General features: G+C 40.5%; 1 protein-coding gene across 2 annotated transcripts; it reads left to right on the top strand.

Moving 5' to 3' along the window:
• The first annotated feature begins 39,027 nt into the window (after positions 1-39,027).
• ELAVL4 (ELAV like RNA binding protein 4) lies at positions 39,028-102,624 on the top strand. 2 transcript variants are annotated; one of them, XM_072867244.1, is made up of 7 exons: positions 39,028-39,144; positions 61,019-61,259; positions 85,070-85,173; positions 95,735-95,888; positions 96,275-96,500; positions 97,905-97,943; positions 102,297-102,624. In XM_072867244.1, the coding sequence occupies exons 1-7, from the start codon at positions 39,028-39,030 to the stop codon at positions 102,622-102,624; spliced, it is 1,209 nt and encodes a 402-aa protein (XP_072723345.1). The 2 variants fall into 2 exon arrangements, with proteins under 2 accessions (XP_072723345.1, XP_072723344.1); XM_072867243.1 differs by having other exon boundaries at positions 102,276-102,624.
• The last annotated feature ends 41,555 nt before the right edge of the window (positions 102,625-144,179 follow it).

Genomic DNA, 144,179 nt, shown 5'->3' with positions numbered 1-144,179 from the left:
ACTAATGCAAGACGGAAGCTTCATTGTACATCCTCAACACAGACAAACTCTAAGCTCTCAGAAGCGAGGCTAGCCACGGGACAAGCACAGTGTTACAAGCGCAAGCATCAAGGCCAAGAATCATGTATATTTGCATACACGGGCAGACATGGGAGTGAATGCACCCCAAACTGGGTGGCTGTTAAAACTGTGAAACAGGGAGTATGCATGCAATGCTACACAATGGAAACGGGCAGGACTGTGTTTAAGGCTATGTACACACTTACATGTTTGCTTCCTTATAGCTAGTAAATGAATGTAACCACTTCCTAGTGACCAATGACTAGTCAGTGAAACACTCCAAGCTTAAAAATCAAGGCAGGTAAAATTGTATCTTTCTCCACCTAAAGTTCTGTTCTTTAAAGATCACTTTACCTCTGTGTCTTCCTATCTGGTATGGTATGTCCCTTTTCTGCTCCAGTTCAACTCCTCTTAACAAGACTCGGGTGGATAATACCTGCAGGTTCTACACACTTAGATTTTTCTGTAGGGTCAGTTGCTTCCTTTCTCCATGGCTTTTGCAGCCTTGTTCATTCTTCTTTTAGTTCTTAGTTCTCTGGTTATTTTTGCAGCATCTATTTTTGTGGTTTCTCTTTCTTTGCTGTTTCCTTTCTTTTTCAGTGGCACTTAGGCTTCTTTCCTTCATCTACTTGTCTTCATTCTCAGTATCTTACTTTAGTATTATATAAGCTAATTTAATATTACATTAGCCACATCCCTGTGCCAGTGACTTGATGAAATAAATAACTGTCTAAAGTGGTGTACCAAGGGGTCTTTGTGACGAGGCTAGAAGATACACCCTTGCACAGAAGAATATTGGAGTGTGGATACTGATCTTTGCTCAGTGAGGGCCGTCTAGATCCAAGCTCTAGAAAATATTTTCTAGACTTTTCCCTCTGCAGTCTTCATAAACTATAGGTGGTCACTAGCATACTATGAAAGCTGATTTGTCTCGCTGCTGACAGTGAACTACAGTAAGTACACACCCACACACACATCCTCTCCCTTATATTCTTTCTCCAGGCTAGCAGATCGCTCAGGCCCTGTGCTCCTCCTTGTGTGTTGCTGGGCAAATGATCCTGGACATCCCTCTTCAGAATATGCTGCATGTACTTTGATCTTTTTCTTCTGCCCATTCAGATCTCATGGATGATTGTTTATATTAGATGTTCTTGCACATCCATTGAGAATCATCATCAGCACCAATTCAGGCTTAACATAGACAAAAACATTCTCTCCTGGAATCTCTCCATGTATGTGCATTACAGTACCTCCTACCCGTCTGTCTGTCACAAAAACCTAACAACCTGATTGTTTCTTTTCCTCTTTACTTGTCTCATCTGTTATCAAGTCTGGCTTTCTCTATGAAAAGGTGACCATATCTGCAGCAGTAGCTAGGACACTTCTTTGCTTCTGGTCATCCTTTATCCTGCTACAACCCCTTTCTTTTAGGTTCCCCGATAGCCACGTCCCATCCCAGCCCTCCTTCAAATAATTCCTCATATTACTTACCTCTTCATTCCTTTAGCTAAACCTTCCTTTTTCTTTTTTCCTTTTTTTTAAGGTCTTAGACAGTTCATCCAAGTCTGCAGCTCTAGTCTGGTTTCTTATCATGTCCCCACATCCCCTTATTCCCTTTGTTCTACTTGCTATTCCAGCTTTAGTGTCCCCTCATCCATATTTCATTCCTATCTATTAATACTCATATAGCATTTTTCATCTGTAAATTTCTAAGAATTAAGTGCCTGTGGAGAAACCTTCCATATCAGTTCTTCAGATGACCTCTTTATTCACATTTCTCTGTGAGACTCACTTCTATGGTGACCACAAATACTAATCCAAAAGCCTTTTGCATCCAACTGCCATTCTGTTAACTCAAATACCTGCGAGAAGGTCTACTGAAATCCAAGACATCTGGGGAAAAGCATTTTTTCCAGTCAAATTAGCTCTTCTGAGTTAACACACTTGAAAAACCTAGAAATGCCACACTCATTTTTTTAGAGTTTAATGCTACGTTATAGTCACCTCACCAAGCTGAAATGGTGTTAAATATAGATGATATGCAGTCTTTCCAAAAACAGTAAGATAATTTGACAAGAGAGAACTGGAAAGTTCATATAGAAAGTTATTTTGAAAATAGAAAGATAACTGAATGGTGTAACTTGAAGAATAAGGGCTGAAGAATGAGGGAAATAGTATTCAGGAGAAGCAGTTGCTCATTTTTATTTATGCATTTTTAGAGCACCTGAAAATATGTTAGGGCGCTCATTAGTACAAAGATTTCTTTGGTCCCTGCCCTTCTAAAGCTAATAATCTAATTTTGGACATCACAAAACAACAAAGAATAACAGAACACCGTTGCAAAACACTGCTGCCCTGGTTACCTTCATAATCATTGTTTCAGCCATATTCCTTATTTCAGTGTATCCCCTCCTCCTTCAGCATCTTAGCAAGCAAAAGCTACTTCACTTTTGTGGCTCTTTACAGCTTATTCCCACCCTATCATCTTTTAATATCCTATAGAGAAATCAACGTCTTCCCCCCACACATTTCATTCAGTAATAACTCTCTACTTGTTACATTTTCAAACCAGCACCTTCATGCTTTCCCTCGCTGCTGCTTCTCACTCCCACTCACCTAATTTTCTTCCTTCAAATCCCTCCCTAAAAATCTCCTATGCTGTGATGTCTACTGAAGGAATGATAATGAACAGTCAGCTGTGTGCCAAGATTACTGTCTGTCATGGTGACTAGTGTGGTCTTGTTCTGATCTGTCTCTTGCATCCACTTCTTGTGTTGCACTGAAAGTGACTCGAAGCAGGCCCCCTCTTCTTGCTGTGTTAGCTATGGGTCCTGGAGTGGACTCTTAAAATCCATTATATAAACAAATAAAAATAAATGGAGGCAATGGAAATAAGAATGGAAATGCTGGCCAAAACCAGGAAGATTAGGCAATAATTCAGTTATGATTCATCAGCTTAGGTAAATTTACATAAAAATTAATGTGACTGACAACTCCCTTCATTACAAATATTGAGAAAGAAATTATTTTTCTAAATACGGATTTGTGCCATTCTTCTATTTATTTATAATCTATAAGGACTTGAGGATGTTTTACTTTTTTATCTGTGCTTGTATTTAAAACATTAGATATTCCATTTTTTGTTTATCTTTTGTCTGCAGCCCGCAAGACTGTGTGGTGACTAAAGAACACGAGAAAACATAATACCACAAGAGCAAAGACTGAAAGGAAAAAAGATTTCTGATCACTTTTTTTTTTATCATGAGTATAATTCAAATATGTTGAAGATGGAATGATTTGCATTACACATTCAATACTTTCGATTCAACTAGAGGTGGCTGCTGTCAATACGTATCTGTTGAAACCCCAAAGATCTTCCAAGAAAATCAGTAAAGATCCAATTTTACAATCCTGATATTTTCAGAGTGTTTAAAGAATTGGCAAAACCCACCCTTTTTTATACATTACAAAAAAGCCAGTAAGGTGCATTATTGATTTTTCACAAATCGTTTTTAAGTGACTGTTAAGGCTGGACGAGAATGAGAAGATAGAGTATTAACACGAGTTTTGCATGCGTTTCACACACCACATATATGCTATGGTGTACGGTATGGTTCTTCTAAGTGGGGATTTAAAAATCCAGGTGTAATTGTGTAGAAATCATATAATTACTTTTTTTTGTATCGCTTTCCCCTGTGTAGAATAAAGTAGTGCATGCATTCAAGTGTATGTTCTATCAGTACTTCAGCTTTGACTATTGTCAGAGAAAAGACCATGACAATGTTTCTGTTACAAACAGGCCCTCGATGTTGGCTGTGCAAGCAGAGTAGGTACAATCCAAATTAAATATTAAAAAAAGAAAGAAAAAAAAGCCTGGTCAGAGTTTTTAGCCAGGATGTTACAGTCTAGTGGATTCAGACAGAAAATTAAATCTGATAAAGAAAAAAAGAGAGCCAAAATGAAAAACCAAAGCCTAGACTGAGGTAGCAAAATTGAAGTGAATTTTAAAACATGCATACATAGTGGAGGAATGCTATAATCTTGTTATTGTAACCTCGATCCGCTCTTTCTCTTCTCCCAGCATTTATTGCTCTCATTAGTTATGCAATATCTAAAAGCAGATTGTAAATTCCTTGTGTCAGGACAGTATCTTTAATGTATTCTGAACATGCCTAGTATAACTTTAGACATTCTATACAAAAATAATATTATCTCTTGGGTTTTTCTGTATTATTTCTAAGCATAGGAAAAATTAAAATGCAGCAAGTCTGGAAAGGTCAAACTGTGTCTCCCCTCATTCTGTGCATGACTTCAGAAATAATCAAAAAGTTACGCCGAGATAACTGATATGAAACCTGAGACACCGTGATCACAAACCTTGGATCAATTTGTGCCCATGCAGGCGAAGCATCATCTCATTTCACTCCTGAAAATATTTTTTTTAATTTTACATTTTATGGATATTTTGAACTGTTTGTTCCTAACGATTGTCCTCACGGATGTGCATCAATATTGTGTAATTACACAGAGAAACTGTCAGCCTGAAGGAACCCAATCTGTAAATTACAACTATACTGAGTGCGGAAGGTGAGTAGTTTGTGACTCCAGGATTTTGAACGCTACCTTGCTTTTCCACTCTTCCACAAGCACTTTTGAGCTTGTAAAAGCAGGGGACCGCCAACGTGTAGTGCTTTCTCAGACACGCTTCCTTCCTCTTTCACTGTTCCTCTAAGCAGGGCAGAGCTTTGATGAGGGCTTGGTTGCCACCGTGCGCTTATGCATTTGACTAGGGAAGGAAGGAAAGGTCAGTGCCAGCTACCTGGGTACAGAATGGACAAAGAAATGTTACCCAAGGACAGGAGCAAAGGCTTACTACTACAAAACTGATATTTAAAAATTATTTTCAGGAAATAAAGAACCTTCATTTTTAAGTTCCCATCAGAAAGGTGTACGCATGTATACGATAAAAGTACACTTTATCTGGGAAGGATGAAGGGCTAAGTCAGTTCTCCTGGGATTTGAACATGTGGATCAAGACCATTTAGGAATTTCAAACCTGAAGTGTAATGCTAAGTGAGAATAACTATTCTGTGCCATTCAGAGGCAGGCAGAAGGGGCCCAAAAACTCTTCTACACTGGAACCCTGCAATTTCCTGGAAGCTCTCAGTAGTGAAAGCACTTTCAAGTAGTTTCTAATCGTGTAGCTGCTACACAAGCTGTTACTTTGAGGATGTTTCCAAGGGGTCTACGTGATCCTGATACAGTCCTGGTGGCAGTGATTACTACACCTATGCTTAGAAATTAAAATATATGCTTGTGTGATCTTTTCATATATTTATTGAAAATTATTTAATACCTAAGTATTAGTTTTTCATTAATATTTCTGTATTATTATGGACATTTTCCAAACTCTGTCCTATATTTATATATACAGACACATTTTATGCATTGCATTTTAATATTCTATAAACTCTACAATTCTCCTCTATCTTTTAATCCTTTTTAGCATCTACTCTGTTAAAATTCTTTTAATGTAGCTAGTGAACATCTGGAAAGATGAGAGAGGTACAATCATAACTTAATTTGGGATGAACTGAACAATCGTTTGCTGTCTTGAAACTGATTATCGGGCCCCCAACTGAAATCTAACTCTTTAGAGGAAAGGAGAGTTCATAATGGATTTAGGAACCATGTTAAGTTCCATACTTTGTAAATAAATTCATTATTTGTTTTCAGTTACAATTTCTCAAGGTTCCAGTGGCACAGAAAAAGGAGCAGCAAATCACTGAGAGACAATCACTACATGTAGCAGCTGGGAGAGAGGAGGTAAACTGAAATTGCAGGAATTTACTTTAGACTGCAATAAGCTTATGTTAGCTAACACATGGCAACTAATACACGATAAAATCCCAGTGCAGAAAGGCCATTTTTAGTTTTCACATTTGTTAGCAGATCACGGTAAACAGTTGGCTCACCCTAATATGCACTTGTCTCCCCCAGGATTTTTTTCACATGCTAAGTGGCAAGGAACCATCTTTTTCTCCTATCATATACAAGGCCTACGAGTGCTCGGACAGGAATGACATAGATCTATGCCAGTGTAAGCCATGTGGACTTACAATGATCTTTTTTTTCCTTTTAAAAGAATCCAAGGAATGAATTCAAAGGCTGCAGGTAGATTGCCTTTGGTAGGTAAGTTCACATGTGAGCTTGAGTTCAATGCACTTGAGACTGTCAGACATCAAGGTCCTAGTTCACCTTATGCCTTGTGGTTTTGCACTGTACTTGTGCAGGAACACTGTTGGCTTGCCAGTTATTCCATAAGCCATGCAGTGCCACCAAAAGAAGTCCTTGTAGTGCAAAATATTATCAACACTGGCCTTTAATAATAGTACAATAAGGAAAACTCAAGCCCATAGCAGCACTCCAAACAGCTCAGGAAAGGGACAGCAAGTCAGAGCCATTCTCTGTGGAAACCAGGGTATAGGGTAAAGCAAGATATGGGGCCTACCAAGGCCAACCACCTTCCCTCAAGAGTACAGGAAATAGCATTGTTTGGTGAATCTAGTCCTAAACACTATCTGCTATGGCAAAATAACGTGAACTCAAGTGAAAAAGGTCATTATGCCTCTAAGAACAACATCATAACCGATGACGGTTAGCAAGATTATCAGGGATTAGTGCCATCCATGCAAACTCCAGCCTGACCATCTTGAGATAGGCAGAGATCTGGCTTTAACATCATTAGAGAATCTTTACACTGAGACTACACTCATAATAACGTTTTAAAATCACTATTTTATGTGTTTGAAGACGTAAAACATACAGCATCTTTTCTTTAATTTCTCTGTATTTTGGCCAAGTAATATCAAATTCTAGGTATTCCCGAACACTGTGATTACCAAAGTTGTTTCCCTTGTTATAACTAGCAATGCTGAGAAGTGGATATTCAGTAAGATGTAATCACACACAATTATCTGTCCCCAACCTTGAATATAGAGTCTGTAGAAAAAATTACATGAAATTTTTAAAATTTGCATCCATAACATCATCTTCTGCATTCTAGAGCTTCAAGGACCTTCACAGTGTGCAAACTTTCTACCCCTCCCTGCAAGAGTTAGTGGTCCTATAGAAGAAAAAAAAATCCTTTAAATTAAGATCTTAAGGAAATGAACAGGTATATATGTATTTGATCAGAAACTGCAGAAATCATTTAATGTAATTACCATCTTGAAATCAAGGACTATTTCAAAATTAAGACATTAATATGAAATTAGAATGACTTGAAATTTGGGTGAAGGAAGTAGACAGTAAAAAATGCCATTACATACCATGTTTATCTTCTAAATGAAGATATTTGGTGAAGCACAGATGGGCTACTGTATTTCTTAATCCTCTGACCCATAAGGATTGGCAGTGAGACAGTGTTCCCATTAATATATCTCCCACTCCTTCTACTTTTTTACATGGTGTTGAAATACTACATTTGGGAACTCATTGACTCACTTAGGATGGCGGCTGCTCTACCAGAGAAAGGAAGCTGACTTCCTTTTCATATTTTGAGCGCAGACAAAACTGGTGACAACTTAGGAACCAGCTCTTAGAAATAGCACCCGGAATATAAAAGCTCTTAAAATCTTATCTGCCAGAAAGTAATGATCCATTATACAGAACCGAAGTTCAAGTAGACTGAGGGTCTGATTAAGGAGTGGGCACAACACTGTTTAGGACAGCTAACCTTGGCCGTTCCTGAAACTGCGCCAAAATTAGAATGGGTGGCAGAGTTGCTCACGAACCAGACACAGTATCTGCAACTTGACAATGTCTATAGAGGAGGGCTTCCAAGTAAATTCCACCTTTGCTTAAAATTCTGTACTGGAAACTGCAGGATCGGACACTAGAGTGGTAACCCCATCAGCCACCTTAAGTTACACCACCCTGATGGGGTCATACATGACTTAGCGTCACTTGAGAAGCCCACTGTAGAGCAAGGAACTGATTTGGTTTCCCAAGTCTCAAGTTTACCCATCGGGACCTTCCCCCCATACGGTAATCACAAACTTTTAAAGGGAGGAGCTGCAACCAGCCAGTGAACCAGAAAGTGAGAGAAATGTTGGTAAAGTGCCCCAGTGTAGCACTGCACTCTCACAGAGATTTACACAATAGGCAGGATTTAAAACAAACACAATAGATGCTATTTAATTAGGACCTTCACAGAAAAACATCTGGTATAACTGGTTAAGGGGAAGTCTTTACTCAGGCAACATTTATTGGGATATAAACAATGTCCAATTGTAAAAGCTAATTAAACAGCAGGGCTAAGGTAACAGAGAGTTTTGCCTGCATGACTAGGATATAAGGTTTATAATCCATGCTGTTATGGGACAACAACAGCAAGAACAAATAATTGTGTATCCAAAAAGTCAATTATGCCCTTCTTTTAGTAATAACATGCTCCAGAGGTCAGAGAATACTTTTTCTTTAAGTAACATAGCCAGTTTTCTATAGAGATTGAAGCTTGATTACTGTTCAGCGTTTGTTAGGAAACTGAAAGCAGCAGAACCAGCCTGATGGATATTCCACCCTATTCGGCGGTACATTATTAGCCCATCGCTGTGAAGCTCTAGGCACCCTCATGCCCTTTGCTTTCACAGAGCAAATTCTCTGATTTTGAGCCATCTGGCCTATAGCAGTTTCCAGGGAACTCGTATCATTGACCATGTATTATTTCAAAGTGTCCTTTTAAAGAAAGTTCATCTACAAGTAATGGGGATATTTATATACATATTTTGTTGAACTAATGGAAATTAAATGGCAGCTACACACACATCCACATAGCTACAAATTCAGTGACAAATGCATCTTGTAGAGCTTCCTCAGACGTTTTGCGGTGGATGGCAGCCTGGCTTTACCTAACCCCCCCAGACCGCCTCCAGGTTATTCAGAGGAAAGCCTCAGGTTTCTGCAGCATCTCCAGCATTGTTTCTGCTTGGCAGCACCATACCTGCATTAGAATCCATTCAAATGCAGACTCCGTAACAAAGAAAATTCTGCTTTATTAACTTTCTTCTTGCTTATCGTCTTTGTACTGGTGCAATGACACACCTCTGCAAATTGTAGGGAAAATACGAGGTTTAGAGGCCAGGCATACACTACCTCTTCTGTGAAGAGAGCGCAATATTTTCCCTTGAATGTCACTATGCACTGGTGTAATCCATGGGGACTGAGAAGCGCCATTTGTCGTATAATATGAACAACTAATACTAACGAATCTCCCAGGAAGTCCTCTTCCAAACCAATGATGTCCACGAGAGCTTTACCGTCTTTCATGTGAACACTATTAAGACATCTTTTTTTTTTTAAATAGTTATCTTGACGCAGTATAGGCTGAAGAGCAGTTGCTATACTTTCCAACTATGGCCATCAAACAAGTTGAATTCTGTGAGAGGGCTGCATACCAAGCAGTGGTACACAAATGCACTGAAATCTTAAGCTGGTTAATAGCCTTTTAAAGTGCACATAATTTTCTCACAAACCAAATACCTGCAGCAATCCAAGTGGAAAAACTAACTTTGAAAACTTTTAATGTTTTTTAAATTCATAGCCTCTAGCAATACATTATAATGAACAGTAGGTATAAAACTATGCTCAAAACCTTAAATGTTTTCACAATGATTTTTACTTTTAATAATTTAATTTACTGCATTTTAGATTCGAAAGTAGCAAGGACAATTTCAAACGAAAACTTCAAAAACAAGATACAACCAAAGACTTTTTCAGGATGAAAGGACACATCTAAGGAGGATCAAGACCCCACAGTGAGATCAGCTATTAGCTAATTAAATATGTGACTAAAATTCATCATTTTAAATAGCAGCCATATTGATGGTGAGCAATCTGGTAAGCAAACAAATGATAGTGGATTTTTTTTCATATCTTCAGAGAGAAACATTTATCTTAATAAGATTCACTATGCCATAATACACGTGGAATAAGTCAATGTCTACTAATTAAAGGACACTGTCAACCTGATTTTTCTAAACAGCTAATTAAAATATGTAGCATCTAATACAGCACTTCTTGCAAAGTATGCTCTGTTTAAAAAATACATCCCTGTAACAGTTACTTGTGTTTCTATTCCCTTGTGTTTGCTTTTTTAATTGGTTTTTCAACAAAGGAGGATCTGCTGAACTAAGGTTCTGTTTCTGTATCAAGTTCCATTAATGCACACCCCTGTACTTATGCAGAAGCCCAATGATTTGTAGGTCTAAAAGGCTATACAAGAAAACAATGACACTAATCCTAAGGGTTTGCTGTTGTTGCTTTTTCAAGAATGACAAGATTTTCTCACTCTGTTTTTGAGGGGATTTTAGATAATCTAGATGTTACTTGAAACTGTAAAATTTTCAAAAAGAAATGTGATTTTCATATTGATGAGGAATCTTTAACCTTCCATTTTATAATTACACTAGTTTCTCAGAATAAGCAGGCTTCTCTATTTCTTATTCTGATTCTGTATGTAGCTTTTTCAAGAGAAAGAAGTTGTTGTAGATCTGTCAGCAAGGCTCTGGGAGTAGGAGGATGTTTGGATTTCCGGCATATTGCAACGCAGTTCTTGGCCACCAGCAAAGCTATGTGTGTGAATCTCATTTTATATCCGTTGTTTGCAATACCACATATTTTAAGAGACATTTGAAATAGTCTCTGTACTCCTAATCCTAGATAAGTAATCACAAATCATTCCCTAAAAGAAGCTGGGAACGCAAAATACATACCTTTATGTAACTCACGTCATGAGAGACTGTGGATGAAATGATGCTGTCACAGAAATAAAAAAAAATCTGTTGTATCTTGAACAATTTAAGTCTGTATTCAAAAGTTCTTAGCTCAAATCAGCCTGTTGTTTGCTATGTTTGTTTTTTCTTTCCAGATTCAGATTTAACAATATTTTCTATGACATACTTTTTGCATTAAAACATTATTAGCCAGCTAATCTTATTAGTCAATTTTTAAATCTTTTTTAAAATGTGTATTTTTGCAGTGCAGAAAGCTGATACAGTAAATGATAAACTCTGTGACTGCTAATTAGTTTTACATCTGGAATATATGGAGCTCATCTTCAATTCATATTTGCATTATTTTTTTCTCTAAAGATCACCCGAGTCACCACTCCCACCATTTCCCCTTCTTTTCTATCCTCAATCAAAACATAGAAAACATAGTTTTTCCAGCCAAGGCATATGCAACATCCTTCGGAATGTGTCAGAGCAGATCCTTCATCAGCTGGAGGAACCATTGTGTTAACAATATGAGGTCCTTCCTGCCCTGGGCAGCATAAAACAAGCTTGGGATTTCCAAACATTTTGTCTTCTCCAGCAAGGAGGTGATTTTAGCATGTGTTAACTAACACATTATAAACACATTTTTTCCTTTCATGTACCTGTGCCCTTTTGTAGGCAAGCGTCCAGCTCCTCCCAAATTATACTGAAAGTTCAGTGGCTGACCAGAGGCTTTGACAATCTCTACACAGGACAATGACTTGAAACCAATCCTCTCCATTGTAAATAATTCCAGAATAAAAGAATAACTGAGAGTTGTGTTGACAATGACTTGGTGTGCTGGTTTTGGCTGGGATAGAGTTAATTTTCTTCACAGTAGCTCATATGGGGCTATGTTTTGGATTTGTGCTGGAAACACTGTTGATAACACAGAGATGTTTCTGTTACTGCTGAGCAGTGCTTACACAGCGTCAAGGCCTTTTCTGCTTCTCACCCCACCCCACCAGCGAGGAGGCTGGGGGTGCACAAGAATTGGGAGGGGACACGGCTGGGACAGCTGACCCCAGCTGACCAAAGGGCTATTCCATACCATATGGCGTCATATTCACCATATAGAGCTGGGGGAAGGAGAAAGAAAGAGGGGACATTTGGAGTGATGGCGTTTGTCTTCCCAGGTAAGCATTAGGTGTGATGGAGCCCTGCTTTCCTGGAGATGGCTGAACACCTGCCTGCCCATGGGAAGTGGTGAATGAATTCCTTGTTTTGCTTTGCTTGTGTGCACGGCTTTTGCTTTACTTATTAAACTGCCTTTATCTCAATCCACGAGTTTTCTGACTTTTACTCTTCTGATTCTCTCCCCCATCCCACCACAGGGGAATGAGCAAACGGCTGTGTGGGGCTTAGTTGCTGGCTGGGGTTAAACCACGACACTTGGGAGGGCAAAATACTTCTTACTGTTCTATAACTGTCTGCATTCTGCAGTGTTAACAGGAGTTAAAACTTGGTTTAGTCATTAAAGTAATCAGGTATGAATCAAAGAAACCTCAGGAGATGCTGTTGTTGAGAAAGCAGATATTATTTTCACACAAACAAGCATTTTTCTCATCCTAACTTCATCTTAATGGGTATATACCTTTAATAAACAAAACCATTATTTTGAATTGTATCAAGAAATTTCCATCTTTAATATTGCTCGAACAAAAAATACTAAAATGCTAAAAGCATTTTGTTTTTTTATACACACATCTAGCACATTCATTGCCATAATGCAGTATTGTAAATGCCAAAAAAGTGAAGCAGTGATCTATAATTTTTAAATGCCAGTGATTTCCAAGCTGTCACTGATCTTGGAAAATTTCCCCAGTAGCATGTGGAGATCAATAACTGTTTATAGACTTTTTAGTCCCAGTTTATAGGGAGCGTATAACTATGGAGTATGTCAAATCTCTTTACTGTGAAGTGAAAGACTGATTTCACACTTAAATCTACCCAAAAGCCCATAATGCTAAAGAAAGGCAAGAAGGATGACCCAGGGAACTACAGGCCAGTCAGTGTCTGCTTGTTCTCTGGGACAATAATGGTGCAAGTCCACAGGAGCCATTTCTGAAGAAGAAAGAAAGGTGATTAGAAACAGTAGCCAGCATGGATTTACCAAGGTTTACCATCCTTGACCAAGCCTAATTACCTTCTGTGATGAAACGGCAAGATGTGCAAAGAGAGAGCAGTAGATGTTGTCTACCTTGATTCAGCAAAGCTTTCAGCACACTCTCCCACGCACACTTGTACCCAAGTTGGAACATTATAGTGTGGATGGGACTGCTAGATGGGTGAAAATCCAGCTTGACAGGCACAATGGGCTAACGACTAATGCTCCACTTGACAGCTGGTTACAAGTGGCGTTCCTTGGGAGCTTACCCTCAGACCTACACCATTGAGTATCTTTATCAGTGGCCTGGAGGAGAACACAGAGCACAACTTTGTCAGGCTTGCAGAAGGCATCGAACGAGGGGATGCCATCAGCACTCTCAAGATCAGAATTGTTGTTTAGAGGGACGTACACAGGCTGGAGGAATGGACTGACAGGAACCTCACAAAACTCAACAAGGACAGATGAAAAGTCTCGCACCTGGGACAGAATAACCGCCTACGATGGTACAGGATCGGACTGACTGGCTGAGGAGCAGCTCTGCTGAAAAGGACATGGGGGTCCCGGTGATGCTGTACACTAAGCATGAGCCAGCAGTGCGCTCTGGCAGCAATGGAGGCTAACAGCATATCGTGCTATATCAACAGGTGCATAGACAGTAGATTGAGAGATGTAATTAGTCCCTTTTACTCCGTATGCTTCAGGATATTTTAGTATCTGGAATATTATGTGCAGTTTTGGGGCCCCCTGATCAAGAAAGATGCTGATAAACGTGAGAAAGTTGAGAAGACAAGCACCAAGGTGTTCACAGGGCTGGAGCACTTGCTCTTGGAGGAAAGCCTGAGAGACAAAGGCTTGTTCGGTCTGGAAAAGAGACAGCTTCCAAAATACCTAAAAACAACCTGCCCCTACTTAAGAAGAGGCTACCAAAAAGATGGAGCTAGGCTCATTACTGAGGTGCAGCTGGATATAAGGAAAACAATAATTAAATACAAGGATATTTAAGCACTGGAACAGGTTGCCCAGAGAGGCTGGGGAATCTCCATCCTTGCAGGTTTTCAAAACTTCATTGCACCAAGTCCTAAACAAACTGCTGTGATTTCAGTGTTGACCCTGATCTGAGCAGGAGTTTGCACAAGAAAGCCTCCTAAGGTCCCTTCCAACTGAATGATTCTATGATTCTGAGTACATGGAAGAGTCTTTTCAAAGTTAGACTTTGTCACCCATCCTATCCTTAGGGTTGTCACTTTACATGCATAGTTCTGGGCTGATGTCAAAAGAAAGTAAAGTAACATGTCCTCCTCATCCTTGTATCTCAGAAGCAGGTTTAAGATCCGTATCCTGTCCATGCCGATCCTAAATTCCACTGCAACGGTAATGTATCCCATTATTAGAAAACAGCTTTTACTCAGTACTTTTCCTTCCTTGCACATGTACCCATGTGAAAGTGGGTAAAGAATTTTCATTGTATCATGGAATCTTTCTCTCCTGGGAATCCAGATGGTTTTCTATTTGATATTTTACAAAAAAGGTACTGAAAAATAATTTCATCTTTGATTATGTCTCTTTACAGCTTATTCATCAATGTTTTTAGTTATGGTAGAACAATTCTTTTCTATGCTCATCCACATCTCTCATCTGTTTCGTCTAATTTTTCATCAGCTGAATCTTTTCCTTGCATAACTGAAATATGAGCTACCGTTTCACACACATTGCTGTGTCCATAAGTCCACAGTTCCTGAACATGAACTGAATAAGAAACCGTGATGCAAGCTGGTAACAAAGCATGCTATATCCCAACACTGTAAAGAAATGTGAATTTTGAACTGTTCTCATGAAAACCACAATTTAATTACATTACTCCATTTAATGAAGCCAGACATACTGGAACTAGTGTTCTCTTACAACCTCAGGTTTCATCTCTTTACAGTTGCATCCATACTGTAAACTCCCTGGTTAGCAAGTAAGAAGTGCAGGCAATCCTCAAAATGAACAATAATACTACAGTATAGTCATTTGTTACATGACTGCACATTCTAAATGTGACGGTATTTAGCAAATAGTAGAAATGTATAGTGGAAATGAACCATATATTTTCTTCCTAATTCCGTTAGTAAGAGTGTGTAAACACGTTAAATTGTGCAGTTTCATATCTGAGGTCTTATTTCCAATATTACGAAAGACTGCCTTGAAGTATTTACACCTTCTTTGTGTTGTATCATCATGAAGGAAAACCCAAGCTGTAAGGAACTTACAAACATACAAAACTAAAGCGGCCACTGGAATTCTCTAATTTCTGTGCAATTGAAGTGGCATAAAATGGGATTTCTAAGATATGATAAATATACAGAATGATTAAGCATGAAAACAGCTAGGAGCCTATTTTGGGGCAACTATATCATACGTTGGTGGCTTTGCCACAAACTAAAGCCAAAGACCAACTTCTTTTAATCACATGAGAAATCCAATACTCTTCCTGAGGTGCAGTACCATTTATATCAATAGAGGAAGCAGTTTAAACCTATTCAAACAAGAAAAAGAATCTTAAAAGTCCAGAAAGATAATAAACAAACCATGTATCCTTGTTCTTTATCCTTCTTCTTTTTCCAGTTCTGGCTGTGCAAACCAGAAAAAGTAGAAAGCTGGGGTAGCAGTGGAAGACTCGCCAAAATGCATTTCAAAAAGAAGGAAAGGTATTTAAATTTATATTTAAAAAATCAGTGATGTTATACTGACTGTTGAAGGCAGAGTGAATACAAAGTCATGTGGCTCAGAGGCCTGATCTTTTAAGCTGCTCCTAATTAAATGCAGCTTTGCTCCTACTGGATGCTAAGAGCTTTCCAGGTTAGTGCCCGTATTAAATGAAAATTAGATACTTATCTGTATGAATGTTACAAAGTTGATTGAAAAAAGATAATGTGTGAAGTCTGTGTCAAAAAAGAATATTGCTGATTCATTCTAATGTGCTTAGACATTCCTGAACTCCGATGGTTCATCAGTACCTCATAGTATAGGTCATGATCCTTAGCAGATAAATGCTTAATCCAAGATAAATCGTAATAAATCCAAATGAGATTAGACCTTTACCGAAATATTCAGTGAGTGGTGTAAAAACATGTTTGAGTGACTGTGATACATCAGTGGGAGTCACTGACTAAATTACATACAGAACTTCAGAGAAGGTGCAATAATAGTTAAAAGAAAAGCAGAAATTTACTGATAAGCGCCACTTGGGGGGCTGCTGTTGAGTGTTCTTCACCAGCCTCACTTCTTAACAATATTCTTCTGATCTGCGAGTCTTCATGGTTTAAATCAGTGTTCTGTCAAAGTCACCTACTTTCTGAAGCAAATGTTTTATTTATCTCCTCCTCCCCACCCCTACTATTCTGAATCTGAATAAAACCTGCAGGAGCCTTAAAGCTAAATCATTCAGTGGGATCCACTGGCATTTTCATCCCCTCTGTATTTGGTAGCTTACGATATCTGGATGACTTGTTAAGTATTTATAGTAAAGCACATCTTTGCATAGTATTTTAAAAAATCAAAAAGCCATATTAACTAAAACTAATAGTGCTATGATAGACTAAATGCATTATGGTTAGAGCTGGACAAAAAGATAAGAAAAATTGTTTGCTGCTAAAATCTGAGATTGCTACAGAAGTCTAGAATCTTTACCTGGAAGAAACTTCTTGTGACACAAGTATAACCTCTTAACCTGCCAACTGTAAACCAAAAGCTGCTGTCTTGAAGCAGAAGCATTTCAGCTACGTTTTAAAAAGTTTTTTATTCTGTAATAATAAAACCTCCAAGAAATCCTATTCTAAAAAATTATGTTGCCTTACATTCAGCAATTTAAAAAAAAACTACAAGAAATCACTACTTAATAAATTGTAACATGAATTAAATTAGAAGTCTGAATGAAGCTGCCTATGTAAGTCCGAGTTCCACGAGTATTACTGAGCATACTCAGAGTTGTGATCCTGAGTTTCTGTATTTACACAGGATCCTGAGATCCTGTGTAAATACTTCAAGGCAGTCTTTCGTAATCGCCGGCTTCATGGGAGTTTTGACCGTGTGAAGAATTAAAAGTCCGTATCTGATGTCCTCAAAGCCTTTGATGTGTTTATAGCTCTTATAGGTCAGTTGCAAAGATAAAGCTTGTAATGGCTTTCTACACTTACCTTGAAAAAGCACTTATACTCTCTTTCCATTGCTTAAAATACATAAATATTTACTTCTGACAACATTTGCTATTTATTCTAAAACCAGTGGTATGCATTAACAATGTATTGATTTAGAATGCTATATTCTGAATAGGCAATTTCATCATTGTGCTCTAATAGCACAGTGAAGCTATCAGATTTTGCCACCATCTGACTTTAGCTAGTCCTGCAGGTTCATCGCAAAGTAACACAAGCCAAATTCTGCATTAGGTGTTATGATCTTAGCAGTGAACCAGGTAAGCCACTTCTCGTTAGCAAATCACACCGCCTCCATCCAGTCCAGGTTTCTAAACTTCTGTAGATCCTATTGTTGGTTGCTCCGATTAGACAAAGAAACGGGGCGGATCGTGGGAGGAGTAACGTGAATTAGATGCTCAGGTAGAGACAGATGCACATAGACAAAGCAATGCAGGTGCTTTTCTAATTCATGTGTAGAATGAGCACTCACGTCCTCTGAGTTGAGACTTCACATCACTTTCATTGCCTACAACATACGACTCATTTTTCTGAAGGAGAAACGTAAGTTCTTATTTTAGAAGGTGTTTTTGTTGTTGGTTTTGTCATGTAAGTGAGATATGAAGTAACATGAAAATGAACTAAATCTTTTACTTTGTGTAGTACATATCTAAATCATGCATTAGCAGTATTCAGTTGTAAGAAACATTCACGTTTCTTCATATTTGAGCAGATCTACCTAGAATTCTCTTTTCAGAATAACAGTATCAGGCTTTACACTTCTCAGGAGCACAGAAGATTTTCCTACAACTATTTTCTGTTATATTTTTAAACAGCAGTTAGGAATATCATCTGAATCTAAACTTGTATCATCAAGCAAATGCCACATAAAGATCATTAGTTGTACAACAATGTAGACCTTTTGCTACGCCTGTGGAGAAATATTTGCACTGTAACCAGATCCAGTAGGAACTACGAAATGGTAGATACAAGTTTTTGGAGTATTAAGTAGAATTTTTAAATCTTTTGTTTTTCCAGAGACCTAAAAAATCTAGACAAATAACTGAAATACTGAATACTGCAGACTCAGTATACTGTAAATAAAAAAGCTATGTAAGAGATGTCATTTTCTTTAGGTATACAGGGCTTCAAAGTGAACCGGTTTTAGAAAAACTGTTGTCTAATGGGGTGATACCTTATCATTTAATGGATTGATGCCCTTTTCTTGACTGTTGTTTGGAACTAGACTTCTCAATTTTTAAGAATATCAATACCTCTTCAAAAGAAAGTTGTAGACGCTGTAAGTCAGGAAGGATTTCCACAATTCTGTCAAAATACACAGAAAGAAAAGATACAGCGCACCTACAAGTACAGCAACACTACTTTGGTTCAGAGAGAAGTATTTTGATATCAGTACGCTGTTTAGGGGTAGATGATTTTTAATACAAGACAGAGCGCACTGAGAAAGTCAAATTTGTTTCCAGGAAAAAAAAATAAACCTGAATTTAGCTTTGTCTGGATTTCTGACAATTGCATTTCATATCTCCACTTTTTGGAATAATTTATGTATTTTAGGGGATGCCTGCACAGAGTATATCACAGGTCCTTTTTGTATGTGATAGTGTGTCTCTGAAACAAGAGGATTTTGACCAAACTAATAGACAGATGAAGCCAAACAAACAAATTGCTGCTATGCTAATTTCTGAAACAGATGGCTCTGATCCAGTATTTGCTAGCAAATGTAATTCATTGTCAGTCTAACACAGAATCATGTCTGTCTTTCTGCCATTCTGTATGTATAGCATATAGGGAGAAATATGGCTCAGGATACTCCACCCACAGCTAAATTTATACACAAAGAACTGAAAATCAAAGTGCATAAACAAGTATAAATTCTGCTGTCCTTCCTGGAAGCGGAGATTAGACCACTGTTTTCAAGTTTCAGGTACAGATCTTCAAAAGGCCTGAGATGTTAGGGCTATAGTCTTTCCTCACTTTGTGGTAGAAGTACCCTTGAAATTAATGCAAGTTGTATACATGGCTTGCAGCACAAGAGCATACCAGGCAAACCACCCTATAAACTTCTAATTTTCTAGACACAAGATGTTTCATTTAAATGGCTGAGATTGTTACCTTTAACCAAGCTCCCTGAAAAGAAGTCGGTAAAAATGTAAATAATTTTGCATCCAGCCTCCTGACCAGGCCATGCAGTTGAGACTGTGGGTCTAATTCAGCTTTCTGAGACAGTCTGTCTTTGCTGTTGGTGTATCTTCAGATAAATTTAGCCTAATGTTAAGAATGACCTACACAGCAAGGAAATAAACTGTTTGAAAAAATATAGGACAAAGCTTATGTTTAAGGGAAAGCTTCCCACAATGTTCTATTTGTGGCACACGATCATACATTTGTGTCACATCATCCTATCCTCTCCTTGAGCATTGATTGAAAAAGAGGCTTTTTAACCTACTCAAAATTCTTCTTCATACATCTTTATCGGCGAGGGTCACGGACCTGGTCAAAAACAGGGGAAGCACCTCCAAGCAGGAGATCAGAAAAAAAATCCCATCCTGCCTGCTGCACTTTATTTTCATTTCCAAACCGTGAGGCACCTGGATGCGTCGCGGCCCTGGGAGGGAGCAGAGCTGTGCAGACCCGCTGGGTATGTTACCCCGGCTCCGGCGCTTACCTTCACACACCCATCCACGGGGGTCACCCCTCCGTGGGGCTCACCAACCCACACGAGTGCCCTCTCACCCACCCCAGCTGCCCCACCAACTCCCCCACGAACTCCCCCAGCTGCTGCCGATCTCGCAACGCGCCCGTGCGAGAGATAAAAAGCCCTTCCCAACCACCCTCTCCCCCTCCACCCGGGCACCGCCGCTACCAAGATGGCGGCGCCGCCTCACGCCGCTCCGTAGTGCCGCGCCCCGCCCCGTCCGGCTGCGCGGGAGACCCCGTGGCCGCCACCGCCACGTGCTGCCGTCGCGCGCTGCCCCGCCGCGCGCGTCTCGTGCTTCCCCGGCGGCAGAAGATGCGCGTCCAAGGCGCGGTGAGGAAACACCACCGCCCCCTTCGGCCCCAAAGCGCTGCCGGGGGTGTGGGGTGGGGGGGCGGCACACGGGAGCGAGGTCCCCGCTGCACCGGCAGCTGCGGAAACGAGGGGGAAAACGTGACTTTCCGGGATGGCGGCGGGGAGGGGGCGCCGGTGCCTTTTGCCCCCCCCCTTCCCCCGTACGGGCTCCCGGGGCGCGGCGGGAAGGGCGGCCGTGGGGCGGGGGAGCCCTCTGCTCGCCCCCCCCCCCCCCCCGCCCGTGGAGGCGGCGGCGGCGGACCCACCGCGGAAGGGTCCGTCCGCCCTCGGGGCGTCGAGTGGTGCGGACCGCGGGGGCCGGGCGCGGCGGCGGGTCGCGTCTGCCGGGACCGAGGCCACGCTTCGGGCTGGCCCGGGCGGGGGTTCGGGTGGTGCTGCCCGACTGGGCTCGGGGGCGGCCAGGCCGCCTGCCGCGCGCCGCCTCAGGTGCGTTTCTCCCATTTCTAAAGAAATGTTTCTTTAAAAAGTGGCAATTTTGTATGGTGTTTCCTAAACTAGCCTTTTTGGAAGGAAACGAGATTCACCGGAGGTTTCTTGTGCTCCCAGTCCCCACAGCGGTTCGCTCCAAGCGCGGCAGCCTCCCCTGGCTGCTTTGGTTCTGCAAGGGTGTGCTCTGGGCTTCACAGCCGCTGCCTGCAGGCAGCAGCCGGGGGTGCAGGCAGGGGCGCCGGGGGCAGCTGTACGGCTGCTAACGACCTTTAATGACTGAGTAGGTTTAGAGGCTTGTTTCCATCAAATGTGCAGGAACTAGAAAGAAAAGGTTAAATTCACCGGTGTAATGACTCTGTGCAAATGGTTTCTCTTTATTTCGGTACGTATGTACGTGGTGACGAATTTAAGAGTTTCAGGCTCAATCTAGTTTACTGTGATTAGCACAATTAAGGTGTTTTTAATTAAAATTTTTACCCATGACAGTATAGTTTTAATTGCATAGTACTTACTATGGAAGTTAGCACAGTTTTGTGCCGATAGCATTTTTTCCTGCAGTGGACTGATAATATTAAGTATTCCAAGCTACTAAAAGGGTAACTTTGATAAATTTGAAACTTCTGTTTGCTTGTTATTCCGTATAATATAAAAAATGATACTGCTAAAGTAAGTGTTACCAATGAACACGTGTTAAAAGATGTATCTCTCCAAATATTTTCTTCGAGTGCTTTTTAAGTGTGATGGCACATGTTGAATAAGAGGTATAGACTCATAGTGACTGTGGAGACTTGGAAGTAGGGCTGCCTATGGTGATAAATCATCTTTTAAATTTCACCAAAGCAAGAGTGGGACAATTCATATTGCATTGCTGTGGTGGGTTGACCTGGCTGGAGGCCAGGTGCCCACCAAAGCTGCTCTGTCACTGTCCTCCTCAGCTGGACAGGGGAGAGAAAATATAACGAAAGGCTCGGGGTGAGGGCAGGGAGAGATCACTCAGCAATTACTGTCACAGGCAAAACAGGCTCGACTTGGGGAAATTAGTTTAGTTTATTACCAATCAAATCAGAGTAAGGTAATGAGAAAATAAAAACTAAATCTTAAAACACCTTACCCCCACTCCTCCCTTCTTCCCGGGCTCAGCTTCACTCCCTATTTCTCTACCTCCTCCCCCCATGGTGCAGGGGGACGGGGAGTGGGGGTTGTGGTCAGCTCATCACACCTTGTCTCTGCTGCTCCTTCCCCCTCACGGGGAGGACTCCTCACACTCTGCCCCTGCTCCACCGTGGGGTCCCTCCCATGGCAGAGGGTTCTCCACAAACTGCTCCAACGTGGGTCCTTCCCACGGGCTGTAGTTCTTCATGAACTGCTCCAGTGTGGGTCCCTTCCACGGGGTGCAGTCCTTCAGGAACAGACTGCTCCAGCATGGGTCCCCCACGGGGTCACAAGCCCTGCCAGCAAACCTGCTCCAGCGTGGGCTCCTCTTTCCACATGTCCACAGGTCCTGCCAGGAGCCTGCTCCAGCGTGGGCTTCCCACGGGGTCACAGCCTCCTTTGGGCATCCACCTGCTCTGGTGTGGGGTCCTCCATGGGCTGCAGGTGGAGATCTGCTCCACCATGGACCTCCATGGGCTGCAGGGGGACAGCCTGCCTCACCAGGGCCTTCACCATGGGCTGCAGGGGAGTCTCTGCTCTGGTGCCTGGAGCATCTCCTCCCCTCCTTCTTCACTGGCCTTGGTGTCTGCAGAGTTGTTCCTCTCACTATTCTCACTCCTCTCTCCAGCTGCTGTTGCGCAGCAACCTTTTTCCCCTTTCTTAAATATCTTGTCCCAGAGGTGCTACCACCATCACTGATGGGCTCAGCCTTGGCCAGCAGCGGGTCTGTCTTGGAGCCGGCTGGCATTGACCCTGTCAGACATAGGGGAAGCTTCTAGCAGCTTCTCATGGTAGCCCCCCCCCAAAAAAAACCTTGCCACACAAACCCAATACAATTACTTGTTCAATTTGTTTATTGGTTCTTAAGCAGGTCTCCCACTGCCTTCGTTGGAAGGTCATTGTACACAATGGCACCCTCAGCACCATTTACGGCTTCTATTGTCTCTTTGTATTAGTACAAGGCCACATAATACTATTTAACAGATACATTGGAGGTTAGTTTTGTGCCAACACTTGGCCTTTTCTTGTAAAAAGGGCCAGGGAGAGCAGTTGAGAACTTTTTAATAAAATTAAAGCAGTTCCCATTTTTTTTATTTAAAAGCTTCAGAACAATATTGGAAACCTTAAACAAGAACGCTGTTCTAGTGGTTGAGAAGCAGAACCTGCAACATATTCAAAGCAGAATTGAAATTGATAGTCTAATTTTACTATCCACACTGAGTGACATACAAAATAGTAAGGAAGCCTAAATGATGAAAAGTAAATTAGATTTTTAAATTAGGTAATGTTTGAAGATGTTAGAGTATTATTACATTTATTTTGTTGTTAATATTCTGAGATGTTTTAGGAAAAAGTAAGGAAAGATAGATCATACCAAAATAATTTAAATGACATTTAAAAAAAAAATCAATTACAATGTGAGGCTTATTGCTATGCAGAGGAAGAAGCCTTTGCACAGAAATAAGCCTTTTGCTTTACTCCACCTATTTAACAGAAAAACGTAGACTCAGAGAAAGTGCATGTCTAGCTTTGGCAGTAGAGAAGCCTGGGAATGGTCTGAGGAGATGGAGATTCCTGCACCATTCCAGTTCAGCATTGCTAGTGAGATACATGGCACAGGCATGTATGTTTTTCTCCTAATTTTAAGGGTGTTTTGAAACGCAGTTAGCTTATTTAGGCATATACAGGAACAACTTTTTATATATTTTTGTCTCAGTACACAGAAAGAAATGCCTCAAATTTAGAAGTTTAAAATGAATGACTTTTAAGTAAGATCTGTGCTATGGCATTAGTTAAGACTGCTTTACAGGTTCAGGATACCCTGGTTTTGCAGAGGAAAAAAGATGACACCCTACAGCCATAATAGTCTGAAAGGTACAGGCAGGACAGCAATCCAGTGGTGGCCCTGCGGCCTCTAACTTTAGAAATGGGCATGGGAAAAACATTGCTGCAGGCAGCGAACTCTTCCTGGGTAGTTTAAGGGTTAGATTGGGCTAATGTGTAGTCATATACCAGACCAGAGGATTTTTTAAAAGCCTGTCAATTTCTGTTAAATGTGAGAGCGTATTTTGAAAAGTAGAATTTTTGTTCCACATAGCTGCAGAAGTAACTTTCTGAAAGATGGTTCCTGCTAAGATTTTGCTAAGCAGAAATAGTTGATGTGTGTCTCAATAGGGCATTGGGTTTCATGCCCACTGTGTTGGGGAGAGGCAGAAGTTGTTAATTGCAAATAACTTTGCTGTTTGCATTCTGGGATTGTGGGTGGGAATTCCTTTTTTACCTATTTTTGTTTTGCCTAGGTATACCTGGAGTTATTACAGCTGGGAGCCAGCAACTTTTTATTAATTTTCTAGAAATAGATGTGTAGCAAATAAGTTCTTAAATAACTCTAGGTTGTGTCAGCATTTTTCTTTGCTTGTTTCTATCAGCATTAACTGTTACTGTTCAAATCAGCCCAGTAACAGTTTTGAAGAATGGCAAAAGTAACGAGAATGGATGTATTTTCATGGAAGGGTAGTATATAAGAGGAAAGAAGTAAAACCTTAATATTGCCAGTTAGATTCCTATTATCTGTAACTGCTTTTTGGCCTTAAGGGAAGTTCATACCTAACAGTAAAATCTGTGTGAAATCGCATCATATTTTTATAGTGGTCTAGCTGCCTGGATAAAAGAAACATGCGGAGTATAGCATTATTGATGTAGCAATGTATCGGGATCCATTTGTAGTAGCTGTGAATTTGTTCAGGATGAATGGGGGGAGTGTATAATAATTATAATTCTGGCCCTGTAAGAATAATACTGTCCTAGGCAGAAAAGAGAGTGTCTCAAAACTAATGACAAAATATGCCTGTCATGCAGTGTTAAATCTCTGTGGTGTTTTCTTCACTTTTGCTCAGTTCTTGAAGAATTTGGTTGGAAGAATCCTGCATTCAAACAACAAAGGAGTGCAAACAAGATGTAGGATTAAAGAGCAAGCTGAAAAATCATGACTAAACTCGGTAACAGTGACAAAATAATTGTGGTCACTTCTAATTAGCCTGTTTACTTCACAGTACCAATTCAGATTTTTCTATGAAAGTATATATGCTGGTGTTTTTTTAATTAGCTCTCCTTGATTTTTCTTACATATCTTAATTAAAAGTTTGGTTGTAGTTGTTAATTATGATGTACTTGTTTAGCCTTTTGTTTAGTCTTTGTTCTGTTCATGAATGCTGCCTTCGAACAGCATTGCTCTTACTCAAACATCTTGCATGATCGTTTTCCTTGGGGGTTATGGAAATGATAATCAGCCTTATGCTTGCTCTGTTTCCAGGTGCCAGTAAGAGACTCTTTGGAAACGATAGCTCAACAAACAGACATTCGTGTTCTACTGTGACCTAGTCCAGTTTGTCAAAGATTGAATTTTAAAGCATTAAATTGCTTATCACTAGCCTGAAATGCTAGTGAGATTTTCATGTTTCCCCTTTGCTGGACTTCAGAGTTCTGGTTTCAGTGGGTTTTTTGGTGTGGCAAGAGGGTTATAGTGGAGGATCTAAATGTGTGTTGTACTTCATGCAGCCTTTTATATTTTATTTTTATTTGTGTTTTCTCCCCAAACTGTTTGCAGCAAGTATAGCATAGAAGCACGGAAGACTCTTAACCTCTTGTGAAAAAAAATAACATGTCAAATATTACAGTATATTACTGGATTCAAAAAGCAATTGACTTGTGAACCAGGCTTGGTGAACCATTTTATTCACAATGTCTTTTCATTACTTATTCAGATAATTGATGCAATGTTTGAAGTCCCTGAAGTGCACAGAAGCATCTGCAATTTCATTGACATAGTAAACTATTTTTAAAAATAATGTACTTCTGTATTCTCACAATAGAGAAAATATGCAGCCTTTGTTTCCATAATGATTTAAAGTTAATGCATGGGAGATTGGGTTTGGGATTTCCATAAATTAAGGATTTTTCCCACCTTTCAACAGTTGGGTTTTAGTACTGAAAAACAAGTGTAGTTTCTATGTGGGTTTTGTATGACTTCAGTAAAAATAAGTGTTCTGGTGCTTCCCCCGATTATAAGAATTAATAATAAACAGTATTATTTGTAAAACTACTGATACTTCTGCAGTTTAAGAATACATCGAACAGATGCCTCTTATTGCCATCCACTTCAGTATGTTTACTGGTGCTTCATACAGCCTAGGTCATATTCTTGTTTTCGTGTTTCTAAGTGCTGCTATAGCCTCTTCCGTCTGAATGCAGTCAGCTGCTCCCTGATTTGGTTTACATGCTCTTAGTGTCTCCCTCGGGTTCTCTCCATTCACCCGTCTTTCACAACAGTCTCTGCAAGCTTTGTTAATCAGCTCATCCATTTGCATTAGAAGGTTTTTCCCAGTGCAAGAAAAATTGTTTGCACCCCTCGCTGCTTGCTGTCATTCCTTAGTTTGGAGCAAATCTGTCCCTGCTTCCTAGTTTATTATCAAATTTATCACTTGCTGCACTTCTAGATAAAGCCACACTTTTCTGTTGTTTTTTTTTGCATGTGTGTCCATCTATGTTATCTGGCCCCTTGCCTGCCTTTATAAAAAAAAGCTTACTTTTTCTTCTTGATTGATTTCTTCCACTTGGCTCCTTTCATTTTCTTCACTGACTAGTAGTTTTGTCACTTCTGGGATTTCATGCACTATTTCCAACACAGTTGACTTTATTTGAACCATTGTCCTCCATACTTCCGTGCAATGTATAGCTAAAGAGTCTTTGCATCTTGTCGTCGTTCAAGTTTGTATGCCCTTGTTTTTTAGGCCTTTTTCCAGTTAGGCACACTGGCTTGCTATAAAATAAGTAGCTATGTGCTGATGCTTTCTTATGGGTAATACATAAACAGTGGATTTCCTGACTTTCCCAACAAGCATGTTCACTGTATATCCTTCTGTGTTTACTTTCTCTTACAAATGCATAATGCCAAATTTCTTTCAGTAAGTGTTTTTACACCCCAATTCATGCATTTTGACATCCTTGCTGCTTTCTTTAGTTGCAGTAACCTGTGTGAAGCTACCTTTGGCTAAGCTGTTACTCATAGCTTATGCAGAACCCCAAATTCTCTAAGGTATGTAAAAATGACTGTTTCATAGAAATACTTTTGTTGGAGGAGCTTTCTAGGTCAAAAGAGAAGGCCTGGCACCCTTGGGGCAAAGAAAACTTGCCCATCTCCTGTGTGTGTTGCCCACTAAAATTTCAAAACCTCATCTTCCTGGAAGGAGTCTCCTGTCAGATACAGGATCCTAAAGCCCACCCTCTGCTGTAGACCTAGCTGTAGGTTACAGAAGATTTACTGTACCTCCTCATGCATGCCAATTTATGGGAGTAATAATACCCCAGCTAATCTGCTTCAGCTTGTTAAGGGATATGATGAGTTACCTGGTGGCTGGCTGTGTGCAATTTCTGTGGGTTTGCAGATGGGTGGCTGCTATGCTGCTTTGGGGGATGTGCAAACAGAGTTTGGTTGTGCTGTAGAGCTGTATTAAGCACCCATGGCTTTGCTAGAGAGGTTATTACTGTTTCTAGATCTGAGATTAGCAAGCTTCACTTGCAGAAGTTTTGATATAAAGCTGATGTGATACAAAGCTGGTCTGATACTCAGACTCCTGTTTCCAGGTCTGTCACTTGCCAACAGTTTTTAATTGTTGCTCCTTATTCAAGTAGCTGTGTTTTTGAATAGCTTTTGTTTGGTTTTGTTCCTAGTTTTCTAAGAGAAGTCCTTATCCTGTCCTTCTTGTCTGTTGGTCATGTATTCCCTGATTAATAGCTTTCTAACCCACTGGCAAATCTTGAATGAATGACAGAAAGGTGGAAGTTTCAAAGATGCTCAACTACTACAAGCTTTGCAAAATCAAACATCCAAGAAAAGCCTTAATTTGAGCTCATCCCTTTGATAGAAGGGAATGGCACAGCAGCAAAACTGAATACTGAAACCTTAAAGCATTGTTTCCATGGGACAAGGTTCCCACTAGCAGGGGGAGATTTTCTCCCATGCTATGATAAGACATTAAGCACTTTGTATTATACACTTACTGACATCCTAGGTGGCATCTCGTAGTCCAGGCGGTTTACTTTTTGGTTGAATTGAGATGCCTGTTGTCTGTTGGTGTTTGCAATACTAGCCTTTCTGTTAATGTACTCATTGCTGAATTCAACTGCTTTAAGGAAAACATCAGCTTTAATTATGTCTTGGAAGAGTCATTCAAATCCCTCTCCTGGTGAGTTTCCTCTCACTCCGTGCTCCATGCTGTGGTTTGTACTTGGCTCACTGGAGCCCATCTCAGGCTGTCATGTAAGCAGAGAGCTCATGGCAGCACTGGGACTGCTCTCTGTATCTGTACTTTGACATGGTGGTGTCCAGATGAAATTAATACAATAGATGAGAGTGGTCAAGGAATCAAAGATGAAAAGAGGTCGGTAGAGAAGGGAAACATGGCATTTCCTGAAGTTGGTAGCACATTGGGCAGATTGGTTTGGGTGGTTTGTTTTGCTTTTTTCTATCCTCAGGAAGGGTGCGAGGTATTTGTTGACCAGAAAAGCAGATTCTGGAAGAATGGTGTGCCTAGAAAGAGAGGACTAAACCTGAACTTGCAGAAGGATGTCTTGGACATGACTGCATGTTTCACTCAGTGCTGGGATGTATCCGTACTGTCTTGTAGTCCCTCTGACCTGCATAAATCTGCTGTGTAGGTTGCTCCTGCAGTACTCAGTGAAGGGATCTGAGTCCTGAGTAGGGCCTGTGTGTAGGTAGGAAGAACCTGCAGGAATATCTACCAGGCAGTGTATAGTAGCTTGTCTTAGCAGATGTATGATGGAGAAGAAGGAGCGAGAAGATCAAAAGCAACAAATACTGTATATTTGCAATGCAATTCCATGTCATGCTGGGCACTTTCCAGTCCGTCAAGTAATTTACACTGGCTGTGAATAATGTCAGGAGGTTTTATTCTTTCACATGATTTGTGAAGCCTCTCTTCTTCCCAGTAAGTCAGAGTCCTGTGATATCTTAACACTAAGAGGACAGCCAAATTTCCCACTTCACCAGTGGGACCTTAGGAAGAAGAGAAGTTGCCACTCCACATCTCCCACAGCTGGCAATGTGACTGGAGGGGTGAGAAATTTGCTTTCTAGCCCAGATATCTTCCTCTGGCAGCAGAAAGGAAAGAAACTGATGCCAGTCTTCTCTCCTCTTGTCCTCTGCTGCTGGTATGTGGGGGAAGATATTAAGGTCAGCCCCAGGCTCCGTGTGCTGTGGCAGCGTAGGTTGTTCCCTTTACACAGATGGCTTAAGCTAATGAGAGTACATTGCTGAACAGAGTTCTGAATCAGGGTTATTAACGCCCAGAACTAACTACCCTTTATGGAACTACATAGTTAAAAAATCATCTGTAATACTAGGATGCTGCATGTAGTACAGACAGATACTTTTTGGATCTGTGTGCGTGTTGGTGCAACAGCTCTTACCTTACAAATGTTTACAACTGTCAAAAATCCCAACCCTATACTCAAGAGATGTATTATTGGAGATTTCAGCTGGAGGTGTGCAGTCTATTGTCTGTTTTTCCATCCACTTTCTCAAGGGTAAAGAGGTGTCCTTACAAAGTGAAAGGCTGGGTTTTCCCCCCCTCTATGCCCCAGCCCTGAGCTTGAATGGAGCACCTGGACTGGGGGGGGGGAGGAGGAGGAGGCTGCAGGTGGGACTGGGACTGGTCAGGGCACTCAAGACCCAGGAGCACACCTGGTAGTGGCGTGGCCCCAGGTCTTCCTCCTTGCTTGATGCCTTGAATCTCGTGCTGCTCTCTGCAGATCATTCTACTGGAAACCTGTTTGAAATTTTGCCAGGTTATGTTGCTTATGTAGTGTTGAACAATGCATTTGGGATCCTTTTGTGATACGGGACTGTCATCGGCTGATGTGCTTTTTTCTCCTTTCTGTTAACCAGTCAGCTCTGATGCTCAGCAGTCATGCTTTAACAGAATGGTTAGGCTGAGCTTCTGGACAGGATAGGAAAGTGCTGATGAGCAAATTGGGTACACCAGAGCATCTGGCCTGTCCATCTTAATCTGAACCTTACAAGCAGTCTCTTGTGTAGAAATTGTGAAGTTTTTTCTGGCTGCTAAAATAGCTGAATAAAGTAAAGCCTTCATTAAGCTTGATTGCAGTGTTTTAAAAATTATTTCTGTCAGGGTCTTGTGGAAGCATTTGGAGTAAGATACTACTATGTATGCTTACACGATGTTTTTCCCAACATTCACTTTTAGTATCTGGCCTTATTTTTGTTTGCGTAGTTGATGTGGCTGTATCTGCGAAATAGTATTTTTCCTTCATTTGTTACTTAAAAGCTTATGAAACATGTGCAATAGTGTCTAGTTTTGACAGATTTTTTTAATAAATTACTGTTATGATCTTATGATACAGAAGAAAATGTTGGCCCTGCTTTCCACATGGAAACAGCAAGTGATGAGATTCAGGGAGTTCATTACTTGAGGAAATTTTGCATCTGTCAGCAACATGTGCAGAGCCACAGTCTTTATGGAAGTTTTCATAGTCTGTGGCATCATGGGCACAGGCCATGTGTATGGAGGCTTCTTGATGATGAAGGCTGGAGTCTTGAACTTAAGTCAAGTGATGCTAGTGGAAAGAGCAAAATAAAACGTTTGGTGAGTGTAATCTGGGTTGCTGAGGAGTGTTCTGTGCTAGTAGGAGCTTCCTAAGCATTGCAGTCTTCGTGCCCTAGAATATGGCAGCTGAGAAGTGACAAAGGCAGCAATAGATAAGGCCGTGTCAGGGATAGTCTCCAAACCAGCTGAAGAGGGTGACTTTTCCTGAACAGATGATAGCTCCTAAATAATTGGCCTCACTCTCAATGTTGACCATCTTCCATTTACCAATGAGGTCAGTGGGAGCAATTGGTTAATAGTTTCAATGTGTCTTAAATTTAAATAGTGCCATTAACCTAAAAGGTCATGAGCTGAAACTTCCACTACCAAACCACATCATTTTGTGGTGTGCACCTATACCATCTGATATTTTGACAGAAAGCAAAAGATCATCCAGGCAATAGAAACTAAAGGAAATAATGTGGGGAAAGAGACAATACAGACATGCTGTAGGGATTTTGTCAGTTATTGCCAGCAGTTGAAATTTTCTTTGTAAAATGTTCCATAGCATCACTGATCTCTGGTTTTCCTTTACCCATAGAAGTAGGACCTCTACCACAGCAGAATAAAATCTAATCTCTTCTCTGACACCATTTAAAAAAGTAAATATGTTCTTTGCTCACTAGGTGTATGTTAGTTATCTGTGCTCTCTTGAAACATTTTTTTGAAGTGAATTTTTTTACTTGATGCATGCTCCTGTAGGCATTGGGGCTATGGAAAATGTTAAAAATAGAGGCCTGCTTTGTTTATTAGGTGAGTTTAAAGTTCCTTCATTGTTCAGTGTCAGAAGAACAATTAAGTTTTATCTGAGCAGAGCAGGGTGTCCCTAGGTGCAGGTTACAACGTATCCAGTGATGCTATTAAAAGAAAGATCGTTTGTTGTTGCATTGGGGAATCCTTATAAAACATCAGGAAAACTGCCTGGAAGAATATAAATGTGTTCAAGCAATGGAATGAAATACTCTTAAACTGCAGGGTGATGGCCTATAGCTGGATAGGTTTTCAGAGTAGCTGTTTTGATGTGATCGTTGCTTTTCCCAACAGTCATAAATTGGATGTACTGGAACCCATTTTTTTCTTGAGGCTTCTGCTGTTTGGCATTACAGCCCAGAATCAAAGCTTCTGTTAGGAAAGAGAGCACCTAGCCTAGAGTTTGTAAAATAAGCCTTGGTGGGTTTTTTCTTTTGATAAGATGCATATGTGGCTTATGTCCTTCCAAAGATGTTAGGCTTTTCCCATGTACAGACCAACATAGTCTTGCAAGATTTGCTTTGTGTGGCTGTTACGGGTGCATTTAGTGTTGGCATTGTGTCTCAGTCTGTCATCTGGTTCCCTGGACTGTCTGAAGCTTGCCTGCCTTGAATTGCTACTCGTACTTAAGAATGGCTATGCTGAGTTACACCAAAGATCGCACTGTGGTGGTAAGAGCCCCCAGGGTGGCTGAAGTTGATGTAAACTTGCATCTAGGTGAGCATCAACTGGAGACCATCTGCCTTGGTCACCTGGTCAACCCATGGTGGGATTAGTCTGACCAAAGATGGACTTTCTACCTGAGCTAGGCTCCCTTGGTGGTCACTGGAGATCTGCTTAACATGTAGCCAGTGAAGTCAAAAGCATGATTTATCTTGCTCTAAAAGAACTTTCTAAAGTAGGACAGATGAATTGTGCCTTGGAAGTGGCCATTTCCCATAACTGCATGTGACCTTAAGTGAGGTAAAGTCATCCATGCTACCCCAGGACTGGTAGAGCTCATCCTGTCATGTACAGGTTTTGTCCACAGCCTGGAAAAAACAAAAGCAGCCTGGCTACTTCTTCACCTCTTTTTTTTTTTACCTGCCTATTGAGTTAAAAGTCAGTCTGAAGTAGTGAAGAAAACGTACTGCCTGTGGCTGTGGAAGAGGCAGTTCAGAGCAGAAGTAAACTTGCTCTTGGGTGCTAACTTGCCAGCTTCTCCAGCTCAGCTGTACAGATCTCTTGAAACCCAAGCACCAAATACGTATTTCTTAGTAATTGTAACCAAAGTCATTTTATAGGAAGTTTAGCCTTCAGACAATTTTTGTAGCTACTAGCATATTTTGAATGGGTTTCTTTTTTTAAAAAAAGTGCTAAAAATACCCATTGTTCTTCATCTGCCCTACTTTAAAGGAAGCTAAAAATCATCTGCTAAGATATGTCTGACATTTTGCAAAGAGGAGTTTAAAGAAAACCATAAATGCACATGGAAATCTGAGAATTGGGTAGGAAAACCTTAGGGCTTCCTGACCAGAGTCGTCCAGATCCCAAGACACTAGCTCCATGGACTGTAGAGAGGAAGGAGAGGAGCCACAGATGATTTTTTTTAGTTGCCTTTCTTTAGCCCTTTCCTGCTGTGTGTCAGTATGGAGGGTTCAGAGTTAGCCTTGGTCCTTAAATACTGTCTGCTCAGTTTTTTCTACCTTTTACCCTCTCTGTATTTTACCTTCTTTGTTCTCCTTATTGTTATAAAATTGTCACTTCTGTAATCTAAATTATACACTAAGGAGTTGTATGAGCCATGCTCAGGAGGGACCTGTTTATCCCTGAGTTTTGGGGTACCTTATCGGGGCAGCTTATTTAACCCTTGTTTCTCAAGGAGTAGAATAAAATGGATTTATACAGGAAGCTTCTCGCATGTCTTGAGACTTGCAGATACAAGTGTAAGCTTTGGAGCATGAGGCAAGCTTGATTTATTTAGTTAAGCCATTTTAAACTGTCTTTTCTCCTTTTAAGCACCCTGGGTTTGGGAATAGGTTGCATGATAGGGTTGACCCAGATGTGATTGTGAGATTTTTTTATATATGAAATTGTAATACTTATTTACATTCTGCCTACTGTTACTAAAATACTCTACGTAAGTGCCAGCTGTTCTAATGAGAAGTAATTGGGACAATTAATAGCTCTTGACACTTTTTATTGTCTTTATTCGCTTTTGTATCTTCCCTGGTTCTGCATCCTTCCTGTGTAATTGCAAGTTGCAGGAGACATAACCCTTCTGCACGCTGCTTGTCGGTCTGCTTTGATTCCTGCTGTACCTCTTTTCTGGTCCAGCCACCTCGCACTCTTCCCCAGATCTTTTTCTGATCACTGTCTCAAAGCTTGGAAACATCAGCACATTAATCCCCCTTTCAGGTTTTTATTTTTGTTCTTGTTATTGATATTACTTGGCCTGAGTGCAAGGTGTATAGCACAGTGTATTACAGATTGGTTTAAAGCAAATCCATCAACTTTTCTAAAATTAGGCAATGCTGGTTGAAAGACCCTGTTCACATTTTTTATGAGGGTTTTTGTGCTCATACATAGGCACATTAAAAATGGCTGAACTCATGTAAATCTCCCTGGTAAGTCTAGACTTCTTCAGTGTCTAGGTCCTTTCATTATTTACAAGTAAATACATTTTAAAAATGCAGTCATAAATCTTTGAAAACATCTTCATTTGTGCTCAGTTGAAACTTTGCTAACTGTATTATACAAAATTGACAGCAACGTAGAAATATTTTAACTCTCTCTGTAGGTAGAGTTGAATCCTGCTTGTAGTGATAGGAAAGCAAGCTGTAGAATTTAGGATGTCTGATGTTGAATACAATTTTTGATATCTCTAAATTTAAAGGGAAGAAAACAAAATCAGGGGACTGAAAGTATTGAAATGTATATTCCTGAGCCAAAAGTAAAAGAACTGGGAAGGGGGGAAAGAATTGCTAGTACCTCTTATTGCTGTATTAACATGTTTACCTAGCATATATGCTGCCTTTTGCTTTTCAGTCTTGCAGCACTGACCGGGGGGTCTTTAAAATATATTGAAAATTGGCCAGGCAAGTAGTACTGTGTGACTGAGTGGATGTGACTGAGTGCTGTGTTTTGCAAAGCGTTAGTTAGGAGCTGGGAGATGAGCATGGAGCCAAGGTGCCAACAATGTTGCTGGCCGTCGGACATGCTGGGAAGGTGCTGAATCATATTCTCCAAACCCTTCTTGCATTGTAGCAGAGATGCTGGCCCACCTCCCTGGTTGGCCTGTACCCTGACATTCACAGGAAACCTTTACTGAGGTTATTCACTGGCATACATGCGTGCCTAAATCTGTGTGGATGCCCAGCTTTAGTTTCAAAAATGAGGATGTGGTTCCTATCACTAAGACCTCTCTTGCCATCAGAGCTATTTACATCTATTCATTTTGTTACCTCTGTGCTCTGGCGTGCCCTGGAGAGTTTTGTTCCAGTCTCCCAGCGTTCAAACATAAGTATCCACAGTGGGATTTGCAAATACACATGTCTTCAGAAAATTGGTGTGTGATACTTAGAGCAGCTATGCAGCATCCAAATTACACATCTCATAAGTCATGAAAAAGAAAGTGGGCAAGCAACATTAAATAGCATATTTGTGCAAAAGCAGCTGAAGTGTGATTTCTGTGGGAACTGTGACTACTTGCCTAAGCTTCATGTATCTAAATTCCTCATTTAGGGTTGTAAGTATATAGGAGGGGACTTTGGGTTTGCATCTAGTGTCTTTTCATTCCAGACCTCTTTAAGGAGCTAGATCTCTTAACTATGCTTGTTTGATTTTTTTAATTTTTTTTCTTTCTGGGCACAGATCAAAAAGGTGATAATTTTTGCAGGTAGATCTGTGGCATATTTAATTTCCCCAGCATCAGGAGGAATCTCAGTGCGCCGGATAGTACATTGATTGCATCAGCAGCAGAGCTTGTACAGCTTGTCTGTGGGGTCCACAGCAGGGGCAGAAGAGGAGGCAGGGACAGGTTCCTGTGTTTCCAAGAGGATCATCAAATAAAAGAAACTAATAAAAGCTCCAAACCATGTCAGTCATCTTTTTCACCTACTATTTCCTCAAAAATTGTATGATATTTCAGCCTTTTTTGTGGGTAGTGTTCGATTATCATGACTTATGTATTTTGTAGTGAAACCTTAAAAATTTCCCTCGTCTCTTCCTCAAATATATGAATTCACTACCCTTAAAGAGCAGTTGCCTGAAGAACATTTTCAGTGTTGTGCAATGTTATAGTCTTGATCACCTGCTCCTGCTTGATTTCCACAGGGTAGTTGGTAGGGTGTTTTATTTGCTGGTTGTTGCTAAACTATTCAGTAGCTAAACAAACTATGTTGTTATTTACACATACACTTAATTGTAAGCTGTTCAAACAGGGGGGGAAAACCTTACTGTATAGGTAATTAACCTGTTTAGCCATTGTTTTTCCCTCTACCCCCGGTCCATCCCATCCCCTGCACATATGTACAAAGAAGGGCAGTCTGCTTAATTGGACTGATTATTTTTTTGTTTCTGTTCTCTTTCCTGAAGTCTGACTTTGGGTTAGGTGCCGTGAACAATTTGGCCCTAGCTTTTCCACCTGAGTTTGTGACTTTCAGCATCACTGAATTGCATGTTTAGCTTTTCACATTTTTGTGGCATTTCATGGATGGTTTCAAAATAGGTCACTCCTCTCTGTGTACATTTGTAAGGGGTTTGCACCCCTTCATGTTCACTTTTTCTTCTGTTGCTCCTTTTTAGTTAGTCATGCAATGAATTTGGCGGTGGTATAGGTGGTGGGGGATATTTTAAATTATTGAGATCTGCTGATGAAAAGGCTATGTGTGAGCTCAGTGGTGTTAAAGATAGTGTTGATGTGCTATCTTGAACTGGAGACTATTTCCGCAGAGGTTCTTGAATTACTGCATAGGGCAAACCCTAGTGCTTGCATTGTGTAATGTCCTTTCCCAGCCCATTGTCTTCTATTAAATCATTTTGTAGTTCAAATCCATCTCTTACTCTCGCATGCATCTCCTTTGTTCCTCATCCACCTGCACCCTCCCATCTGTCAAACAACAAAATACTCTTTGATCAGAATTAAATATTAACTTTGATAGGAATGTCTTGGAAAAGAATAACACAGTTCTAGGCGTAAATGTTTAGTCCTCTGGAAGAGTGGAAAATGCCAGGTTGTAGTTCACAGGCAGCAGCATTTAAATGGTTTGCTATAATCATATTAGGATAGAATTAAATGGAGTTCTTTATTTTGTGCTGCAGTGAAATAGGGCTGTTACTGATCATTTTCTCCTCCCTCTTGCTTTGATGATTAGCATGAAAACTCAAGCAGCAAAAATTACAGGAGTTCTGCAGCAGTGCACAGAGACACTGGTGTGAGAGGGTCTGAGTTGGAGTTTTGTGTCCTTGTACATGAGAGCTCTGGTGCTTCCCTAATAGACTGAAAATGAGACCACTGCTGCTTTACAAGAGGTCTGTTCCAGCCACATTGCTCTACAGCTTGGCAGATGGTGGCATGTGAATGGTTTCATATTGATTGGATGGGTTTGCCTCAGGGTAAGAGGAGTGTGGGTCCTTAAAGATGCAATTCTAGATTTTTTCTTTTTATTTGGGGAAAAAAAAAGTATATTTATAAAACACTTCTCTTTAAATCAGAGGAGTGTGTGGTAATCAAAGCACTGAAGTTACCTGGAAATAAAAAGTCCTTAAATAGATTATCACAAAGACCAAAAAGCCAAGAATACTTATTTACTAAATGATTATGTTTTTACATTAGAAGAAAGTGACACTTTTAATTAGTGTTCAAGGCATATGGTGAATGAGAAAATAAGCTTATTTCATGCAAACAGAAATCGATGCAAATAACCTTTCTCCTCATATAAAAAGGGATGACTTGAAACTCAATACATATTCAAGAAGGTTAAGTCATTACTGCATCACTTTAATATTAGTTAAAGGCCAACAAAGAAAATCACTACTCTGCATATACTTACTCAGCAAGGATTGCTATAAATGAAAGAATTAGGTGATGGTACTTTGTAGGTGATAAATCTGAAGAAGCCCTTGTCCATATAATGCACTTACTGTTTACCCTCAGTAAATAACCTTTTGGGTTCTGCCTTAGCACAGGTAGTTGCCAGAGATGCTTTAATTCTCCAGTGATTCATCCCAGCTGGTAAAGATATTTTGTGATGCTCTTTGTTTATTGTTCTTTCTCACACCTCTGTTTTGTGCTTCAGCCTTGTAAATGTTGTTTGTAAATCCTTTGGTATGAAATGACTTTTCAAATGTGTCTGTACAGCACCTAACACAAAGATCCCATCTCATTCAAGCCTCTGGGTGTTGCTGTAGAGCACTGAGTGAATTCTTTTTTTTATAGTAATAGAAGTATTCCTTGAGGTATTTGACCTTAAATAAAGTGCAAAACAAAAACTTAAATAGCTTGCAGACATGTAGGAATGGGGACAGTTTGATAATTTAGGAAACTTGTGTGCTGTTGAAAACTGGTTCCTTTCCCCGTATTTCAGCCTTGTGCTCTGATGTGTGCAACAGCGGTTTCATAAATGAACTTAAGCCAAAATACGTCATAGCAGTATCTTATCAAGTTGTCTTCAAATTTGCTTGAAGGTATAGTTCATATTTTCTAACACTCTACCCACATGTGAATTATTGACATGCTGAATTTTGGTTCTGTGAAAGAACACTGTCGTGCTGAACTTCATGCTAATTTTGTTTCTTCTGCAGTACACACCATTTCTATGGGCGTGCTTTCCCTTTTAATTACACTTTGTTCTCAGAACTGATTGGATTTTATCACTTAGTTAATTTTTGCTGAATGAAATGCTCCTGTATAAATTTTAAGGTCCCTTGGAAAAAAAAAATCAATGGTAAAAGTTAAGTGATTTTAGGGTTTTTGTGGGGGGTGCTTGTTTCTGGGGAGGAAAGGGCATAAAACAGCACAATTTTTTTTTTTCCTCCTGCTTGGTAAGTGTAGGGGGGATTTATGCTGTATATCACAATCAGCAGCTATTCCAAGAAAAATCTTTAAGATGGTTACTTGAATCTGTGTACACTGCCCACCTGGTGGTTATGGAGTGAACTGTTACTTTAAAGAATAGTTTAAACAACAGCCATGTTTGGGGCAGGCTAATCTTGCAAAGAGAGCAGTACATATAACAGGAGTCTACAGTGTGATAAGGGGAAAATTCAGCTCACTGACTAGATGTTTTAATGTGCGAACTCTAGGGAAATAACATATTGACTATTCTGTTGTGCGCAAGAAAATTGAAGAACCCTTTGCAGACAGAGGGCTTGCAAAGGATTCTTTCTGTGTCTCTTAACCAAAATCTGTGGCAAGATGTTTGAAATCAGCAGGACGCTTAATGCTGCTTTGTTAAATAATGAGGTAATATTTTGTCACTTTTTCTGGGCAGCATCTGTTTTTTCTCCTTTTTCATATGTTTGTGAAGGATTCAGTTTAATCTTATGAAAGTAAGAGCTTTAAAAAAAAAATCAGTCTTCAATTTATTATTTTTTTCCTTTTGATGCTTTTGGAGAATTGGGTTGTCTTTTATTTGCGGTTTCAATCGGCTGCTGTTGCCTAGGACATTATGCCACGTAAGGCTTCTAAACTGCACAGAGTAGGTAGTTATTAACGCTGAATTGGCTTCTGGTATAGTCCATCTGGGCTCTGTATGAGAGAGCTTGCTAGCGGCTACTGATGCTAAGATACCCGCAACCTTTGGGATGTATGCGTGGTGGAGAGGGGCTCAGTGATATGAGATCACTTCTTTTAAGGGAAACTGTCATTAATGAGTCAAGAAACTGCTCATTTATGGTAAGGAGAGGGAGGGGGGGCTGGGAAACAACCCTGTGATTTCATTTTGATATTGGATTAGCTGTTTAAGACAAGTTTCTTTTTGTGGGGATGGAAGATTGCATTAAAAATATGCTTTGCTCAGGGGCTTGCTGGCTGATGCTGGAGAGGCTGTATTGAGAATCCGATGCTTTACAAATGTCACAACCATGATGTGGTGGTCAGTCCCTCACCCTGAAAGATAAATGGTACTATTGGAAACATGAGAATAAGGTTGACTTTTTCAACAATAGGATTCTGCCTTTGTCTTTACAGAGAGAGGCCTCTGAGGACATTTGAGCGTTTGTTTTAGTGTTCCTCGGAAAGACTGCGTGTGTGGGGTGGTTTTTGGGAAAGTGGTCAGTGTGCAGAGTACCTGGATTTATAGGCGGATAAGATAGCTAATTTTTTGGTGGAGCAGCGTGCAATTATTGTTTCGGAAAAATGGCTGAATCTTTTGATATGCATAACGAATTTATAGGAACAAAGTAGGCTGAAGTTGCAAAGACTTAAAAATAATTTCTGGATGCCTTCTACAGTGTTATTAACCCCTGAAGAGACCTTAAGTAAAAATTTGCATTACAAATCTAACTTTAATATTCGATGTATATTTGCACAAGAATGTATGGTAATATACTAGCTCTGTAGCACTTTGATGCCTGTGTGTTCAGTCTAATAGGTCACTTAAATATTTGAGTTAGGAAATCTATCTTATGAGCTAGTTTAATCTTCACTAGTTTTTACCAAGCTACAAATGTGCTCAAAAAGATGCATGGTGAGAGAAATCCTCTGCAGCCTTTTACATTGTTCATATTTTAATTCAGTTCAGTGCTTATTCCACAAATAGATTGTATGATGTCTTTTAAATGCGATTTTTCTCCTTGCTTGGTCTGTATGTAGCTAGATTTTATAAGCTTACTGTATTTCATGTGTTTTATTGGTGTGTTTAGTCTGTGTGTGTGTTTGTGTGTCTGTGGTTTGAAGAAATTTAAAATGTACAGAATGTCAGTTCAGAGCTTAGCAGTTTGGAGGGCATATTAATACTTAAAAAAAAAACCCCAACTTCTAGAACAATGATTATCTGATTACACATTTTTTAAAACGGTTTTGGTGGTTTGTAGCCAGGTTTTCTTTCTCCAGGAAAGAGCTAAGTGAGCTTATAACATGGCCCATCCTGGCTTTCTCTGTTTTAGCTCTTATGTTTAAAAACGCTTGCAATGATACTGAATTTTTAAAAGAACGTATTTGGCTGTTGAAATGAATGTGTGAATAGTAAAATTAAATTATTCCTACGTACATTAATAGTGATACTCAGTAGCTTCAGTTGAGATGAATGTAAATTCAAGGTTAGTTGCAATTACAGGATGCCATGCCTTGTTACTTTGGCCAAAACATGCTTCAGGAAAATAACTCCAAGTAAGAGGAAAATAACTCCAAGTAAGAGAAAGAAATTAATGCTTCCTAACTTGTGAGAATTTTTAATGAACTTGCCGTGGTCGGGAGAGGGTGAAATATTAATGTTTGGAAGTGAAGTTTTGTTAGTTTGTCAATGGCAGCGAGTGGAGGATTAATGAGTGTACATTGTTAAGTTAAGCACGTTCCTCTCTAAGGCTGGGGGAAAAAAAAATTTCTTTTAAATGCCCAAAGTTCGCTGTCGTTCTATTTCCTGTAGAGCTGAAGAATAATGAAGTGAGGTGGTGAAATAATTCTGAAATGCTACCGTCGTTCGGGGGGAGTGCTCTGATAAATAGGTGTCTGCTGCGCCTCAGACAGCGTCAAGTGGCAAAATATCAAACCCACTTCTAAAAATACGTATTTTAAAAAACCTCACAGGGCTGAAGGAAGGAGAGATGGGTTGATTATTAAAATCAATAGTACCTGAAAATAAATGCAGCTTTAAATGCATGTTGAAGTGCTTTTGTTGTGCCTTTAAGCCTAGAGGCAGATCATTAAATATGCATTTCTCCGGAAAGCAACTGTCGAAAAAGATAAGGTAGTTAAAATACGCCGGACCTGAGAGCTGGGCGTGCAGGAGGTAAGAAGATGTAGGCACTGAAGCATGGCCGAGGTATGACATCGCTGCGGCCGAGGGCTCCTGCGCCGGTGGGGTGGGAAGAGGTAAAAAAAAAAGAAAAAAAAATATACAGGGATGCGTGTTGTTTCTTCAACCGGGCCTTAATTACTAGATACAAGCAGCAGTTCAGAAATCTGGTCTCTGTTGTTGTAGAGGTCACCGAATCATTAACATTGTCAATCTGGCAGCGGCTAATTTCAATAGCACCTGATGTCGCAACGCCTCCCCGCGCGGCGGCGGCCAATCAGCGCCCGCCCGCCGCTGACAGATGGCGCCATAAATGGATGTAAAGGGGCGACGCCGCCAGCCAGTTCCAGCAGGGCTGCGCGCCGCTCCGCCCGCCGCCGCGGCTGCCGCACGGGGACCGCCGTGCCCGATTTTTGACAAAAAGAGAGAAAATAATATACTATTTATTCTTATTTATTATTATTATTCTCGCTGCACAAACGTCTAGCACTGTGCTTTGTGGATCTTTAAGAAATAATAATAAAAATAATTCCCTGAAACCTTAGCAAATCTGTAGAAGAGTTGAAGCCTTTCAAGACCCAATATTTGCCATTAAGAATGGTTATGGTAGGTATTAGTAGATTTAAAATCTGATCGTAGCGGGTTTATATATAGAGGTAGATATAGAAGCTAACATACAGATTTTCCCCGAATCTGCATCATTCTCAGTCTGTGTTTTCACATGAATTTAGTTTTCTGCTACTGATTTGTTTGTACATGATCTCTCCCTTTTCCCCCTCTCCCTCTCTCTCTCCCCCCCTCTCTCGCTCTCTCTTTCATGTTTAATGTGTGCGTATCCTTTAATAAAGGATGTACTTTGTCATTTTAAGGTAATTGCGATTTCTCTCAGAATAAAGAAAAAAGCTCATTTCTAATGCAAGGCTGGTATGTGGCTAACTGAAATGCAAAAGGAAGAAGAGGCTTTTTTTTAAGTGGTGGAGGGGGGGGGAGTTAATTTCCACATTGACATTTTGGAGATACAAATGCAGAGCAAAATCCTGGGGGGGGTGGTGGTGGTGGTGGGAAAAAAAAAGCCTCGAGATTGGTAATTTTCTTTTGGTGGACTGCGCAATAGGTATGGTAATTTTAAAAGAGGGTGATTTATATGAGCTTCAGTAAATGCTGCATATTGTATTTCAAAGAGTTTCCTGTCATGACCTCATAAAAAGAGGAGGAGGCTTGTATGTGTTGCAGCGCCTAGTATATGTCGATTTTGTTGCATCGTTGGGCAGCAGCGCTGTAAGAAGGAATGTCAGCTTTTACATAACGCTCTTTTTGCTTTTGACTCTGTGAGGGGCTGTAAGGGTCCATCTTTGTGATCACAGATGGAGTGGAATGGCTTGAAAATGGTAAGTGAACGGGGAGAGCCTGCTCGTGGGGTTTTGTCTTGCTTCTCGCGTGCCTCACGAATTTCTTTTGTTCGGGGTGGCGGATCGTGAGTCATAAAATAAAATTGGAGAGCCTTGTTTATTTTTTTTTGCGGGATATGTCTGCCTGTTGTGTGTGTCTATATATCTATTTAATGTATCTAACTGTGATGGCACTTCACGGCGTTTCCATTGAACGTTGCATTTCAGTCGAGCGAGGATGGTCTCTGCTGACAGTCACGGTGTCATTGTACCGCGTGTGCCTGGCGGATCAGGCAGCCGATGATGCCTTTTAATCTCCGTTTGTATTACACCAGCCTTAAATACAAACCTAATAATCTCCTCTAAAATCCAGGTACTGCGTTTCCTATGGAGCCGGTGCTGTAGAGGATGGATGGGTGGATGGATGGATGGATGGAAGGAAGGGTGTGTTTTTTGTGTCGGGGTGGGGGCTGGGGGGGAGCCGTGTTGTTTTGTGCTTTTTTAAAATGCCGGGAGAAGTCAAAGCCGTTTATGTGAAAAATAGTATTTCTATTTTTAGACGATATTCTCCTGGCAGAGGAGCCCGGACGTGCTCGTCTCGTCCCCCCTTTTGTGCTTTCCTTACAGATTGTGCAAAATGGCATGATCGAACACAACTGCCGGGGACTTCGGGCTGCGCCGAGCGGGGCGACCCGGGGTGGGGGCTGGGACCAAACCCGCACAATACCCGTCCCTCCTGCCAGCCCCACGGGATGCTGGGGGGTGCGGGGGTGTGGGTCTCCCCCCCACCACCCCTTTTCCCTTAATTTAACGTTTTGCAGACTTTTGCCGCGGATATTTATTATAAGCGGGGAAACAAAGCGACGGTCTTTTCCCATTCTTACAGGATTGTCTTTGTCTAGCTGCTTGTTTTGATGGGTGTAAAACAAATAAGATTAGACTGAGCAGCCGAACTGAAAGCGATAGCTGGGAGGAAAAGCCAATGAAAGGTTGCCGGGGAAACGAGCATAGGGGAAGCTGAGTGGGGGAGCAGGTGGCAATCATGTGGGAATACTGCAAACAGTGTAAAAAAAAATCTAAAAAAAAAAAACCAGGGGCTACCTCGATTATCTCTGCTGTTCTTTGTGGCAGTCACAACTTTAATTATTCTTTATAAATAGGTGTTAATTACATTTCTGGCTCAGGCTTACAGTGATTTCTAGAAATCTGGTTTTAAGCATCTGTTCTTTCTCTTCTGCAAAAGAGGGTTATCTTTCCTTTTTTTTTTCCTCCCTCCCCTCCTTCCCCCTCCCTGCTGTGAAATTGTATGTGCAAAAAATTGCAAGGAATCCTGTGAGGCAGTATAAAAAAAAAATGTAAATTATATTGAATGAAGTTGACAGAGGTATAATAGTGAACTCCCACAGCTGATAGCTTCTGCAAATCATTTCTTAGAATTTTCCAGCAAATGTCCCTATGAGAACAGTAGGTAGAATGAATTTACCCTAAGCAGTGATTTTGTGTTAAGTGATATTGGTATTTTTACAAAATCAGATGGTTATATGGCAGAATAATCAGTTCAGGGGAGTTCACCATATCCTAGGGTTTATGCGCTGAGCGGAATTTACGAAAATAATGAGATTATTCTTCTCGTCGTCTCCAGCCCCACCTTTAGCCACAGTCTATTATATATCTGTTGGAGCAATATCCACTTCCAATGTCAGGCTCCTTGTGGCAACTTTACTTTTTAAACTGCAGCTGAATATTTTGCTAATTGTGATGGTCTCCTATTGTAGTGGCAAACAATAATGGGAAATAGCAGAAGTGCATCTTTAAACAAGGCTATTGGTGCTAGAAGTGTTAAAAAAGCGTAGTAGACTAGTAAGTGATAGACGGTAGCGTAGAAGATATAAAAATGTGGTTGCCCAGAAGATGCTCATCTATCACACATCAGGAGGCACAAGAGAAGCAAAGCAAGAATATAGAACACGCCTTTCTTTCTGTCTTCAGATTTTCAGATATTTTTACTTTTTTCCATTCTCTGGTGCGGGATTACTTTGAATGCAAATTCAAGCAGGAATGGTAGTGCTTAGTTTAAATACGAATAAAAAGAAATTAAATCCCCCTTTTAATTTGCTTTGTTTTAAGTATTGCTTCTGCTGCAATCCTTTCTGTGAAGGAAGTAATTGAATGGCCCTCTGAAAACTGCACTGCTTTACAATGGGGGGGGGGGGAATCTTGAGGGGTGTGTGTGCGTGTGTAAAATTCTGTATTTTACAGTCTGTGCATGTGCAGAGATGTATTCTGACATGCATTGTAGTTGTACGTGAGAGTAAAATAATTTTTCTTCTGTCCAAAACAGAGATACTGTGTTCTAAATCTGTTAACTTAGTCATGACAATAAATAAGGGTGCCTTTTATTATACACAGCTGCATTGTTTGTTTTAAGAGTCAGCAGCTAGTAGTTGCATTTTCATTTTCTGTTCAATTTGGTGTTTCTACAAAGATTTAAAAATAATGTAATCCTTGTTTTATGGCGCACGTGTTCCTCCCCGATCTTCCTCTTTTCTTTGTTTTAAGATTATATTAATGAATACAGCCTGCATGTACATAGTGACATTTTCTTTTTGCATATAAAAGATTGCATTGTAGATCCTCATATAGAAAAATAGCTGTTAAGTTAGTGAAATTTAATTCGGACTGCTATGGATAATAAAGAAAGATTAAAATGTTAAAACCTCTTTCTGTTCAGACAAAAAGATGGAGAAAATGTAGTTGTCTTTAGACATGACAGTTTTTTGAAAGAATTGTTGTCTTGGTGAACTACTAGTGAGAAAGGATGAAATTTTACAATTGGGTATTGATGCAAGGTGAATACCAGCCGTCAGTTTAAAATCCTGTCCCCATGTACTCTACTAATCAAGTTCCCGTGTTAGATACAGGGATGCCTCTCCACTGTTGACTGGCTTGGTTGCCTCCTTTGCTTTCTTCCTCTTTATTAATTTTACCTTTTTGAGCTCTCTCAAAGTGAGCCCGAGCTGTTGTGACAAAGGATGGTTACAATGAGCTAGAAGGGGTATACTTAAAAATCCCATTTGAATGGGTTTGGAATAGTCTTCATCATCTTTATTTGGTCCTGTTAAATATTGTGACTCTATTGAAAGAAAATCCAGTTGTGTTAATCTTACATATATTTAATGTATTAATTTTTTTGAAATAATATCTTCTAGGTTACAGTGAATTTTTTTCCTCAACCTTCCTACTTGGTATGCTGGGAGTGTACTAATTAAATGCAGGTTATTTTCTGTGTGTAATTGTCATACTGTTGGTATATAACCTAGAGCCACTCCACACTCCGAGATTTTTCGGAGGAAATAAAGCATGATTGTGTCCCATATTCTGGCAGGGGAATTTGTTGTTTTCTTTGAGAACTTGCACTTTCAAAATAATTTCAGCAAACACCCCAGGCAAGAAATAGGCAGTGGCAGAGAATATTATAGCGAGAGGGAGAGATGCAGATAACTTGACAAATTCACTTGTCTGTTTTGGCAATCTGTGTCCACTAGACAACTCATTTACATGCCTGGACACATTAAAATGTACATTTGTTTGTCTGTGGGACAGCTGACTGGATACAGTCCGATGCACTGGCAAATACTGCAATGCAGTATTTTTTTCAATGTCATTGGGGTTTTGGGGGAGAAGTGGGCGCAAACAGTCTTTTTGCAAGGGAGGCGATGTTAAAAAGCATGGTACCTCTGTAAAGGATAGGCCAGATTTTGCAAAATTTGCTAATCTGATGGAAAGCCACCCCTCCCCCACTGCACTCCTCTCCTTCTCTTCCTCCTTCTCTTTTTCTTTCCCAGTAGGATGGAGGAAGAGATGGGTATGCCTGTGTTTTTGTGTGTGTGTTCACGGATGTGTATCTTCCCTTCTCATGTGAATGGACGTTAAGGAAAATGCTGGGATTTGTATGAGAAGGGAAAGGGCGTTTGCGTAATGTCATACTTTCCAATTGCTTGTGTAAATGTCCAGTTACCAGCAGCGTAGGACTTCCAAGTAACTTCAAAAGCAAGGCACATTTTTCATTTTCTAAAGAGTTTTGCAAAGAGAAGGGTAACACTTCAATTCAACAAGTACGATAGATTCTAACACTAGTAAAAATAGTGTTTAATGGGGACCTGTACCTTGCCTTAGCCTTTGCATTTGAGTATGTTTAACCATTTGAGATAACGTAAAGTGAAGATGTTGGAGAAACGGATATTCAGAGACTGTTTGCTTGCTTGCTTTTTCCCCTCAAATGATCAATCTTTACTTTCTAAAATACTGGGATATTTTAGGTGCAGGGGGCTTTTGTAGGTCACTAGCTTTACAGCAAGAAGAAAGGAGGGAGAAAAGGTCTCAATGTGTCAGAGGCAGTAATTGTCTAAAATGAGCCATCTAGAAAAGGCAGGAAAGGCTTGGAGGAAAGAGAAGGAGGCACAAATATGTGAAACAGCACTGTGCTAGTCGGGGAGATAATGAGTGATAAATTTGAACTGGTGCAGTGGTGTGATGCCCATTAATTTCTCAGAACCTTGACTTTGCAGGTTTGTTACTCTGTTGTTCACACCTTTAATTATAACCAGTTTTGGATGATAGCTTGGGGCACTGAAGATGAGACCTTTTGTTGTTTACTTATTTAAGTATTCAGAGGGAGTTTGCAATAGCATTGGAACATCAGTGTTAGAAATGAAATACTTTCAGATGAGATTATAATAAGAGTGCAGTTAATTTTGCAACTATCTAACATTGTCTAGCATTTCTATTGCTTGCATAAATTCATTAAGAATTAGCTCAATAGAACTGATGTTAGGTTGATCTTTATTTTCTGTCACTATAATCTGTTTTCCCTGACTGTTTTGGAGCTGCTAATGCATTATTGCTTCTTTAGGGCCCCAAAAAGTAGGGAGGAAGCTGAGAGCCTGTCTTGCCTATTGTTTTACCCTTGACTGTGCCTTACGCGAGGACTTTCATGTCAATGAAGAAGAAAATCTTTAAAAGTCAGGAAATGCTGCGAACCAGTTAGGAATTGTTAATTAAATGGGATGAAAAGACAGAATATTAAGAAAAAAATTAATTAAAAAAAGATAGCTGAACCTTTGTGCATCCTCTCTGGAAATGGTTTAACTGCACAGTAAAATACAAGCCTGGCTTTGACAATATTTAGAGTCATGATGTATATAAAATTCTGTAGTATGCCTTTGTTGCTAAGGCACACGCAATTGCGTCAGCGATGCTGTTGTGATGGGAAATTATATGCCCTTGAATTCTGGGGGAAAAAATACTTAGTTTCATTTATTTTATTCTTTAACATGAAACTTTTTTGTTGCTGTAAAAGCTCTTAAACATTATGGTTGGTATTTTTCCCAGTCTGGAGCTGTGCGCCAGTATTTTTCAGAATTGGGGTGGTAGTGTATTTGGCTTTTGAGCATTCAGAACTCTTGGAGGTAAAGGCGATATGATAATGTATGTTTGTTTCAAAACAGAGGCAAATGACTATGGGAGGTGGTTCTGGCATTCGCAGTGCTTCAAGAAGGTTCCATGCTTAATGCGTCTCTGTCCACGTAAGTGATTTTTCGGTGTTGGCAGAGGGCAGCGATGCCACTGGAGCCTTTCCAGTAGTGTAAGTCCTTCAGATCCAGCCACTCCGCTGCGTGCTCGGGTGCGTTCACCGAGCTGTGGAAGGAAAACCAAACAGCTCCCTCTGGTTTTTGCTTCCTGAGGGACGTTTGGTGAGAACGTCCCATCTGACCCTCCATGTGGAGACCAAAAGATTGCTGCTGGAGCAGGTAACTGCACTGCGCTTGGGCCCTGTGTGTTGGCCTATAATTGCATGCGTGCTTGTTTCGAGTAGCTGATCGTTTTTTCCAAGCACTGGGAAGTATTTACTCCCAGGTTAAGTGCTGTTGAAAAGCTTTTGTAGGGACGTGAGGGATGAAGGAAGCTTGTTGTTATTGTTTTTCCTTCCCTTACTAATTTTTCGTTATCGCATACTGGAAAACTAGCAAAGACAACAATACTCACAATTTATAATTTAAGGTAGATCTGAATCCTCTTGTAATGTTATGTCTAATTGCCCAGCGAGGACATGGAATTCCAGGAACCAGCTCTGTCCCCTTGTCTCTCCTGGTATAGATCAGGACACTTGCCAGAAGTCCATGTTTCTCTCCTGCTATTAAAAGCAAAACTGATATTTGTGACTTTGAGAATTATTATAGCTAGACTAAACTTCCTTGGAAGATTTTGCATTGGGAATTTTTTGTTTAATATGTGGATTAATTTAAACTCTTGATTTCTATGATGTGCTTAAGGTGTGTGGAAGTCTAACCCACTTATAGTAATTCTGTTTTGAGAGGGTTGTAGTAAACCACACGGGCAAAATACTAACGGACCTTTTGACTGAGTTGAATGCTAATCTGGGAGGGAGGCCATGCCTTTTCTCAGTCCTCCGAAGCTGACACGTAGACTCCCATAGCCATCAGCAATTTGATGTTAAATAATATAAAATTAACGACTCAACAGTGTGAAACAACCAGTGTTTAAGTCACTACACTGTGGAGAAGTGTTAATGCGTTCTGCATTTGGGATCAGAGATATTTGAGGATATTGGGGGTTTTTTACTTGATTGTATGGTTTATAAATGTGATTGTTAATTGCTGTACTTGTATTAGCCTTCTACGGGTCATCCTTGATCTTTGAATGCTGGTCAGTGACTCTGCTTTACTATGTGCCCAAAAACTTGTGGGCAAAGGCTCATCCTGTTATTTCTGTAGAGCAGAAGGCACAGTCACGACACCGTAGAAGTAATAATGCATGTAAACAAATGCTCCTTAAATAAAAATAGTTCTAATACCGTTCCCTGTATATCTTTGTTCCAAATGAAGTTACTGGCAGTAGATGAGTAGGGGGAAGTTGATTTTTAGCAGAAAGCATGTGCCAGCTATACTGTGGCAATGTTGCTGTCGATTCCCTTCCTGTGAGAGCAGCTGTTCGGGGAATTAATCTTTTTGCTTGTTGCAGAGGGTCCTGAAAAATTCAATGCGCAGCTACGGTGGTGGCTGTGGCCATTTTTAGCGTGACCGCTGATGGGAACTAACTCCATGATCTAGCACAGTAGCATATTGTTCTTTAGACTGACTGGGCCAGGACAAAATCATCATTCTGTATTTCGTGTGCTCTGTGAGAGATTCCAGAGTGCACTTCAGAATCTGACATTGTGTTTGATAATTTATAGAGCGCAGTTTATATTTAACTGTAGACACGCTAATCCAGGGGAAAAGAGTAGTATATTTTTAGAATCCTTTTTTTATTGTCTGTGCTTGTCATTACCCAACTACAGAAAGAAGTGTTCACAAATGTAGATGCTCACTGGGGTAGAAATTGTTGAGTTTAATTTCCATTTCCATTGTTAGTCTTTGCTATATGCAAAAAACGAACATTATTTGTGTGATGTTCTTTGTGGTTATCAAGAAGCTTTGCAGCCATACATAGCCATTGCGGCCGCTGCAGGAGCCATGTTCTCCTCCAGCATTTCGACACCAGTCTGGACCAGGACACCTAGGCTGAGTGCCCCAGCAGTCAGGGGTGCTTAGGGGATATCTTAGTTTTAATAATGACACAGTGTCGCTTCCGTCACTGAGTTCTCCTTCTTTGAGCTGAAACACACGGATGGAGTGGATCCAGCTCTAAGTTTAGAGAGTCTACCTGTGACTGCTGAGTATTGTAAGGGAAAGCTGGCCAATAGAAACGACAGTAACTTGGTTATTTTGTCTTTTTTAATACTCAGGTAAGCTGTTCTGATGCGTGTAGGCTGTCAGGACTTTTCTGCCTAGTAATCTCTAATAATGCTGCCATTTTTCCAGTTGCCTATTGACATTAAGCAAAATGTAATGTGTGGGTTTTGAGTCGGGATGGCCTGGGTCCCACCCTGTCCACGAGCGCTTCTATCTGAGCAGGGGCCGAGGTCACCGGGGTGCCTGTTGGGTGCATTAGCAGGATTGTGTTTCAACCAGGAGTATGTTATCCATGAGGTCTGCTCATTTTTTTTTTAAGAGGAGTTTTGAAAGATTTTTAATTTCTTGGTGTTCAGGCTTTGTTTGTTTATTTGAATAAGATTTTTGTGAATTTGAATGTGATTTCATTTCAAAATTCTAGGAGGTGTCTTTGTAATTGGAATAAGGAGGGTGTTTGATTTGGCCTGTGGCATTTTTCCCTTCCTTAGTACAGAGATTAATAGCGTTTATGTCCGGGATAAACCATTAGGATCTGTTAGCCTGACCTGTGACAGATACATGCATATGTACTTGATATTTTGTCCTTTATTGATGAATAATGTATTATTAATCTATGGTAACGGGTCTTTGAGCTTAAAATAGATGCTTTTATGCATGAGATTGTTTGTTTGAATTTAAGTATTACTGAGATTTATCCCATACAGTACATTAAAACTTACTCTCATGTAAGCCATTGTGTAGATATTTCTTTTGTGAGACAATCAGAGTAAACAGCTGCCTCTGCATACTAGAAGGTAATTTCTGATCATTTTTCCACCAGGAATTTCTCACATCTTCAGCTTTTGTTATCTGTTCATGACCTTTAAGATGGTGATGGCCATATTACTTTGGAGTAATTCATTGTAACTGTCTACCACAGGTGTGTTACAGAAGGAAGAATGCTTATATTTCATGAAAAGATTATTTCCATACACAGTATTAGTGTGCTACAGGGCTGTAGGCTTACAGGTGAATTGTAGAGAAGCTATAAATTTCTTCTAATCCAGTTCTGTTTTAAGAGAAATAATGCTGTTACTTTGCGGTAAGCTAACATTTCTAATGATAGAGATAGAAATTACAATGTTCAGCTAAGTCCTATTTTGGGGTGTCTCGCTCTTAGACCTGCAAGCAGCAGTATCTGTGGAGATGTTGCCAGTAGTCTAGATGTACACATGTTGATTAGTATTTCCTAATTGCATTTACCAGTGTGTTTTCATTAAGGTCCTGTTGAGGACAGAGCCTTAAAATATCTTGGTTGTGGCATGCGTTTTGCTAAGCCATCCATTCCTGCCCAATATAAGCCTGTCTTTGCATGAAAAATGTATGGGCAATGTTTTCAGAAGAACAACTTACGGCTTGGGAGCTGAAATCCTATTGTAGTGAACGTTAATGAATCTTAAATCACTTAAGGGCTTCTGAAAATTGTAGCTTTTGTTTCTAGAACTTCAGTAGAAATAACAGCGGTGGGGGGGTTGCATGTTCCTAGACTTCAGAGAGCCTGCTCTGTCCTGGCTTTGCTTTGCCTTCTGGTAAGTAGACGTTTTTAGGCTTCAGTATGGCTTGTAATACAGCTTTCACTGTCTGAACTCTTGGGTTGCAAATGATTCTAGATTATTTTCTTAAAGGGAAAAACAGAAAGTGGAATTGTGACAGGTCTACAGCAGCTGAAGAGTTGCAGCTGTCTGCTTCTTACATGAACATGCACGTACCCGTGGGAATTTGTGCGTCAGTACGCAGTGCACCATACATACTCTCAAGTCAGTAATATAATTCAGTTATAGATTAGTAATATATAGCTCAGTAATAGTCAGTAAACTAAACAAGTAGGTAGTGATTAGGAAACAAAACTCTGAGCTAAAAATAAAATTCAGAAAGTAACCAAAAATATAAAAAGACTTTCTCAATTTCCTTTGCTTTCATTTCAGTGTATTTTTAGGCTGTATGTCCTTTAGACTGAGGATCTGTCTTAGATACTGGTCTCTACCGTGCTCTTGTATTGTTGTTGTTATTATCTAGTATCCAGGCTTTTGAGAAACCCTCTCCAATCTTTCAGGGTTTGCCTCACATACTTAATGTTTTCAGTGGTATTTCTTTTTTTATCACCCTGCTAGAACAGATTTTAAATATGGTTTTTGTTAGTCACTCTCTCTTTTTTCAAGAGGGACAAGGCAGGTACTGGGAGACCTCTTGCCTTTGTGGTATCTGCCTAATAAAATACAATCCATGGAGAAAGAGGATGTTTTCATCAAATTTTGGCTTGGAGCATCAGTTGAAGAAAGATCTCATCTTATTGTTGAGATTATTTGTTTTTTCAGACTCCTTTAGCCTTCATGTGCGTCTCGAAAGAACAAGTAGTAGATCCAGATGAAAAGCCAGGAGGGAATAAGGAGCAATCCAGAATGATGAAATAAATAAAATAAAGCCCTTGTAAAATTTTAGGCACGGAGTTGCCTGGTACAAATCTGGCAGAAGTAGAAGGGTGACTGAAGAGGAAGTAGATGTTCCTTCAGAAGGCAGAGCCTGGCCGCGTTGCCTTTGTTCGGGTTTAAAAGCTGTACAGACCTTTGAGGGGTGGCAGTTGGTGACCCCTGGGGACACGGGTGGGCTGGAGCTATTGATGGCCATGTCCGGCACAAAGCAGGACACCTCTCTGCCCCCGACCTTAAGGTCCATGGCAAGTGGGACACAAGGGGTTGTAAGGGTTGTTAACCCGAGCTAATTGTGTAACCCATCTAATAGACTGGGGACACATCCATTTTCCTCTCTGGGTGTTTTCGATGATGGCTTTCTCCAAAGCTGTGTTCCAGAGTGGTGTTTGAATACTGTGAAATCAAGGCTATGTTCTCCCATATCTTCACATGTAAATTATGTTTAATGGCAGAAATGATTACAAGCAAATTCTGGTGAAACCAGTCTAAAAGAAGGGGATAACTGGCTGGCTTTCTAGAAGTCAATTTGTCTTAGTGAAAAGGATGACCCTGATACAGGGATAGTAGGAAACTTCTGTGACCATCACTTAGTATACTAGTTTTCCTCACTTACCGTTTCATTAGTACTGTTTAGCGTGTTTGCTGTAGGCTTTCATAAGACGTTTGGAGAACACTGAAGAATAGAGCCAAACACCTCTGAGGTTTCAAACATGTATAGTTTCTCTGTAGTCTTCGCAAGAGGTGAAGAAGCTGGAAACAGTGATTGAAAATTAAGCCCAGTAGAAGTTCATAAAGAACCTCAAATACTGTGAGTTGAGGTAATGCATATGATAGAGCTATAACTATCTTCTGCTTCTGGAAGAATGTTTTTGTCCTTGCAGATGTGCAGTGCAGCACTTCTGTCGTGCTTCCCAGAAATAGCTGTGCATGCGAGTGCTTGTCCATGCGTCTACTCCCCAGTCCTGTGTGTTTCCTCTGGGCTTTGGGGAGTGCTGAGCTGTATGTATGCTAATTGTAGTTCTCCTCCTCCAATTTCTTATCCCCAGAGTACCTGCAGGAAGAGTAAGAGACCATATGAAGTGTGTGATATGATGCCGTTGTTCCTATTTTGTGTGTGGTTATTGGATATGTAGTTCTGAGAGTGGTTTCCTCTGCTGATACCTTAGTAGTTACTGATGTTGAAATGGTTGCGACTTACTTTGGTGTCTCCTTTTTCCACCACTCATTCTCTTTTGTCCTTGAAATCAAATGCAAAGCTGTGGAGTCCATACTTCATGGGAACAGAAGACACATTTATCTGAAATTCTCAAAAAAAAAAAAAGGGCAATTTGGTGTATTATTATCCTGCTTTGCTTTTTGAAAAAGTTGTTAGGAGTAGTGACCTTATCACTGGGCCAGGTTTGGGGATATGGTGTTGTGTTATGGAGCTGTCACAGCTTACTGTGCAACTTCAGCAGTTTGCCTAGATACTTTCCTCTGGTTTGATTTTTCCCTTCTGCAAAACTTGGAATAAAAATAACAGGTTTTGCCTTTCTACTTTGTCACTGTGGTGGTACAGCGGCAGTGCCTGCCCTTGCTACCCATTTGTACGACATCTAGCACAACTTGGTGCTGGTATTGGTTATATCCTTCAGGCACTGCTGTGATAACAAGTAAGATTGCCAATAAACGTTGCATTCATTTCACTGCAAATTGGGGACAGAATATTTTGTTTTGGCATATTCATGCAAAAGCCTATAATGGACTAGATCGGAATAAATTTAGCTATTAAAGAAAATAATTTTCTACTTTATTTGAACTGAAGCTTGCCTCTTAAAATGAACGCATTTGTTGTCTTCTCCATTTGGATCATTTGTGTGCTCTCTAAAATTATTGTGGCACCCATAAATGTGAACTTCCTGAAGATGTTTGAATGCCATTTCGACCCGAGTGCAGTGCACTCTGAAACCTAGATTTTGTAAGACTGTATCCCTGCCACGAGAGCCAGAGACTGCTAGTTTTCTGAGCTGAGACTTTCAGCTATATCGCTATTTAAAATATTAGAGATGACTTTTACTCGAAGGAGGGTAAAGATGGAGCATGTAAAAGTGCATATGAGTGGGGAGCATGTCAAAATACAGAAGGGTGGATAATGATTAGTTTCTGGGATATTGGATTTGCCTCCAGGCAGATTTACTCAAAAGCTTCATTTTTCTCCTTTATTTCATGTTCATGATGTATTTATTAGGTAAATAATAGCAAGGTCTAGTTGTGCAGTGCATAAGCTTTAATAAAAATGTAATTGGCAGTGAAATTTGACAGTTGTGTTGCAGAGAAGAAAATCTGTATTGGAGCTGCACACAGAGCATCGTTTACCTCTCCTAAGGTCACTTTAGAAAGAAGCCCACGTAATGTGTATGTGAGGTTCAGGTGCACCTACGTCTCACTCTGGCTGGAGTTGTGGCTTTGAACCAATGAATACTTAAAATCACTAGTTTTTAACACTCCTATGGGAAAAAGACGTGATCTGTTCTGAAGATTTTATGATCCGGTGCCCCATTGCAAAAACGTAGATGTGCTTAATCCCCCTGAAGTCAGTAGCCGTGGCTGCATCTGAAAGTGGGGTGGGGCCATGTGGCTGCTGGTCCAGGGCTGAGGGACCTGGTCTTGGATGTACTTGTATGTTCCTCTCCATACCTATGGACCGACCTTCTGGCTTTGGCATGGCTATTCACATACAGATCAGCAGAAGGGAGGGCTATGGATGGATCAGTCGGGCAGCTCCTGTAAATTGGGTTTTTCTCACCTGCAGAAAAGTTCGTGTGAGACAGACTTGTGCTGTGCTGACTTCCACTCAAAAGAGCAGATATGCTGGAAGTTAAAGCCTGTTTCTCCTTACAGAAGGAAAACCTTTGAATCTACATTTATTTTCTTTGAGAGGTTTTGTTTGTTTCTGCTTTTGTCATCATTGTTCAGGAGATGGCTATGGGACCTCTGCCATGGCACCATTTGTTTTCACTTGTAAAAGCAAACAACTTGCAATGCTAATTAAAGAGCTCTTTTAGATAAAGTAAGAGCTTTGCATTATTTATCTAAATTCTTTTTTATGGGAGAATGTTCTGAGTTTGTTCATTAATGAACACTTAGAAATAATATAAAATTAGACCTCATGAATTCTTCATGAGGTGTAATTTACCATGATCATTTTTCTTGGCATTTAGGTGCTGTGAACTGTTCATTATTCATAGATAACTTTTTTGACTTCCGAGTCCTCAAAATGGGTATGTCTGACTGAATTCTCCAGGTTTTAGAATTTTTTTCAGATTTTGATTTTAGGAAAAGATTGCTTGTGGTATGTTTGAAAACACTTCTTTAGTGCCTATAAATAACACTTATTCTTAAGATTCTTAATTGTTACTGGTTTTTTTCCATACATAACAAATTAATTTCTGTTTATTGTGGAATATGGGCAGTGGAGTATACGTAATTCAGATAACAAGAATGGGCACTAATTATTTGCTGAATACAAGCTCCTTTCAGTGTACATATGTGACAGTCTCAGTTCAACATGCAGGCCTTCTTTTAGACTGCCAAGAACAAATTTTGTAAATATAAAGTGTGTATATTTACATTTATTGAGCCATTGGCTATTGCTTATGCATGCAATAGGGAGATAAGACTGTCTTAGTCTGTGGGTAGTTTTCTAAATGATTCATTAACTGTGCTTTGTAATGGTAGATGGATGTCACATTTACTGTAATAACTGAAGATTAATGTCAGTTACTCTAGCTTGTTTAAGCATTGTAATAGTTCTGTTTATACATGCAGGTATTCTTTGCATTATTGTTGGAGCTAATATTTCAGCAGGAATAAATGGAAATTAATTGAATTAATTGGAAAAAAAAATACATGAAGATATGACAGAAGTATTTCTGAAACATTATTTGTAATGTAGGAGTTGCTATAATGGATATTTGTCGCTCATACTTTGTAGGAGGGGGTTATACCAAGCCTTTTGGTAAGCAGTGTTTTGCAAAACACTGGCAAAGCTTATGCTGTCTTCCTGAGCAGCAAAGCATTTCTTTGTGAAATCTATCAAACGAAAATACCTCGTACTTTGCTGATACGTTACCATACTGAGAAAAGTAGTACACCAAGAAGTCATTTTTAAAAGCAGCAGTCTGATGAAATACATCCAGAATTTGAAATATGGGTTGCTTTTAACTTACAAAATTGTAGTCTTTAAATTCTGTCACAGATAGTATTTTTTCAATGTTATAAAGATAGAATATTCAACTTATTGGTGGCTAAATTATCAATGTCTATCAACAGTAACTGCAGTTTATTCTTCAAAGATACTGTTATCCTGTATATAGAGCATGGTGTTGTGGTATTGGGAGTTTGGCAAGTTGTTGCCAAATAAAAAAAAACAACCCAAAACAAAATGCCTCTTTATACCAGTAGCATGTGAACGTCATCACACATGATGTTCGCACTGTAATATTTCAACATCAGTAGTAGCTGCCTAAATTGGGTCAGAAGGCCTACAAAAGCAGAGATGTTGCTAATTAAGTGGCACGTATAGAGGTGTAATACTGATCTTCAAGGGATAAGAGTATATTTTGTTTAAAAAAAAAAAACCATTGGGGTTAAGTAACTGTTGGATTTTCCACATTTATTTTGCCTGTATCCAAATAAGCCCTTGATGAGTTAAACAGACTTACAGCCTCCGTTAATATTTTTGTAGAATTGAATTACAGCCCAATACTTTCTTGTGTTAAAAAAAGTTATTACCAGTAATTAAAACAAAGTTAACTGTGTGCCCAGGAAACCAGAGTATCTATTTCAAAAATGTTCATATTGTGATAAAGGTATTGAATTAAAATTCTGAATCTTAGTGTTGTGGACAGAAACAGTGAATGGCATGTTGAAATCTATTCTTTGAATAAATAATGTTACTCTTATGTAATGTGCTGACTGACATGGGATCAACAACTACTTTAATATTAAAAACAGTCATTGACAATAAATGTCCCAGTGCATGCACACTGAACTCTTCAACAGTGGATTTGAGCTTCAGACATGTAGAGGACAGGACAGAATGTTTGGAAAGGAGAGCTAGGACTTCCCTTTTTGTTACCATTAATAATTTAAGTCTTTACTAGTGATGTGAATCAGTATGTACATCTAAAATAAATATTATTCCTTTGTGTCCATAAGAACTTTGAATGCAAGCTCTAGTACATAACTGCTTTTGCACAGAAATCGCTCTGTAAATGGAGACTTAAAATTATGCGGTAAAAAAAAATTGCATGTGAAATACTTTATCGGAAACATTTTTAACAATTCTTCAGCATTTCTCTCTATCCATTATCTCTTTTCTGTATAGCAAATAAATTTTCAGTAACCTACAACTTTGCAATAATTTGAAGGGCAAATAAGTGCCTTGATTTTTCCTTTCTACTATTGAAAAATCAGGAAAACCTAATTGGAGTTGAGTGAGAGTAACTAGGAAGAAAACCTGGCACCTGGTGCAACATTAGTTTATGCCAAGATATTTTGAAGTATTAAACGAGAAAATCTACTCGTTCAAGAACAGACTCTTACAGAGCAGCTTAATGTTCTGAATGTGTTAAATATCTGAGTTGAATTCTGTTTATTTGCTTGGTGTGGAAGGTAAGCATGCTGAAAATGTAACTAAAAAGAGTTTGCAAAATGCATAAGTAGGACACCAGCTAGTTTTGAATTTTGTTTTCTTTCACAGATTTTAAAAGATCTGGGGTTATTGTTTATTGTGGGGAACTATAGATAGCTGTTATCTGTTGCTAATAATAGATTATGTACTTTCCTCGGTGCATTGTGCTGAAGTGCTGCTTTTGTAACTGAAACCAGTGGGGTGGTATTCCTGTTGCCTTTAGAAGGGCAGGATCGGTCCCTAAAATTGCAGTTTACCTTGTGGGTGTTTTATGTTGGAAAGGATATGGTCAGATGATTTAAATACACACCGAAAGCTGCAGTTAACCGTATCAGCTGCTTCACTCATCATCTGACTATGTCTTATTGTCAGAACTGGAATTTTTTTCCCCCAATTTTAATCAAGTTGATGCAGATAGAGCATATATGAGCGCACTGTGCTCAGATGAAGCATGTTAGCCTTGGGGTGCGAAACCCCGACCCCGCGGCAGGCTGTTAGCAAAGCTTGGAGTTGGTGACGGTGTCTGCTGTGTGGGGTCACGGAGGTGCAGAGATCGAAGGATGATCTTCCAGCTGGAATCCCGAGCTAAACAGATTTAGCAACATCTGAAGCATTTAGTAGTATGTGTGAGTAAATACATGTATGAAATCAGATTGACAAAAGGAAGCATGATAGCGGGTAAAAGTCCTGAAGGAAGAGTGTGTGGGGCTGGTACAGCCTGACAGAGGATGTCAGCAGTGCTTGGTGCCACGTGGCAGGGAAAACTGGCAGGGGGATTCTGGCTTGGATGTGCCGATTTCCTTCAAGAAGTTACTATTTTTGTGGAGTGTATTTTCAAAATGATTCTGCTGTGTGGTTTAAGGCCTTTCTGTTTAGCACAATGTGGCAAGGCTTCTTTTTATTTAAAAATTGTTAAATCAAGTAGCTATTCCTGGGCTTGATAATAAAAAATAATGGTAATTCAAAACTTATTTCCATTGATAAAAAGAGGGTTATTTCCTAAATGAGGCATTAAACTAACACTGAAGCATTTCAATTAAAAAAAAAAAATGTTGACCAGAATATAACCTATTTAGTCTGAGCCACCCTCATGCAGTTAATTTTAGAATAGACACTGCTTTTTTGGTGTCCCCCCATCCTCCTGAATTACAGGCCTAATTTGTCACAACATGTACCTCCCTGGATTTAAAAAAGAAAGCAAATTAAGTTTTGAGTAATAATAATTACAGGAGGGGATGAACACAGGGTTCGGAGTGTGTGGTGCCTTCGCCCCCAGCTCTCCCTGGGTTTGTCCCTGTCCCTGGGCAGCGGAGTCTCTTGCCCAGGGCAGCAGTTTGCATCGTGGACTCCGAGTCTTTGATGGAGGGAGGCTGAGCCCATCCGAGGGATGTTCTTTGATAAGAGATACCAGTGGAGCTGCACATTGCAGACTTCACAGTAGACAGCAAAAGCCACCATTTGCATTGCTTTAATTTATCTAGATTTGAGACTATGGTGATGTCCTTCCCTTGTCAGTGCTGGTGACAGCGAAGACAGGCTGGAAGCTGTAGTGGAGGCAAATACCTATATAGAAAAGACTTAAAGTACCCGTTTTTTCTGCTTCCTTTGTCTGCCTGTGCAGTTTTCGGATGAAAACTTGCATTCTTCAGTCCTCAGCCTGCAGATAAACATGCAGGCAGCTTCACTCATGTGACCGGTGGCACTGATGACAATGGGACTACTGTCCTGCACGCACTTTGCTAGGCTGGATTCTTATTTGTCATTTTTTTGGAAAGGTCTATTTGAGTTTCTTCTGTGAAAATTGGAGTTTCGCATTTCAAGACAGAAGCACTTGTTAAAATTCCAGCCTGCACCTGTGCTTTATAAGCCTTTCTCTGATTAAACCTTTTTGATTCTAGTAAATACCTGAAGACCTTTGTATCTCTGAAGATTGCAAATCCAGGGCTTTATTATTTAAAGAGGTGTCAGTTAGTGAAAAATATAACTGGAGAATATAGGTCATCACTGGAACCAGTAAATGGTATGTCTTGGGACACTGAGTTTATTAATTGAAGGCAATCTGAATGACAACACTTTGCAGATTGACTGTGCCTGGTTAATGTTGTTGTCATTGCACTCTGTGATACAGTTATTAAATAGGTAAAATATTTTACCTTTTCATATAGAGCCATACACTTACTTCATCTGATTTAATGGAACTATAATTTTAATTATGATTATTACCTTAAATTATAATTAAATTTATGTGGTTTAAATTTACATTTGTGAAAATGGTTGCGTGATGAAAGAAATCAGCTTTGCATTAACAAAAAAAGGTTTTTTTAACTGCATCTTAGTATATGCTCACAGCCAAAGACTAGCATGACCTACTTTGCAACAATAACAGAGGAATCAAGCTGGGGTTTTTTGTTGAAGTATCTAAATTGGCCATGAATGCTACCTACTCATTCGTTTGTAAGTATCTTTAAAAATAGCTATTGTATCTATGAAACTTAAGGGTTTTTTCTCCTTCTCCTCTTATTTTCATGTAGATAATTAGCACCATGGAGCCTCAGGTGTCGAATGGCCCTACTTCCAATACAACCAATGGACCCTCCAGCAACAGTAGAAACTGCCCTTCCCCCATGCAGACAGGGGCTGCTACAGATGACAGCAAAACCAACCTCATAGTCAACTATTTACCCCAGAACATGACCCAGGAGGAGTTCAGGAGTCTCTTCGGGAGCATTGGTGAAATCGAATCCTGCAAGCTCGTGAGAGACAAAATTACAGGTAAGCACTTCATATTGTTGACTTCACGTGCACCAGGGTCAGTTTACATTTGGGGTCAGCAAAACCCTAATGCTTATATTGCAAGTGCTTAGCACAGGGAGTACTGCAAATACTGTGGTAAACGTCTTCAGATGGTAAACCTTTAGTTTTCAATGAGCTAGAACAACTAACCATAGGAGAAGCCCCTCGTCTTTCAGCCTCTGTACAGATCTGAGGGGAAGTTTGAACATTGCCAGTCTGCATGGGTGTAACACGCTGTGCAGCTTCTTGCAGCAGAGCTCGGATGGTGGCATTACTTTCGTGATCATTCTGGTTTTTATTTAACACTGACTTAAGTTGCAGGAGGGTAGTCTAAACGGCTTGAGCCAACTGACCATTCCTAATTCTGGCTATTTCTTTTGAACCTCACCGTACCTTCATCAAACTTTTGCCTGTTAACAACGCTGTAAAGTCAAGATGGTTCTGCATGCCCACCACAGCTCGCTCACCATGGCGTTCTGGAGCAGCAGTGGTCTGCAGTTGGGAGCCACTGCTCTGGATTTCTTTCGGACATTTGTAGATATTGGTTAATGAACTCTGTTCCTTGAACACTTTAATTGCCCTGATCCTTTTCTGTGTGAAAGGATCTGCACCGTTTGGAGGTGCCTTCAGAATAAGAAAAGCCTCCCATTACAGATATTGCCTCAAAGAGGAGAGATGTCTGTGCTATTGCTGGAGGAGGTGTGGATGGGTGCAGATGCACCTGGCCTGCTCTGTATCCCTGCTGCCGCAGCCAGGAATTCACTGATGCACAAGAAGACGGAGGGATGAACAAACAGCTTTTATAGCTTGCTTTATAGGTTAGTTTTATAGGTTGTGTGTCTACTCGCACCGTAGGTGGGGAACAGCTGAAATTTCACTGCTGTTCAGTGCATCACCAGTGCTGTTATGTTTAGCACAGAGCAGCAGCCTTGGGAAGGAAAGGGTTCTAGAAAAGGAGCAGTCTCCTCTCTCGGATGCACTCCTGGCAATTTGGGTGCGTGCTCTGTGGAAAGAGGCACCGTGGAAAGATGAGGAATTAAAATACAAATCTTCATACCTACTTCCGTAACAGCCTGGCAGCTGTTCTATTGGCAGCATTAGGATGATCTACTTAATGCTTTTAAACATGAAATGCTTCTTTTTTATTTACTTCCTGACATATAGCAATGTTCTGGTTGGTCACAAGGCACATAACAAATGGCAGTAGCTGCAGGGCAGCTCAAGTCTTCAGAAGTGTAGTCCAGTAGAGCTTTCTTTAGCACATTGACCATGACGTATCTATTTCAATATATCTTCTGATTGGGACACAGCTTCAGCGGGGGTATTAAAAGGAAGAAGATTGAAAAATGGAATTGACTTTTATTCTTTACTTTTTTTCTACTTAAAGAAAAATAAATTGCTTGTAACCTCCCACTCCAAAAAATTTCCATGCAAATAACTGAAGTCCTCTTCTTTTATAAGCATATCTGGCCCAGCATCTCCGTGTGACATACCACCTTTGATATCTGCCACCAGACCAGTTTAGCTCCAGACTGTTTTTCTTTTAGCCTGAAAATAATCTGAGGAATTAAATCTGAGGTTACTTCAGTTATTTTAGACAGAAGTGAATACCTAACCCTCATCTGCAAGAGTCTAGTGTGCCTAGCTGGAATTTTGATCATGGCAGGTCCTGTGTTTCATGAGATTTTTGCTTCCCATATCCCTCAAATTCATGGTGATTTCCTTGCAATATAATTTCAAGATTTTACATATTCAGTGGTTTTTTCATAGATAATTGGCCATCTTTGGATGGAGAGCCACTACTTCATCAGTAGGAACAGTATTCTTTTTGTTTAATTCCATCTCCAGGCTTTTGTCTCTGTATTAGAAGATGTGAGAAATTTGTTTTATGATCTTCTGACATATTCTTGGGTAGTTTTTTGCCTATGCTTTTTCTTTCCATACAATGTGCATAAATCTTTATGATCAGTAAAATACTTTAGAGGAGCCATTCTTTAAAAAAAATTTACACAGATGCTTTGAGGACATCACCCCTAAGTGATTGAGGAGCCTACATGTTGTTTTAAAAAGTGATGCAAGTACAAAAGAACCAAATCAGCAAAATAATTGTCCTCCAAAGTCTCGTGCCATTTTTGAAAACAGAATTCAGTCTGCCAAGGTTTTTGGGCTGTTAGCAAGGCCTGAAACATTTCCTAAATTTTAGGATGTGTGTTCATTCCTCACATTGAATTCAGAGTTAGTAAATCAAATGCAGTCCCCAGCCAGAAGCAGTCCATGTTTTTAAAGGTTCTTAACATTGAGAGTAACAAAATGGAAATGCACTGAGGCCATACCCAGCTCATCTTTCCGGATTGTCATGTAAGTGTGTTCTTCATTAGGCTTTCTGGGTTTTTATGTTTTTTGGGAGGGGTGGAAGTATGCCAGTAGGCTGTTACAGGAATGACTGGCTTTTCAGGCGTTCTCTGCTTTTTTCTTATTAAAAATCAGTGTAGGTTTTTTGATAGTGAAAGCTGTATTGCAGAAGAAACTAAATTCTTAAGGTATTCTTGCTGAACTGGTGAAGGACTGAAACAATTCAGGTTTTGTCTGCTTTTAGACTTTTTCATTGTTTCTATTCAAAATTTTGTGATTTTAATAAAGCTCAGCTAAGCATGTGCTGTTGCACTATGCCTCTAAACAAACGTTGGAGCTCTTTCCATTAAAAATATAGGTTGTCTTCATAGATAATAAGTTTGTCTCCTTCTTGCTAAGGTAAAATATCGGGTAAATCAAAGAAAGCCAGAATAAAAAGTTAGCTGCAGAGAGAGGTTGCTTCAAGAAAAATGAAAGGTCATAAACCAAATCATCCTCATTAAATAGTTACCCTGGCAAAACCATATTAGAAAATCTCGAATGTATTTCTGAGGCTAGATGAGATTGAATTGGTTCATGTAAAAGATTCGATTTCCCCTGTCCTGTTAAGGAATTGCACAGATTTTGTGAAATAATGTTTAGGCTCCTGAAATACTTTTTTCAAGGAGTTCAAAGCTAAACAAAGTCTCTTACACATACAAGATTCCTTTGAGAGAATTTATGATCTGAACTCTTTTATTAATTTTAAAATGGATTAAACATATGTCAGGAATAATCATCTGCTCCAAGTCTTTTTGCAGTCTTAGAACAGTAGTAGGGTTTTTTAAGAAAATTGATTCGTGATGTTACCCCTCGCTTTGGAAAGACACATGTTTAAACAAGCATATTCCTTTACTAAAAAAAATATGCTAATTTGGTAGTACACCGTACTGAGTTGAATAGGAATGACAGCTTCTAAGACAGCCTTTAATTTGGTATTCAAAACCAAAATTGTAAACTTCGGTTTTGTTTGGTAGCTTCTTGGAACAGGCAGGATATACAGTAGCATTTTTAAAAGATGCTAATGACTTGAAAGAGGAGATGGAAGTCAGGCATACATTTTAATTAGGGGGGAGGGGTTGCAATAGAAAAAATTGGTTTTTTCACTGCAGAGATTTTAAGGGAATGAGACAAGGAAAAACAGACTGAAGATAGCTGCTTTCATTTGGCAGGGGTGTTTAATAAAAGCAGAACTTGTGGTTGTAAAGTGTGCTTATTAAATTCTTCATTTACACTACCTAATTAATTCTAGCATTTTAAATTAACAGTGAAACTGGTCCCTGCTGTACCATTTCATAGCTACAGCATATTTCGTCCAACAACCCAGTTGTTCAGGTTTAATCAGCTGCTCTCAAAAAATGAGAAGGAACTTGAGTTAAAAAAAACTAAATGGCATAAACATTTTAGAGCAGTGTTAGATGAAGGGAGGTGACTTCAGAGGAAGACTATGGCTTCAGATGGATGTGAGGCTTGGTGCTCACAAGCCAATGCTAAGCTATTCGGTGTTGCAGATGCTCTTTATTTCTTACTTTGTCCAAAGAAAGACAGTGATAAATATCTTTCTGATTTGGGGAAGGAGAGGGCTTGAATTCATTAGAAAATTTTGAAGGAAGAAATGCTGAACTTGTTTTGTCCCGTGTTTGAAAACAAAAGATCCAGTCAGTGTAGTGTCCATCAGAGAGACTGTAACTGCTGCTGGCCAAGTGAGTTGTCCTTGTCAACATAGTTTGTGTGGGGGAGAAGGGGATGTTTTTTGTTAATTTTTTAATTGATTTGGTGGCCTTAGCTGAGCTCTTAGGAATTATATTTTGTTTCTCTGTAATGTACATCTCCGAATCTTCAAATGATCAGTATCTAAAATAATTGGATTTCAAATAATCTTTCATATATTAGTGATCCAGGCGCACTGTAAAGCAGAATATTTATTGATAGAGGATTTCTGTGCATCACTTAACTTATGACAGAGTTTGCATATTCCTGCTGTGTGGTACAATTTGATGTTCTTTGCATGCATAATCAGGAACTTCATTGCTCCTCTGCCCAGAAAGCGACTCTGTTTTTAAATTGTTCCTTTTGACTTTGTAATTTCTTTAAGATTATGCACAAAGATTTACATCTTTCATTTTAATTTCAGGTATTTATAATAGGACTGATGCAGACTTAGATTAAAACTGCAGTTCAGAAATAATCGTGGCATTGTAAGCGTAATATAAATATTGATGATCCCAGTGAAAATCCAGGACAGGCAAGCTGTTGACTCAAAGCAGTAGCATCTGTGTGTTGTGACCTGTTAAGAGAGAAAGAAATATTGACTGTTTTACCTGTAGTCCTTGCTAGAAGTAATGGATTGTCCATTCCTTACTCTTTAGATGTTCAACCATATGATCCAAGAACCAAAAGCTAACAAAATGGCAGAGTCAGAAATAACGCAGCATTATGAGAGAGTACAGGATAATGTATTCCATGGGAGCAGTGCTCATTTCTCCATAGAAACCAGTAAATTCCTGACCTGGGGAGGATGACCTGCCTGTGCTCTGAGCGAGCCACCGTGAACCCCTTCTGGTCCAGAAGTATGTTCACGCTACATTACGTTGGTACCATCTGCCCTCTATAAAAATTATTTTTTCCTATCTCCCTGTATAACGAGCAGCTTACCAGCACATACAGAAAAGGTGCTGCTCTAAAAAGCAAAGACCTAGATTTTATTTAACCAAGCGTGTTCAGTGAATGATGGCACTGAACTGGTGTTTCTAGCTGGAACGTGTTGTTCGGAGATTGCGTGCTTGGAGTTTCCTGAAATTTGGGCAGCCTGAATTTTGGCATCTGGAGTCGGTAACTGTTTTGAAAGCAGTGGCTGGAGAAGGTCTGTGTCCTCAGGAGCAGAAGCCATTAATTGCAGACTGTGGTGGTGACCCTAGGAGGCAGGAGGGAAGGAAGCAAGCCAGGTATGATCATGTTCCCCAGCAGTATGGCTCTCCACGAGGGACGCTCGTGATTCTGATGGCAAGTGTGCAGCAGCAGGAAAACACTACTTGAGCTTTCCTTAGTAAACAGATGTCTTCTAGTATTGGCCCAGTGTTTGCAGGGGGCAACAGCTAAGCTTTACGTATTTTAATGGGAGGTTTTGATGCCTGATAAGAGTAGATGAGCGAGAGGTCAAAGGGTCCATCTTGGGATCGAAGGTGGACTCTGAAAGCTCATCATAATGGAAAGACACAAAGCAAAAACAGGATTAATGGTTAAATTTAATTATGGGAAAGAGGCCTTTTGATAATACAGTTCATGACAATAGGTGAGTGTTGCACAGTTAAGTCTGCGTTTGAAAGACTCAGGCTGGAAATTGCTGAGATATTAGTAAAATTGTGCTGCTTTGTCATGGGGGGAAAATATTTATATTTATTCAAGGGAAATAGTTCACAGCTATTTATGTTTAGAAGCTGCAGACAGAACATGTATTCATTGAAAATGTCACATACGAAGACTACCAGTGTTTTGTATATGTTTTCTCTAGGAATTTTGTAAAAGGGCATACCAAAAGCGTTTCCTGTTGGAAGAGAAAAATGACCCATATGCAGATAAATATAGCTTACTGTGAAACCCAGCATTAAGTTACCTGATCCTAAATGACTGAAAGTCTAATCTGAGCATAAACTACTTTAACATTTGATGTCCAATTCACTGATTGTGCTTTGAAAGTGCCTTCCACTTTGAGATATTACTGGTTCTAGCGTTTTTCCCCACTTAAAATACATTAAACAGATAGGATTATAGAATGTAGGGATTATGTTAGATAAGACTTATAAACTGTTTAGAAAGTATGTAAACACTCATGCCTCATGGCGTAAGCCCACCTAATAACAGGATTTAGGAAAAAAATACCTTGTAGAGGTATTTGTGTATTCCCTTGTTGACTTGGAAGGGTTTTTTAGTTAATTCTCCGTAAAGCAGTGGTAACTAGTCACTGATCTTTGATCATTTATTTGGTACAGATCTTGTTAGACTAGACTGAGTGTTAGCAGCAGTTGCTTTGCTCCAGTAGCAGATGAGAATTAACACAATCCTTCAAAATAGGAAAAATAAAAAACCAAACTTATGTACTATGGTGTTCACTATTTACAAAGTGAATATAATTCTGGTATTTAGTTTGATTGCATTTAAAGGCTGTATTTAGTAGTGCCCCTCAAATCGGCTGTATAGGGAATCTCTGTAAGAAGCAGTGCATTTTTCTGCATTTGACTTTCTTGAAAGCAAAAGACTTAGTATTTGCTGAAATAGGAAAAATATTTATGCAGCAGAGTACTCTGCTAGAGTTTTTTGTCTGAAAAATAATACCAATTAAGTGAATTACTTTAGTTTTTTCAGGAAGTGACTTGTCGATTGGCCTCACTGTATTTTAGTAGGTACAGGAGATTTGTTACGGCAGTTATTTCTTTGTGTTGAGTTCATGTTCAAAATGCAGTCAGGAAAGAGTGGTCAGATAGAGTAGTATAACTGCAGCTGAAAGTCTAGTGCCCAGAAAAGCAGAAGTGTAAAAGAATGGTTTAGAGCTGTAAAAAAGAAAATCCTTTTTGTGAATCAGATGGAATACAGAGCATGCTTCAATTTTTGGTTATAATCTGTCTGGTACCTTCAGTTGCATGCAGAGAATAAAATATTAAGACATGAAAACCAGACATGTTTCAGAGTCTTTTAAACCTAAAATCTAGCATTATTTTTTAAAAGACTAAATATATAGCTCTGAATGTCATTAAAGACCTTTTGATAAGTTGATCTTAATTTGGTGGCCTAGTTACGTTATTTTTATAGCTGCTTATTTCCTGAAGTATATTCTGTTCTTGAGCAGCGATAAACCTAATTTCAGTGTTGCATATCCTATTCTAAGGGCTGCAGATTCAAGACAATCCCCAAATATTGATTATCTAAATGAGCATTTGCATTAAGTATCTGAACTAAATTCATTAGTGCTGTGGGGAAGGGAACACAGAAATAGTAGTGAGTATCTTAGCGCTGGATTTCTAAAATGTGTTTGGTATGGTTTGATGTCTATTCTAAATGCTGAGGGAAAACGGTCAAATTTGCATCCGTCATTTTCTTTATCGCCTCTCTGCAGTTGTCTGGTGCATACTCTGCGCTGGTGAACAAAAGAATTTAGATTTCTTGATTATTGGGAAAAAGCAATTGAAATGAGTGTTGGGGCAAATAGGCAGAAAGCAAGTAGGCATGACCCTTGTGCTGTGAAAGGGCTTTCTAATTAACTTCAGCATTTTCACTCCTGGGCTTGTTCTGAAGTGTATTAAATGCCTTTAATGCATATTTAGTTTATTCTTCAGTTTTAACTGCTTGGTTTGAGTAAACATCACCTTCTCATCAAGTCTAGTAGGAAGGATTAGCAGTATGGTTTTCCTCAACAGCACAAGCACACCTACACCTCTGAAACTGTGACTTCCAGATATAAGGTGGTTTATGAGGCTTTTCAGTGTCTGCTGACCTTCTAGTCTGAGACTCTTTCCATCCTTCATATCATCTGTGTTGAAGATGACTCTCTACCAGGAAACAGCCAGGTGAAACGGCTCTGTTGGTGGAACCCTCTATATGATGGCAGTCCACCGTTACTTGCGGTGTTGTCTGTCCTTTTTTCCTCCTTCTGCCCTTCCCTGTAGAAGCACAGACCCCATGCTTCAGCACTCATGCACAGCTGCTTCTGTCCCTAACCCTTTTTCTTTTCTTCCCCTTTAGCTGAAGGACAACAAGGAGAAAGGGGAGAAAAGGAATGAGAGACTTCCAGGAAAGCTCTGGGAGACTGGCAGCAGTGTCCCCTAATGATGCACCATCTTCCAGCTGAGGCAGGGTCTTTTGGGGCAGTAGTAGACAGCACACCAAGAGATACGTGTCAGGGCTCCAAGGTTGACTTTCCCAGCATTCTTCTGTTCCCCGTTACTCAGGACCACCTGCCCTTCAGCCGTCCCAGCGAGCAGCGTGGCCGTGCTGCGGCTGATGCCCCTGCCTGTCTCCCCAGTGCTCCTGCTAGACAACTTGTCCAAGAACAAAAGTGACCTGTGCAAAACCAGTCTGAAAGGTTTTGACATTGGCCTAGCTCCTGCTCTCCCTTTTCACAAGGCTTTGCTTTTTACCAGTGCTGCATTAGGAGTTTCTTCTTAGCTCTGAGATGGTGTTTAATAAATTTGTGACTGGGATTATTTGACCTGCCTGCAGTAGCTGTTTCTCAGACTCTGAGCCAGGAAGTTCTTGCCCCTTCTCTGTTGCAGAGCTGATCCATCATCACTTCACTTCCTAGCATGCAGGTGCTTTTCTCTACAGCCAGAAGAGCCCTGCAAGATCATCTTCACCTTGACTTCTGGGAATGGTCAACCTGAGACCTTCAGATCAGTATTGGGATCTGCTGCCTATGGGAGTATGTCTTCAGCACTCTTACCTTTTTCCTCTCTTTTTTTCTGCTAGCTCAGTTTATGTGCAGTCCCTATACTGATGAAACAAAGTACCTCTTCAGACTCCATCCACTCGGACCCCATCCTTCAGATCTTTGCTTTTGGGGCTATTCTGCCCTGAGCAAGAACCCATTTACCATCAAGCCAACCTGTTTTCTATCTATTTGTCAAGTGAGATGCCATCTGTAGAGGGCAAAGTTCCCTTTAGGATATCTACTGCATGGAGGTCTTGCCTGGCCTTAAATCCTTTCCTTCTCCTTTGTTTCCAGAAAATTTCAGAGATTCAATCCCAATGCTTTGAAACTTAGCGTATCATCTTAATTTGACTTATGGTTAAGAGGAGTTAATTTCTAGTGATGTTATGTTGTTATGAGAAGAATATATGGAGAGGAGGATTTACCACTGTTTTCTACACCTGCACATACTTAACACTGCTCGCCATCTATTCTTTTCTCCTGCTTCAGGGATAGTTTCTCTTGCTGCCTGAATTGGGAGTCCACCAACCTTTGTATGCAGCTCACTGGCAATTACGTGCTTATAGTCAGCGCTGATAACCTTCTTAGTAATCCGTTGGCTTATTGGAAGTTGTTCTGATGCTCAGCCTTTGCCAGTAGACAAGCATACATCTTTGGATTTCAGCAGCATCCTACTTCATGTCCTATACTTCATTCCTGGAGTTGTCATTGACAGGTTATTGCAGCCTCAGACTTTTTACACCATTTGTGGTACAGCCTGAGTCTTGTTCAGGCCCTTTGGCATCTCTGCCTGCCTGTTTAGACAGCTTTTGCCCAGGTGCCATGTTTCACACTTCTGTGATGCCACAATCTTGTGGTCCCTCTCATCCCATCATGAGGTTCTGGTTCTAAAAAGTGGAGGGAAAGAGGGGAAGAAGGCATCATGTCACTGAAGTCCAAGTCCATTTCTTTGACTTCGCTCACTGGCTCTGCTTTGGCTGCCTTGCTGATGGGTTTGTTGGAAATAGCTGCTGTTCTCTGTTCTCCTTGAGCAGGATCCATCACTGACTTTGCAGATGTTCCTACTTGTCCCCACTAGGAATTTCAGCACAAGTTACTGACTTGCAGGTGCTGCCGGAGACAGGATATTGGACTAGGCAGACCTCTGCTCTGACCCAGTACTGCTGTTCTTAAGACTCTCACAGTGTCTGTTTAATCAGTGGAATATATCAGTTGAGGGGGAAAAAAAACCTGAAGGTTTTTATTATTTTTATTCACAAGAGCCCAGACTGTTTTTTCAGTTAGATAGTTTTTAAGGGGTGTTGCAAAAGCAGATGGACAAAAAGCTGCGTCATACTCACCTGCAAGCAAACAAATGGCAGCATTGCCAGTATGATTAACTGTTGCTGTACTAGAGGGGCTGCTGTTTCTGCGGTAGCAGGTCTAATGTACCTGCTGCCCTATATGGATAATTGTCTGTGCTCACACACATTTTAAAGCACCTTAAATTAGATATCAACAGGCTTCCTCTTGCTACAGCATTCTAGGACCCACAAAATGAGGCTGCCTTCCTCTTCCTTAGGATGATGTTGGTTAGATGTAGGGGGTGTTTTGACTTTCCCTGTTCTGAGGATGGTAGGTAGGGCACGATAAGATAGGATATGTAGCAAGGAAGAAGTATTCTCCAGCAGTTCCTTTTTTAGACTCTTCTGTTCTCCCGTGTGCTGTATCTGTGTCATTTCTATTTACCAGTGCATCTTTCTCCCATTTCTCCACTTTTTCTTTAAATATTTTCCTGCTCTGGAAGCTACTTTGTCTTAAACAAAAAACCCAACCCCAAACATTAACAGCTTGGGAGCTTGACCGATAACACTTTTTGCCCTTATGTTTTTTACTAAGTTGGAATAACTGCTGTGTTTACCTTGATTTGGTTGATCAGTAGGATTGTGGTACTTACTTGCTCCAGGTTCGGTATGTTTTTAGGTACTTTGGCAAGCTGGAAACAAAAGAAGGAAAAATACATACATTTTTCCCTCTCCTCTGTTTACCACCTATATGTTTAATACTGTGAAAAGCCTTTTCACAAGAGTAGGTTATAATAAAACCTGCACTGTTTTCTGTGGTGGTCAGCCAGCGAGAACAGCTTGTAGTCACAACGTCCACACATGGCACATCCAGTGCTATACATGTGGATATTGTAATAGGAAAAGGTGTTGGCTGATGCAGATGAAATCTGCCACTGTAAAAAGGAAAAGATTTGCTTTTCAGTCTGGAGAAAATTCATCAAGGAGCATATTCATGCTAATATTCTTTTCAACAAAATTAAGAAGAAATTTGTGATAGAACTAGGTAGTACGTGCACACAACAAAGTCATAATATTTTCTCCTTTAAGCAGTTTTCCTTTTCATTACTTCTATTACCTGCAAGTACTTAAAAGGAATATTATAAACATTTGAAGTACCTTTTAAAAATTCCTCCTCTTGTTTTAAAGTTCTTGAAAGTTCTATCCTAAAGCTAAAGCAAATTTGTAAAATAGGCTTGCTGCAGTCTAAGTATTGATGGATAGCAAAATTTCTATAGGTAGCACATTTTGGAATATGATAAAGTGGCTTTACTTTTCTCAGCATCTTCCCAGATGCTGTGTAAAGTAATCTACGTAAATCTAACTATTACAGATTAACCTTCTTAGCTGTCAGGTTGCAGCTTTTATTTATGTTTTTGCTGATCAGATTAAAAATGCTGCAGATACAGGTTGTTGTTAATATTAAATTTTGTATTCCGGTCTGTAATAAATGACTTTCCTCTGTGCATTGGAAAAACTGGTTAGTAGAGCTCAATGAGAGTTTAATTAGGCTGTTTGAGACAGAATAGGTATTCTGAGTCATTGTGCAGAATTACTGTGAAATTTTAGTGTCGTGGTGGCTTTTGGTTTTTGTTGTTTGACAGAGGCTGAGGTACAAAACCCTAAATGTTGTTGAATTAAATCATTTAATGACAAAATTACCAGCGCTCTTTGAATTTGCAGTCAACCAGGTTTCAGATATTGCTGCTGCAGTATATTGTTATGTTCTACTTAATATTCTTGTTTTGCAAAACAAACTCTTGTTTTTCTCCAGTTTTATGTGCCTCTGCCACTTCCTTTAGACTGGAAGCGTTACTGCAACCATTTCCACATAAAATGCTTCCAGGTTTGAGGATGCACTGGATTTTCATATCTTAGCTGTGCCTTTCTGTTCCTGATTCCTCTGCTTGCATAGCTCTTCTCAGTGAGAGAGCATGTTCCTTGGCCTTTTAACAAAAATACGTCTCCTGTAAACCAAGTTGCATGTTACTTTGTTAAGCCACGACTGACTTTTCACCCTGCCCATGCAGTTCTCTGACCCATCACGAAAGTGGGAACCTTGGTCAGTGCACAGGCTCTATCATGGTTCTGTCCTTCTGCCTTTCTTCTCCCATTGCTCCACCACTCACTACCATCATCTTCTAGAATAGTGGGTTTTCTCAAACTTTGACTCTGGGTGCCTGGCATCACTTTTTTTGTGCAAAAGTTTGGTACCTTTGCACCAAAATTGTGCATGTGAGATCACTGTGATCTGAACTTACTATCCCTTTGGTTGAAGCCTGACCGGTGAAAAATCACTCTGTTTCTTTTGGTTTGCTTTCGGTTTCTGCTCTGTTCAGTATTAATTTTTTTCAGTTGCCTTCCACTTTCATCTAAATTTCAGGAATACCAGTGTTTGGGATGGGATGCAGGAAGGGAAGATAAGTCTGCTGTAATGAAGCATGTGCCTCTTCTGTGACCTACAGTTTGCACTGTTGGAGCACCTTTTCTCTTTGGTTTCAGACCATGTAATTTTTTACCCTCTTATAATTTCATGTTCTCTAATGAGTAACAGTGTTAAGTAGCACACTTTTAATATTTCATCTCCAGTCATGGTCTTTACATATTTGAAGTATCTATAGGTTTTTGCATCTCCTTTTAGTCACAATTTAACCAAGCATATTTTAATGTTTTAACACTGGACACTTCTGATCTTGCATCTTAAGTTGCTCTCAAGCCTTAAGTCATTCTTGATTTAAAAACCTGGTGCTTGCTGCAATTTGCCTTCAGTTTGTTGCCTTCCTTGTTTCCAGTACATACATTTCTTGTTATAGTTGAGAACAGTCTTTAACATTCCTTATGTACTGCTGGTCCAGCGATGCTGTATCCCCTCTCCGTGATGTGACATCGCCTATTTGGGGTGTGAAAGGCTTCCTACCACGTATTGCATGCTTTATGTAATGCAGTGACTTCTTTAATTCCTGTTGCAGATTTCTTTCCGCACTGCTGCTTACCATTTTTTATGTCTTGGTATGTTTTTCCTTTTTTCCTGGGTCTATTTGTTTTCACTTTTTCTTACTGAATATTGTTTTAACTTAGCCTGTTTGTTTCTAATGTCTGCGTTCTTGTGTTTAATTCATCTCTCCTTCAGCATTGAATTTACTGTTTGGGATAGACAAGTCATGGCTGTTTCTTGTCCATTCATGCCTGTCCCCAGAACACTGGATTTTTATAGTACAGTCCCTGTTCTGTTCGGGGACAAAGCGGGGAGGAGTGCAGCCTTGCTCTTCTCAGAACAGCTGCTAATTCAGAGGCTGTGTGCTCCTTGAAGGAAGGGGGAGGAAAAGATGAAAAGGAAAGCAAGAGATGTCAACGGGGGGGGGATCCAAATATTTTTTCAGAAATGGAACTCAGTTGTCTTTATGTGTGCAGGAGCGGTAGCTTCTGAAAACATACTTAATCAGTTGCTTGCAGTAGTATGAATGCACCCGTGCTTAAAATCTGGTTTTACATTTAAAGAAACTTGATAGAGGCAGAAAAAGGAGGATAATACGTTCTGCAGCATGAAATGTGCATGTTGTTTACAAGATATATCCAGCCCAGCACAATTCACAATGGTCCAATAATAAAGTGACTGACTTAGGGTGAGGGAGATACAGTTTTAGATGCTTGTTCTAGTGACTGTGTTACTCCATCCAAGTTCACCCCAGAAATCTCGATGCCTTTCAGTTTCTCTTCTCCGAAATAGGAATAAAAGTGCTTTCCTCAGTGGTGTTTGTGAGGAAAGGTGCATTAGAGATAAAATGCTTCCATGCTACAGTAATGGGTAGACTCTTCTGCAGAAGACTCCAGCCAAGTCAGCAGCATCTGTCTCAAACTGCCACTTAAGCTTTGCATGCTGATTAGTCCATGTCCTCAAGTATGGTAATTACACAGCTGACTTTGTTAAAACTCTGTGTAGTATGCAGGTAAGAATGAAGTCTTGTTTCAGGTGAGATGCAGAACATCTGAAATGCTAGAAGCCTTTGAGAGACTGTAAGGCACTATTTGCAAGAGTAGGCATGTTTTATATTGCTGGTACGGTCAAGTTTAAAACGGAGTAATTGCATGTCTCTGAAAGTCCTCTTGAAATCTCTGTGGGAGTAGGATTTTCAGAAGGATCTAGGGGTGCTGGGCAGCAGCAGGCTCTGTCAAAGCATGCTTCATCTCGTTCTGTTTTCTGGGTGGATGTGTGGGGCTACTCCAGAAAGGGAAGCATTACTGTATCTAACTTTGAGGGACAGCAGCTACTGTCAATTAGTATTTAATTTACATGAGAACTGCTACTGCTTCAGCATCTCTGAAAATCAAGACATTAAATTACACTGTCTTGCACTAAGGGTTTTATCAAAACTACACAGGAGGACAAAACTCGTGTAATCTCCTCTGGCACTGCCTGGTGAAGTCAAGCTTTCTAACTCTGCAAGGTGCTGGTTGAATGACCTTGCTTTCTGTTGTGGGGAGCTTGCAGCTGGTTTTGGGGGGTTTTGCTTTGTTTTTGAGGTCACAGTGTTCAGGTCCTGGTGGTCTCTTCCAGACAGATGTGGAGGTCCAGGGGTTGCAGTTACCTCCCTAACACTAATGATTTAATCGCTTCAGCTACCTTTATAGGATTTGTCTCATGTTTTGGGCAACACTTTTTTTAATTCCACTTTTATTTTTCTAGTCTTGTTGTCATGGTATCTGGCACTTCTCATTCAGATATTAAAATTGAGTGAGTGGTGTCTGTATGTCTGGTTCATTTTCCCTCTTATCCTCTCCCCGAGGGAGAGCTTTACGTGGGATGTAGCACGCCGTTTGCAAGGGCTTCCTTTGGGGGATTTTTTTAATCGCATAGCAGAGTCTCTGTTGGAGAAGGCCCGGTGCGAAGAAGCCCCTTCCACTTGGACTGGGCTATACTAAATCCTGCCTGTGTAGAGCTCCCGTGGGAGCTCATCGTGCAACTCGTGATGCCCCCCAAAAAGGCCTGTCTCCTGCACAAACGAGCTTTTATTTGAGTGTCTCCAGCATTGCCAGGATTAAGGCAGTGACAAGCATTTTCTCCCTGCAGATCTCCTGTGGGGAAGGCCCAGCCTTTGCTATTTGGGGATCAGGGTTCTGGTGCCTTAGGGGAAGAGCTTGCTTGAGGAACCTTGTCCCATCTGAGCAGGTTTGTGTCAGCATGTACGCCTTTACAGATGCTCTAGCTAGAGCTAGTCTTCAGCTTGTGGAACACACAGGGATTTTCCCTGAGGTTTGGGTTTAGATTTGCTTATTTGTTATGAATAACAATAAGCAAATAAACATGTTAATACAAACATGTTTTTTAGGAGGGGATCTGTTATAAGGTGTCCCAGTGCGAGTCTGGAACCTGGCTTTCTCCTCGGTAGGATCTGAGGAAGAAGGATCTTCTGCTGACATTCAAATTCTGCTGATGGCTGTTTTTAACCAAGGATAAGTTGTTCTCCTTAATTGTAGGTGCACTGTAGCATCAAAGCATATCTGGAGCTGTAGATTGGATTGCATTTAAATACAGCTGACTTTTCCTAATCTAGAAGGGGGATCTTCTCAAAAGAACTAACAAGGGCACCTGAAATACAGTACTTTGGAAGGTGCCAAACAAAACTTGTACCCAGTCACCCTCCTGCAAAAGGCGAAACCCATGCTATTTACTATTAATCCTTCTCTTGTTTTTGCTTTGAAAGACTACACGTTTTTCCATAAATTCTTGCAGAAGTGGTAGTTATATTGTAATAGGAGAAGGATGCTTTCTTGCTATTCATGGACAACGTGTATTAAATCCTAGTCTGTACAAACATAAGGAGTCTGTATTGTAAATAAGCTGTAGACTAAATGGATGCTGTGATAGAGCTGCACTAAACACAGAACAAGTTACCTTCATAGTTGGACTACAGTGAATTGTGACAGTGACGGCCTTCGCTTAATTGTTTGGTGCAAGGAGCACTGTGCGCAGAAGCCGCTTCCCTCCTGGTTTGTGTCTCCTGTGATGGCAGTGTGCATCGCTGGGGTGACAGCAGGTGCTTCCCCTTGATAAAGGGACGGAGGATGAATGAGGCTGATGTTACTGGTATAAAAAAGCATCAGACAAGGAGCAGGGTTTCACCTGGTTTCATGATCAGATCTCATGTTCCCTGGATATGAATCTTCCCTCCATAGCTTACCTCCTTTTTTAGGTAAACAGCTTTATTTGTCCTCCTGTACTGGGCACTGGTGAGGCCGCACCTCGAATGCTGTGTTCAGTTTTGGGCCCCTCACTACAAGAGAGACATTGAGGTGCTGGAGCGTGTCCAGAGAAGGGCAACGAAGCTGGTGAAGGGTCTAGAGCACAAGTCTGATGAGGAGCGGGGCTGAGGGACCTGGGGTTGTTTAGCCTGGAGAAAAGGAGGCTCAGGGGAGACCTTATCGCTCTCTACAACTACCTGAAAGGAGGTTGTAGGGAGGTGGGGGTCGGTCTCTTCTCGCAAGTAACAAGCCATAGGACGAGAGGAAATGGTCTCAAGTTGTGCCAGGGAAGGTTTAGGCTGGATATTAGGAAAAAATTCTTTACTGAAAGGGTTGTCAAGCATTGGAACAGGCTGCCCAGGGAAGTGGTTGAGTCACCATCCCCGGAGGTATGTAAGAGACGTGTAGATGTGGTGCTTAAGGACATGGTTTAGTGGTGGACTTGGCAGTGCTAGGTTAACGGTTGGACTTGATGATCTTAAAGGTCTTTTCCAACCTAAAAGATTCTATGATTCTCTTTAACTGCTATAGAAACAAAAAAAAAAGCAGGCAATTCACTTGACCTTCTTTGTACATTTTGAATATATCTTCTCAAGGGTATTTATGTAACCTTCTCTGAAAGCCCCTGCTACATACAGCTTTTCATACAAGTTGCAGTCATTCTTTGTCCTTCCAGGAATGTGTTTAAAACACTTTTGAAATTAATTGGAGGCTGTGACAAGGTTGTGCTCTGAAATGGAACTACCAGCTGGAGCAGGGCTTACCTTGAATGTCAGTAAGTCTCTTCTGTTAGTAATATTTAGAAGACGGAAAGCATGACGAGTCGCTCTTGCCCATCTCTCTTGCTTGCTGCTTTCCTTGCCAGCTCTCTGTAGGTGGTATTTATTAGGAATGTCCCAAATTTGAGAATATTGGGGAAAGTTGAAGAGCATGTGCAGGTCTGCATGGAAGAGTCACGGGTGGACAGCAAGTTGAGCTCAGCTGCTTTGATAGAGAAGCTCACAGTGGCACCAGTTTCTTCCCTGAATGTTCACTGAGGTTGGAACAGGCAAAAATTGGAGCCAGTAGGCTTGGAGAATTCATGGTGAGCGTTATTTTATCTTCTGGTCCCAAACCCAGAGTGACTGAAGGCTGTTACTGTCTGACGGCTTCTGCCTGGCTAATACGAGATGAGCTGTCAGACGTGGCCTACTTCTGAAGGAAGGAATTGTGTCAAAGAAACATTGGTGCTCAGTGGTGTTCACGTTATGGCTGCCAGGCGGGCAGCTTTAATTAGGTTTTACATTTGGGCAGGGAACAACAAAACCATGATTTAAGGCAGTTTGCATTATTGCTGTCCCATTCTGTGCTTGTTTTCATGAGTAACTGTTTATAGGGGAGACCATAGTCCTTTAATGTGACTTTGCATTCCAGAGTAATTTATTTTCAAGAAAAAAAGGATATTTTTAAAACTTTTTTGACTTACCCAGTCACAGGTGAGCAATTTGAAGTTGTACTCTTCTATATGTTGCTTTTAGAATAGTTTCCAGCAATAGGAAGGCTGCAGACTTGTCTGAGAAAGTAGTTTACTTCTTTCCTTGTGGGATTGATTGCAGTAGGAGCTGTATGGAGAACAACCGGCAGGAACAGAGGATTTGTAGAGCTTCAGAGTAGAAGAGGTTATTGAGCACTTAACACAGCCCGCTAAAACCTTCCCTGGATTAATTCCTGCTTGAGCTAGAGCATAGCTTTCAGAAAAAAAATCTGAACTTTCAGAAACTGCTGTGGTAGAAGAGCTGACAAAATGGTTGGTAGGTAGTTAAAATAATCTGTTACCTTCAATGTCCAAAACAGAACAAATGCCTTCCCCAGGAAAACAGCATTTGCTTTGTTGTTTCTAGTCTAGTTTCTCGTTTCAGCTGCCAAGTGATGGGACTTGGGATACAAAACTCCATATTTTATCTGCTGGACAGACATTATTAAAACAAATCAATCTGTACTTCAGATGAGTACTAATGTAGTACTCTTGAGGTTCAACTTAACCTTTTTTGATCAGGTAGACAGATTGACCCCCATCGTTCAACTGAAAGTTTTTCAATCCTATAGTCTATTCTCGTGGCACCATAACCAAGGCATTGGTATTTTTCGTGAAGCACGTACACCAGGACTGGGCACAGCGCTTCGGTAGCGAAGCACGCAGCCAGATGAGAAGTGGCGATTTTTCTTTCCCTTTTCGTGTGTGGTTTTTATGCCACAAGGAATCACTTTAACCCTTTTGGCAGCATTGCAAGCTTGAGATGTGGTTGACTGTAACCCTGTATCACAGTCCTTCACTTCCCATTTGGGAAGTATTCCATGGTTCTTGGTTTGTTGGGATGTGATCTTGGGTTTGCGCTATCTAAATTTACGTATTTGTAGCTTACTGAGGAGCTTAAATTGCTTTGTACCTTCACTCTGTTCTCTTTGTTCTTATTCTCTCATCCCATCTTTCTGCAGTCGATCTTCAGGAGCAAGGAGTTTGGTTTTTTCCACTCATCGATGGAAATAAACAGTTTAGGGCTGAGATCTGTTTCCTGAGGAAAACATCTTTCTGGTGATTTCCTATTCACAATTCCCAGTTAGAGATCTGTTGGCTGATTATTTTTTTTAATCCATTTAATATGTACCATGTTAATTTTGTTTTAGTCAAATAAGCAGTACCAAATCGAGTGCTTTATTGAAGACCAAGTATATCAACGCTATTAAATTGACATTCTTAAAATCTGTAAGTCAAACTTGTAATCTCATCAAGCAGGATGTCAGTTTCGTTTGACAGAATCTATTTTCCATAGACCTAATTTGATTAACATTGATTTTTATTGCCCCTCTCTAATTCTTTATTATTAGAGTCCAGTATCGCATATTCTGTAATTTTGCCTTGCTCAGCATTAGACTCATGGACCTGTAATTACTTGGGTCATCCACTCCTCCCTTTTTGAATTTCAGTGCAAAATTCTTTCCTTCAGGCTCCTGGAATTTGTTCAGTGCTGTAAGAATTACTGAAAATCGCAGGAGAGCCATTTGCCCCTCTTTTGGAGTCTATTCTGTGCAAGTAATCCAGATCATTCATTTAAACATGTATAACTTTAGGAGCTCATGTTTAACATCCACCTGGGTTGCTAGTTAGTACTTCATATTGCTGCTTCAGGTGTACATAACACATCTGTTTTCTCTGTACTGTTACTATTACTATCTGCTGATGAGTCAGCATGAGTGTTAAGGGATCTTTTTTCTGTAATCTAAAAAAAAAAGCTTTTCTTGTTCCGACCTTTCTTAGCCAGAGATTTTTTCTGGGTTTTTTTAGTTTTTCTTTCCTATGATTTTTCTGTTCTAACTTACATTGGTTTCTATCTGTTTTCTCTTTTATCTCTTAATTTAAATATGGAATTGGCCTAAGCAGACTGGCTTACAAAGGAAGTAAAGGCAGGTACAGATCTTTAACTGGCACTGCCTTTTTCATAGTTGCAGGTTTTGGGGTGTACAGATAAATGTTATAAACGGAGTATATTTATTTTTTCCATATTCTTTCTCATGGTTTGTTGTAATCTTAGTGATTTTTCAGTTCTGTGAAATGGAGCCTTCTAAAATATGAAATATGTACATTACCAGCTTGGCTCTGCATGTGTTTTTTTAAGACTGTCAAGTCCTTGATCATTTTTAACCCTGTTACTGCTCCCTTTGAGACCTATTCTTTACCAGATCATAGGAGGTCCACTACACATTTTCTGCAAGCTAGATAAAACGTTCAGAAAGAGCAATGGTAATGGTGATACAACAAGGTGGTGTTTTAAGATCATCTAGAAATATCTCTTGCCTGCCCTGCTGAATCACAGCATGCAATGAACTATCGGATTCCAAATCACAGAAAATATTTACTATTTACGGTGCTGTTCCTGGGAAGTGTAGCATGGGAATGAACTTCAGTGTCTGTGTGGGATCCCACTGAGAGGTCCAGCTGCTTGCTTCGTGCTGCCAGATTGTGTCCAAAGAAATGTTACCCTTTTCGAGCACATGCAATAAGAGTGCATGATGAAAAAAACATGAAAGTTCATACTGCTTCACTGTATTCTGGAACAAATCCTTCTCTTCTTTCTCTACCAGTAACAATTTTTAGTTCTTTCATCTGTAGAGTCTGTGTTTTGTCTGACATAAGGTGTATTGCTTTTGAGAGTAATTTGAAAATAACATTTTTAGCTGGATATATAATTTTTTTTAGTTTCTTAGCTGTAAATGTTTAGCACACTAAAACTTTATGATGTCTGCCAGCAGTCGTAAAGCTTTTCACAAATTTTTTTTTCTGCGTTTATTTTATTTTCAGTTTTTAGAGATTGGGGGGCATCTGTCTTCATTAAATGATGGTGTTTAGGGGAGATGCTTGAAAATACAAAATAAACCAAACAGAATATACCCCCGGAGTGGCAAGCTCTTAACTGTACCAGTGAAGCTGAAGGGAGAAAAATCTTTCAAAGCGAAGCGTACGGCAGAAAGCAGCAACAGGAATTTGCTAATTGAAAGAGCTGCACCAAGATTTCAGTAGGCTGCAAAGGCTGTGGGGTTTGAGGGTTTTTTAAGATAACAGGTTTTGTTTTTTTTAATTAACAGTCAGTGCTTAGAATGCTGAGTAGATCCACCCTAACTTTTTGTGGGAATATAATCCAGCCACTATAGCAATTAATATACTTGCTATGAAATCACAACGAATAACTTATGAGTAACAGGCCTTAAATTCTATTACAAGTTTTATATTTCATTATGTTCAGGAGTATATACTAACAAAAGGAAATCATGTTTCTGTGTACCTATTATTCTAAGCAAAATTTTATGACAATGTAATTGTTTTCTTTAAGCCAGGTTCTGCAGGCATGCACGCAGACAGCTTTGTTCGTGTTGGTACTCCTTATCCTTCACCTTGGAGGAAATATTTGTTTGTTTCCAGTTGGTAGTGAGAATCAGAGATGGTGATATCTAAATAACTTGAATAATGTTACTAGAGAACTCCAAAGAAAGGAGTGAATGGTCTATGAAATTTTTGTATCATTCTTTTCTTGTATTGCCATTATTTCCCTTCCCTGCAACTTGTGTTGTCTATGGGTTTGTTATCCATGGTCTCTTCCTTGCAGAAGTATTTACAGAAGTGAGCATGTTCCTATGAGAGATTATTAAAAATCATTGTATGTATTGTAGAGGTTGGTCAGTCCATGTGCCTTGAGAATAACAGTGGCTGGACATGGAAGCCCATGTTCAGACAGACTGACATAAATCCCAGGACCTTGTCAGCTCTCCTGTTATTTGTGTACCTCTGAAGGTTGATAGATGGTTAATGGGAAAAGTAGGGACACAAACTTGGGTTATCCAAGCCCTGATCCTTGTGTGTGTCTCCTTCTGTAAAAAGAGGTTTGTTTCCTAGAGAATGGCTTCCTTCTGCCTAGGACTGTTTAGGATTAAAGGCATTAAGGATTTAATGAGTTCAGAGGCACAGGGATTGGGGCTGTATAAAATATCTCAGGTAGACAAGAAGAGGAAGACATGGCATGGAAAGTGTTGGTACAGTATTTCTGCTCCAGGCTTCTTGCTCAGTCAGATTTCAGCTTGTTCTTGGTTAATGTCATGTAACTTAGGTAAGAACATTTTTGTTGAGATCAATTCAGCTCTCTAGGAAGACTGGGTATGTTTTTATACTTTTTTCTGAAGTTAAATTGATTGGATGGAATTGTTCCCTGGATATATTGTAGTTTAAAACAGCCATTTCTTATCCTTACTCCTGCATGTGGACATTTTAGGCATGAACTGCAGTGTTTCCATGGATTTTTAAGGTCTTCCATCGCGTAGTTAGCAGCTTCTAGTGCTTTGATCTGATTTTGTAAGACAGAAGCGCTCCCTGTATTTGTGTTACAGCAAATGCTGTATTTTTGGTGGCGTCTGACTTTGAGAAACACACAGATGCTTTTTTGTAGTCCAGGAGACAAAGAAACAAAGCTTTGTGCTTGGGAGGCAGGATCCGTGCCTCCAGGGTACATCAAGGCACTTGGTGTGCAGCTGCTTTCCCAGCCTCCACTTTCTCCTGGTGAGCAGAAGCTGGGTTGCTGTTTGCAGCTCCCACAGAATAGAAATCTTCTACAAGTGCTGTCCTTCTCCTTGGGAGGGATTTTCACGTGTTTCCTTTCTTGCTGCCTGTGAGCAGGAACACTTAGATCCCCTGCACATCAGTGCCCAGAGGCAGGTCGTCTTTTGGCTTGCTGTTCTCCAGATACACCGAAGGGTGTTATGAGAAGGAGCGTGGCTGAAATGCAGGACTGCTTGCCTGCCTGCTTGGGCTTGCTTATTCTTGTAATTTGATTATCTGTGTGTGTTTTTAAGTGGATGTGCCTTAATAAAAAAAACATAAGAATTACTGTGTTTTTCGAATGTGCAAAATAACTTCAGTAGGAGGCTCGAGGAGGAAGGGGATCTGGAAGCGGTTGTCTGTCACATCGCATTAATAGAATTGATGCTGCAAAACTGGTACTTGGGAATCGGGAAAAGGTGTTGCTCTGGTACGGGTTCTCACAGCCCGTTGCAGACCCACAGCTCTGTCCCTGTGCTGTGCGAATGGCTATCTGTAGTGCTAACAGCACGGCCTCTCCGGTTCCATGTTACTTATCCCAGCTATTAACCAGGTCTCCTTTCTACTGCAAACACAATCTTGCTAGTAAAACAGAAGCTGTTAAAATGATTTTGGCTGCTAAAGTGGGCTCGTGCCATCCTGTGTGCAGCAGCAGTTGTATTGTTTTGGTTTTGCTGTCATCTCTAATACATGGAGGAAAGCTTTAATGTGGTCTCTTAGCCTACTGCAATTGGATCTGTCCTTTCTCTTTCTATTTACTGGCTGCTCACTGAGCAAGAATGTGAAATGTAAAGGTTGTCTGTTTCTCAGTCTGCTGCTTCAAGGTTAGTCTTAAAACAGTTTCATAATTTTTGCATTTTAGACAATTATAAGCTTGTTTATAAACAGTAGCAAAATTATGTGTGTGTTTTTACCACTTTTAAGAAGTGGCCTCATTACTGCTCTGGCAGGTCAGCCAGTTACATTTATTAGGAACTCGGTACAAAACTATTACACAATTCTGCTGCTGTCAAGCCTCATACACGCTTTTCCGTAAACTCCTGAGGAAGACAGGATGAGGGGTTGCTTCTTTTTGTTTTTAAAGTAGGATCTTCAGAGCAGCAGTTTAAAATTTTAATGTTGGCTTCCACTGTATTAAGGAGATAATGAAGCGAAGAACAGCATAGAGACCGTAGGGGAAAGCAGGGATGAAATTAACTGTGTAAGAAAATTACGATCTCACTCTTGGAAGTTGTTCCTGTATGTGTTAAAAAAAAACTGAGTCCTTTTTTCTTTGTTTCTTGTGTTTCAACAGGGCAGAGTTTAGGGTATGGATTCGTTAACTATATTGATCCAAAGGATGCAGAGAAAGCCATTAACACTTTAAATGGACTCAGACTCCAGACCAAAACCATAAAGGTAAGACAATATAAAACACCTTTTGCTCAGTTCAGGAAGTGGAGAAAGTAGTTGAAATAGTTTCTGGCAATTTCATCGCTATTTTAATCTCAATTGTAACGGGCACTTGGCTAAGGAGCTCCTCCTTGGAACAATAGGAGGACGTGCAGAAGATGAAATCTCTCTTCTCTGAAATTGCTGCTGTTACAGGCGGAAAGTAACAGGAAGCTCCTTAAAGCGTTGCAGTGAAGCTTAAATGTAGAATAAAACAGCTGTAGTGATACCGTTATCCATAAACAGAGGTGAAGTATGTGACGGCGTATTTATAAGTTACACATTTCCTTGTGTTTTAATGGGAAATACCTTGACATGGAGCTCTCTTTTAGTGACACTCATGTCATTATCAAGTGTTGAAGGTGTTTCTCTCACGTTAGAATGTCATTCTCAAAAAAAAAAAACCTACCACATTTTTTTTCCATTTCCAATCCTTAGTTTGATTTATTCTTTTAAAAGCTGGAGGTATTAGATCCCACTGAAGCCTCTTGTTTCATTGTTGTCATAGTCCATTAGTTATTCAGCGACCTTCTTTCGTGGTCTCAAAGAAAAGCAAGTTTCTACACTGTCACGTTTTTTTGCTGCATGGCTGATAAAGCTTTTTTGAAACAGCTTACGGAAGATTTCCATATCCCGAATTCTGACAAATAATACAGCTTAAGGAATGTGAATCAAAAAATTGAAGGGGAACAAACAGCAGATCTGATTCAAATTATCTGAAACTGCTTTGATCATATTTGAATGCTGTCTTTTTGTACCATTTTCTTAATTTTTCTTGTGTACTTAATTTGTATTTCAAAGGCAACAATGTTAAAGAATATAGAAATAGAATTTTTACTTTTGAAAATATTGGTACAAATAATGTCAGTGATTTCATATCTTGCAAAAAAGATACTGTATGGCCAATACTTTAGTTGTACTTACCCTTTCTCACTAAAGGTGTTGGTTTGGACAAAGTGGTATTTCCTAAAGCAAAAATATGTTGGAATCCTGTGCCTTTCTGAGGATTGTTTCAAGCAAGTTTTTCCCTGGGCTGTTTGATTAGCAAAGAGCAGAAATCCTGAGCTGAGGGTTATGAAAGTGGCAGAGTAGCTGCCTTAGACCAACCAGGTTCCATTCCATAGATATGTATGTGGGCCATATATCAAAATGCTCACAGCATGGTTTTGTAGAGTTAAATAGAAAAACTTACAGGAATATGTAAGGCAAAGCAGTGAAATCTACCGTCTTATCTACTGCTGCAGGTGGAAATACATGCTTGGACTCAGCAGTTTCTGCTTACAGTGAAAAGTTGAGCAGTAAGTTGCTCTCCAAATTGCTTTTAAAGGCACATTATCAGGAAAAATACAATAATTTGCAAGTACTAACCTGTCTCCTAAATACTTTATTAAAAAATTGGTAGAACTTGAAAAATCCAGATCAGCTTTTAATGCAGCACTTCTATATTTTGAACATAATATTCAGTGTTAGCAAGGGTGCTCCATTTCTTGTCCAAAGTACCTATGTTGCTTTGCCTCTTTTTTATTTTGTGAGCCAGAGCAATGCTATTGTATTCATAATATTCCAAGGTTACAGGAAACATAAGCTACAAAAAGGCCTCCAAAAACTCCAACCCACCCCAGTTATTATATTTCTCTCACATGCAAAATTAAACCATTATGCCTTCCTTTTTATCATGTATAGTAAGTTTTTTGTTTTCCAGGAACTTCCTGTGCTAAAACATCTTTGCAGGATGTTTTTTCTCTAATTTTTTTCAATTCTGTATAAATTTTACAAATACAAGTGGTTTATTAGGTTTGGGTTTTTCATGCTCATTAATAGCTAGTAGACTTTTATAGAATACGTGACATTTTGTTGGGCTCTTGAAAGCTGTTAAAACTTAATAAGCAAAGAGATTGACCTAACCTACATGCACAGGAGCTGCGTAATTTCTTCAGTGATTGGGAAGATGTGTAGGCTTTTTTGTTTTAAATCAAATTGTTTTTAAGTAAGTGTTTATGCAGTTGCCTAAAACCAACCCAAGGGAGCCTTCTTTTCAAATAGCCAAGCCTTGGACACATGAACATCTGATTGGCAGTTTCTAACCCAATTTTAAATTGCAGAATTGCATGTGATTATTATTGGGAAAAGTAGGGACATGAACCTTACACCCTTGGTTTTTTGTATTTTTAATTATGTTTTGCTCTTAGAAACCTTCATAAATTAGGTCTGCTTCCCTGGTATTTGTGTGATGGGGATGGAGGTTTCGCAGTGTTCATGCTAGCTGAATGGTGAATCCTGTGTTGTTACCGCTCCCGGCAGCGCCTGTGTTGCCAGAGATGTCCGTTGTTTCCAAATGGTTGCAAAGTGGTGAGAAATCGTACTCGGCACCGCTGCAGTCTCCTAGCTTGCCTGTTGCCCCCACATGCCCCTTTCCAGCATCTCACTGTGATTCATTACAAGGTTGAAGTATTTTAATTTGTGGAATTACTATATTTAATTGTCAGAGCCAATTACTTTAGTCTAGCTAGATGCCCTTTACAGTCATTAAAAATGCACTTTTGGTGCATTAAAAAAGCCTGTCTCAGAAGAACATATAGAAAGCGATTTGGTGGCATATAGTTTTGTCGGCTAAAAAATATTTAATAATATACAAGAATAACATTGAGCTGGAAAAGTACTGAGCATTACTTTATTCTGTTTTCTTCATGGGTGTGGTTGGTTTTTATGCCCCAGAATGAATCTCTAATGTCCTATTGATGGATAAGCTGAACCTTGGCCTCTGCCTATGTACACTGGGTAGCTGCAGCCCTGCAGGTAACATTCCTTTGGCTACCTTTTGTTTGGAAGCTGTTTTGATGGAAAGTTGAAATGAATAATCTGTGAAAGCCCTTTTACAGGACCAAATTACTTCTGCTTGCCAAGGTCACCTTGGTCCTGCTGGCTGTGTCCATTTCCCTGCTCAAACAGTCGCGGGCTCTGCTGTCCCTTGCACCTAGACTGAACATGAGCTGGCTCTGCGGGGTCATATTTGCACTCATTTTTTGACCCCACAAGGCTTAATGCCTGTTTAAAAAAATAGATATTTTCTGTATGTGTCCCCAGATCCTGTCCTTTTCACTTCTGTAGCGTTTTTGTGGCAGCTTAATGTTGTCTCCTGATGCTTTGCAAAACAGCCGTGCAGTCACAGGAGGAACTGGTTTTATAGCAGGATCAGCAAAACAGCCAGGCACAGTCTGCTCTCAGATGTGCGGACTAAAATAACTGAAGAAATGTTCTTTTTATTATTTCATTGTTACAATAAATAATCCCTTTTCACTGTAGCAGCTAAAATATTTATGTGCATTTTATTTAAGTTAATGATGCCCTTTCAAGTCAAAGTCAAGAGGTGACTATTTACAGAATATCTGTTTGGGGAAAGCATTGAAGGAAGTGTTCTGTGTTTGGTAATAGGTTATACACGTTATGTTCCTCCTCAGCTGATCATAGTGCATATTTTATTTACACCATTTCATATCATCATCATCTTGTGAGGGAGAAGGGCTTCACTTTATTTTTACAGCTAAAGCTTGACATAATTCTACAAAACAGCTTAGAATGAGGGAAGATACAGCATGTGTTGAAATAAATATATATTCCAGAAATTGAATCTATTTTTAGAAATTAAATTTGCCCATCCATAAGAGCATATGAAAGGTCACTGCTGCTGTTGAAGATTGCCTGGCAGTTCAGTTGCATCAAATATCAAAAATAAGATGCGTGATGCATGTGGTACAGATTGTTTAAACTGTGCTGCTCTGCCCTGAAAAAAAAGGACAGCGTCTGAAAGGATGCGAAGGAAGCGTTTTAGAATTTACACGGGGATTCAGGTGACCTCGCTTCATGTTGGGGGACGCTGGAACAAGGGCAGAACAGAGTTTTGAAAGGAAGTTTGAAATCTAAAAAGAGCCGATGACCCCCTGAAGCGTGGTCTTGTATCCCCCTCTCTTTCTTGTTCTCTGTTGCCTGAGAAATAGGGTTGTTTCTTTCTTCCCTCGCAGGAGCAGGTAGCACGCTGTGACACTGCTGGAGCAAAGGGAGAAGTCTCCAGTGAGGGAGAAGGAATCTGGGTTCTCTGAACCCTTGATGCCTTCCAGTTTTTAAATCCATCAAATCTATCAGATGATAAAATACCAAACAGATAGGATCGTTCCTCTGTGGTCAGAGGCTTTCTCGAATTATTTTAATTTTCAGTTAAATGAGTAAATAACATGGAATATAGCTACTGCTATTTTGACGCTTCCTATTGTTAGTTCAAAATGTTTATTTCTGCTTTACTCTCCTGTTTTGATTGATAGGACTTGGATGGTCCCAGCTTTAAAATACAGTGAATAGGGCTGTGGGAGAAAGTACTGCTGTGTTTTCTGGAAATAAAGTAGTAACATTACTGCTCAAGGATCTTGCTATTTATCTTGGTTTCTCTGGCGTTTTTCAAAATGCCAGACATTTCTACAAAGTTCAGGCTCTAAATCTGTCCATGTTAATTCCTGTAATTGTCTGCAAAACTACAAACCATCCTGTCACTGTAGGGTAACCAAATAACAGCAACCTCAGACTTCTCCATCCTACAAAGTCATTTGTCAAAAAGATTGCCTTCGAGTCATGCTCAGTGGGTGAAGGAGGCACGGGAAGCACAAGGCAGGGGAGGAGGAAGGCTGTGGCACCGAGCGATGGGGAAGAGAGCTGCATCCTCTGCACCCTGTCCCAAACCACTTGGGAGGTATGGGAGGGAGTTAAACCCAACAGTTTGTGTTGCAGCCAGAAAGTGCTGGCTTGCTGATGGTTACGGTAGCAGAGCTCTAGTGTTGGGTGCCCTTGGTGCAATACTCTGCTGAAAACCCTTCATTTTCCACTTGTATTCTCCCGTAGCCTCCCTGGGGGCTACCTGCCACTGAGCTGGCTGGCCACCACCTGCAGCTGCTTTTCCCAGTGAAGAAATGGGATGTCGTGCAAGGCTGGGTGGTAAGGAGAGGGTGTATGGAGAGATCTGGGGATACTCTGATTTGTGGGGGAGCTGGGGAAAACGAAATACAGAGGAAGGCACAGAGAGGGCTTTGGTGTTTTGTGAGGGAGGGGAGATGGAGGCTCTTGGGGCATGGAAGATACTGGGAAGCTCTGAGCATGTTGGACTGTGGTGCAGAGGGGTTTGCATTTTTAAGCTTCCCCTGTATGCAGTTGCATTGGGCTCCCCGTGTGTACAGGGACGCAGCGTGTGCTGTGCCTGCCTGCTCTGCCAGCTCACCAGCTGCCTTCAGGCACACTCAGCTGCATTTCCCCCGAGCTCCAGTAAAGCTTTGTAGAGGGTAGAGGTGTAAAAGAGCACGCACTCCTTTCCTTCCCTGCAAATTCAGATTACAGGCATTTGCAGACTGCAGATTTGGGATGTAGTTGTTCTATAGTTCCTTTTAAGGTTAATTGCTTGTTCTGTTTTGTGGTAGCTCAGAGTTAGTCATAAGAGGGGTCATCTGCTGTGACTGCTGCACCCCGGGACAAAGCCTTGGACAAGAAACTTTAACGATGCCACAGACCTGGAAAGCCTCAACTAAGTTTACTTTGGTTTTGCTCTCTAGGACCCTCTGTCTGCATAACCTTTTGGACTTTGTAGTGCTTATTAGGAAAAATCCTTCTCCACCCTTTGAGCCCATAGTGATGCTGTAGCTCAAAGGACCTTTCAGTGCTGTGTTTGAAGGTTCAGATTTGGCTCTGCTGCTTTCAGCAGGGACCAGAGAGTCTTTACCTGTTAGTTTTGTGCATCTTCTCTTAATCGAGATTTCCCCTTTAACTGCTTCAGTTTTGCTAAGGAATCCTTTTTGTTCCACAGAGCTGGAGCAATTATTTCTCTTAGCCCTGCTCTTGATACAGCCAGAGTGCTTCTAGGTTATTATCTATGGATGTCTTTCCTGAAATGATGGGATAGACCACTGTATCTTATGTGCAATCATAATTAATCCCAGTAAAATGGCATTGAATTGCTCAACAGTAAAGTGCATCGTCACTCCCTTCCATCCGCCAGCCAAGGGCTTGGAGAAGAGAAAGGACAAAGCAGTGCAAGTGGTGGATGTGAAAATATTGCAGATTTTGGTCTTCAGCCTCTGGACCAGAGGGTTTTTGTGTGTGATTGTTCTGACAAAGCATGTAGCTTTTACAGGAGGGTTTCTTAGATCTGTGGTTTTGCACAAAATTATGGCATGGACGAGGGCCTGGAAGTGGCTGTGGGGAAATAATCTCTTCTGGCCGTAGCCCATCCTCTGGTGTTAAGCAGATTTTACTTCTGGTTTTGTATGTGCATGAAACAAGTGAGATTGTGCTTATTTACACATGTGTAGCTCCGAGCAGTTGCATTAAAGCACTTTTGCAGTGCGTACCAGTGAAATAAGAGGCAGCAAGTGAAGGAAGGGTTGTCCCCATTTTACACATTTGGACCTCAGGCGGAAGAAAAGTGAAGTGACTCACCCCAAAAGTCATGCAAGAAATCCTATGTCTCAGTGTCATGCAAAGAGACAAAGCAAAGTCTGTCAGAATTAAGGTCACCAAGAATTTTAGTATTTTTGAATGTTACACAAACATTTTTTTTGAAAGCTGCCCAGGGAGTCACTTAACACTGACTGCACCTTACCTACTCGTGGCTGGAGAAGTGTCCCAGGGATGGCAGGTACCATCGGTGGGGTGGTTCGGTGGCCTGTGGATGCCTGTGCTGCCATGCAGCACTCTGATTAATGGCTCTTGACTAGTCTCACGTTCCCCAGGTGAGTAACACTAGATGCAGAGCAAGACGTACATCTCCTTGGAGAAGTTTTGTTTTTGACAGACACGAGCTGCCAGGTTGCTTGTCAGCAGATGTTTTGACCAGGGCATGGTGGCTCTGCTGGCAGAGCACATCCTTTCAGGGAAGGACTGTGCCATTCCTCTTCAGAGTAGATGTGAGTTGAGAGACTATTCTGACTTGCTCCACAAAAAAATTAATTTTGGGAGGAGACTTCTAGAAATGGACTTAATGTTTGACAAGTCCAGGATTAGCATATGAGCTGAAGGCATCTCATGATGAGCAGCAGTGAAGTGGTTAAGTGTCAGTGTTTAAATGGTTGCTGTTACGTGTCCAGCGCCTCGCCTCTGTAAGACAAATGGGATGCGTTCATGCCTCCGGGTGCCTTTGCTGTGGGCTCTGACGTGGAAAGACCAGACCGCTTAAATTTATGTTCTGAAGAGTCTTGAGGTTAGAAATTTTTCAAAAAGTTTTCTATGTGGGGAAAATGGTTAGGAAATCAATAGGGAAGATAGTTACTTTAACTTGGAGATATTTTCTGTGCTCCTGAAGAGAAATGTGCATTACCATGGAAGATAGGAAATGCTGGACCTTATGACTCTGCAGTAGTGTTTGGAGACAGTGGTGCAGACTCTTATGAGATGGCTGTTTATACTGAAGAGAAGCCCTTACACAGGCTAATGTTCAATGTCAGATGAGAAATATCCTAGCAAATGTTTTTCACAGTTAGTATATATATTTATAGAAACTAACATCGGAGGCCAGCAAGCCATAAAATGAATTGTACAATATTTTATCTTCCTTGCAAATTTGACAACTCCTAAATGATCTTACGCAGTGAAATATAACACCATCGTTCGACCTCCAACCGTCATACAAATGGACAAACATTTTAATGCTGAGAAATGCCTGGGTCAAACAGTAGCTTGGCGTACTTGAGTTCATTTATTTGAATTTCTTGTGGTGGCTAGGATTTCCATATTCTTTTCTGTTTCAACGCACTATTTCATTATAGGGCACTAACACTGCCGTGAGCAAAAAAAATCTTTCTTAAGTGTGAATATAAAGAATTAATGCAGCATCCTCACGCAGTGCTTTGCAGTTTTCAGTGATAAAATGGGAGCTGGTCTTGGCTCCCATTTTAACTTTCACAGCACAAGGAGTTTCTGGTCTGGTTGGAGGGTCAGGGTGGGTGTTTTCTTCCTTTGATAGCTAATACATGGGAAGACATCCCATCCTTAGTACTAACTGAATAATAGCTTGAAAGCAGGATGGCGTGGTCTAACCGATCGATTTGTCATTGCCTGACCTGAGAGGGAAGATGAAAAAGATTCAAAAGCAGATAAATAATTGACATTACTAGCCTTGAGTCCATTCAGCTCGCAACCTTTTCTCCTTGATATTAAAGACAGCTGAGTTGCTTTTGGCAGCTTCTTTCTTTGGCCCAGGCTCCCCTGCAACCTCAATGTTTGATTGCAGGAGGAAATAAAAATCAGACCTGAGTAGTGATAGGTGTTTACATGTGCTGTGAGTAGATGGGTTTGTGAGTGTGTGCAGCCTCTCCTTTCACTGCATGTCTGCATGGCCCACAAGAGCACAGCATTTTCTGTATGTAGAAGTATATATATATAAAATGTCAGGCACTTGGTGCTCTGGGAAGTAGTGGGTTTTGCATATCCCAATACTTTTCGTCTTCCCTGTAATGTGGCATTTGGTTAATGAATGTGCCAGAGTGAGAAAACCCAAAGGAAACCCCTGGCTGTTCTCCCAGGAACTTTATTAATTTTACAGCTCTCAGTTTTGAGGCATAGGTAAGGTCTCTAGCCCCACTCCAGAGAGGCTCTTAAGTGTTTTTTAAACTGTTATTGCTAAAGTAGGTTAAACTGTAGGTGTCTGAACCCTTACAGTACCCTTGCAAGGTAAGGCGTTTGCAGAGTGCGGAGAGAGACAGTCTGCTTTTCCGAATGCCCTGGCACGGGGTATAAATGAGAAGCCAACTGATACGAGACCACCACACCACGCATGGTCAAAAACAGTGATTTTTCAGCATGATATCTGTAGGTGAAAGCACAGTGTAGTTACCCCTAGTTTCCCCACGCACCTGGCTTGATCTTCGTTACGTAAAAGCCAACGGTGCCGTGTGTGTTCTGGTCCTGGAGCATCAGAGGGGTGTTTGCGGCCAGCGATTAAGTGACTTAAATGCTGCACCTCATCAGGAGCTCATGGGCTGTGAGGTCTTAAATCGCTGAGGCACAAAATAGTTTCCACCCCAATGTACTTCCCCCTTTCAGCACTGATCTCAGCACCTGAAGGTTTCTCTGCTCATTACGTCTGCTTGTGCCTTTGAGCTGTGCCTGAGCTTGCCTCAGTTGATGCAAATGTCTTATCTAACCTCTTTTTCACATTTCTTTCCCTAAATTTTTCCACCTCCTCTCCCTAGCCTTCTCTGTAAATGTTAGATTTAAAAGGTTATGTACAAACATGTAAGTTATAAAGAAGTTGCCAAAAACCTTAAAATCTTGAATCTTTAGAGTTTGTCTGCTATTATGCAGAGAAGATTGTGGAAGCAAATATTAGTCATTCACATCATTTTCTGTGTTGAGTCAACATCTATTTTTAGGTGTGGAGCACATAAAGACAACTCTTTGACACATAAAACACAAAGACATCTATTTGACATCACTTGTGTTTGGGCTAAGGCTCGGGAAGAGGGGAGGACAATTGCTGAAAGCATTGTATTCATGATGGGACCCCCCATTTCCTTCCAAGACACGTTTTAAGACATAATGTAGGAATGTGTGGATCTGTTTATATTTAAATAAATTGAGATGAAGTGCAGAATTTTCAGGTTTGGATCCAGTGCTATTTCAGATGTGCTGCAAAGTAATTCTTCATGATCCATGCTGAAAACTTGCCATTAGGCTTTATCCGGGAAGTATTTTTATTATGTTAAATGTGTGTATTCTAAATGTATATATTATTTTTAAAGTGCAGAAGGCTTTTTATGCACATATAATTACCAATATGATTCATAGGTAGAAGAGCAGTTAAGAGAGACTTGATTTAATAATTTCCCCCAACAGCGTACATGCAGTGTCTCAGCTAGATTTTTTTGTTTGCTTGGTCATAATATTTTATGGTCTGGTTCTGGGCTTATAGTGGGGGACTTCTCGTGATAAATCGCAGATATGACAACGCGTGTCAGTATACAGTTTCCCGAGCAGGTGTTCATTTAGTCTAATTTCACCAGTACTTTACTGTTCATCCAGAACAGATCTTGCCAGCTCAGGATGAAAACAACAAAGAGAGATAGCACAAAAGATCACTCTGCAAATAACCTGATCTGTTTCAGACACTTGGGCGGCGGGGGGGAATAAAACATATTGGAACTTCAGAGTGCTACGTATGTGCTAAGGTTATTACATGTTGGATACAGTAAATCATCCATACACCCACAACCCATAGGGGTAAATTTACAAAGCCGTGCGTAGGAAGTTGCACATTAATCTACCTCTGAACAATAGTTATTTTATGCCTGCACTTAAAGAACCCTTGCGTTGTTTTTAAGGTCTCTCTAGCTCTTCCTTTGTTCTTCCAGCCTTGCCTGGATTTGTTGGTTTTGCAGAACAGGTAGCGTCTGAACTCGAGAGTTATTGCTTGTGAAAGAACAGAAAATAATCTGTCTGTTTAAAAGGCAAGGGGTGGCTCTAGCTCACTAATACACCTTTCCTTTTCTTCAATCCATAGGTGTCGTATGCCCGTCCAAGTTCAGCATCAATCAGAGATGCGAACTTGTATGTCAGCGGCCTTCCGAAAACGATGACCCAGAAAGAATTAGAGCAGTTGTTCTCACAATATGGGCGCATCATCACCTCACGGATTCTGGTTGATCAAGTCACAGGTTAAAAGAAAACCTTTCTTGATATATGCATGTTTTTCTGGAAATGGCAAAATTGTAAATGCTTGCTGGCAGTTGAGTTTTAAGACAATATGACTTTTAGTGTAAAATGCTGGTTCTTTATAAGCGTAACTGTTTGGAGGCATAACTGCTGCCTCTTTAATGAGGCATCTCAAAATGCAGAATGTTTACTTAAAATCACAATATTAAATATGGTAGGGGCTGATTTTTGGAGAACACAGCTGGGGAAGGGCATTTTTCTTTGTAGGGCTTCCTTTAATTTGTAAGCTGTGTATTCTGTGAAGTCAAAACCAATGTTCAGTTTGTTTGTTTCATAGATGAGGCTAGTCCTACAAATATTCACCTGTTCACATGTTTTTACTTCCCAGGGGTTTCTCGAGGTGTGGGATTTATCCGTTTTGATAAGAGAATAGAGGCAGAAGAAGCCATAAAGGGACTAAATGGCCAGAAGCCTAGTGGTGCTACAGAACCAATTACTGTGAAGTTTGCCAATAATCCCAGCCAGAAAACAAGCCAGGCACTCCTTTCACAGCTGTATCAGTCTCCCAACAGACGCTACCCTGGACCACTTCACCACCAGGCTCAGAGATTCAGGTAATTACCTGGAAAAGAAATGAAGTTCCACCAGTGATGACAATGTGGGGCAGGTGCTGCGCAGGAAAATATGCTTTAGTCGCGTAGGCTGACCTGATTTTCTTTGTAAAATTAAATATTCTTTCCTGGAGAATGAGGAGGAAAATCTGCTGACAGCAGTAGTCATGTTGTATTTACTAAAACAGCTGAAGTACTGTACAATCAGATCTCATGAAGTCTCATAGAAAAAGGGAGGACAGAATAGAGTTACACTGATAATCAAATGAGCAGTGACTATCCTGTTCCTTCTCATTTTTTTGGTAATGCTTTTATTTTCTGCTATATTATTACAGTTTTGATGCAGCTTAGACTTTGATGTTAATGACAGTGGATTGGTAGCAGGAAAAAAGCTGAGTCTGTTCCAGTCAGCAGCAGTATCATTAAATTTATTAGCCTGAGATATCTGCTGTTAGTATAAAGAGACCTTGTAGTAGTCTTTGGTGTGATTCTTCAGATGCTTTTGGGGATGTTTTATGCTTTGTGTTCTGAATATACTGTTTCCATCTGATACGTAAGCTAGCATTAGCAATACATGATGTTCTCATTACTTTTATATTTGATAATAATTCTCAGGCAACCTAACATTCAAATAAAAAGTGTGCCTTCAAAAAAAAAATTTGGACATATTCACATAACTGAGTTGCATACTGGCTTTAGAGAATTATTCAAAAGTAATTTTAGTTTTTCAGTGATGAAAAGTGCTAATGAATTAAAGATCATTTTAAAAAAGCCGGTCATCGGATATGTTAAATTTACACTTGTTTTTGTATCTTTGGCACACAGCTCTGTCCATTGAGGTTATCACTGAAGCATTCCATGGATAGAAGGACTTTAGTGTGCTCCCAGGGAAAGCAGATGATTATATTCTGCAAAATTTGGTGGTCATTTAGATTTAAATATTGTGGAGGATTAATACTAAATATATGTAATATACTGGGGAGAGTGGATTATGTTAAAGCAGTTAGAATCAATAATTTTTCCAGTTCCAGCAATTTCGGACTGTAACAGTTTATTCCCAAGTTAACTGTAAATATAAGGTGAACAGTTGAATTATTTGCAAAAATTTCATACTAGTATTGTCTAAAAAAGACAAATCAGAAGTGGATTTTTTTAAAACCAAACCCTGGAAATGAAGGTTTTCTATAAGACTGTAGACAAGTTAAAAATGACTTTAAATGCTGTGGTGGAAATTTAAGCACAACCTCAGACTTAACAAAGCAGGCTGGGAGTTGTTAGGCTCCTTAGATGTGTGGGAAACTTGTTGAACGTTTCTTCTTTGAAAATGGAACGCTATTAATAATAGTTCCATTGAGCGATCTTGCCATCTGTGAGACATTAACCCAAAGACCCTCCTTCTCTTTTCAGGCTGGACAATTTGCTTAATATGGCCTATGGCGTAAAGAGGTAATTAGAATTCCACAGATTGCCAGATGTCCGTGTTGGCACAGATTGGTGCTACAATTTATTTTTTTTAATTCACTAACTTTATTTTTTTTAATTCCTTCTTTTCTTCCACCAGCATGTCAAATTCTTTTTAAGTTTGGACTTCAGTTGGTTTTGTTATTTTAAAGGCCACACATGCAAGTTCTGTGGGTTTTTTAAACCTTTTTTTATTTACAGGTGGGCTTTTCTCAAATGGTTTAGGTGCAACAGCTACAAGCATTCAAACTGCAGTTGTCCTGCTAAATGGCACTTTTTCCAGAATCGGAACTATTAACTTAAGTTTTTAACTAATCTCTGATCTGATAATGGAAGATTTAACAGTTGAAAACAGAATTACACTGCCATTGTCTAAATCTCCCAGTTAAGACCTTCTTTCCACTACATCTGGCTTGACGAGCTTGACTTGAAAATATAGCTGTGTGCACCTTAATCAGCCCTAAGTTTCTTTTGTTACAGGTTTAATACTTTGAAATTTTCTCGGTGCTTGAGATTTGTTTTTTGTTTAAAATAGCTCTGTGTTCGTGTGTATGTGCGTGCATGTGTGAAAGTTCAGCTGATTTGTAAACATTTATGCTGTTTCATGAGTGTGTTCAATGTTTGATCTGATAGCTAAAATGAGTTGACGTATTGTTAGTGTTTCTTCTAATGGCACACATCAATGCAAGCGAACCTTACAGCAAAATAAAGGTGTAGTCTTATTCCTGATCTTACCATAAGATGTCCATCAATCCCCCACAATTAAGATGAGAAAATACTTCTTAATCTTCTGAAATGGTCTACTCGCCACATTTGAAAATTGTTTGAGCTTTTTTAAAGCTTACCCTGTAAAATGGTATGGTAAGTATTTCTTTACACTAGCTAGTATTAGACAGTAACATGGGTTTTAACTACTGCCACAGTAGCTATCATACAAGTCACAAATCTTAAGACTACTTATGAAAGTAATAGTCAAAACAGAGGCGGTGTATCTTCCCAGAAGCACTACTTCTGGTGTTCGTTAGTACCTTTGTTACATTCACAATATCCTTAGTGGTGGTGGTGATATGATGAGTCAGAACTTGCCACCTGATTTTATCACACACTGCTTCTCTTGTGTTCTCCAGTCTCATTTGTTTCTTGATACATTGCCAAAAACATGGCAAAACTCTCAGCCTCAAGTATCTCTCAGGTACAAGTCAGTGTCAGAAGGATGGGTTTGTTCTGGGAGTTTTCCCTGAGTTTGCTGCTGCTTTCCGTGGAATTGGACTGGTGTGTGGTGCAGGACAAACAGGGCTTAGTCCAAACTAGTGAGGGTTTGAATTCTAATTGCCTATGACCTACAGAGGGAGAGAGTTACCTGTCTTTTTAGGTTATCCATCTGCTTTCTTAGTATTCAGAGTCTGAAATGTTAGTCTTAAATCACAGCAGGATTTTTAAGCTGTTTTGTAGGTATCTTAAATTAGTTGTCTCCTCCCAGCAAACCTTGAAAACTGGTACTGGTACAGCAAATCCTGTATTTACAGGCATAGGGTCACACAAAATACTGTACTGATAAAAATTTCTGAAACATCCATAGTGTAGTGTTCCTTGGTTTGGGGGTCGGTTCATTCTTTCCCCATGTTAATTATGTGGTACTGATGGAAAATGAGATGTGCTGATGTGGAAAAAAGGTTTTATCGACACTAATTTCAGCTCACTTTCTAGTAGCAAAGCTACTTATGCAATAGGTTAGCTTGTATTTGTGTCAATACACTTGCACTAGTTTCTTGGCTTTACAGCAGCTCCTGTGCTTATGGTACATAAATAGTTGAAAGCTGCATAGCTCCTAAAGGTTTCCAGGGAAAAGCTGCTCTCTGGTGAACTGTATGAAACTTTAACCCTTTACATCAGTCCAGCATTCCTTAAAAATGCAAAACTTTATACTGTACTGTGGTGTACACAGCTTTACATTGTACAGATTTTACAATAATGTCACTTACAGGGTAGTAGATATATTAGTGTTGTACTTCATGTTTAAATGTTGCAGAAAAGGAGTGTTTGCTGGCTTACAAATGTTACTAGCACAGTTGGCAATTGTCAGCAATGGGCTTAAAGACCCATCTTCCAAATTTCAAAAGAAGTTGAAGCTGTTGGCTTGTACAAGTTCTCAGTCCTGGCCGCCTTATTTATAATTCCATATACGGTGGAAGGAGGGGTAGAAATTGGCCTTGTCCAGCTGTCTTTGTTTGCAGCAGCTGGGGAAATACCATGCTGAACCATTATGATAATGTTACTAGTTTCAGTATGCAGGAGAGAAACTAAAAGATGTTGAGAGTAGGATTTGCAAAAGTTAAGTTCAATCAGAAAATTGCCACATTTTTAATAAACTGTCTGCAAACCTGTATGTATGTCCGAGGATCCAATACTGTGAGCAGTTTTGAACCGCTCATTTATAGCGTGGCTACACCCCAGTGATGTTCCTCAGCTTAAGATGTATATTCTAAAGTGTCTTTTTTCCTTGAATGTACATATGAAGTGCCATCAGGAGTCAACAGAATGGTGAGCAGCCATCAAGTGTGTAGTTTCTTTTATGGTTATTTAATATACACTGCATAATATTGGCAGATTGCTAAATGTGTGTGGAAGTATTACAAATGTAAAAGGAGACGTTTTGGAGAGCACAAGGGCTCACTCAGCAACACTGAGTCCCCCTCCCTCCACTCAAAAAAAATCCTGAGGAATTATTATTCAGTTCTGGTATTAAAACTCATCATATTGAAGGTACATGTGAAACTGGATTTTTATTAAGACGTTTCCTCTGTGCAGTTGTTATTTTAAAACATATCCCAAAGTGTAGCTTCAGAAAGCATGTCATTTTTTTTTTCAAACTGATGAAAGGAAAATTATGTTGATCCTGAGGGCTGATACTGCTTAACATCTTCATTAATAACCTGAGTCACGGGCTGCAATGCGCCCTCCTTGCATTAATGGGTGACACTAAATTGGTGAGGGAGCAGGGGCAGTCACTGTGCTGTTGGCCACGGCTGCCACTGGGGAGACCTTGACAAGCTGGAGGAACGTGGCGAAATTCAGGAAAGGCAAATGTAGAGTTTAGCCTGACTGCTGTCTTCAGATACCTGCAAGGGGCATTAGAAAGAAGATGAAGCTGAGCTCTTCTCAGAGGTCAACTGCAAAAGGACAACAGTCAACAGTAACAGGTTGCAGCAGGGGAAATTCAATGGAGTGTAAGAGAAAATCATGCACAGTGAGGGTGGTGGACCCCTGGAGCAGCCCTCCCATCCTTGGAGACTTTCAAAACTTTCCTTTGCAAGGCCATGAGCAGCAGATCTAATTTGAGAAGTTAGCCTCACTTTGAGCAGGAGGTTGGTCAGATGGCTTCCATAGATCCTGACCAGCCTGTGTTATTTTGTGGCGGTTCTGTGTTCATAAACACACTACCTGGCTTTAGCTTCTCAATTCAGATCTTTAAGTTAAGAAAACAGGTCCCAAAAGATGACGGGGGCGGGGGGGTGGCAGGGAGTTAGGGTGCTATATTAGATTTCTAGGAGCTTGTCTCTCTACGTTGACTATCCGAAGAACCTAAGAGCCTGTCATGGACATGAAGTCTCACAGTATGAAGGTATTAGTTGACATGCTCATTAATTATATTTATGCACTGTTTTACTCTACAATTGCTGCATAAATCTTTTAATATGTGGCCAGCGTTAGTACTTCTTTGTTAACTGGATTTTTTCCCAGTGTATGTCGATTAAGGACTAAGCTAGGAGGAGAATTAAAATCTACCACTTACAGATGTCTCTCTAAATCTAATAGTATTTTTTGCTAAAGAGGCTACTGTTATAGCTGAATCCTGACAATGGCATTTCATATTAATCCCTTAAAATAAGTCTTGAATTTTGGGGTTTTTTTCACTGCAAACTAGTAAAGAGTAAAGCATTAGATCTCTGTTGCCTTGAAACGACATTATTTTAGTGATGGGGATAAGTGGCAAATTCCTACAGGCCTCTTTAAATGAACTCTTATTGATTGCAGCATGTGTGGGCCCCTTTTGACTTAGATTGTCCATAAGCATTTCTTCTATTAGATCTTTGTGTACATCTAAGTAGGGCTCATCCTTGAAGGGAGATGGATTTATGCCCAGATTTGGTCTGGTTTTTTAGTACAGCTCCCCTCTGCTTAAGTAGGAGTTAGAGACCAAGGGTGGCTATGTAGTCATCTTCCAGGGATAGGATCAAGAACCTTCATTAACATTGGCTTACTTATCTTAAAGTCTTGGTTCCATGTAGTTTGTGCCAAGAGATATATTTAGAATAGACCCCTCTTTTTACTTGGTAGGTTTTCTCCGATCACAATTGATGGTATGACGAGCCTTGTCGGAATGAATATCCCTGGTCACACTGGGACTGGATGGTGCATCTTCGTCTACAACTTGTCTCCCGACTCGGATGAGAGCGTGCTGTGGCAGTTGTTTGGTCCCTTTGGAGCAGTCAATAATGTCAAGGTGATCCGTGATTTCAACACCAACAAGTGCAAGGGATTTGGCTTTGTCACCATGACCAACTACGACGAAGCTGCCATGGCGATTGCCAGCCTTAATGGATACCGTTTAGGAGACAGAGTATTGCAAGTTTCCTTTAAAACCAATAAAACCCACAAATCCTGAATTTCATATCCTTACTTACTAAAATATATATATATAAATATATATACGAACAAAACAAAACAAAAAAAAAACTCTTCAAGGCTTATATTCAACCATGGACTTTATAAGCCAGTGTTGCCTAAGTATTAAAACATTGGATATCCTGTGAGGAACAGGAAAGGATTTTATAATGCTTAGAAAAAAAAAACCTTTGATGCATTGAATGTTCTTTCATAGCTGTCGTTGTTGAATATAATATACATAGATAACAATGTGCAGGGATTTTTACCCGGCCAGCTAGTTTTACTACCTTCCTTGAAGGTGGGTCTTTTTAAGATGACCATTCACTCATTTGAAAAAATAATAAAACAAAAACAATTTTTACAAACTAATGGGATTAAAAGCGAGAAAAAAGATTTTTGTTTTCTTTTCTTTTTTTCAAAACATTGATTGAATCAGATTGGTAAACCCCCCACATAAATTAAAGAGGAACAATAAAAATTGCAAAAAGAAGAACATAATTTTGCAACTTTTTTTATTTTTCCTTTTTTCTTTTGTATCATGTGAACTAAACAGTCTTCTGTTAGGGAATGGGGTAAAGGGGGATACCTGATGACATAACAATTTAAATAACATTAACAATGTTGCCAAAGAGGTGGTCTCTTTGCTGAAAATGGGTTTCAAGAAAAATCTATTTTTATAAAATATAAAGAATTTTTACAAGAGAATCTGGATTTGAGAAAAAATATTTTGACTGGCTAATTTAGGGGAAATTGACAACTTTGTCATGTTCATACTGCACTGGTAACTTTTTAGAGATCAAGATGTGTGTTTTAAACTGGATTAGTAGATTGTTTTTTGAAGGATGGGCTACAAACAGATGATCTTCGTATCTTTTCATAGCATGTAATAAAAATATTAAATACAGTACGGGAGAGTGTTCTTCCCAGGCACGCAGTTACCCACAGTCAAAACCCAAAAGCAAGGAGATGAGTTGCAAGATGGTTTTTCTTTAAGTCATCAGTATGGGATATCAGCAGAACAAAAGTTAAAAAAATTAATTTTTTGATCAAAAACTTCCTTGGTTTGAGCAGTAGGTGCTACAAAATTATTTACATATCTTAGTATCATAGTTAAATGTAATGTGTTTAGAAAAAATACATTTGCTTTAAATTTGTTAAGAATTTTCAAATTCACTTTATAGCCCAAGCTAATATAATTGGGCTGTGTTGGCACATTTGGAACACTGTTTATGTTGCTTGAAACACTTATTTATTTAATTGCCGATGTGATGCATATGGCCAAAATCAAATATAGCTAGTTTGGCTAGTCTACTTATTTGTTTACTTAAACTATGGGAAGAAGCATATTATTGTGTCATTTTGTTGTGTGTGTATGTGTATATATAATATAAATATATATATATATAAAGTTATTTTTTCTTTTGGTTAATTTATTATAAGTTGTAACACTTTGCTAGTTTTGTTTGTATATGTCTTAAAATGTTTTCTTATGATACTTAAGTGACAGAGGTATCAAGGTAACTTGTGTAGAAATATTGTTTGATATATTGTCATGTTTGTTGTGAATATTTTTTCTTACTGCACAGTAGAAAAGAAAACAACTGGGTCTTTATTTTAATGTAATTCAGATTGGGGAAAACAGAGCTAAGGGAACAAAATGACTGAGGGGGTGCTCTCCCATGTCCAGTGCACTGATCATTTTAGTATGTTTGTGCTTTGTACGGTTATATATTTAAAACAAAAAAGGGTCATGCTCTTCCCTGAGTACTAGAAACAGTTACTCGCTATGCATAATCTAGTTGATAGTTAAATTTGCTATTGCTTTTCTTGTCTTGTTATATAAAATCTTTTCAATACAAGTTTAGTCTTAATGGTAATAAAACGTTATGGTTATTTATAACTTGTGCTTATTTTGTGCATTTTTTCCATGCTATACCCACTAACTGCATGTAGACTAAGTATTGTTTTTTCACACTGAAGAGGCAAACTTTTGTAGTAGACAAATAACTAAAGCAAAGGCTGCATCATAATTTTATCAGTTTTTTACTTTAACAATGTTAGATTTTAGTTTAAAGGAACACTCATTCAATGTTCAGGGAAACCTTTATACATCATCTGCTATGAATGAGCGCAGTTTGCTGGGAAAGTTTTGATGCATTTGCTAAGCATTAGTGGGGAAGGCATGTCAGAATCTTTTCTCTACGATGTGTTTTACTATCTGAATAATAATAATTTAAAAAAATCTTTCTTAGGACCAGGCAGTTGTATACTTTAGTTATAATGAATGACTTCATGTTAACCTTGCTAGTTTAGATCATTTCTGAGGGAAAGTATTGTAAATGTTTTTTTCATAACCTTGTTGTGTTTGAATTATTTGTACTTTAATTGTCCAGACAATAAATGAAAGTGTGTAGAATGGCTATGGACTTTCCACCTTTTTAACTGTGTTCAGATGTTTTAGTAATCCCAGCCGCACTTCAAACGAGGCAGATGTTAGAGTCTGATTTCAGAAGCGAGGTCTTCAAGAGAGAAACGTATTAGTCAAGCCAGATTGAGCATATTCATTATTTGTTTTTCTTTCTGAAGGTTAGAAAGAATCGGCCATTTAAGATGTTGAACACCAAATACCAAACTGTAACTGTAACTTTATTTGAATGTGGAAGATACTGAAGGATTTCTACTATATACAGTATTTTTACACAATGAAAATATTAACTCAATATCAACACTTAACAAAAGTAGCAAGCAAATTTCAGTGTTAATACAGTTTTTAAGCCATCATTTAGTTTGACTTTTCTATGAATATGCTATGAATGTCATGCAATATGAAACAGTGTACATATTATCTGCTGTGCAACAGTATATATGATCACATTCCAAATTTGATTCTTTTCACCATGTGTTATAACTAGAGTTGATACTTCTTTCAGTTGACTTGTTTGAATCCCATTAATACAAATATTCACTTCATGTTTATGTTCTGTAACATTCACTAATTGAGAATATGTACCTTGTAAAACTGCAGCATTGAATTTCGTAACTGAGATTAGGAAAACTATATCAGAGGGCTGGATGGACTGTGTGGTTCTTCAGCTCCTTCACCTATTAATAAACTCGTGTTTTTGTGAGATTAAGTTACCATGTTGGTTATAATAATTAATTTCAGGCCACAGAATGAGTTTGTTCTTAAATTTACAGCTTGCTTAATTCATCCTTAAATCAACCTTACCATTCCATAGTGAAATACAGAAGTTAATAATTTGTTCTGTTTAAAGACTTGGCTCTGAAAAACATCATCCTTCCATCTATCTATATATATGTATATACGCACGCTTTTGATATACATATATACACATACACTTTACAACATAGTGTAACATGCACCAGCCCATTTTAAAAAACTGCACTTTCCATTTAAGAAAAAAACCGTAGTAAATAATGTTATTCTATAACAAACACTATCTACATTATAGCATTTGTTAGGTTCATCACCTAATTTTTTTCTTGTCCTTTCTTCTGTGTACCTTACACTGTCAGAAGAGTAGCGAGATGAAAGTCACCATACAGTCTAGATGCTCTTAAGACAGAAATGTGACTGCCCATGCTGACATTTTGCTGCTCACTTCAGAGAGGCCAGTTCTGCTCCAGATTATTTCCCCACTTCCACTTAAACGTTGGCTACTGCTTTTCTACATCTCATCCACGTAAGGTACCTCTTTCTCCATTCTGTACGGCTCGCGTTAGTGAGCTGACGTGAGCTGTATGAAAGTTCACATGCATGTGTAACACAAGAGAAAGGACTCTGCCAGGTTTAAGGATCTGGTGTGTAAAGTTCAGTCCCCCTTTTGAGAGTATCACAAACACACGCTGCATAAAAGTAGTCACAGATGGGCCCTTGGTTCACTGCCCTGACCCTATGAGTGTTTTATAAAGTCTTACTGAAATACAGTTTCTGCCCAGCTGGGATCAGAACCAAATTTCACTAACACTCACTCAGAGTAATCAAGTTTTATATTTCTTTCCTGAAAGGGTAATCACTCTTTCTGCAATTAGCAAGCCTGCTGCATAAATGGAAAATCACCTGGGGGAGGGTGTTTCAAGTGCATTCACTTTATATTCCACTTCAGACTACCTTGGGCACAGTAATGGGCTTTGAGTGAAGGGAGAGGGGAGTTTATGTTGAAAATGATGGCTGGCATATTCAAGATACCAGTGAGCTACTCTTAAATTTTTACTGTGGGGACTCAACCCTACCTAGTGACACTGAATTTGTAGTAACCAAGCGCAGACGAACACTCTGGTGCCATTAATGGTTTCCACTGGGGTGGCTGGGCAGGGGCCCTGGATGCATGGGGGCTGCTGCCTGGGTACTTGAATCAGCCTCAGGATAAATAACGGGAAGAGGTACACCCAGAAGGTGCCCCGGGGAACCACATTGTCCGTCACCTGTAGCAGGAGCCAGGCAAGGCTGTTAACTTACACATCTCACTTACATGACCACAGATAGATGAGGTAAAGCCAGGTCAGCATGCGATGACAGAAAAGATTTGTTCCCTGCCCTGGAGATCTTCCAGACTGAGCTCGCTGCACAGAAGTAATTCATTGTACATACAGTGCAAAATGAAAGGAGATCAAATCCAGCATAACTTTACGAAAGCTCTGACATCCCAGACTAATCCGGTATCTCTCTTCTAAAAATAACTGACTTCTTAAACCCAGAAGCTGTGATGGAACCAATCCAGCTAAGCTACATAACTCGTAAGGGGGCAAATCACTTGGGGGCAAACAGGAGCTTCTGCAGGAAGGAGACAAAGAGCAACAACCACACGCAGAGGCACGCACGCACGCCCTTGGGGTGCTCCTCCTGGGCATTGCTGTGGAAATGGCTTTCATCCCAGGTGCGTTGGGGTGGTACCTTCACAACCAGAGAAGGTGCACGCTGGGGCGACAGGCACTTCGAGGCCTTTCCCAGAAACGCTATGGCACTCTGGTGTGCTCGGGAAATTCAAATGGGATTGAGTGCAGTAAGGCTACCGGGATGATCAGGAGAATGGAAACCTACTCTGCAAAAAGGGACTGAGCTTAAATTGTTTCTGTTCCCACAAACCCAAAACCTGCCTTTCAAAAAGCCTGTTCCCTGTAAAATCTAGCAGGGATGAGTGTTAGAAAGGGCTGTAGGAAGGCAAGCGACCAAAAGGATGGGTCGTACAAAGGCAAATTAATTTGACTCACCCACAACTGAGGAGAAGAAATCAGACTGGTTCTTTCTGACTGTCAGATTAGCAATTTTCTGAAATACTCTTTCAGTAGAAATAACTGGGAAGATGGGGACGTGGATACACACACGCACAAAAAATTAAACAGCTGCTTTTCAGACAAGGTTTGAAGTTTTGTCTACCACACCCCTAAGGGATCACTGATATTTTTAAACACTAGTTCAGCATATTTTAAAGGACTTAAAATATTTCATCTTGAATTCCATTCACATTTAAATGTTATGGGCCGGCAAATTATTCCTTGTGGAGTAACAAAAAAATAAAATCCTCAGACCTCTATCCTATCCATTCGGCAATAAAGCTCCAGTCTTAAATCAGTGGGGTTTGGAGCTGCCGCCAATTGTGACCCAACTACTGCTAGTTACTCGGAGGCAAACACAACCCAAGGCTGGTTCATAGTTCCTCCCCCCCCCAGATATAAAGCAAACCGATGTGATAAGGGAGCATTGGTACGCCATCAAGTCCGGAAACCCCCAGCATTGAACGTTGCTTTGGGGTGGATGTGAGGGCTTCGTCACCAAAACAAGTGTCTTGTCCCCAAACGCTTCAGCCAACGGCCCCGAGGTCCCTCGTGCTGCCGTGCACCCCCCGCCGGCGGCAGCCCCCGCACCCAGCCCCTCTCGTCTGGCACGACACCCTTGCCGTAGCAGCTACACGGGCGGCTCCTGGCCAGCGCCGGGTGCTGTGGGGTGCTGCCGCCCTGCCAGCCTTGCCCCGGTCTCTGAGGGACAAGAGGGACAGCTTTTATTTAGTTCTTTGTTAATACCCCCGATGGCGCAGGGGCAGTACGCTGGGGACCCTCCGTCCAGGCCGTTGTCATCCCCGGCCCGTGTGGCGCACGGCACCACACTGCATCGGTCCTTCGCTTAAAGTAAGGAACCAAATTTCCTAAATTTCCTTTCTGATTGACCAGCCCCTGTCTCACAGCAGCCCAGTAGCCATCACTTGGGCAGGAGGAGCAGGCTAATAACCATCTTTGGCCTCATTTTATCCATCCTGACCACCTGCTTAACACCACACCCGCTGAGGCCCTGGGTTCCCCCCCTTCCAAGGACCCCAATGTGGACCCCGTCCTAGACCAAGCCCTGTTTTCTGTGCTGCGCGAGGCTGCTGGAGCGGTCGGTGACGTGGGGCTGGCGAGTCTGGAAGTCCCTGACCTCCGCTGAAATTCTCCACTCAGCCTCACGTTTCCTCTTTCTCCTCCGAGACCCGGACGTGCAGCCTGGGGTGGCTGCGTGGCCGAGGCGCGGGTACAAGCCACCAGTGACAGCTTTCATAAGGACACGTCCTTATTCATGGACTTTTTCAAATTAGGAGGAAACAAAAATAAAAGTCCCCTAAACTTCGGAAATGAACATAAGCAATGCCACTGAAAGAGCAATCATTTCAAAATAAATCCCTGATAAGGAAAGAAACCCACCAAAGGAAAAGGGGCTTAATTCGGCGGCCGTGTCGGTGCTGTGTACCGCTGAGCGTGGCTGAACCGCCCAGCAACCTTCTTCGTAGCAACACCTGGGGAACCGGACACTGAGGCCCAAAATACTTAATTTTATTTAAGTGATTTTTAAACACACAAGCTCATTAGCTCTTCAGTCTGCGCATCAGGACTGACTGGAGCTGCCACGATCCATTTGCTTTAAAGCAGCTCTTAGACTTTTCTTCCCTTATATTTTGTTGGAATTGCAGAGGTCCCGACAAAATGATATGCAAGAATTAGCTTTTTACAAACAATACAATTCTGATTTTAAATCAGCACATGAGACACTTAATTAATTTTGTAGGATAAGGAATCTGTTGCAAATATACAGCAGTACACCCACACATCACCATCTGCTGTGGAGAATTAAATGTACAACTCACAAATGAAATCCTGCAAAGTTGGTGCAAAAAGGTCCTTGCTTGAATTTAAACAAGGCTGTGGAAACCTGCAAACACATTGCAAAAGATCATGAAAACAATAACAAATTTGTCCATCTGTGAGTCAGTTCTAGCAGGGTTGGGTTTTTGTTTTGTTTTTTATATTGGTGTATTTGCAATAATTGTTGCAGCTCACAATGCAAGTTGTGTAAAGTGTATTTGAGCTCTTCTCCCGGCCAGAACAAAGGCACTCATGGAGGTGTTCCCAACAGGCTCCGTCATGTTACACCAGGTCTTCTATGTTTAGGGGTAAAAAAAAAAAAAAAAAAAACTAAAAAACACAAGAAATTCCTTTTTTAAAAATACTCAATTTAGCCACAGTTTTGAAAAAAATTGGCAAATCTGGCAATTGTTGTGGATGTTTTATTATTAGAATTATTAACAAACACTGTTCTACTGAAGTGAGGAAAAATAAACATCAACAACTACTGCTGCCATGAAAAAACTCTAACAAACACAAATATCTGTATCCCTTTGACTCCCCTGAAGCCAAGCGTTCATTTTCTGATTTTGCCTCCTCTTTTTTTTCTAACATACTGAGTTGAAATGTGCTCTTAATTTTACACCTGGTAGAACCACATGATACTAAGTCCTGTCTCCTGATCTCCTGTACTGAGGAGATGGCTATAAATCTTCAATGGCCAAGAAAGGCAACGAAGTCTCTTGACCTAGTACGTGCCAGTAAAACGCATGGCTATGTATGAGAAGGCTGGAGCAGACTGAAAGCAAGGCTGAACCTACAGATGCATCCCTACCTTTTCAGTGCTCAGCATTAACCCCCGGCACAGCCGAGACTGCCGAGCGCTCGCTGGCAGCCGCGGGCTGTAAATGAGCCCGGGACCTGCTCCTTACACTCTCACCAGCTGTATACCTCAAAAAAGTTGTCTTTTGCAGCATTAGGATGACTGAAGTGATCCCTGAAATACAGATGCCCTTCTCTTTTTTTTTAAATAGGGTGTCAGGAAAACATGCCGCCATTTTCTCTGGTTACTACTTCATTTTATCAAGAAAAAAGTTATAAACACGCTGTCTCAAAGCACACACTTATGATGCTACCAAGCCCATCAGCACCTGGAATTCTACCTGCGCATCCCCAAAACCATGAGGGTATGTAGGAAATGCAAGATACAGCATTCCTCTACCACAGCCAAAAATTGCTCTGGGTTGGTGTTCTTACAGATTTTAGCAGGGGTTTTTTTGGAAAATGAAAAGATTTCCTAAACCTCTTCTGAGATGCATGCGCTTTTTTAACATGTACTTATCCCCTCGCACACCTGGGAAGTACTCTCAGTACACACACCCCAAGTATAATTTATGCTAAGGGGCCTGTTACATGTTTAACTCAGATAAAGTGTATCCATAATTAAGAAATGCAGCATCAGAGGTACAACGTGCATGTAAATTTGCAGAAAGGATTCTATTAACTGAACAAATGCTGCTAAAGACTGTTTAAAATCACAACCTAATCAGAAAACTACACATATATATATATTTATATCAATATCACAAAACCCTTTGACATCCTCAGCACTGCTAACACTCTGACTAGAAGCTGACTTAACACAGCTGCTTTGGGCACACTTGCATGCATAAAAAATCAAGTGACTTGATTAATCAGTTAAAGTTGCTGAATCATGGGCTTGCAGCCGTGCCTGCGTAGCCTTGGCTATCGATGGGAAACCATCAGCATGGGATTTAGATGAGTTTCTATCAGCTGGTCCACAGACCTGTATGGCTCTTATCTTTGCCAGCATTTTTATGAGAAATAGAGTCTCTGTCCTGAAAACTGAGCCTTGTCAAAGGGGTGGAAGTGTGTGTGTGTGAGAAGGGAGTCCAAAGGTTAGTGTCAAAAGGGAACCGGATCCTAGAAGACGAGCTAGGAAAGCTGTGAGCAAGAAAATCCTGAATCCACTTGGAAGCCACCTCCAACAAACACAGCCGGAGGCCCCAGGCTGCCTGGCCACACCAAGCAGCAGCTGAAGGTGGATCCCAACTGGAGCAAACCGTCTGAAATTCAGCAGCATCACCAAGGAAAGAGCAGGAAGAAATGAGGAACATGTGATACGAGTGTGGATGGAAAGCAAAAGCAGCCAGGCAGTCTTTTTAACAGAAAACTGCATTCTCAAAGTCACTGTAACACCAGTGCAGCCATACCAGGAGAATGGGAGCACTTCTGTGTCTCCGGGACATGAACTACCTTGCCATGAGTTTTCAAAAGTCAGAGAGGATGGAAAAAAAAATGCTTTTTTCCTTAACACATAAAGAGCAATTTGTCCAGAAAAAAAGATAGATTTCTAGGGGATATGCTTTATTTGACGCTCACTGTGGAGGCTCTCTGCATGGCTCATCCTGCCCAGTGTCCTGCAAGCTTCATCTCCTCTCAGGAGGGCTGGAGGCTTTGGGCGAAGGAGCTTCCTTCCTGTGTCGGCCTGTGTTTGGAGAAAAGAAAAACCTCAGAAACAAATCACTGTGCCCTGCAGGGACCCTCTGCAGCAGCCCTGCTGTCTGGCCCTGTGCGCCAGGTGGGAATGGTGCGCTTTGTCATTGAGTTCAAACCCTCCCATCCAAAGATGTTATCCATTGGTTGCACCTTTAGGTGAGATAAACAGACACTGCTCCTCTGAAGGACACTGACCCAGCTGCTTTCTGCTAAGAAATCAAGAACCGTTTGGTTAAAGAAACAAAAAAAAAAAAAAAAAAAAAGAAATCAGATGAAGCCCTGGTGAGAGCTGGAGAGCCAGAGCCCGTAGCTGCTGCCTTCTCACTGCCTTTCTCCCACCTGCCCACACAGCCTGGCAGACCGAGGATGCGGTGCGGAGGAGACCTTAGGGGACCAGTTCAGGCAGGAGAGGGGTCCCTGGAGGAGACTGTTCCTCAGTTGCTGGTGCCTTCTTGCCCAGCAGACCATAATAGAGAGAACCACGATGACACATTTGCCAAATCCTTCCTGCCAGGCAGCTGGTCAAAGCTTTTGCTTTGCTTTTTCAGAGCGTGAGCAAAGTGTCCTTGAGTGAGTGTCTAGAATAAAAGGAAAAGGAGGGCAAGCAGCCTTTGTGCCAAACCTCTTATGTTTCCTCCACAGTGTGACTCTGCTGCACTTGTGAATGATCATATTAACATATATTAGGGGAGTTCATGTGCCAGTAATGGAAGAGGTTGTCAAACCACAGTATCTTATCTATTTAAAATAGCCAGAGTAATAATATCATGTCAGCTAAATTAAAAAGAAGAGAAGATGCCGAACAGGTTGTTCACTGCCTAAAACCAGTATATCTTTGGCTACACACATATATATCTTTCAATATGAACTGACTGTGTGTATTTTCAATATTAAAAGATAAAATATTGTTCTATGCCATGTTATAAACTAAGTTTGTGCAACAGAACAGATTTTTACAGCTAAGTTAAAACCTCTTGAGAATAAGAGGTTTATAATGGAAATGCTGACAGACTCTTAACTATAGCACTGGGATCTCTCTTGCTATTATGACCAGATAAACCAACAAGGTAATTCAATGTAGTGTTCCAGCTCCGAGACACTAACATACTCCTTCTGGTCCCAGGTGCTGAGGGAAAGTTAAATATAAAACTTAATGAAACTGCAGTGACTGACTACAGGGCTGGATGGTTGCCCCTGCACCAAGGAAAGGTGAATTTCTCTCCCGGGAAGGTGTCTGAAAGGCAGGTAGTGACCGGCTGGTTCAAGCGCAAGTGGTGGCTGGAGCCTTCTGAAGTTTTCCTCAGCTGAAGTCAAATGGCTGGCTAAAGTCAAAAAGCTGTAAGAATCAAACCCGGTCGCTGCACACGTATCAGACCAAGAAATGAATGGAATGCAGAGCACTTCCAACACACCCACCACACCTCCACACGACGGATGCTGAGGGCATGAGCAGTGCTCACAGGGGCTGGGGGGCAGAGACCTGCCATCCCTCCCTGCAAAACTGCCCCAGAAGCCCTCAGTTTAGCAACTCAAGTGCTGAGGAATCCAGCTTCACCCAGAAAGCGATAGCTAGAGGGAAGCTCAGGTGTGGATGGACGTTCAATCCTTGCTCTGTTTCCAGAGCCTTTCCCCTGGCCTCAGAGGCAGGAGGTAGCCGCAGGGTTGTGCTAAGCCAGCATGGCGGTTCTCCAGCTTGTGTCCAAATAGAATACAAACTGCCAGCAGCAGAAGTGCAGTTCATGCCATGCTTTAACACCCAGAAAACTTTGCTACTTCCTTTTGTGCCATGTGTAAAATTACTGAGACTACTAGGAGGTGCACGCACTGCCTCCACCTACACATAAAATCCTGAGCAAACTTCCTGAGGTTGGTGGGCTGGTAGCACTGCCTACTGTCAAGACCGTCTGACATTTCCAATTACAAGACTCTACTTTCAGCTGCTTATAACTGTCATATTTTGACCAGTAACTTGTCATTTTCCATCCTGGGCATCTGCCTCAGGCTGAATTTTTTTTGAAAGCTTCAGCCAAAACAATATAGCTAATTCCCAAGGGCAAGGCCAGGGAACAATGCGCTGTTTTGTAATGGTAAAAGAGAAAAAGAACTGACATCCTCTTCTTTAAGATGCACCACAGCTCCTCATAGTTTGGATAGGGGAGTAGAAATTTAGTCGACTTGTGACCTTTGTATTAAGGATGTGCCTTTTCATTACTGTTGTGAAAATCTATGCAAGTGTGGCCAAGTAAAAGCATTTGAAAAAAATCCAATCCGACTTCCTCAGCAAAGACTTTTTTTCAGTGGACGTCCTAAAAACTCTGAGGATCCTGTCCTGCTGGGCTTGTCTTGCCCTTCGGCTTGTCCAAAATGGGGTAGCCCCATCGCACCGACCCATCAGCATGGAGCAGCTGACTGCCTTTGCAGCACCCACCCACCGCAGCGCAGGCTCACGCGCTGGCCACCGCGAGTTACGGAGCATGTGTTAACACCTGGCTAGAGAATCGGAGCAAGATACCGCCTGTGGTCACAGCTCCTCATCACTACGCTGTGGGTGCAAAGATCACTTTATTCTGGCATCAAGACCACAAGGGGAACAAATTCAACCACTCTGTCACAGAAGAAAGGAGGCTTGGGCCAGGATCCCGGAGGAACTGCAGCCATAAGGAAAGGAAGGGACATTTAGACAAGTCTGATGGGCTGGGCGAAGACGGTGGGACTGAGCAGCAGGGCAGGTGTGGGAAGCCTGGTGCTGAACAGAGAAAGGGACTGAACCTCAGGAAATGAACCCAAATAGGGGGGACTGGGACTAGCCAGGCAAAGAGACGGGGTAAGAAAGGACAGCACTGGAACAAGGATGAGATGCAGGGGAACGGGCAGAATGATTTGCACCGACCAGAGCTGCGGGCTTTCCAGGGCTGGGAACGGGATCCAGAATCCTGAGTCTCACCATCAGGAGGCTGCCAGAAAGAGCTGTGAGATCCCGCCGTGCCCGGTTGGAAACGGCAGGTTTTACGGCTCCTAGCTCGGCGTGGCTCTTCCTGGGTTCACAGCCCACCAGCAGGAGTTGCAGCTGGAAGAGCTCCGCACTCTGGAAATCAGATGCCAAAATGAACAGCACACATTTAGCGACTCCATGCAAAACGTCTGGGTTAAACGACCTTCCCAGGCTCACAGAGCAGGCTTTTGGCAGAACCCAGATCTGCAGGGCACCGTTCAGATGGCTGAACCAGGACAGCGTCCCGTGCCCGGCTGCATTCTTCACAGCCCTCTCAACTTCAACAGCAAATGAAGCAGGGACCAGCAGAAACCAGCATCCCTTACTAACCTGTCCTCCTAATTCACCCTGAGCACCAGCCTCTCCTATACTGAGTGTGGCAGAAAGAACGTGTGACACTAAAATTGCAGCACGATTTGCATGCACAAGTGGTGCAGGCAGCTTCTGTTCAGGGATTCCTTAAATTTTGAGTATGGGAATTTACAGTCCTTCATTATGTCCTTTGAATATGGAAATCCAGGAGAGAGGAAATGAAGGGTGTTTCCCTTCTCGAAAGTTGTCTTTGAATGGTGCATCCTGCCTTTACAGAAAGCTGATGTTTACTACTGCAATACATTTATTTTGAAACTCAGTTATTCTGCTGTAAGAAATTACTCAGACCATTAATTTTGGAAGCCAATGCTGAGAGATCACGAATGTTAAGAATTCTAATTATGTTGGGTCTGGGAAATTTAATGAATAAAAGAGACTTTTCATAAGCATCTCAAGCCATAATATTTTAATGCTATTGGCATTAATTAAAATATCTGGAATTTTTAAAGGAACCCTCTCCCTCTCCCTCTCCCTGTAAAGTTTTTACTTCTACCATTAGAACAGAAGCATCATTTTGCTAAAGCCACAAAAAATAATGTTCTTTGTGGCTGATCATCTCATTTATAATCGTGGCATGGCAGGAACAACCTTTCACTGAAATTTTGTTTATGCTTCAAAAATTTCCCCCTAATAACTTCTTCCCCACCCCACTCCCCTTCCCAAGCACTAGCAGGCCTGGATTTGTCTTCTGTGCAGGGCTGGGAAGATAAAAGTCCAGATGATTTGGCACTGTACAAGGGACTGAACTCTCAGTGTCTGATTAATGACACCATCCATCTCAGAAGGTAGTGATTCCCTCGTTTAGAGCTTAGGGGAAAAAATAGGCTAACCTTTGAATTCATACTTCATCATCTCCCGCTGACATTTGTGGCTTTCCGCAGGACACCGGGGCCGCAGCTCTCGGGCAGTCCCGGGGCTCAGTGGCAGCAGCAGCGCTGCCTTTCTTCCCACACCAACCAACACGGCAAATGCTCCGTCAAAGAAGGGGGCACCTGCTCTTCTGCAGGCTGCTCTGTAGGCAAGGTGGGTTGGCACAGGTTCAGTGTCACGTCCTGTATGCCTGACAGAAGCGCTGGCTTTTCTGGGGGACGTCGTTGCACTGTGCGGCAGGCAGATCGTGACTGTCTAGGTCTCTGCTGCTTGCGCTGTGACCAGTCGCAGCAATGCTGAATGCAAGGGCTAGAGACAGCTTTGGCATGGCTCTGAGGTCTTGTGAAGTGGACTCATTCGCTGACTTGAGAGTTCAAATGAGCTCAGAAAGATAAAAGGCGCTTTTTGTCTCTGATCTTAAGCTCACAGGGTTTTGTTTGGATTTTTTTAAAGTATCTAAATATACAGTCACTTGCTAGTTATTAATAGTGGGACCTCACCTTATTTGATGCTGTTCTCACTTTACTTAGAGTGTCTAATTAAAGGAGGGACACAGGAACTGCCATGTGCTGCTCAGCCACTTGGCTAGATTGAGAAAATGGAGCCAGTGGGTTTTCCAGCTGCCGAAAGTGCCACGGACTGCTTCGGATGGAGCCAGCGCTGTGCCATTGCCTGGTCAAGGCAGGGTCAGGTGCAATGAAACATCGGGCACAGTGAAGAAGCTGCCATGCCTTCAGAGGCACTTAAACAGGTATTTTCTCTTGAAAAGGCCAAAATTGTAGCTGTCTGAAAAGTGAAAACAGCATTTTGCAGTGGATCAGGGGAAGCAGAGTTTCCACAAGAACAGCAAACAACAAAAAGAGGAGGTCGCTTTTTATTTCCGCCAAATTGGGCACAGTCTCCTCTGTCTCAGAGGTGCTTGGCACAGAACAAAGCTACTCCTGTTGGGATGCTGCACACCAGTGCGTTGCAGAAAAGAGGCAGGTCACTGCTTCCTGGCAGTATTTTCTCCTCTGCAGCAAATATGCCGATTCAGCAGGCTGCCAGGCTTGCGTGTGCTTATTTCTGTGCTGGGCACAGCCAGGTGTCACACAGGTGAGGCTGCACATACACATACAGGAGGCCCACAGGGCTTTTGCCTATTTCCTCCATGTGGCTGAGAGCACTCAAAGGCGCCTGCTGATATTGTATGTTCGGTGCCGCGGAGAAGAAAATCGATGTGGGAACTACAGAAGGCTTCAGTGTTACAGGGTAATCCAGGCTGCTTTCCAATGGAAAGACAAATGATTTACTCTTAATGGCTTAACTTTACTGACCATTATATTTTGCTTCACTATTCAAAGGCAAACACTGAAGAAGCATTTTGTGAACATGCCTGATTCTTTGAGGTGGAAGGAGGTGAGAACCATTTGTGTATCGTTTCAGACAATTGTTTTAGTGACCTCACATGGTTTCAGGAAGGTTTTCTTCTCTCTGATATTGAGCTGTCTTTAGCAGGTCTCTTTTTTTTTCCTATGCCTTGGGATCCAGTATCATTTCCTTGTTTATTCTGCACTCCAGTGCTATCAGCCATCCTCAAGTGTTTGTCTCATCGCCTTCGAGACTGCACCCCTACCCAGGAAAACAGCGAGGAACAAACTTTCTGCTCTCTGCAGGTTTTTCTCCCAATAAGCCAGAAAATAATGTTTGTTTGGCTCATATTCTTAGCTAGCTACAGACTCCCCACCGAGACCCCCTGCCCTGTCAATTGCTGACTAATCGTGCCTGCAGCAAAAGTAATCCGAACTAGGGAGTTATTCAGCAGCAGCAGAAGGATCCATTAAAACAGATTATGCTCTCTGCTCCGTTTTGGTACTGAGCCTAGGGGATCAGCCTGCCTAGGCGCTGCCCCAGGGCACACGCACCCAGCGCTCTGCAAAGTCACCCTGGAGTGTCCCCTCGGCCGGTCTGCAAGGCTCCTGTGTACAGCAAAGGGCCAGGCAAAATTCAGGCCAGCGAGGTCTGTGCAGCGAGGGACCCAGCTGCGAGGTGACGCTTACAGGCAGGCTAGGCCAGGAAGATGCTGCTGCGATTTTTTTTTTAATTTAGCCTTCTTATCCTTGGCATACAGGCAGCAAAGCAGCTCTGTCGTTGATTTGACTGAGCCTCCCTCTGAGACTTCAAGGGGAGCAAAACCCTACAGTATTCAGGCCCTAGAGAAAAAAAAATGCATAGTAATGATGTCCTGGAGTTAATTCAGCCTTGAAACTCAGTGGCTGCCTGGCATCAGGAAAGACCCTGGCCTGGGGCGAAGAGCAGGATCTCTGCAGGCCGTTGGAACAAGCCTTTGGTATGTACGTACCTTTCCCTTAGAGCAGCTTGGTTACAGGCCTTCATGTCTGTCCTGGGCACAAGGCCGGTCCCTGGGGGTCTGGTTGCCCCTTTGAGGATCCCGTCCCAGGCTCAGCACCTTGCTTCCATCATTGGCTTTCTGGAGGTACCATGCCTGTCTCTGCACCGGCCACGCCGGGTGCGGACGCGGCGGCGAGCTCTGCTGCTCCAGCTGCTCTTGCTCTGATCCTGTGGCTGCCATCTCACCCCGGAGGGGCCCATCTCTTTCCAAGGCAAGCTGCCTGTGCTCTTCTGTTCAGGGCCTCGGTGTGCCCAAGTGTGTCTCTGGGAGTCATTTTTCTTGGGCAGGGGCAGCCAGTCTGACTGCAAGGACCATAACCCTCCTTCCAACCTGCTGTATGAAATATGACATATACAGTCCTCGTTACATCTATGAGCTTGATGCAGCCACCTCCAGCTGAGCTTCGGCCGCTGCTAATAACACACGAGCTCTCTGCGGTGTGTCAGAAAGGGACGGTAGCTGACACAAGCGGGAGGATGAGGGACACTGATAAAATGGAGCTACCTTGGCTGGACAGTGAATCAGCCACCCCTTCTGCTCTGGAAAGCCCTGCGCAGGGTTAATGCCATGTGGCTAGACCTTGCTAGGCTTCTTCTTGCCACTTTGTTTAACTGTGTGTCATTAAAGCTACCGCCAAAGCCAGTCGGACAGGCGTATGCAGAATGTACCTATTTACCTTGCAGGTTTTTAAACCTACCAAATTCAAATAGGTTATGTAAACAGCAAAATCTACACAATTTAAATTGGCCTGACTTCTGAAAGCTGCAGGTTCCAGGACCTGAAAGAAAGCCTGCAGCTAGACTGAGTATCCAAGGGAGGTCCTTTTGGCATACAAAGATCAAGCACTAACTGAAATTCAAACATACCTTTTCGCCTAGTTTTTATCTAATTTCAGTTTCACGCAAAATAATGTTGCCCTAGAAATAAAATTTCCCCATATGTCTGCTGCAGCTCTACAATGGCCATTTAGCGGAGCAGTAAAGCAAAGCGCCAGGTACTTGACAGCTCTCTTTGTGTCACTCGCAACATGCCTTCTAATTCTAGAGAGCTACTGCCATGTACTCCAACAGGGTTTCTATGCTTTCCTGAAGCCGTTACATGACTTAAGAGTTTGGTCATCTTTTCTGCTAATAGGAATTGTATATAGGAAAAGGACACAAGTAGAAAGCACTGCACATTAAAATCTAACTAGCTCAGGACACCAGTAATATGATCTACGCAGCTCTGCAAAATGAATTTTTATGATTTTCCCAGCTTAACATGGTAGAATTAATATTTCATTACTAGATTTCACTATGATTTTGGTCCTGTTACTGTCTCAACCAATTTATTGCTTGAGAAGGTTATTTTTAATCTTCACAGTAACTGAGAATATACCCTCAGAAAACCTTTCCCAATGTGGAATTTCTTTGCTGTTTCATTATAATTGAGGTGATGCTGTATCCAACAGCTCTTTATGAGAACAAAATTTATACATCAATTTTAAGAGAGGACGGAGGCTTATCAGTTTCTAGCTCAAAAGTCTGGGTTCTCCACTTGTCTTAATTTTTAATTATAGAATATCAGACAATAAGAATGGGGAGAATGAGTTAAAAAGACGTGATCTCATACAGACAGGCTGGGTTTAGCGCTGAGCACTCAGTCTAGCTGGCCTCTGGGGTACTACAGCACTGGTGCTCCAGCAATTTGCCTTTGAAAAATGAAGGTGTTTATTTGGGCTCTGCTTCAAACAGGGTCGAGGGTATAAAGGCACAGGCAGCTTTAGGCCAGATTTGTTCCTCTCTAGGCTTGTGATTTAGGGCCCTGTGTCTCAGAGCCAGTCCTGGCAGCCAGAGAATAGGAGAGGGCCAAAGACTGCATGGAGAGTCTGGTCTTAACCCCATCTCCCACCAGCCCCGCTCAGACACCAGCACAGGGTTTAGCACACAAGATGTGCACTAACTGTAAGAGGAAGAAAAAACCTCTCAGAAAAAAGTTTCTCAAAATCTGCTTCACGGCTACAAAACATTTCTCAATGTCAAACATAAGTAATTAGTGTTAATTATTCATCCCCTAACCAATGTGAAAAACATCCTCACTCCCCAGTTCCCGTTCCCTCCAGCCAGGTATAGGCAGTGATATTGCGTCTCCCCTTACTTCGAGCCTGAAGGATGCAGGACAGGATGTGCCATTTTGGTCCCTTATTCTACCCTCTGGAGCCTGCTCTCTTTGCTTGGTGGACAACTTCCTTGTCCTCTCTAAGTGCAGGGTTGTTTTCCCGGCTGTTATGGGGATATGTAAGATGGGAGAGGGGTGCAGGCAATTCTCTACCGACCACTGATATGAAGCATAACTGCCCCTTCACCGTCTAGAAACCCAGGCTATTCCCAAAGGTACAGCACAGGGCTGCTGGCCCAGTCCCATGACAAGCAGACAGTTTGCCTGTTTGTCCCCTTGGATATAAAGCCCAAATCTTCCCCTCCATGTTGGCAGGTCTCCAGAGGGACTTTTCCTTCCTGAGCTGCCCAAACTCTTCCCTGGAGCAGTACCGTTGTGCACCATCCTTTGTATATGCCAAAACACCATACCTAACCCCATGCAGGAGTTCCTCTGGGCTGCCTTGTACCTCTCCAAAAAGTGTCCTTAGCAGCTCGGTTAAAGGAAAAACATGGTGTTGATATACCGCCTGTAGGTGTGCATTAACATTTGCAGACACTTTTTCATGGTGCAAACTCAACGTGACTTGTTGCAATAAAAAGTCACAATGGTCTCCCTGTACACTAGCTTGTCCTCCTCCTCTTCCAGCCTGTGCGTGAGCCCAAAGGATGGTCCTGTTTCTCCCCCTTTATCAGTTTATCTAGAAAATATCTGCTCTTCCCCTGTCATGTCACCACAGCACCCTAACCCAAAGACAGCCTGAAAGGACCCACTGTGGTGCATATCAACAAACAAGCCTGAAGTTCCAGTGCAGTGTATTTAATGATGGTCACACATGTCAACAGCACTCTGTCAGACCTCAGTACACTTAAGGTACCTGCATTTTGAGGGTTTTTACTGTTCAAGTGCTTCTTCTAAAACCCTTTCTGTAGTAATCATAGCTCTTCTAATTTGGGGACTTAAAACCAATTCAAAGCAGAACCAAAGGACACGAATTTTTCACTCTGACGTTTCCTGTTTCTCAAACGTCTCCGAGCCTGCTGGTGAGTAGCCCCAAACAGAATAGATCCAAATGGGCGCATCAGTGCTCGTAAAAGTACGTTTTGGGGAGAAAACAGGAGGTGGGCTCATACTTATCCCTTTAACAGACTCCAGAAATGACACTAATCCAAATCAAATGGTCTAACTTTGACACTTACAGCATCAAACAACTCATAAAAGCCTTCCTAGATTCTAAATATTGGGTATGTTCTTCACAGGGAAGATGAGCAGCAGAGCAGATTTTCCAGTGAAAACATTTTCTCCTGTAATATTTCCTGATCTGAGAATTGTAACGAGTGCATGGAAATTACAAGCTGCTATAAAAATTACAGCGACTAAAACTACCATTTTATCCTGCATTAGAACAATTTTAACATTGTTAGAGGAATACATCTCTGCAATTTTAAAATTATTTGAGTCATGACAGAAAGACTCACAACTGCAATATTTATCTTTCAGATTCATCTTAGGATGTTCCTGAAGACTTGTGAGATGTCACATTATATAGCATTTTGTGGGGACCAGAGAAAGTCACTTTGACAAGTAACGCATGTAAATTGGAGCCATTGATTATGGAGGATTTAATTTTATCTATTCTGTATTCATGGTACAATAAATAAAAAAGACTTCAGTGGTCACTGTAGGACTGCAACAACTTCTACAGAAATGAAATTTATAGTTGCATATTTTTAACAGCGAGCTTTGGCATACATTTGATTAGATTCTGCTTTCCAGTGCACTTAATGAGAATTCTAATTCTCTAGAGATTTCTATAGGCATGCCAGGTAAGGAGGAGTCTATCAAGTCATAGCTGTGGTTGTTAGTACAAGGAGCTGGCTCCTTTGAAGAGATATAAAATTCATAAGCATGCATGCATATATTTTAATATTGCCAAGATACATATTGGCAGAGCAATAAATAGTAAGAAGATTTATTATCCACTCTATTTTGCAATGTATACAAATGCAAGTGATACTTGTGAGGTATAACACCTTTCAGGAATGTGTTTGAACTGAGTGGCTCAAGCAAGCCCTGTTTATTTGGGGTTCTCAGAGAATGTTAGGTTGATTCAGTCTCTAACTTTCAACAAGTTATGCCATTGCTTTCCCTGCCTGCCTGACGGGAGGAGAAGGACTTCCTCTAAGGGACCCAAAGTCATCTCCTGACTAGAGGCCACCCACTTCTCTAAATAAACAGGGTAAAAAAGCAAAATAACTTTGTCTTACCTGCTCCTTTTTGGTATCTTTTTGCTTTAGCTCTCAGATTACAATCATTTTCATAAGGACTAACTCACTACCACAGTCATCTTCTTACAGCAGCTTGGAAAATAAGTTTCATCCTACCTGGTAGGAATTCTGGGGGTGTCCAGCCAGGACGGCTCCTTCCTATATCAATCTGTAGCCACAACCCTACCTCAGGTAAATGGAGCCTCATCAAATTCTACAAGAGAGAGTTTAGTTTTGGCAAGTGTTTTATCCTTGGCTGCAGAGCTGGGCGAAGGACAAAACCTGTCACCACATAACCCATTAGGGGAAACTCTTTGGAGCTGATAAAATCCAGCTCTAATATTGTCAAAGGTGGAGCATTTGGTGAATGAAGGTATCTCCACGCTGCGACTGAATGCACAAAGCAGTTCACGAAGGCAGTCCTGAGCTACCTTGCCTTTACGCTGAACACAGCGGCAAGTTTGTCTTGTTCCAGTCTGCCTTATTCTAGCCTGGATATTGAAAAGTATGAGTGAAATCCTGGACACGTTCATCTCAGTGGCAAAACTCCATTCATATGAATGGGACCAGGATTTCTTGGTGTAGCTATAGGTGTATCTGCCAGCTCTGTAAAAATTATGCCAATTGCTCATCTTCAAACTGGATCTGGTTTCTGGGAGCTACAGAGTTTATTGGTTACTGGGGTTTTAAGTCAATTTTTGGTGTGAAAGTATTAACAAGAATAACTAGTCATATAACACTTTTAATCCGCAGATTTCAGATTAACTAAGGAGTTCAGCATGTTTGCACCCACCATTCTCATGGGGACCCAGGATCTCATGCAGGCAAGAGATTTGCTGTTCAAGATAGCAGAAGGGGACACTGGTAAGACTAGGGGTAGAGCACAGAGTTTTGAAGCTGTACCCCAAACCTCAGTCATCAGGCCACGGTGGTATTCTTCAGGTGAGTATACTCTTCTTGCTGTCATTACCATTAGTCCTGGAATTAAACTAGAATCAGTCTCCCCCTGAAGAATACAAATGAACATAATAAACTTTAGTTTTTATCATTTCAGTTGTCACTATCTGAACCTGTGGGTTTTTTTTAATACTGACCAATGCTCAATTTCTATTTTTTACACTGGAATTAAAAACAAAACAAAACACATTAAAAAAAACCCAAAGCATATGAAAAGAACAGATTAAATATAGCTTGTGCTTATGCTGATTTTCAGAAATAGGTTAATAAACACTGCTTAGATGAAAGGAGCCTCAAGCGTTAGAGAAAGAAATCAGAAGGTCTCACTTAAGTGATTTTTTTGGCAGGAATCAAATTAACGAATATAATATGGATTGCTGACAAGGTGCTTGATCATTCTCTGCAGTAAAGATTTTTTTAATGTATATATTATATTTATTTATATATATATGCATGAGTTTGTGTGTGAGTTGATTCCATTAACACTTCATTTGATAATGATAAATGGCATTTTTATTTAAAAGGAAAATATTAAGAAGTCCTGATTTGCAAGAGCAAGTTAGAATATACGACATTATTATGTCCTACTGCATTTTCTTCTCCTTTAAAAAACACAAGCCTTCAATGAAGGACTTTGCTAGTAGAAAAGAATGCAAACATTTTATTTAGTCCATAGACAATTTTCCTCTAATTCAATCTGCAAATAACACAAATTATTTTTTTTGTAAGAGGGTGGAGGATAAAATAAAAAGGGAGACATAAAAGAGACTTAATGAGATCACGGAACTCTTTCTTAAGCAGTACAGCATCTTAATTTCTGGTAAATTCAAGCAACCTCCATCTGGGGGTTGATTCTGTCAGTCTGTATCTATGTCTGTCTGCCTTTATCCATCTCTCTAGGCATTCATCGCTGTGGCTTCAGAGCACGACTGAAGGAAACGGGAGCTCTGCATGCAGCGTAGCTGCAGAATCCAGCCCCTATTTGACAATGATTCGGTCTGACATTGACAAGCACTTACACCCCATTCTCTGGCTCTTTTTGTTTGGCCTTAGATACACGTGTTGTCTGGCAAAAGTTAAAAATAAAACATTTAGGGCTACGCTGTGGTCAGTTTTCGTGTGCCTCCGCAGTGCGAGGGGGAGGAAGGGGAGGGTGGAGGCAGCCGCGTCTCAGCGTTCTGCACCACTCGCATCAAGGTCAGCCAGAACTGCTGTGAGAGCAAAGTCAGTGCCACCCAGAGCACGTGGCTTGCTATAAAAGATGTTTGCCTCTTGGAAGTAATCACCTGAAAGTCCGGAGGGTCTAAGAGATGCTCAGGCATTGCCCCCACTGATTCAGGCAGCAGATTTAGCTGGCCACACCCCGATGCAACCAGCTCCGGAGCCTCAGGGCTCTTTGAAAATTTTCCATCAAAACTTTCATGGGAAGTATCTGATTTCCTTGAAAATGTCAGCATGTTTTTATTTCATTCTGCTAGACAAATTAAATAAGGAAAATGGAAAAGATATTAGCAGAAACCCAGAAACTCTAATGGCTGGGGGAGGGGACAGTATTCATTTTGTCAATGAGAAGCCGATATTTTCAGCAGAACATTTTAGATTAAAATAATGATGGTCTGACTAGGCAAAAGAATAACTGGAGACACCCACCTCTTATTTATGAGCAGCTCCATTTCAGATCTTTATGCAGTGAAGTTGACCGCTCCCCCCCCATTTCTCAGTGCCAATGGGGTGGGTATAGGCAAAACATTTCTCCCCCACCCCAGTTTCCTAAGGCTGGAGCATCTCCTTGCCACCCCTGTCTGCCAAAGCTGCAGAAGTGTCACAACCCTGCCCTGGATCAGTGGTGCTGGGGGCTCACCTGAGAGGACTTCAGGGCGAAAAGCTGAAATGGATTTATATGAATGTGGGACCAGAATGAATGAGAGCAGGATGATGGCACAGAGTCCACTGGTCGCGGAGCCCAGTCTGCTGCTACAGATGTGCTGTAGATGTGCTATGCAGATGTGCTGCTGAATCCCTCAGACATGTACTCGTCTCCATCACAGAATTCCTTACAGGGGTTCTCCCCACTGCTGCTGTGGAAAGCAGAAAACTTTCCAGAAACTCATATCTTTCATTAGAAACCCTCTTCTAAAATGCAGGGTAACTTAGTGATGACTAGTTTACAGTTATTTCTTTATGTAACAATATTGTCAAAGCTTAAAAAGATCCTCTTCACTCCTATCGTGTTTATGGATGATTCTTTGCAGCCTTTAGTAGGCTAAGGCACAATCCCTATTCCCCCATCAAACTATTCACCTTTCTCTGCTCCTGCTCTAGGCTGAATTTCTTTCTTTCAAGCACAGGTGGCTACAACTGGTCACCACATTCCTGAAAAAGTCTTACTAAAGCCTTCTAAAGGGCATTAATTTTTTCCTATCTCGATTGGAAATGCTTCTTTTGATATAGTGCCGAATATATGCCCAATTCTTCTGTATCGGTCCAACCGACAAGCCTTACCTTATATTGGAAATTGTCATTAGTTCCCAGCTACCTGACCTTGCTACCCGAACTGTTGCATGTAATCCCATTTATATCTCCCCAGTCCCTGAGGATGTTCTGTTTTTCTGTGTGCTGTGAGCCTCCTTGCTATTGACAATCCCTCCCACTTTCAGCCATCAGCACATTTCTCTAGCAGGTTCTTATTCTTTTTGTGACTAGTTGATTAATGAAAATATTAAGTTATATTGGTCCCCAGACTGTGCCTTCAGAAACTCCGCTGTTAGCTCCCTCTAACCTGGTATTTCCTCTTTCAGCATCATCTGTTATTATCTCCTTTAGCCAGTTTCTACTTATTTTACAATTCTGGGTCTAATCTTCATCTTTTCCAGTCAAACAATTCTCCATGTAGCTCTGTGTCAGATGCTGCTCTCACAGTGTATATACATCACATCTATTGCCATTTTCTTTGCCTAAAAAGATCAGGATAATCTAAAGAAAGATTATCAAGTTAATCTAGTAAATCTGCTTTCAGTAAACCTATTCTGTGTGTTATCCTGCTTCTTCCATTTGCTATGCTCTCTGTTACTCCTCTTTCCAAAAGCACTCTAATGCCTTGCATACTACTGATGTCACACTAATATGCCTACATTTAACTGGATCACAGTTTTTTTCCTATCTTAAATATAGGAATCATGTCTCAAATTTCTCATACCACTCCTATTTTAACATAGTCCTAAATATCCTTCAAGCAGAAATGCAGTTTCAAATGCCAATTTCTTCAGACTACTGTGATGCAGATCCCCTGAAACATCACTCCTTGAATTTTACTTCTACCTCAAAAGGCATCATTTCCATCTTTCCAAATTCACTCCCATAAAGCCAGTTTTCTCCCATCCAAGTTCAGAGCCATTGTCCAAACTGAACACTGAGGCGCAAAATCATCTCATTTTTGGAAAGCATCTATGCTAACCTTAAACCCATCCTCCCTCAAGCCAACCTCACTGTTATTTTCCTTGCTGTCATCTAATTTGGATGGCTAAAAACTCTACTGTCTGTTTTAACTTCTTTTGCAAGTTCTACGTTGGCTTCAATTCTCATTTTACCTCCATGTTTTTGGATCTTAGGCTTCCTGTTGATTACTCTGTTTCCATCCCTGGAAGACTTTACCATTTTGAAATGTCAGAATTTCCTCTCAGTAAAAATACCTGCAATGAAACAATATCAGAAGAACATTTATTGTAAAGCATTGCCAAAAATTGTTATTATCCTTTATACAGTATAACACAATTTCTTTATATTTATTGACTTCAATAGTGTCTTATATTTGAAAAGCATTGCTTCACAGATTCAGTGCAGCAGATTTACTGAAGCCTAACGTGCATGTCTGATCAGAAAGCAAACTTCTAACCCTGTAAGCAGTTGATATCGCGGGTTCTGGATGGCCCACCCTCTATGCATATTGATTGGGCTAAAATGTAAGCGTGCAAAGCGTAGCTGCAGCTGGAAACGTCCCTCAGTCAAAACAAAGCTCCTGGATCCGGATTTAATCTTCCTCTGACTCGATATCAAGTTTGCAAGTCAAAAGAGGGCTTCTCTAATCGTCACCTTTGAAAGCTCACTTTCAGATCCGCAGTCAAACTCTGCCTTTATTTCCTCCTCCCTAATCACCAGCACCACAGACTGCATAATTAGCAAGTGAATGACAATTCAGGACCCACTGCAAAGCACAAAGTGTGAGTTCATTTGATGATCAGGCCTTTTAATTGAAACTGCAGAAGGGATATGGCAATCCATCCACTTCTCCATACTAATTTTGACTTTGTAGGGCTCTGAGCTTAAAAGTATATTGTGGGGTCTAACAGGGTTTTTGTTGACTGAGGGAAAAACAAGTCTCTAGAATTTGCACTTGTCAAACGTTCACGTTAAACCACGAGGCTCCACATTTGCATAGCCCTTTCTCTGAATATAGTCATCCCTAGAAAGGTGCAGAGCTCTGGAGCTTTACAAGTTTTTGGAGTGGAAATGCCTATGCAATGCACAAAGAACCACCCTATTCCCGCCATACAGCTTAGCTTCCAAAGCAATCCCATGAATTCCCAGCTTATTTATATCAAAACAAAAGCTAGATGAAAAAATTTCAAGGGGTCTCAACCACAGCAGAGATCTTGTTTCATAGAAAATCAGATGTATTTCCAATATATCTATTAGTAATATCAATCCAGTCTATTCCTAATATTGGGTGTATTAGATATGCTCTGGGTTGATGTATCATATGCCACTCGTTCTTCTGGACTATATATGAAAAAAACACCCTATTGCATCTGTACTAGAAGGTAAAGCAATTGTCTTAAGCCTATGCTTAAATCTACCACTGAATTCTATCATATGTTAAGGCCACAATTAAATGCTGTGACAAAGCAGGGCTCCAAGGTGCTATGTAAAAGGTAAGATCATGCCTACACAGCAAAACTGGCATGGCTGTTGTGGTCGGTGATGGTACAGACTATGTTGAAGAGCCATCAAGATTATGTCCCCTGGTAGAGACCATAAGAGTACTGGTGTCAGAAGAAAGTCACAGTTGGGTATAACTGAATTATTTTGGTGTAGCGTTTTCATATTCATATAGTATACTGGAATACCTGTGCAATTCAATTTCTCACACATAGATGAGGCCTGATGTACCTGTTAGTACCTTATGGAAGATAAGCATCATACCAAGGTTTCATATATAGGAACTGAAACATACAGGATCAATGATTTATCTAATGACAGGATCAAGATATAGCTGCCAAGTCAAAACTGAATTCACCATTTCAGCCTCACGCACATGGTCAGCTCACTTCAGTGTGATATATTTCTGTAACTCATTTTAAAACTAACCTAAGTCCTACCCTGCTTGGTAATTCAGATTATAGTTTCTTTATGCAATAAGAATTAATTAACTTATTAAACATAGCTCCAGTCTTAATTTTAAGTATCTTTCTATTAGTACACAGCTATATCTCGGGTTTGGTACCACTGAAAAGGCTATTCTTGTCTTAACATCTAGAGAAGATTATTAATGTCCTGTATCCCTGGTCCTGTGGTATTGATTTGCTGCCCCAGTTAACAGGAATACGTTACTAAGGTAAGTGACTTATTTCTATCCCTTTCTTTATTGCATTGTTCTCTAGGTGAAGAAATGTGGCTCTCCTATACTGAGAATTATCTTGTTTCCATTAACAAGATGGCAAAAAATAATATAGTATCTCATGCTTCGACATTTCAAGTAAACCTTTCCGTTGTGTTCATTGGCACAGAAAGAAGAATCTTTATTCAGATAACCACAAGGCCACATATAATAAATGGATAATATTTTTAAAATACAAAACAATGCTTGGATAATGTGACTTTTAGCAGTAACTTTTTTCTATGATGAATTTTGCTTTGATTCTTGTCTTCTGATTCATTTAGAATTCCCAGCCCTTCATTATTAAATTATAGCCCACAAACATTAAAATTTACCGATTAGAACTGACAGATACTTTTTCAAAGTGAAGAGTTAAGTGTTGATTTATTACAAAAAATATTCACATCCCTACCCTTCACACGAGCCAGCATCTGCCCAGCTTACTCAAAGTAGCTGCTGAATTTACAAGCCCATGCTCCCCCATGACTGCGGATACTGTGAGGTGTCAGTGTAATGCACTTGTCAAAAAGACAAATGCAGCTTTAGGATGTATCCAGGAAGGTATTGCCAAATGCAAAGAACTTACACCACTGCACAAGGAATTCGGATCACCTCCTCTGAAATACTCTGAGTAATTTCGCTCCTCACGTTCAAGAACGAAAAACTCAAACAGGTGCAAAGAAGGACAGCTGAGACAGGAGGGATGAGGGCTGACAGCAAGATGAAGAGGGAAAGTTAGTGCAGTCAATGAACAATTTAACAGGGGAAACACCTTAGAGAGAAAAAAACATTCTGTGCTGCAGGTGATTGCTGGCACTAAAGCAAAAAGTATAAATAGGATAAATTTAGGCTAGAAATTAGAAGGTTTCTAATCATAAGAGCAAAGATGTTCTAGAACAGGCTTCCACTAAGAGTAGTGTGGGGAAAAAATCCAACTGCCTGTAAAATGGAGCTTAATATAAATGTACAGGATTATATGATTTGAGCACCAGTAACAACAGGGGATTGGACTTCCTGCTTGTTTCCATTGTGGATTAACAATGCAACAATCAGACTTTTCCTTGAAGTATATTATCAATAACAATGTGTAATTTTACGTGGTTTGTGTATTGCTAGAGCTGACGGCCTCTTCCAAACACCCCAAAGTAAATGCAGTGAGCACAAAAGCAGCTACCAAACTGGTGAGTTTTAAAATGTGGTTGAAGTGGAACGTGTTAAAGAGGAATGAGGTGGAAAGTGACTGAACCACAGCTCAGTCCAGGTCTAAGCTACAGCAGGTCCAAGCTTGCCTAGGAAAGCAAAGGATGTTGACCACAGCAAAGCAAAATGCAGATATGGCTCCTAATTTAAAGAGAGCAAAAAAAACTATCTTCACACATAATATAGAAGGAAGACAGAGAGCCCTCCAGAGTAACTATCACAGAACTGGGACAGAGAAAGAGGGAGGTCCCTGGTCACAAACATGTCTGCAGGTGGAGCCCACTAGTGAAGTCAGGTACCTGAGAGGGAGAAAGTGAGATAAAAGACTTGTGAAATAAGGTTCGCTTCCACAAATGAGTATGGGCTTGCAGTCTGAGGGAGGATGGAAGCAAGAGGTTTAACATATAGATCATTACTTGTAGCTCTGTGTGGTGTCTATGTATCTTGGATAACAGTACTGTCACCTAAACACAGGTGTGGCTTTGTAGAATAAGTATGTGATAACTCTGAAAAGGATTTGCACCTGTATTTATCTTCAAAATTTACAGCTGAATATTCTGAAATCCTGAGTGACCCCTAAAGACCCTTCTAGTTCTAGCCTTATTTCTATGACAAGATTCTTTTAAAATGTTCTCAAACCTAGTAGGAAATAATTAAAGATATTTCAATACAATTTAACACCTGGTTGCGTTCATCTACATTCCCACCTACAGCATACTTATTATATTAAATAATAATTTATTAATTTACTTTTTTAAAATTACTTTTTAAAATGCAATTTCTAAGCAAAAGGTGACCCAAATCAGTGTTGTTTTCAGTGTGATACAGAAGGCTACAGCTACCTAAATACTATGTTCAAAACAGAGATGGAAAAGGCACTGCTGCTCTCATTGTATAGGTATGGAAAATGAGAAAGTTTGTCACTGAGATCATGTTGTATTTCAGCCATTGTAATTGTGATAGCAGGATAATTAGTAGGGTTGTATAGGTGCAACCACCTCATGGTAGTCATCAGCATCAGTTGCCACTGCCGATCATGCCAAAAAGTCTAAAGTGCATTAGAAAGCAGATGCTTCTGGCTCCTTATTCCTCTGATCAAGCTTCGTCTCCATCCTGGTATCAAATTAAATGAGTCAGTCAGTTTTTAGGTCTTCACATATCCATAGCATTTTGTTTTCCCTAGAAAATTATTTCTGTTGTCAACCACTGTGTTTAGTGTAAATGGAAAAAGCATTTTCTAGAAGAAGGTCACTTCTGCAGCCATTTCTGTCCAGGAGATTAAAGCTTCCCCTTGTTTCAGACTGGTCTTACAGTCCACCGTGATGCCCAACAACTACAGTCAGAGCAACCTTCTAGGTCAGCCAAATCTTGGCAAAATTGTCAGCTATATGCTTGTGGTTAATGAATTATTTTGAGAAAAGCCATTAGGACAAAAGAAAATCCATATATAAAAACTACTTCTTATGCCAGTCATGAATTTTGTAACTAAAGGTGATGATCCTCATACTCCACAAAATGTGTACAGAAGTAATAAATCCAGTATTAAATAATAAGTTCACTATGCCTTTGGCTATACAACGGTTTCAGCTGGCTTTCTTTTCCACATTATAACCAGCCACTGATACATATTCTTTAGATCCATAATGATGGCAGGGAGTTAAATTTAGGAAATATAAGGAGTACTTCTTCATGATACTTTTTTTGACCAGAAGAACATCATAAGGGAACTTATCTTGCTTTTCATTGTGACAATGTTTTCCTGTCATTTCACTCAAATTATCATTCATGTACAGTATTTATTTTTAATTTAAAATTAAAACACTGAATAATTAAGTACCATAGAGAATACTAATGTGTGGAACAAAGTGGGACAAATAGACTCTGTCTACAAGATTTCTATGATCCTCTCTCCATTAACATAAGCATGAGTTCTACTGGGTATTTACATATTAGATTTGGCAAGCAATAATACAATGAGAAGTAATTTCTGCATTAATATTTTTTCTTTCAAATAAGACAAGTTCCTGAACTTGTCAAACATAAATGCAAAATTATGAAAAACGATCTTAAGCAAAAACTTGTTATTAAAATGCATGGCAACTAATTATTGATCTGATGCTATTCTGCATAAAGCAGACATGCTTGACTGAACAGAAATATTTTAAAATCATTAATATACATGTGTTTATTTTACTGAGTTTAAATTGGAAGTGGTAGATTATTATTGTCTAACGAATTAGGAAGTGTGACAGTACCGCTGTACAGTGCTGATGTATGAGATCTTTCTCCTTATACTTATTAATTTCTGTCAAATTAAAACTAAAACACTACTGGAAACCTTGAACAGCCATAATATGAAAATCAAATGTGAGTTGCTATTAGAAAAGCCATAGTACCTTAGATTGCTCCAGGCAAACACATAGAGATACAATACTAAACACTGTCTTTGTATAAGAAAGGAAAGGAAAAAATCTCTTATGGGACGTGCTGCCAGTTGAAGCTGAAGCCCTGTCAAAACTGCAGTTCTTCTGTGGGAACATGGTGAGATCGAAAATCTTTGTGCAGCTGGGGTTTCTCTTCCCTTCAGTTTTCCACTTAAAACAAAAACCTAAGTGAAATTCAGTTCACTGCAGATTTGCCAATGCATCATTTCACTCTAAGGACAGATTAATAATTTCTGAATTTATTTCAACTGAATTTCATGGGCAAGATATCCTGTAATTTTACACCTCCCCACAATGACCTTTATACTATACTTATTTTACAAAATATCACTGGTAACATTTTTTCCATTCCAACAAGCTTCAGGATACATATATCTTGATATTACTTTGGAATTACTATGGTGTGGAGTTCTCCGTAAATAATCAATGACATGTAGCTCATTCACTGTAAAATCCTGAAGAGCACAGTACTGAAGACTGTTCATCTTTAATGCATTTTGTACAAGTCAAAGTTAACCTTTATGGAAGGTACAAGCTCATTTTGATGAACCCCTAAATCAGCCATACTAATCTAACTCTGGATAATCACAAATATATATTGTAACAATAGCAACGTACCTGCTACACACTGTGACTTCCCCACAGAAAGTGCTGTGACAGAACAACTCGCCTCTATAGCCTGAACAACCCAAAAGTTCTCTGATAATTTCTCTAAAAGCAGGCTCTGACACCCCTGCTCATAGCATCCTTTGCACGTTCCCTTTCAGTTATTCACGGAGGCAAAGTAGCAAATGCTGCTCTCACAGCTGAAAGTTTTTATAAGTTTATATCCCACTGCCAGAACACACAATGCACCCAAACGATATGCGATGCACCCAGAGGCATCAAGTAGTTAAACAAATTCCCCAGAGTCTTCTCTTCCGGAGAATATTAACACATTGATACATTGCTGGCATACAGATATCCTATCTGAAAGTGCATTATTACATTACTGAAAAAAGATTTCAACATTCAGACTCCTGTACACCACTCATTTCAGGAAGAACTGGTTACCATCTAGGAGTTTTTGTTGTAGAGCATTGCTGGAGACAACCAGGAAAGTTAGGACCGTTAGTTCCTCTAGAAGGTAAAATACATTCTTAGTTATGCTGGTGGTCCAGGGGCCAGCTAGGTGAAGTGACATCTACTGTCTCCATGGGCTCTTGACTTCCAAGCCTTCCCTTTGCCAGCATACAATGCTGCTCTGGAGAACACGAGCAACGAGTACCCTACAGAAAACATACAGTTTATGTGATTCGTTAACTCTTGTTTTAACACCTCTTTTGGCAAGGTATTTATAGCTCTAGACCGGGCTCCTCTTTGCAAATCAGGCCTTTCACCATACGCTGTATCCTGTTCCCTGGTCCTTTGTGCTCTGTCAGCGTTGGGTGTGCGATATTGTGCCACCGTGATCCATTGCTCCTCACCAAGTTTTCTATTGCCGTAGGCTCTCCTGGCAGGGGCAAATCGCTCTTGAATTGCACTTGCTGTTCTGCTGAGGTGTTTTATTGCTTTTGTAGGTATTGATCTGCTTTTGGAGTTGTTGGAACCAAACATCTCTTTCCACAAAAATGTCCAGGAGAGGAATTTCTGCAGGAATGAAAAACTCCGAAACTCTTCTCTGACAAACTTCCCCTAAGCCATGCTTTTCAGAAGCAAAGGAATGATTCATATGGAACATGCTAGCAATAAAGACTGGAACAAAGTTCCTCACTGTAAAACCCTATGAAAAGGGATATTCAGAGGTCTAAACCAATATCTTTACAGCCTGGAGCCTCCAGGCTGTCTCTGGGACTGGTATCTCCCATCTGCTCTCTGATAGTAAAGCTCTATTAGAGTACAGGTGAGACAGGCAGCACAGTGATTTTGTTATTTTGGTGAAGTCACTTTGCCATGTCAAACATAAAATCAGATTTCCCTGAAAACTGCTCACTAGATCTGAGCACAATTTTCTAACTTTTACTTTATTTTAACAGAGGCTCAATGCAGTAGGAAACACCAACCATCTTGAAGGGAATTGCTTCATTTCATTTACCCAACAGGACTAATAACAAAATATTAAGATTTTTCCCCTTTTTACTCAGTAGAATATACTTCGGGTTTTGCCAAATACAGTTTATTCAAACTACATCATAATTCCCTTACAAATAAGAATAATACGAAGCAATCAACAAAAGAGGGCTGATGCAAACACATCACCCAGCCCTCAGGATTTAGGTAAACAATTGTCCAAACTGTTTCTGTTTCCCTCCTCCCCTGTACGGTTATTCTCTCACCTTTATTCCCTGCCTCTGCTAGATGAGAAAAGCAAGTATTTTATTTGTGTTGTGGTAGTACTTAAGAGCTCATCTCATAAATGGGCCCCACTGTGTTATGTGTTATATAAACCTTGCAGTAACACATTATTTCTACCAATGAGTTAAAACTTTAACAATTGGTCTGACATTGATCTACTCCTTCATCTCAACCTTTCCCATCACTGAAAATTGACTAGGATATAAACATGCAAAACCAGAAATAAAGATTTTTAATAGGTCAGATGTCTATGAATTAGAGTAGCTTGGAGGAGGTCAATAGAGCTGTACTGATTTACAACAGCTGGATATGCATCTCCCATGGCATGCTGGCCCCATATGTATATTTGGGAAGAAAAATTACTACCAAAAAAAATTCAGCAATACTTTTATAATGTTTACATGAATCCCCAATAGCAGCAGCTCAATAAATATTTTGAACCTCTACTGTAAGAACATAATGAATTGTGAAAATTGTGGTGTTCTTTTGATGTAGTAAGTTGAGAGCTCTTAGTGAATCAACTTTATAATGAATTCTTTCAGATACTGATGAAAATGGTTCACTTACTAAGGAACTTAGCTTGATTTTGAAATTAATGTGGTAATTTAAAACTACTTTGGTAAAAAAAGGTTTAATGACAGCTGAAACCTGAAAAGGATAAAAGATGGAGGCTCAATGAATAAAGTATTTGCTGCTTCTGCTCTCCAGGTTTAGCTGACGGCTAACATGAGTGCTGTTTTCCAGGACTATTGGTTATTATCACATACATAACAAATTGTTCAAGTCCTGCTCCTCATCTTGTGGACAGACACTACATGAGAACTCCCAAGTGAACTCTGGCTGCATTGAAACTGGTGGCAGAGCTCCATTATTTTCTGTGGTCTCAGCTTGCTTCTAACCTTCATAAACTAATTTAATGACAAAAAATGAGCAACAGAAATTGTGGTGAACTGTGGACCACCGGTTCTCTGTCATCTTATATCCTGGAGTCACACAAAACTGCAATATTCACACTTGCTGCCTAAAATTATCTTCATTAAGGACACATTCCTGATATGATGTAAGAGATGAGGACAAGCAAAGGATTATTTTCAGAGGCTTGGATTTGGTCATCAGTGAAAAACTGTTCACATGACCCACAACAGTCTAATCTTATTTTCTCAACGCATTAGGAAATTATTCATTATCTGATCTTATTTACATCATGGGCATCCAAGTCATTCTGTTACTCTTTTTTTAATCCTTAAATCCCAGCTAAATGGATTAGGCAAGTACAATTTGTGTTTGGAAATCCTGCTTCTGATTGCCTGCTGGGCAAAAACAAATACCATCATATGTATTCAGTCTAAACACTGGAGTCAAGTCCTCATCTGGGGTAAATGGGCATTGCTTGTTCAGATGTATAGTGAGTTGTATGAGTTTTTTGAGTTTACATCTATTGAAACATTGGCTAATATTTTAGGCAGAGAGAATTTCAGGACTTCTCAGGTATTTTCTAACCTAAATGTGGTTAAACATCATATTGCATCAATTGGTCCATAACTATAAAATATCTATAGCTATTAAATATGCATTAAAAATAGCTCTCAATGATGCCATGTTGGTACCCAGGTCAAAATAAAAGCAGTATGTGCAGTCTGAACAGCATAAAGGAGTAGAGGAAGACCTTAGCTGGACAGTACAAAACTTTACATGTGCATTTCCTACTTTTTTAAGTGACCAAATTAGCCAAACAACATGGAACATTTCAAGGCAAAAGGCATATTTTTTTCCAGAACATCTTAGTAGTAGTCCTGTTCTCAGAGGACAGGGGATATTTCTTCAGGATACAGTCTCTAGTTACAATATCAATCTTCTGGGAATTCTGGCCCACATTTTTAGCCCTTGTAAATCCTCTTTGTACCATTCTGACTACACTTCTTTCCAAGGATTCCGGAGAAATCTGGATGTCACATTTGCCTTACTGATTAACTGCAGAAGGTAAACTAGTTTAATGATTTGTGGCTGCTCCAGAAACCACCTCTGTCCTTCCCTCCAGCATATTTAAAACCAGTCAGGACTAATTACCAAATTCCAGGATTTGGTCATTAGCAACTGAAGTTCAGTTGGAGCATAAAAGAATTGCTCTTGCTTCTGGTAAAATGGGATTAAGATGGGCTTGTCATTTGAGACCTTTATTTTGTCATATGGTCTCTGTGACCATGGTATCCAGTGTGTTCAGCATTTACAGAGAACCCGTCATCAATGAGAAACTGAGGCAAAGATAAATTACATGACTTGCCCTGAAACTGAACTCAGTTGAACTCAAACTGAACTCAAATTTCGTAAGTCCCAACCTGACACCTTAACTACTGGAATCATCTGTCACTAAAATAATAAGAAATTTAGAAGAAAATGGTATGCTATACCCATCTTCCCCTATATTTATCTAGTATGATATTTGATTCTGTTGCTTTACTCTGTTATTAAAAATGTACCAGACACTGATCCAAAGTGTCTTGATTTATGATAAGGTTCATAATTCTAAGTCTGTCTAAATATAAGGTTGCATGAAATCCTAGGAAGATTATTTGACAAAATATTTGAGAAAAAAAAAAAATCTTAGCTTTGTCCAGAAAATAGGATCATCCATATTTTCCTGAACAGAATTTTCTTTCAAATTACTCATGGATCAGTGGTTTGGCAGGAGTTGTTTGTTTGTTTGTTATGAGAGTATTTTCTTTTGGTTTTTTAGGAAAAAGATGAGTTTGTATCTCTGAAAATATCAGAGCAGCAATTTAGTCAGGATTTTTAACATTCACTATATCCCTACTGTGCTATTCTCAGAGTGCCCCTTTTAAGATTTTTCTCTATATTTATTAAATAATGCAAATGACACTAAAATAGGCCTGATCATCGAAACTCTGAAGGATATAGGTGTTTATAGAATAGTTTTGGTAGCACTAATGGAAATGTGAAGGGCATAAAGGAAATATGAAATATAAAGCAGAAGAGAAAAAGACAAATTCCAACAAAATCATCCAGGTTTTCAAGAAAAATTTCACTGATTAGTGCCAGTATCTTCACTTCGTATTGCAATGTCCTCCTCTTCCTTCCTCTTCACAGAAAACTAGTATACACACAGTAAATAATGCTGATATTAACAAAGAGATGCACTAAAACTAAAAATAGATGAGTTGGTAATGAAGTCGTTAACATGAGAGAGGAAAAAGCCCTGGGTGTATTTGACTGATCCAGTTCATGCATTCTCAGTTCAACAGGCAGCAGCAGTGATGAAGGTGAGTAAGATGCTAGTATACATTAAGAAAGAGGTATATCTGTAACAAAGCCAAGAAAATTACAATTTTACTTTATAAGACCCTGTGGTGGTAGACCGAATTTGGAATATAATATCCAATTTTGGTCATAAGAGTGGAAGACAGATGTAGATAAAATGGAGAAAGTACAGCAGAGGGCAACCAAAATGATTAATGTACTGGAGAAGGCTAACACAGTAGCTGAGAGAATGATGAAATGGGAATTATTTAGCCTCAAGGAAAGGTGATTAGGAGCTGAACTGACTGAAATATTTAAACTACCTATGGGTTATTATAAAATTAAGCTTGAAGATCAATTTGAAGTTTCTTGACAGACCAGAAATAAGGGATGCAGGATTAAATACACTATTCTCACAGGTCACTGTGGTACACAAGTTAGCTGCATCAGATGCCTGCATTTGGAAACTGCAGTCCAGTCTTAGTGCTACAACATATAGGTACACAGAGTCTTCGAATAACCTGACATAACTGGTGGGAGCTGAAGGCTTGATCATCTACAGCATCAGCAGCAAACTCCCTCACTAACAGAAGTCTTCCGGGTGAGTAGAGACTGCTCTATCCAGATCATATCCACTTGGAGACGGGGCTGCCTGCTTCTTTGCATACCTACGTAGTGGCTAAACGTCTGGTTCCCAAATGGACCAGCCAGTTCCCTGCCAACAGGACTGATTTATGAGGTAGCATGTTCAGCATCATCTTTGGATGTCATGCTCTGAACCTGAGGGTGGGATTCATCTCACCGAGCTTTAGCCATCTAAGGCAAGGCAGGGCACCAACTTTAAGTTAGTCACTTCAGCTCCCACTGCCGTCACTGGAGAGAGGAAGAGATTCTGAGAATGAAGTGGTTCGTGCCCGTGCTGAGGCACGTGCCTAAGACAGGTAAAGTGAATTGCTCTCTGGAGGTGCCCTTCTCTTTCCGTTGTCTCTGCTGGCAGCCTCACACCTAACTAGGCTTGAATCCCAGTGCTACGTAGCTTTTTGGCAACCATTACCATGACGCTTCTGAGTTATGAAATGAATACTAGAGTCCATGAACATACAGAAAAAACAAACTACAGTGAAGTGGGGGCCAAATTTTAGACCAGGTACATGGCATTTAAGTCCCCATGGTAAAGTGAGAGAGGTGATGAGGAAAGGTAAAGAGTTCAGGCTCATTTATAGTCATTCAGGAATCTGGGAGTTAAGCAAAAATTTTTGATGAACAAACAGTTCAGTTTGTCACTGATGGATGAAGGCTCTGAATCTGCATTGAGACAGTCCTGACATGGTACTTAAACAATGAAGACTAAGAAAAATAAACTGTACCTGAACAAAGAAAGGAAGAGGATACAGTGGCTATTAACAGTGAAATATTATGTTTTTAATTAGCAAATGCTAATTGTAGGACTGGATATACAGCGGAATGGAAACATTGAATCTCAGGTGAAAGTAGGTGATAGCAAAATACTATTAATCTGAAAAGGTATAATGAGGAAAACAAAGTAAGAGAAAATGGAAAGGCTGATTGTTCCTTCCAGCAAGGAAGTGTTATTATCAACAAAAAAATTAAGTGGAGCCTATTTTTTATGTACGAAAACAAATTTTATACAGTATGTATACTGCTTGAATTATATTTTTTGCATTAAGAAGCCTAAAAATCAACAATATTAATTTTCCAAAATAATATAGACTTGAGTAAATCATGGAAATCCAGTAAAGCAGCAAAAAAACTGTAGCAAAGTGATGGATTACACAGCAGTGACATAAGCAGGATGGAAAAGGGGAAGGGGAACATGGGAGGAAAGAACTAGAGAGTTATATGTATAACTAGATGTCCAGAGCAGAAGATAAATATGTAAATAGATCTGCAGATAACAAAAAAATGTATCAAACAGGATGATCAGGTTTTACACTTTTAAAACTACTTTGGCATTAACTGGAAAAAATTAGTAGTAAAAACGTACTTTCTGAAGAACTCACTCTCTTTCAGAACCTATTGAGTTCATATACCACCTGCGTGAGATGCAAGAAGATGATAATTCTCCTGGACTTTGTTTCAAAAAAATGAACCAGGCTGATCAATAAAATACAAGTTGCTGCACAATTAGAATTCTGTGATCATATCATTAGATCTGAAATATTTGTAAGGAAAAGGTAGTAGTATCATGTAGTGCTCTTATTACAGTCAGACTTTTAAAGAACACAGAACAAATTAAAAAAATGTCTTGAATAAAGTATGTGACAGAAAAGAGATTATGGTGTACTGGTAAATATTTAAGAACGGATAAAGATGATAAAATCAAAATTAATTCCATCAGAGCCCACCAGATTGCAGCTGAAGAGCTTGGAAGCTGAATACAGTTTTGCTGGAGCATAAAATCACAGATAAACAGGAGTAGCCGCAAATACTGGAAAAAACATTAACATTAGTGTCTGCACCATACCCAGTCTATTGATTTTTTTTAAGGTAACATAAAATGGTTTGATTTTACTGGGTGGAAACATAAATTGAATGTGAAGTGAAATTGCAGTTATTGGGACTATTTACATTAAAAAAAGATGAAGAGAGGTTATGATAAAAGTCAAAAAAGCAGCTTAACAGGCCTACTCAGTTCTTTGTGATTATGTTTGTCCTTCCATAAGTACAAAGAAGACACAATGAGACTGAACGGTTGCAAATTCAAAAGCATTAACTTGATAATTTTGCTTTCTCTGGTACTGCTACCTAACCATCTGAAGATGCACTCCAGTAAATAGACAGTATATACAAGGTGACAGCAGTAAATGTATTTGTATTTTTTTAAAATGGTTTTGAAGCACCTTGCTTCAGAGCCTGCACCAACCTTCCCCTAGCAGGACTGGTAGGAAAGGATGACCGGCCACAGTTGTCCCATAGCTCCAGGATGACTGCACCTTCGCCTGCACGAACTGGCACAGATTGTTGTTACAGGCAGGACTGGACAACTTAAATCCATATGTTAGTCAAACTGGACAGTTCCTATTTTTCTCCTTTGTGTGGGTTTTTTAGAAGAGAACAAAGGACAGTTTAAAGAGGAACGAAAGAATCCATCCATATTGTAAGTACTTAAACTGCACATATGTGTGTGTTTATACAATGTATATACATTTAAGAAACTCTTGGTTTTATTGTGGAAACATAATTATTATGAACTTAAATACATCTAGACAGAAAGACATGACTCCTATCCTTACCTTGGCCTTCCTATCAGAGGATAGGAATTATGATCTGTCTCCTATTAATAGTTCCAGAAAAATGGCAGCATGTTTCTGCTCACACTCTGACAGGGAAGGACTTGACTGCTTAAAAAAATAGGGGTTGCCAAATGTGCTCTAAGAAAAGCTAGGGTTGGTCTTATAAAGCTGGCAGTCCAAGTGCAAGATAGAAAATGAGCCCTTGGCAATATCATATAAGGAGAGGCTGAAAATTATTTTATATATTTTATCAGAAATGTAGTCTGAATGTATTAGATAATCTGCAAAGAGTGGAGGTTAATGATGGGGCTCTTCAAACACAAAAAGACTCATGGTTGGGTGGCCCCTGGGAGAGTCCATCTCTCATCTTTCACAGGACCAAACCTGAATAAAGTGTTGATTTAGTAATAGTTTTCTATTCCCCAGCCCAATTGCTCCATGCCTTCTGGAGAAGCACGCAAGGGGAGGGCCAAGAACCGGAGACATCACCTGAAATGCTGCTGTGGCTTACGCGGTTGTGCGTGCTCATTCACAAAGACTGTGATGCAGGGAGGGATGGAGGGTCCTTGGGTCCATGGGCTGAGTGTGCTTTATGTTGTCTGTCAGGCTACGGGCACAAGCTCACCCTTCGTTGTTCATACCTATGATATCGTCTTGCCTACGATGTGATACCAGCTACTGGACTTAGAGGTCCTGCATTGGGTCCAAGAGAACATGCTGTGGCTGGTTAAAGTATAAAATGGGATATGAGGTTTTGGGATTCTCCTCCCTCCTATGCCATTAACCTATAGCGCGATGGGAAACATGCCAGCTAAACACTCTGTGCCTCAGTTTCCCACTTACAAATGAGGATAGTAAAGCATTCCTATTGTGTAGAGTAGGATAACCCTCATCATTACAGCCTAGCGCGTGCTTTGATATCTCAAGAAGGTAAACACAGCTGAACTGTACACTATTATCAATCTTACATGTGGCAAGGAAGAAATTTGGCTGTTACAAGGCCCTAACCTTTTGCTCCTGCCTTCCCTTCCGCTCAGAATGCCCCGAACACGAGCCAAGGAAATAACACTGTGATGGCAGCTGAGGGAGGGCCAGTGGGTACTGAAGTGTGGCTTTGTCAGTTTAATCAGCTGCTGCTCTTGCAAAAATGGCTGCAGTCTCTAAACTTAACCCCTGAGAACTTCAATTATTTTATCTACCAATCTTTTGGATTACTGACACCCTCCAAGGGAAAAGCTGTTGTCTTAGATTAGCCAAAGCAGCTACAATGCTGTCTTCCTTAGAGACGGAGGATGACTTAGCTGTCTTATCCTTGGAAAATCTATATAATCCGAAGATTAATCCAGAAGACCCTGATCTCTTCGCAGCAAAAGGCCATTGCTAACAAACTGCTTTCTCTCTAGCAAAGCTAGCTCTTCACTTTCTCTTTCAGCCTAGAGTAAAAAGAGCTGTAATTGTCCTAATAAAAGCATTTTAGCATCATGGATAGCAACTGTCATAATATAATTTCTTGCCTAGATAAAATTTATCCAGAGAGTGAAATGGGTCCTACATTCCTCACTATGAAAAGAGAGTTAATTGCTATCAGTTAAACGAAAGCACTGAGGAGACTGGAGGAACAGCTTTCTCTTGGATCTCCTACAGGTATCTTGGGCTACAAAATACTTGGTACTGTGTGTGTGTTGACTTTAAAATCATTGTGGGATACAAAATAATGCACATCGCCTCTCTCAGCCGCTTCATTAGCCTGATTTACCTCCAAGGTTCCTGTTTCAGGCAAGTCTGCTGGTCTTG

Source organism: Ciconia boyciana, chromosome 7 (assembly GCF_034638445.1).
Source record: "Ciconia boyciana chromosome 7, ASM3463844v1, whole genome shotgun sequence".
Lineage (NCBI taxonomy): Eukaryota > Metazoa > Chordata > Aves > Ciconiiformes > Ciconiidae > Ciconia > Ciconia boyciana.
Note: the sequence above shows the minus strand (reverse complement) of the source record. Positions and strands in the feature narration are given on the sequence as shown.

Bases quoted from the DNA above. Each gene is read 5' to 3' on its own strand.
- ELAVL4 (XM_072867243.1), top strand. From the start codon at position 39,028: ATGCTAAGATACCCGCAACCTTTGGGATGTATGCGTGGTGGAGAGGGG. The intron at 95,889-96,274 runs GTTAAAAGAAAA...TTTACTTCCCAG, and splicing joins TCTGGTTGATCAAGTCACAG to GGGTTTCTCGAGGTGTGGGA. The intron at 97,944-102,275 runs GTAATTAGAATT...TATTTAGAATAG, and splicing joins ATGGCCTATGGCGTAAAGAG to ACCCCTCTTTTTACTTGGTA.